General features: G+C 31.0%; 7 protein-coding genes across 10 annotated transcripts; 2 read left to right on the top strand and 5 right to left on the bottom strand.

Annotated features, from left to right (window-relative positions):
• Positions 1 to 6,944: 6,944 nt before the first annotated feature.
• LOC124918879 (plant intracellular Ras-group-related LRR protein 4-like) lies at positions 6,945 to 9,552 on the bottom strand. Its single transcript, XM_047458947.1, has 4 exons — positions 9,325 to 9,552; positions 8,374 to 9,041; positions 7,378 to 8,297; positions 6,945 to 7,302 (listed from the first exon to the last, which is right to left on the bottom strand). Exons 2-4 carry the CDS (start codon positions 9,023 to 9,025, stop codon positions 7,150 to 7,152), a joined length of 1,725 nt encoding a protein of 574 aa, XP_047314903.1. The 5' UTR covers positions 9,026 to 9,041; positions 9,325 to 9,552; the 3' UTR covers positions 6,945 to 7,149.
• A 24,855-nt stretch (positions 9,553 to 34,407) lies between these two features.
• LOC124932018 (secreted RxLR effector protein 161-like) lies at positions 34,408 to 43,213 on the top strand. The gene is made up of 2 exons (XM_047472617.1): positions 34,408 to 34,784; positions 43,171 to 43,213. Exons 1-2 carry the CDS (start codon positions 34,408 to 34,410, stop codon positions 43,211 to 43,213), a joined length of 420 nt encoding a protein of 139 aa, XP_047328573.1.
• Positions 43,214 to 43,339: 126 nt separating this feature from the next.
• LOC124932026 (AT-hook motif nuclear-localized protein 10-like) lies at positions 43,340 to 45,382 on the bottom strand. Its single transcript, XM_047472629.1, has 6 exons — positions 45,338 to 45,382; positions 45,205 to 45,253; positions 45,099 to 45,157; positions 44,193 to 44,324; positions 43,920 to 44,075; positions 43,340 to 43,561 (listed from the first exon to the last, which is right to left on the bottom strand). The coding sequence occupies exons 1-6, from the start codon at positions 45,380 to 45,382 to the stop codon at positions 43,340 to 43,342; spliced, it is 663 nt and encodes a 220-aa protein (XP_047328585.1).
• A 7,271-nt stretch (positions 45,383 to 52,653) lies between these two features.
• On the bottom strand, positions 52,654 to 80,881 carry LOC124918880 (ATPase MORC2B-like). 3 transcript variants are annotated; one of them, XM_047458951.1, is made up of 16 exons: positions 80,687 to 80,881; positions 80,361 to 80,465; positions 79,717 to 79,864; positions 79,119 to 79,259; positions 78,327 to 78,664; positions 78,012 to 78,195; positions 77,426 to 77,527; positions 76,995 to 77,330; positions 76,834 to 76,917; positions 76,578 to 76,736; positions 73,503 to 73,586; positions 73,027 to 73,161; positions 72,599 to 72,711; positions 72,186 to 72,337; positions 71,780 to 71,983; positions 52,654 to 52,672 (listed from the first exon to the last, which is right to left on the bottom strand). In XM_047458951.1, exons 2-15 carry the CDS (start codon positions 80,450 to 80,452, stop codon positions 71,793 to 71,795), a joined length of 2,259 nt encoding a protein of 752 aa, XP_047314907.1. In that variant the 5' UTR covers positions 80,453 to 80,465; positions 80,687 to 80,881; the 3' UTR covers positions 52,654 to 52,672; positions 71,780 to 71,792. The 3 variants fall into 3 exon arrangements, with proteins under 3 accessions (XP_047314907.1, XP_047314906.1, XP_047314905.1); XM_047458950.1 differs by lacking the exon at positions 52,654 to 52,672 and adding an exon at positions 62,832 to 62,923; XM_047458949.1 differs by lacking the exon at positions 52,654 to 52,672 and having other exon boundaries at positions 71,566 to 71,983.
• Positions 80,882 to 89,399: 8,518 nt separating this feature from the next.
• Positions 89,400 to 102,576, bottom strand: LOC124918881 (trafficking protein particle complex subunit 11). Of its 2 annotated transcripts, none has more exons than XM_047458952.1 (9): positions 102,181 to 102,576; positions 101,960 to 102,024; positions 101,161 to 101,275; positions 100,943 to 101,066; positions 100,093 to 100,173; positions 99,660 to 99,998; positions 93,179 to 93,345; positions 92,278 to 93,101; positions 89,400 to 90,996 (listed from the first exon to the last, which is right to left on the bottom strand). In XM_047458952.1, exons 1-9 carry the CDS (start codon positions 102,519 to 102,521, stop codon positions 89,558 to 89,560), a joined length of 3,495 nt encoding a protein of 1,164 aa, XP_047314908.1. In that variant the 5' UTR covers positions 102,522 to 102,576; the 3' UTR covers positions 89,400 to 89,557. The 2 variants fall into 2 exon arrangements, with proteins under 2 accessions (XP_047314908.1, XP_047314909.1); XM_047458953.1 differs by having other exon boundaries at positions 102,207 to 102,346.
• A 9,667-nt stretch (positions 102,577 to 112,243) lies between these two features.
• On the top strand, positions 112,244 to 113,242 carry LOC124932036. The gene has a single exon (XM_047472641.1). The coding sequence runs from the start codon at positions 112,244 to 112,246 to the stop codon at positions 113,240 to 113,242; it is 999 nt and encodes a 332-aa protein (XP_047328597.1).
• Positions 113,243 to 125,842: 12,600 nt separating this feature from the next.
• On the bottom strand, positions 125,843 to 127,227 carry LOC124932047 (zinc finger MYM-type protein 1-like). The gene is made up of 3 exons (XM_047472651.1): positions 126,928 to 127,227; positions 126,062 to 126,809; positions 125,843 to 125,910 (listed from the first exon to the last, which is right to left on the bottom strand). Exons 1-3 carry the CDS (start codon positions 127,225 to 127,227, stop codon positions 125,843 to 125,845), a joined length of 1,116 nt encoding a protein of 371 aa, XP_047328607.1.
• Positions 127,228 to 144,179: the final 16,952 nt, after the last annotated feature.

Below are 144,179 nucleotides of genomic sequence, written 5' to 3' on the forward strand. Positions count from 1 at the left end.
GTTTGGGTTAATTTATTACAAATTAACGTGAAGGAAATGTATTTTCTTTTACATTTGTGTTTGAGTAGTTAATTTTGATTTCCGATTACATTAATTTTATGTTTATGTTTTCTATGTTTTATTTTGTATAATTTTATTAAAAAAATATTTTTTTAAGGAACATGATATATCAGTGCCCCGTAGGGATTTTCCAAAACCGAACGGGGCAAGTATGGTATTAAAAATAAATCATCAAAGTATAATGGGGCGGGGTTGGTAAACATTCTCTATCTCGATCTGCCCCATTGTCATCCCTACCTCTTTCTTTCATTTATTTTGTAGCTTCCAATACTCAGATTTTATGTGGCCTTCTTTCTTGATTTTGATTTATCTCTCTGATCAGTTTTTGAAGTACTTTCTAGGGTTCTTCCTTAAGCAATAAGGCCCTCTACTGGACAAGATGTTGCATATTCTCATTAGAGAATAATGCATCATAAACATTATTCGTTGTGAAGACATCACGACTAAATAAAATAGTATCACAAAATGTGATGTACGATGGGGACAACGAACAAAGTAGAATCAATGTTAAATCTTCGTCATCATGCTTGCATTCCAAGTCTTCCAAATCAGCAATAATTTCTTTAAATATTGATAAATGATCTTGTAGAGACCTACCTTTTAACGTATGATGAAAATATAATTTATGTTTGAAATGCAGCTTAATAATAAAACTTTTACATGATTGTTCTAGCTTCAGCCATAACTTAACAACATTCGTATCCTTCAAAACATTTTATAGAATATTATTCGACAGATGAAATTGTATATGAGAGATAGCCTTGCAATTCTTTCTTTTTTTTCTCTTCTAGCATTTTATCAAACCTAATAAAGTTCGTCCAAATCTATTTAAAAGTGTAAGTGTAATGTGAATAAATTACAAAGTGTAAGACCTATTTAAAAATTGTCGGAATACGCTTGAATGCCTTAAAACATTTGTAATTTGTAATGCGTGAGAATAACTGAAAATATATATATTCTTATTTTAATTTTATACATATGATAAATTAATTAAGAAAAAAAATATATTATGTTAAAGTAAAAAGATATATGTTCATTAGTTTGTGATAAAATCTTAAAAAATTGTAAAGATCAGATCTTCTTCTACCGAATTAGGTGTTCCCCGGTTGCGGACCAATCAAAACTCAGCAACATTATTATATTAATAAATTAAAACTGAGTTGAAATGAATAGATAGAGAACCCGGAACTCGTACTTCATTTCGGGTTCAGTAGAAGCAGAAAGAAGTAAAGTTTCTTTCTCTTCACTCCGTTTTACATGACCAATTAAAGAGACTTTTACATGAGGTTGTCCATATAAAACTCATATAAAACTGATTGATATATATTCACTGTTGAGTGAAGTGAACTTCACTTGACTCCGATTATTATGTTTATAAATTTATTTGTGATTTATTTAAATGATTAAATAATAATTCATATAATTTTATTTTTGATATATATAAAATAATAATTATGAATTAATATAATTTTATTTTAAGATCTATTTAAAATAATAATTATAAATTATGTGATTTGAGATATTTAAATTAATTTTTTATGAATGATTATAATTATATTTTATAATTGTGATATATTCAAATGAATTTGTACAAATTATTTCTTAATGTATATATTTATATATTCAATATGCATAAATTTGTTTGTAATGTATTGAAATATATTTTGACAAATTATTTAAAATTTTATATAATTATATAATTATATATTAAATATATACATATAAAAACATATTTTTAATTATTTTTGAAAGATATTTATATTATTTTGTAAATATATTTAAATGAATTTGTAAAAGAAAATATTCAATTTTTTTTTAATATATTTAAATAAATTTGTAAAACAAAATATTTTAAAATTTGTTTTTAAGATATTTTAAAAAAAAATTATTTAAATTATTTTATATTTTATATAATTATATATTAAATATATATAAATGTTTATGTAAAATCACTCACACATTTATGTAAAAGCATGTATGTCTTTATGTAAGTCTGCTTAAGAATAAAAAAATAAATAAAAATAAGCACTACTCGGTGAAGCAAGTTTCACCTGAGTATTTACAGCGCTCAAATGAATGAAACAAGCACTACGTGGTGAAGTTTGTTTCACTCAATAATTGCAGCGCTGATAAAAGTGAAGCAAACTTCACTAGGTATTTACATTTGTAATATATTTTAATGAATTTATTTTAATTATTTTATATAATTATATATTAAATATATATATATAACAACATCTTCAAAAAAAATTGTAATATATTTAAATAAAATTGTAAAACAAAATATTTTAAAATTTATTTATAAGATATTTAAAAAATATATTTAAATTATTTAAATTGTTTTATATTTTATATAATTATATATTAAATATATATATATATATATATATAAATGTTCATGTAAAACTATTAACACATTTATGTAAAAACATTTATACGTTCATGTAAAAACATTTATGCCTTCAAGTAAGTTTGCAAAAGAATAAAATAAATAAAACAAGCACAACCCGGTGCTTCACCTAGGTATTTACAATGCTCAAATGAGTAAAACAAACACTACCTGGTGAAGTTTGTTTCACTCAATATTTGCAGTGCTGATAAAACTTAAACAAACTTCACTATGTATTTACATTTGTAAGATATTTAAATGAATTTATTTTAATTATTTTATATGATTATATATTAAACATATATATATAAACAACATGTTCAAAATTTTTTTTAATATATTTAAATTAATTTGTAAAACAAAATATTTTAAAATTTATTTGTAAGATATTTAAAAAAATATATTTAAATTATTTTATATTTTATATAATTATATATTAAATATATATAAATGTTCATGTAAAACTAATAACACATTTATGTAAAAATATTTATACGTTCATGTAAAAGCATTTATGCTTTCATGTAAGTCTGTAAAAATAAAAAATAAAAAATACTCGGTGAAACAAGCATCACCTGGGTATTTATAGCTCAATATTTGCAGCACTTATAGAAGTGAAATATTTACATTGGTAAGATATTTAAATTAATTTATTTTAATTATTTTATATGATTATATATTAAATATATATATATATATATAACACCATTTAAAAAAAATTGAACGTGTTATTTTATATATATATATATATATATATATAATTATATAAAATAATTAAAATAAATTCAATTAAATATCTTACAAATGTAAATAACCAGTGAAGTTTGTTTCACTTCTATCAGCGCTGCAAATATTGAGTGAATCAAGCTTCACTAGGTAGTGCTTGTTTAACTCATTTGAGCGTTGTATATACCCAGGTGAAGCTTGCTTCACCGGGTAACACTTGTTTTATTTTTTGCAGACTTACATGAAGACATAAATATTTTTACATTAATGTATAAATATTTTTACATAAATGTGTGAGTGGTTTTACATGAACATTTATATTTTATTTTACAAATTAATTTAAATATATTAAAAATAAATTTGAACATGTTATTATATATATATATATATATATATATTTAATATATAATCATATAAAATAATTAAAGTAAATTCATTTAAATATCTTACAAATGTAAATACCTAGTGAAGTTTGTTTTACTTCTATCAGCGATGCAAATATTGAGTGAAGCAAGTTTCACTAGGTAGTGCTTGTTTCACTCATTTAGCGTTGTAAATACTTAGGTGAAGTTTGCTTCACCGGGTAGTGCTTGTTTTATTTATTTATTATTCTTAAGCAGACTTACATGAACGTATAAATATTTTTACATAAATGTGTGAGTGGTTTTACATGAATATTTATATATATTTAATATATAATTATATAAAATATAAAATAATTTAAATAATTTTTTTAAAATATCTTAAAAATATTTTTTTTTACAAATTTATTTAAATATATTACAAAAAAAAATGAATATTTTATTTTACAAATTTATTTAAATATATTTACAAAATAATTTAAATATCTTTCAAAAATAATTAAAAATATGTTTTTATATGTATATATTTAATATATAATTATATAATTATAAAATTATAAAATTTTTAAATAATTTATCAAAATATATTTCAAATACATTACCAACAAATTTATGCATATTGAATATATAAATATATACATATATATATTCATGAAATAATTTGTACAAATTCATTTGAATATATCACAATTATAAAATATAATTATAATCATTCATAAAAATTAATTTAAATATCTTAAATCACATAATTTATGATTATTATTTTAAATAGAATTTTAATTGAAATTATATTAATTCATAATTATTATTCTATATATATCAGAAATAAAATTATATGAATTATTATTTAATCATTTAAATAAATCATAAATAAATTTATAAACATAATTTATAAATCGGAGTCAAGTGAATTTCGCTTCACTCAACAGTGAATATATATCAATCAGTTTTACATGGACAATCTCATGTAAAAGTCTCTTTAATGGGTCATGTAAAACGAAGTGAAGCGCTTCACTTCTTTTCGCTTCTGTTGAACCCGGAATGAAATACGGGTTTCGGGTTCTCTCTTCTTTTCAATCCAGTTTTAACTTATTAATATAATAATGTTGCTGAGTTTTGATTAGTTCGCAACAGAGGAACACCCAATTCGGTAGCAAAAAATCTGATCTAAAATTAGAACACATGTAAATTTACCGTTTGAATCTCGTTTAGTAAAAAACAACCCAACTTTTAATTCTATATAGCAATTGGGCCATTAAAATAAGAGTTTTTTAAAAAAAAAATAACTTAATTAAACGAACTCTTAAACTTTTACTTTGATTTAACTAAAAGAAAGAAAAAAACATATGAGCAATAAATAATTGGTCAAATGGAGAATGAGTCACAGGAAGAGACCAAAGTCAAAATAACACAAGTGATTGGTTTTCAAAATCTTACTTAAAAGTGTTAATTAATTGTAATTTTTAGAATTTTTTTAAATTATAAAAATTAATTTTAAAAAATATTTGGTATATATCATTTTTTTTATATATATGTAAATTAATTAAAAATAATATTAATAAATAAATTGACACTAAAAAGGTCAAGTTTATAAAATCAATTATAAAATTCATTTATTTAAATAAATAATAGGTTTTTCTAAATTTATTAATATAAATTCTTTTCTTTTTTCTTTTTTATTTATTTATTTATATAAAACCAAAATTATTTATAAACTCTTAACACTTACCATTATAAATTTACAATCATATAAATTATATTAACTAGTTTAAGAATTTAATTAAATTAGACTAATTAGTTTTATCAACATCATAAATCATAATTAGTGCCGTTAAAATAATTTTGCAAATGAATTTTTTTATTTATTTGATACTCACTAATAACGCTTTAAATTGAGGTTGAGATAACAAATATTAGATCGTGCTAAAAAAATTTAATTAATATAAGAAATTAATAATTTATAGATGGATCGAAATAATATATCAAATTTTTATTTATAAATATATAAGTATATAGTAATGAAATTTTTGGTATACGAAAAATTGTACATATAACGTAATGAAATTTCGGTATGATACAAGTAACCTATCGATCATACTGAATATTTACAATATATCGAGATTTCAACTATATAATATATATAGGTGTTATATCTATTTTTTAATCGGATAACAACCATGGAGATTTTTCCAAAATAATAATAATATTGGAGATTAAAATTGTAAAAGTTATAGAAGAGAGATAATAGTTACATTGAGAGTTGAGTTTTCAATCATTTAAAAAGGAAAATGAATCTACATATATATTTAAAAAATAAATAATTTAAAAGTTGAGCCTTAAAATTTGTTTTGAAAAATAAATGAATTTGTTAAAATTAGAGATATAAAATAATAAAATACTTAAGTGTAAATCTCAAATTTATTCAAAAAAGAAATTAAATAAAATCCAATTTTAAAAAATGAAAAATAAGATTTATTTCTTTATAATTCTATTATTTATTATTATGTATATATTTTAAATGAGAAGAGATAGGGAAAAGAATTTTGGAAAGGGAGCGACACTAACCGGAAAAAAGATAGAGTGCAAAAAGTAGAGAATAAAGAAAAAATTTGTTATTTTTTCAACTAATTCTCTCTTAAATTCTTTCTCTAAAATTTTCTCATCAATTATTTCTCATTTTAAATTTATAAATATTATTTTGATATCTGTATATATTATATATTATATATATTATACCTAAAATTTTGGTATCTTTGTACTTACCAATTTTTGGATATACCAAAATTTAGTAATTTCTCACATAGTTAGCATTACATTAGCATGGCCCACGGTGTTTTTTTCTTTAATATGAATTAAATATATTTTCATATAAATAAAACTAACACAAGTTAAGAGATAAACAAAATACTAACAGAAGTTTGTTAAGGTCATCTCCAACTCACAAATCCAAAATATAATAAACATCTCATTAAACAATAATTATCTTCAACCCAAAACCCATTTTCATCTCAAAAAAATATTCTTTATTACATTAACTTTTTAATCTTATTAATATTATTTATATATTTATAAACTTTACATATTTAATTACAATTTTTTTTTATTCGTTTAATAAAATTAATTATATATCAATAATTTATATACAACAAAATAATTTAGTACATACATTTAAATAAACAAACATTATTAATAAAAAAAAATTATAATTATTTATAACGTTAAAATATAAAATAGATTATAAAATATAAATAAAATTTCAAATATAATATAATTTAATTTAATTATACCTCTATGAATATTATAAAATAAAAAATTGATGGATCAATATATCTAATGTTGGAAGAGAGAGCATCCAAAGGCATTTTAAATTTGCGAATGGAGAAAAAAACTATTTTAACACAATAGTATGTATGGAATCCTCTATATTTTCTACACATTGTACAAATATGTTTCAAAAAAGGAAATCAAAGCAATGTAGACTAGAAATGACACATATATAGACAATGTGATATAGAGTGTAACATCAATAATAGAACAACAATCTACATACAATCCTAAATCAAGAAGACACACATAATTAGAAACCTTATGGTTTACAAAACCGTTAGCAAATTATGCTGCTGCTTTCACGCAATCCATCTCGTTTCTCTTTCGTTTGTTAGACTTGGAAAAAAAACATATTTTTACCCAAGATTTCTTCGGTTTGATCGGTTGTGGCTTCATTTCCTTCTTAGCAACCATATCCGCCATATATTGTACAACAGCCTAACATACAACGTCGTGTTTCGAGTAAGAAACACTACTTTTTTAAAAACAATATGTATATAGTTTGAAGATTACCTGTGCACCCTTGTCAACGATCTCCCTTGGTGGAACCTCGAGTGGATTCCCTTCCAAATTCAAGACCCGCAAACTCGATAGCATTCTTACAGATTCTGGAATCGTTCTTATTTGATTATTACTAATATCCAAAACTTCAAGCATTTCAAGATTCCCTATGGATCGAGGGAGGTATTGTAGATCAGCAAAGTTATTGCTGACGTTCAGCTTAGCCAGTGTAGTCGCAAAGCACAAACTCTCCGGGATAGACTCGAGCTCATTGAAACTCACATTGAGTTCTTTTAAGCTCGACATTGAAGACATCGTTGTGGGCAGTTGTCTAACATTGTTGTATCGAACCGAAAGGATCTCCAAAGTTGCGATTCTTCCCACAGCTTCTGGAATTGCCTTGATCCGATTATAATCGGCTCTAAGCTCTATAAGTGAAGAACATTTACCAATCGTGTGGGGAAGTTCTTCTAGGCTATTTGTTTCGAGATCGAGTTTCTTCAGGGTTAGAAGGGACCCGATTGCATCAGGAAGAAGTGTCATTTGGTTCGAGCTTAAATCAAGCTCTTCGAGCCGAACCAATTTGGCTATGGTTTGGGGAAGAGATGTTAATTGGTTGCCTCTAAGATTTAGGTTAACCAAATTAAAGAGGTTTCCGATACTCTCTGGAAGTTCGGTAATCTTGTTTGCGTGTAGATCTAATGTTTTCAACAATGAAAGGTTTCCGATTTTTTGTGGTAGTGATATAATCCGATTTTCGGATAAATCTAATGTGATTAGACTCGTCGAAAGTTTACCGATTGAATCGGGAAGCCATTCTATTTGATCCATTAGTTTGTTTTGAAGATTGAGATCTTTAGTACCTTTCTTTGAAGATACCTCAATTAAGCTGGCAAGTTTAATCAAGCTCATTTTTTCACCTTCTTGATCACCTGCAGATTCATCAGATCAGATTTCAATGGTAGTAATAACAAAACAAAACAATTAAAGAATTGTTGTGAAACAAACCTAGTATGCTAGAAGATTTAACCGAAGAATCAACGATCTGAGGCTTGAGCATGTTTAGGGATCGATTTCCAGTTACATCATCAAGATAGAAAGTAGTTTTGGCCTTCTTCAAATAGCTATCGTCTCTGCTGAACAAATCGACAGTTCTGGCAGGTTCTCTTTCGGAAAACAAGCTAGTTGTGGATGTTGATGTTGTTGTTGTTGCTGTTGTGCTGGTAGTGAATGTATCGAAACTGTTACCACCGGAGAAAGATGCAGAATTGGCCAAAGACAAACTGCTGGAATTTGTGGATGTAGAACCTGCAGAATTGGGTGAAAGGTATGTGGAAGCTCTTTGAATCAATTCGTCAAACAGGTTATGGGCATTCTCAAGATCAAGTAGTTTAAGAGCTTCCCTCTTCTGTTCTTTGCTCTGGAAGTAAAGATAGTTCTTCTGCATCTCCTGTAAAACCATGAAAATCTCTTGAGGTACATTTGTTTTCTTGTTCTGTTTTTCAATGGTTTCGAGCCTGGCTTGATCTTCCATCTCCATATTTCGTACCAATGTCTTCGCCGCCTCAACTTCTTCAATCCCAGGTCTCGTTGGCAAAGATCTGTTAATCTTCATTATCTCTTGAACAACCTCATCGGTGGATTTTGAAGAAACATTCATTTCGTTCCAAAATTACCTAATAAAATTCAGACGGAAGAATCAAACTTTAGACTGATTAATGTTTCTGGGCTTAATTTCCTTGGCAGAAAACAAATTCAATCTTGCAAATTAAGCCCAGATGGAGAAGAAGAATCGCGAAAGGAAATGAATCAACAACAACAGAATCGATCGAAAACCACGAACAGATTTGATTGAGAGTTTTAATAAGGGAAAAAATGTAAATGTGCTAATTTTAGAATAAGCGTTAACGGTTTCATTGAAAGAAGAAGATGAAGTTTATAAAAAAGTAAATATGATACCGTTTTTGGTCAGTAGTCTGAATCTAATCCAGTGTTTCCACTCAAATGAACATAGAAGGAGAGTGAGGATCTAGCAATGGTGGCTTCTCCTTCCTCACTGCGCCTGGATTATGAAACATAAAAGACAGAAATGGAATCAGGAACGCTATATATCCGGCACGAGGAAGTGAGAGAAAGATGGATTAAGGAGAGACTTATAATAATAATAATAAGAATCTGGTAATTCAATGACGGAAATACCGTGACCTTCGATAATGACCTTTCGCCATCGCCATCGCCATCTTTATTATCTTCGTCTTCATCTTGATCTTCATATTTTTCATCTTTTACCCTAATCTCTTTCTCAATCATTTTTTACTTTCTCTCCCTCTTTTAGGGGGAAATTTGATGAAATGGCCCCCATAACAGGGGAAATTCCAAAAAGGGCCCCCGCCTACTAAAGTTGGCAAAAAGGGCCCTTTTGCCCCGCGAAATGTCGGAAATACCCCTTCGGCGCCATTTCTTACGCTCAAAGACGCGAATTACCAATCACGCGATTCATCTAAATCGCGTGAGTTCATCACCGCGATTTAGATGAAACGCGTGATTGGTAATTCACGTTTTTAAATGTACGCGATTTACCATGCACGCGATTTAATCTAAATCGCGGTGATGAACTCACGCGATTCAGATTAAATCGCGTCCATGGTAAATCGCGTCTTTAGTCGTATATATAATATTTCGGCCCTAATTTAAAACAAAACCACCCCGATTCTCCCTCCCACTCCGACTTCCAAAACCACGTCTTCTCAACTGCCGACTTCCTTCAACATCGATCAAGATCATCGTTCCTCAACATCGTTCCTCGTCCAACATCTTCGACTTTCCACCGTCTATTCGACATCATCGTCTTTCCACCGTCTTTTTGACATATTCCGGTGAGTTTAGGGCTTAATAGTTAGGGTTAGGTGTTGATGTGTATTATTCCGTTTATATTGATTTATATTGATGTATTTAGGGTTTAGGGTTTGGTTCTGGTTTCGTTTATGTGTGTAAATGCTTTTAGGGTATATGACGAGTATTGTATCAGTGTTCTTATTCTGCATGCATGCATTTCACGCTTATTCATTCATTTCTCGTTTAAGAAATGACATTTCCGTTTTTGTTATGTGCTTGTGAAGAAATGGTATTTAGGGTTAGGGTTTAACTTTTGCTGCTTTACTGCACCTTAATAGAATGCCAATGAGACAGGTTTCGTGTTTGTTATGTGCTTGTGAAGAAATGGTATTTAGGGTTAGGGTTTAACTTTTGCTGCTTTACTGCACCTTATTAGAATGCCAATGAGACAGGTTTCGATGTTATATTAAGAAATTTAGTCAACACGTGCTCCTAATTTGCCGTGCTGAATCAAAAGCCATAAATGATCCACACTGTATGTTCACTTTCTTGGACCATATTGCACTTGCTATAGGAAGCAAATATATCTTTCACTTTTACCTTGATTGAATGCATTTCTAAAAGTTGATCAAGTGTTAATATGTTTAATTGGAGGCTGCATCTAGATGAGTGTTCTTATATTGAATACATTGATTGTAAAATCCTTTTTGATGAGTGGATGACTCGGGAATATATATGTGCATCTATACACTAGATGCTATGATTGAACTGGACCAAACTATTTTCTGTCATGATTTATTCTGTTCCATTTTTGTTGTTGGTCTTACTATTTAATTAAATACTTATTTTGTTTTGCTAATTATCATGGTGATCCCATCTTCTTCCTTGTTTTGTAGATGGAGTCCACTACAATACCCGAGTTTGCTGGGAGGGTATCCTGGAAAACCAATATGGGAAATATTGCTGCCAAGTTTGCCAAGATGAATCTAACTGAAAGGGTAGAGGAAACCCAATTCAGATTCTTATTCAAAGGGCACCCGTTACTGCGTTTCTCAGGAATGATTATACACCACATGCTCCTCAGGAAGTCCAGCTCAAATTCTATGGAGATGAAGTTCCTTGTGAATGGAGAAGAGCTGTGCTTCGGGATGAGGGAGTTTGCATTGGTTACATGTCTCAATTTTGGGAGATTCCCTACTGAGCAAACAATTTTCAACCAGGTTGAAGAATCTCCAACTTTGGTTCTTAAATATTTTAAACGTATTCCACTTATTAGAATAGCAGACCTTCATTCAAAATTCCTGTCCTGCTCTGATAGGGAAGATGCATGGAAATTGGGGCTGGTATACCTTGTTTCCCATTATCTCTTTGCCCTTGACCCGAGGAGGATAATAAATATGAAACTCTTCAGCATGGTCGATGACATCGACACCTTCCTCAATTTTCCATGGGGAAAGGTGGCCTTTAGAGCAACCATGAAGGGTTTGACCAGAGACCTTGATCGCTACAGGAAGCTGTATCTGCAGAAGAAGGATGCCGCCTCGGGGAAGAAGAAGAACAAAGACAAAGAAAAAGATGTCGATGTTTCTTATACCGTATATGGGTTCGCACTAGCCTTACAAGTGTGGACTTATGAGGTGATCCAAACTTTTGTCCCCAATCTTGCAATTAAAACGACGCTTCAAACTGAAGATCCTGTCTGCCCAAGAATAATACAGTACAAATCAAAGAGGAAGAGCACTGCCTCTGATCTTCAAACTGCCCTGCAAGGCACGATTGTTAAGCAAATGGAATTGTCTGAAGAAGAGAAGATCTTATATGCTGGGGATGACTTTGAAGATATGGGAGGTAATGTTTATGATGTCTTTTTTGATCTTGACTGCAGAAAGAGGAAATTTGGAGATATTGACGATGGAGTTCCTCATAAAAAAACTGTCATGAGGAAGAAAGGACAAATTACTCCAGCCAAAGCCAAACCTTCCACAAGAAGAAGAACCCGCAACCCTACCCCCAGCACCAGCACCAGCAGCTCTTATTCAGTCGAGAGCGCCACGAGTAGAAAAGACGAAGAAGAAGAAGAAGACGAAGACGAAGAATCCTCTCCCCCAACTCCAACAGCAACAACTCCCCACGATAGATGTAGATTGGATCAACTTTCGAAGGAGCTAAATGAATTCAAAACTGTAATGAGAAAGGAACTGACTCTCTTCAAAACTGAAATGAGAAATGAAATAAGGCTCATCAAAACCGAAATGAGAGATGACATAATTCTCATTAAACGGATGTTAAAGCAACTACAGCAAGGGGAGAATGATGTGGTGAACACTGAGGACAATGATGTGGTGATTTTCGAGAAAGACAATGCTGTGCTTGTGGAGGAGAATGAAGTTGAGGTATGTATTTCTTGTATTTCCTTGAATTTGGATAATTGGTGCATTTCTTGCAATTTGACTAATTGCACAGGCTTTTCTGTTTATTGTAGGATGGACAAGAGGAAGACAATGATGTGTTGATTTTGGAGAAAGACAATGTTGGGCTTGTGGAGGATAATGAAGTTGAGGTATGTATTTCTTGCATTTCCTTGCATTTGTATAATTGGTGCATTTCTTGCATTTCGACTTATTGAAGGCTTTTCTGTTTATTGTAGGATGGACAGGAGGAAGACAATGTTGGGCTTGTGGAGAAAAAAATTGTTGAGGAGGACAATGAAAATGAAGAGAAGACAGTTGAAGATGGTGTTAAAAATACTGAGGTATGCATTTCTTGCATTTGGTGCAATTCGCGCACTTTTCCTAATTCTTGCATTTGGACTAATTGAAGGGCTTTTCTGTTTATTGTAGGATGGACAGGAAAAATACATTGTTGGTCTCTTGGAGAAAACCACTGTTGGGGAGGGGGAGGACAATGGCAATGAAGAGCAGACAGTTGAAGATGGTGAAAAAAATTTCGAGGTATGCATTTCTTGCATTTGGTGCAATTCGCGCACTTTTCCTAATTCTTTCATTTGGACTAATTGAAGGGCTTTTCTGTTTATTGTAGGATGGACAGGAAAAAGACATTGTTGGTCTCTTGGAGAAGAACACTGTTGGGGAGGGGGAGGACAATGAAAATGAAGAGCAGACAGTTGAAGATGTGGAAGAAAATTTCGAGGTATGCATTTCTTCCATTTGGTGCAATTTGCGCACTTTTCATATTTCTTGCATTTGGACTAATTGAATGACTTTTTTGGTTTTTGTAGGATGGGCTTTTGTTGGAAATGGAGAAGATAGTTGAAGATGGGGAACACAATACTAAGGTATGCATTTCATGCATTTGGTGCAATTCGCGCACTTTACCTATTTCTTGCCTTTGGACTAATTGAATGGCTTTTCTGGTTTTTGTAGGATGGGCTTTTGTTGGAAATGGAGAAGATAGTTGAAGATGGGGAACACAATACTGAGGTATGCATTTCATGCATTTGGTGCAATTCGCGCACTTTACCTATTTCTTGCCTTTGGACTAATTGAATGGCTTTTCTGGTTTTTGTAGGATGGGCTTTTGTTGGAAATGGAGAAGACAGTTGAAGATGGGGAACACAATACTGAGGTATGCATTTCATGCATTTGGTGCAATTCGCGCACTTTGCCTATTTCTTGCCTTTGGACTAATTGAAGGGCTTTTCTGGTTTTTGTAGGATGGGCTTTTGTTGGAAATGGAGAAGACAGTTGAAGATGGGGAACACAATACTGAGGTATGCATTTCATGCATTTGGTGCAATTCGCGCACTTTGCCTATTTCTTGCCTTTGGACTAATTGAAGGGCTTTTCTGGTTTTTGTAGGATGGGCTTTTGTTGGAAATGGAGAAGACAGTTGAAGATGGGGAACACAATACTGAGGTATGCATTTCATGCATTTGGTGCAATTCGCGCACTTTGCCTATTTCTTGCCTTTGGACTAATTGAAGGGCTTTTCTGGTTTTTGTAGGAAATGGAGAATGTTGGGAATTTGGAGGAGAAGGTGGAGGAGCAGGTGGAGGAGCAGGTGGAGAAGCAGGTGGAGAAGCAGGTGGAGAAGCAGGTGGAAGACAATGAAGATGATGTTGAAGAGAAGGTTGAAGAGAAGGTGGAAGAGGAGGTGGAAGAGGATTTCGTTGTGAAGAGGGGTAGGAAGGGGGCGCAGAGGGGTAGGAGGGTGGTGCAGAGGGTGGAGGATAATGAAGATGAGGTATGCAATTCTTGCATTTGGACTAATTGAAGACTTTTGTTGCCTAATTCAATGATTTCTTTGTAGGTGGACGATGATTTCGTTGTGAAGAGGGGTAGGAAGGGGGTGCAGAGGGGTAGGAAGGGGGTGCAGAGGGGTAGGAAGGGGGTGCAGAGGGGTAAGAGGGTGGTGCAGAAGAAGGTGGACGATCATTTCGTTGTGCAGAAGAAGGTAGAGAAGAAGGAGGACAAGCGGATAGATGACGATGTGGTGGTACTGGAAGATGCATCCCACATCCTATTTAAGAGAAAGAGGACGGCGTCGAAAGCTGTACTTAGTCCCTATGTCGTCCCTCGGCCAAAAAGAAGACGATTGTTGTGGATCCTATGTCGACTTGTAATGAGCAACTGAGGAAAGAGTTCAGGAAAGAATTTGCGAAAGGGGCTACATTTAAAGACGTTCAACTCCCTGATGGTGCTGGAGACCTTAAGTTCTTCACTACAATTCTGAGGTTAAATAAGTGGCTAACTGATGTGGAGATGAATGCAGCAATTTGTCTTCTAAGAGCAAGAGCAGTCGCCTACCCTAAGTCGTACCCGGAGGATTTCACCATCTTAGATTGCCAGTTTGGCCCTTTGGTTACTTCATACTATGACGAATTTGTTGCTGACTCGGTTGATCCAGAAAAACCAGAAGGCCATACTTTCTCTGACGTCTTTTACCACTACCACTGGGGTAGAGAAGATAAACATATGCCCGGTTGGAGCAGTGTTGATGTTATTTACTTCCCCCTCAACCTCAACAACCTACACTGGGTACTGTGTGTTATTCGATTGCAAGAATGGAGAATTGATGTTTATGATTGCGATCAGACAATTTTCAATGATGAAGAATTAGGAAAATACTTGAAAGCCATTTGTGAGATGTTGCCGCCCTTCCTTCATAAAGCAATGTCTGAAGTTGAAATGGCCAGGTATCCTAACATGATAAATGAAACTTTTAGATTTCATAGAATCCCACACCCTGAAGTACCAAAAGCAGAATGGAGTGGGGACTGTGGCGTTTTTGTATTAATGTATTTAGAGTACCTGACTGCTAAACTTGGTCTAGAAAATTGCATATCAAAGAATATGCAAGTATATAGAGAAAAGTGGGCAGTCAGGTTGTACCACCAGATTTTAGAGTCATGAAGTTGTAAACACTGAATTATTGTTGTATATTGTTTTGTAAACACTGAATTATTGTTGTAACATGTTTTGTAAACACTGAATTATTGTTGTATATTGTTTTGTAAACACTGAATTCACGTGTTTATATATTTAACGTGGTTGTAATAGGTATCATAAAATTCACGTGTATTGTAATATAAGTCACGTGAATTATATAAACACATGTATTACGTGTATTGTGTTCTGGAATATACCAATATAATTCACGTGGTTGTAATATAATTCACGTGACTTATATAAACACGTGTATTACGTGTATTATGTTCTGGAATATCCCAATATAATTCACGTGGTTGTAATATAATTCACGTGGTTGTAATATAATTCACGTGTATTGTATTACGCGTGATTCATAACTCACGTGTATTACAATATGACTCACGCGTATTGTAATATTACAATACACGTGAATTACATTACAATACACGTGAATTATACACGTGAATTACATTACAATACACGTGAATTAGCATTGTGCAATATATATGCGTGAGTCACTCACTGTATTGCCAACCTGTATGGAAATATCTGTATACAAATTTCAATCACCATACAATATTCGAAAACCAACAACAATCAATCACCATACAATATTCGAAAACCAACAACAATAATCAGTATACAATATTCAAAATTGCACAGACAATATTCATGTTTGTGGCTGAGATGATGGCGGCTGAGGTGATGATGCTCTTGCAGCTCTTGCAGTAGAGGGTGCAGGCATTACTGATTTGCATGTTGCCCTGTTGTGACCCTGACCACCACATGAGCTACATCTTCTCGGCACCTTACGAATTTCACCTTGGGATGACCTACGCTTTGTTTGAGGACGCCCTTTCTTAACCTTAACAGGTGGTTTAAGGCACACTCGTTGCTTGATATGTTCTGGAATATCCCAATACTCTTCATGACAAACTGGATATATTGTTTCCGCGTAAGCATTGACCCACATTTCACTTGAGTAATACCTGAAACATAACAATTGAACATGTGAGAAATAAAGTTAGTTAGATAAATTCAATAGCAAATAATCTAAAGTAAACCTTGAGCAGAACTCATAGGCATCCAATCTATGGGTACGTGAAGCAGCCAGGGCATGAGTGCAAGGAAGACCAGATACATCAAATACCCTACAACTACAACTCATTCCTCTCAAGTCAACTTTATAATCAGATTCACCGTCATGGACATAAAACTCGAAACGGTTAAGTGGATGAACGTTATATAATCTGGCCTTCTCAGCTTGATCACGTAAGAACTTTTCATAATAAAAAGATAAACGTTCATTGTGATTGGAAGCTTTTTCTCTTCGACTGTTAAACCAATCTTGTAATGTGAATCTTAAATAATCAGCTAAGATTGATATGGGATACTTTCTAGCTTCCCTACTTTGACTATTGAAGCTCTCAGCGTAATTACTTGTCATTTGATTGTATCGTTTACCCGGAAAAAATGCACGACTCCATCTCTCAAACCCAATATCTGCCAAATACATAGCAATACGAGGGTTCTTAGCATTGATCTTGTCAAAATGCTGATTAAACTTCAAGATTGTGTATGCTTGAGAAGCCAAACCAAACTCGGCGTGGCAGTGATCGGTTTTGAATTTGGCCATAATATTCATCTTGATATGATATGTGCACGCACCGTGGTCAGCTTCTGGAAAAACAGCACACAAGGCATTGGCGATGCTTGGGTGTCTATCAGATACAAACACGAGATCATCAACCAATCCAATTGCATCTCTAAGTTTTTGCATGAAATAAGTCCAGGAGTTGTTATTTTCAGAATCAACAACGCCGAATGCAACAGGATAGAGTTGTTCATTCGCATCTAATGCTATCGCCACCAATAGCTGACCTCCAACCTTGTGCTTAAGAAAACTGGCATCGACGCACAATACTGGACGACAACAGTTTTTGAAACCCCTAATTGAGCAGCCTAAGGACATGAACATATACCTGAAATGACCGTGCTCATCCGTCTGGATGTCTGTTATGGTACCCGGATTGTTCTTCTCCAACATGTACAGGTATGATGGCAATTTACCGTAAGAATCTTCTACAGTTCCTCGCACCGCCATTAGGGCCTTTTCTCTAGACCGCCAAGCCTTATTATAAGACAACTTTATTCCATAAGTAGTCTGTATGTCTTCCATTATTTTCTTGGGCATGTGGTCATGGTGATGGTCCATGTACTTGCTCTTCATGCATTCCCCAAACACCCATGCTGGTGCTGGCCTTTGATTCTCTTGCCTCGTCACAATTGAACAGGTATGATCTTTTACGAATTTACGAATCTCAAACATTTCCGAGGAATTTACTCTGACAGCACGCAGTCTCCACTTGCAATTCTTATCCAAACATTTCACAACCCAAAGTTCTTTTTTTGACTTCAACACTTTGAATTCAAAATGATTAGTCATGGCATATTTATATAACCTCAGCTGAAGTTCTTTTTTATTCTCAAACAAAGAACCGACTTCCAATCCGATTCCGGTACTTACTGCCTCATGTAAAGGATTTTCACTACTTGGTATGCTACTAGCAACCCATTCACTGCAGCTTGGTTGAGTACGAACAACAACATTGTTTTGTTGTGTACTAGGAACCCAAGAACCGCTTGGATTTGGATTGGTACTAGGAACCCAATCAGAACTACTAGGTTGGGTAATAGGAACCCAATCATCATCAGCATCATCCCCCACATTCAGACGCAAATGTTCATCTTCAATGTCATTTTCAAAGAAAACCTCACGCTGCATCGGGAAGACGTCGGGGTCATCAATTTCTGGAACAGCTACACTTTCTTGAGTTGGTAGTGACTTCTCTACTAAGGATACACACAATGGAGTGCGGTTGTGGACTGAAACTGCTTCATGTAAAAAGAACTCCACATCCACATCTTTTTTTATATCAGTTATATAAGAAAATTTGGCAATCATGCCAGGAGCATTATACTTGGCTTGAAGCAATAAATCATATCTAGATTTGTCAACATCGGTAGCAGAATAAATTTGATCAACTAATTGGGCATAAGTAGAATTTTGGGGAACAATCATACCGCTGTTTGACTTTGCAGAAAAATGAGTAAGATCGTCCGTAGTTTTCCACTCTCCATCAAAGTAAAGAAGTACAGGTACTTGAGCTGCAATTGAAAACAGTTCAACAACATCACAAGAATTCAAAAAAGTAGTTATTCTAAGTTGGATTTTAAAAGCCTCCAAATTTTAATCTGAAAGATAATACAATAATATATTATGTTAATTAAGAAAATATATCTTTTGTACATAATCATTTTGTCTATCAAAAACAACTTTAAATAAGAAAGTAGCAGCTACAGAGACAACAAATCCTAATCCTAAACCCTCTCTATATTATATTAAAGCTATAATTATTGTGTTAACCATAGGATGATGATAGGTAAATTGAGAATTTAGTCAAGGGTACAACACATACAACTAAATAACATCTTCAAATAAGTATTCAAATTGAACAAACTTTGTTTCTTACAAGACTCTAATGAAATCAAGTCTATCAGTACTAACAAATAATAACATATAACAATTGTTAAGTGTAAATGAACTAACTGAAAGAGAAATATGATTGAGTAAAGACTGTTTATACCAAAACCATATATATACCCAGCTTTATACTCTATCAAGTTCAAAATTTATCATCATTGTTAATAAATAAGCCAAGGTTCAATATATAAGAAACAAGCCATAGAAGTACAGGTTAGGGTTTGATGATAAACAATTTCAGATATTATTCTTCCTTTCAATTCAATTCATTTCTTCTATCTGAATCTTTCATCTCTCTTACTCTCTTAGTAATGATAACTAAGAGTGTTTACGTAATCAAATCATTTCAATCATCCACAAATTACCCTTACTTTATTTGAATAGCATTTTAAATATTACATAAACATACCCATTTTGAGAACGAAGAGTAGTGGGTAAGCTGCTGCAGCTCGTGGTCGGGTTGTTCAGGGTATCGTGGTGTCGTCGTAGTCGTCCGCTGCTGCTGCTCGTGGTCGAGTTCTTCAGGGGAGGGTCGAGTCGGAGTGGCGAAAGCGAGAGAAGAGAGAAGGGGAAATTAAGGATTCGTGGTTTTGTTATAAATTAGGGCACAAAAATAATATATACGATGAAAGACGTGAATTGTTATTCACGTGTTTCATCTAAAACACGTGAATAAACTCACGCGTTTTATTGTGAAATGCATTCACGTGTTTCATCTAAAACACGTGAATAAACTCACGCGTTTTAATGTGAAATGCATTCACGCGTTTCATCTAAAACGCGTGAGTTTATTCACGCGTTTTAGATGAAACACGTGAATAGCAACATTGTTCCTTGTTCCTTGTTGTTTGAGTTATGTGGTGAATATGCGTGAATAACAACATTGTTCCTTGTTGTTTGAGTTATGTGGCGAATAACAACATTGTTCCTTGTTGTTTGATTATACACAATACACGTGAGTTATGAGGATAAGTTATGATATTGTTAACATAAGTAATAAAGCATAAATAGAAGAATATTCAGTAATATAAACCACCATAAATCATAAATATCCAAATTAAGTATTGTTATAAACCATAAATATCATAAATATCAAAAATAAGCCATAAATAGAAGAAGAACAGTAAGTCTAAACAACTCCAAATTAAGTAAGCAAATGCTGCAAATCACAAGCAGCAACAGATTGAAGCAACTTTGTATGAGGAACAACATGTTCATCCAATATGCTTGACAAAGCAGCCGCTGTCTCAAAAAGCCAATTGTCGGGGAGAACATCAAAATCCTTTTCAATTGATCGATACCTGCTGTCTATCTCGAAGTATACTATTATAGTTTTCGCATCCCTTGGCTCAGCAAATGGATAATCTGGATTATCCGATTCTTTAATAGTACCACCTCCAGCAACTATTAACTCAATGAGATCCTGTTTGTAAAGTGTGTTGAAATTCCCTACAAATATGAAAATGTAACCGTCGAACAGTTTCGAACGCTGAAAAACCAACAAAGAAGATAATTTCAGTTATCATGCAAAAAAAGAAAAAGTACAGATAGGAGGAATAATACCAAACTCACATTATTCAACAACAGAAGTCTGCCTTTTCTAGGACCACCTTGGGCTCCATGATTATCATGTTTAACCTCATAAGGTTCCTCATCAACACAGTTTTCTGTTTCCAATGATGATTTTATCCCTAAACAAATGTGTATGAAAATAATTTTTAATCTAATTTAACAGACATATGTATGAAAATAATCTTGTTAACAGAGACTCACAATCAATAGTAAGGACCCATTTCCCGTTCAGAATTGCCTTCAATACTTTTTGAGTTCGGCCGCATGCACCATTGGGATCAGTGTAAGCAATAACATGAGTTACATCTTCTCTCCACTTCGGAGACACCCTTGCACCAAAAGTGCGAGCAAATTCAACTATCAACAACTGTGTAAAACAATAATATAATGGTTATTACATACAAAACTAGTTAATATGGACATAGTAGAGAGAATAGAACATACATTATTTTCAGGTGATAATTGATTGGGACATGTGTTTGTTGCCTGCATATTATAAAAAAAAAGAGTTGAACGAACTGAGAAAACAATTTTATTAAAATCCATTTTAATACATACCATTTTGTTGAACGAACTGAGAAAACCACACGGCAGCTCCTGATCTAAATACTACAATATCCATCATTATAAACAGCAGAATATACATCAATAGCTAACCATACAATATTCATGTAATTGAAAATCAACAATCAATCAGTATATATAGGAAAACCAAACCTTAAACCCTAAATACAACAATATCCATGAATATGAATGGCAGAATATACATCGAAACCTAACCCTAAACATAAATACTATAATATCTATCAATATAAATGGCAAAATATACATCAAAACCTAACCATAAACCTAAATACATCAATATCCATTATAAACAGCATAATATACATCAAAACCAAACCCTAAACCTAAATACATCCATATAAATGGCAGAATATACATCGAAACCTAACCCTAAACCCAAATACTTCGATATACATAGGAAACGGCATAATATACATCAAAACCAAACCTTTACCCCTAAATACACCAATATCCATGAATATAAACGGTAAATATACATCAAAACCTAACCCTAAACCTAAATACTTCGATATACATAGGAAACGGCATAATATACATCAAAACCAATCCTTTAACCCTAAATACATCCATATCCATGAATATAAACGGTAAATATACATCAAAACCTAAGTCTAAACCCTAAGCCCTAAACTGACCTGATGATGTTGAAGAACGATGATGTTGGAAGGATCTCGAAGATGTTGAGGAACGATGATGTTGAGGAACAATGATGTTGAGGAACGCTGATGTTGAGGAACGATGATCTTGATGGATGTGGGAATGGAAAGTCGGCCGCAGTCGGAGTGGGAGGGAGAATCGGGGAGGTTTTGTTTAAAATTAGGGCGTGAAAATTATATATAAGACTAAAGACGCGATTTACCATGCACGCGATTTAATCTAAATCGCGTGAGTTCATCACCGCGATTTAGATTAAATCGCGTGCATGGTAAATCGCGTACATTTAAAAACGCGAATTACGAATCACGCGTTTCATCTAAATCGCGGTGATGAACACACGCGATTTAGATGAATCGCGTGATTGGTAATTCGCGTCTTTGAGCGTAAGAAATGGCGCCGAAGGGGTATTTCCGACATTTCGCAGGGCAAAAGGGCCCTTTTTGCCAACTTTAGTAGGCGGGAGCCCTTTTTGGAATTTCCCCTGTTATGGGGGCCATTTCATCAAATTTCCCCTTTTAGGTCAATTTAAAATAAAGTTTTAATTATATTTTTGTACATAATTTTGTTTTAATATTTAAATATTGAAGTATTGAATGAATTTCGTTTTAATCTATAACATTGTTGTATAAAAATAAAACATATTAAATATTAAATATATCGAGTCTAAAAATAAAACATATTAAATATTAAATATATCGTCTTTTGAGAATAAAGTTAAATAAGTTATCCAACATGATTATGAAAACTTTCTAGATTTTGTATTATTGATATAAATGAACAGTTTTAAAACATTTTAAATTATTTTAAATATTTGTTGAGTAAATTCAAACATAAAAAATAGAAATATAATAAATAATTTCAAACAAAAACAAATAAATGTAACAAGAGTCATATCAAATAAAATAAAAGTATAAAGTACAATTTAAAACAAAAATATATATATATAAATATTTAAAACTTAATTAAATGAATTGAAAACCGGTTACAAGTAATCTACTCTTTGTTTTTGTTCCTCACTTCATTTATGTTCATCAATTAATTAATTAATTAATTAATATTAGATAAAAAAAATATAAATGTGACTACACAATTTTAAAATCATATTATATCAATCTTCAAACTAAATTTTGTAAATCAAATAGATAATTTTAAGCATGGGCTATTGACTATTGTTTAGTATATTTTTATTTATTTTATTGAATTAAATTATTAAAAAAAATTAAAATGTTTTTAATTAAGAATTCAAAATTAAAATATTTAGTTTATTACAAATATATTGCTACTTATTTAAACTAGGCGTTGGAATTAAACTAATTTCATTAATTAAATGAAAATGATATTTAGACTAATGAAATTCACACTAAATTTGAAAGTGAATTAAGGTGAAATTTCATCCAAATGAAATTCACTAAAAGTAGTTTTCGCTAAGTGCACTAGTTTACTTTCAAAGCCCTATTCTTGTCTACCGATCTGCGTAAAAACTTTATGAGTACTGGCCTTCCTCTCGCTCTTCTTAAACTACCCGTCTGATCGCTTTCAAGAAAGGAGCATTGCCAAATCTGTGGATTTTCAGAGGTTCCAAACATTCATTCCTGACTGATGGATGTCTAGGTGTTCCCAAAGATGTACTTTCGGTGTCAAGAAAAGATCCTGCTAAACCAGAATCAGGGGATCCGCTCAATGGTCTATTTGAGGTACCGTGCCCGATTCTAAGAAATAGAAGAAGTTGCTTGACCGCTTCTTATCCGTGGGCCGCGTCTTCCCGCCGTCCTGGGAGTACTCCTTGTGTTAGATATTCTACGGGCCAATCTGAGAAGTTTTCAATGAAGTGGTATTCCTCTTTTCGCGGATGTTCTCGGCATGTGAGACATGCCGCTTGGATTTCCCCTGGTCATCGAAAGGATCTCGGAGACCCACCAAAGCACGAAAGCCAGGATCTTTCAGAAAATGATTGTGAATTAAATTTGTTAATTGTTACAATTAACATAAATGTCTTAAATGAGACAATTAACAAATTGTGTTAATTGCTATTGTAACTACAAAATATTTATTGTAGGATGTAACTTGTAAAGATGATGAAAAGACAAGCAACGATAACCGTTGGATGAATGGATGATGGATTAGTGACCGTTGGATTAAAGAATTGATTATGAGTTTAATTTTCAACTATAAATATCCCTTCACATTGTATTCCTCTCCACACATGATCTTATCACTTCTCACTCTAGAATTCTAAAAGTCTTTTATTGTTCTTGTGAGTAATTTTTTAGTGTTCTTGTGAGTATTTTTCGAGTTTCTTGACTCGACAATTTCTGTACGTAACCCGGTGATTGTGATTCAGGTACTTTTGTCTAGTTCGTTGTTATAGTGGTTTTCTGTGCTAAATCATTACAGGTTTCGTTGTACTCTGGGAAGCAGCCACCGACGAAACTCTCCAGCACAAACGGGAGACGGTGAAACTATTTTAAGTAAACTATGATTTCACAGGCCTTGGAGCAAACGAGAAGACATTTCTTCATCTCATTACATTATCTATTGTATATGTTCTATTATCATTTTATTGTATTCATATATTATTTGCGTATAATTTTTACGAGATAAGATTACCAACAATCTTAAAACAGTATTACTTATCTCATGAGAGACTACATATGGGAGAGAATCCTAAACCTAATGGCTGAACTCGATAGAATAATGAGAGACTACATATGGGGAACACAAGGAAGAGGAGGAAAAAAAGTGAAATGGGAGGATGTTTGCACTCCCATAGAAGAAGGAGGACTAGGAATAAAAAGTTGTGTTGAATGGAACAAAGCCCTCACCATCAAGAGCTTATGGGAGTTGGAGCAAAAAGCGGACTCCCTATAGGTCAAATGGGTGCATACAAGATTTATGAAAGAAGAGCAGAGTATCTAGACACTAAGCATCAACGAAAGAATGGCATGGTCATTGAAGAAAATCCTAAAAACAAGAAAATATGTCTTTCAAATGGTGAAATCCACAATTAGAAATGGAAGAGGGGTACTATTCTGGCATGATCCTTGGCTGGATAATATTCTCATTATATTCAAAGAAGAAATGCAAGGAAACAGAGTTAGAAGAGAATACATCAAGTACTCATTTAAAGACGTCTGTGAAGGTAGATGTGATTCACTTTTGAGGCGTATTCCAGAAGGTGATAGAATCCTAAACCTAATGAGGCAGAAACAACTCAATGAAAATAATGATGAAATAAGCTGGAAAATAGAAAGCAATGAGAAGTTTATTACAAGAAAGGCATGTGAAATGGTTAGAACAAGAGGACAGGAGGTAGATTGACATAATGTGGTATGGTCTCCAAAGATTATTCCTCGTCACTAATTTATTCTCTGGCTGGTATACAAGAAAAGGTTGACAATAAAAGACAATTCGAAAATATATAAACATTCCTGATATCAACTGTGTCCTATGTTCGGGAGTTGAGGAAAGCATAAACCATTTATTTGGGGAATGCTCTTTTGTAATACAAATCTGGAGGATGTATGCTGCAATCATGAACATCATCAACTTTCCAAGAATATTGGAAGAAATCCAAGAGTGGATGAAGAATAAAGCAAAAGGAAGATCATTTTATGTAAGTATGTTGAAATGATACTTTGGAGCAGTAATCTACAATATCTGGAAAGAAAGAAATTCAAGAACTCATAGTGAAAGAAGTAGAACCGCTGAAGATATTTGGAGAGATATAACTTCAGATGGAAATGCACTCATTCAATCCTGGAGAGGAATCGAAAGGAATGAAGAGAATAGAAAGCTCTGTCATATATGGGATATTTCGTTTGAGAAGGTCACAAGTAGAATAAAAGTAAAAACGTTGTAGGCGCTAATTGATTATTGTTATTGTCTGTAATTCAATTATTGTTTCATTGTCAAATCTAGAAATTGTCTAGATCTGATCTTAAATTTTTGTATTTTTTCCCTCTTTTGGGTTTTTTTAATGAAATGGCACTAAGCTGTTTTTCCAAAAAAAAAAGTATTACTTATCTCAGATTCTTACACGTTTCTGGTTTTGTTTCAGAAATGACTACCGAAACACCTACTTCTAACATGAGGATGTCGGATCTAACTAACCATTTAGATAAGCCAGAAAAGTTTGATGGCTCAAACTTTAAGAGATGGCAGCAGAAGATGTTCTTCGACCTCACGACCCTAAGTCTTGCGCGATTCCTCACGGAGGATCCTCCCACTCCCAAAATCGATGAGCCAAACGTGGCTTCATCATCGGATGCAAATGTGGATCCGAAAGTTGATGTGCAAGCGGCTTCAGCCATTGATGTTTGGCACCATTCAGATTTCTTATGTAGAAATTACGTGTTAAATGGTTTGTCAGATTCATTGTACAATGTATACAGTGAAAAGAATACGGCTAAAGAACTATGGTAATCTCTTGAACGTAAGTACAAAACAGAAGATGTGGGTGCAAAAACGTTTATGGTCGGTCGATTTTTGGACTACAAAATGGTAGATTCAAGACCGGTCATTAAACAAGTTCAAGAGATCCAAGATATTTTGCATGAAATTCATGCCGAGGGCATGAATTTGGGAGAAACTGTTGGGTTAAGATTTTTAATGTTTAAACTGGTTTTAATAATTTAGTTTAAATATTCAAAAAGGGAGAAATTGTTGGGTTGAAATTTTTAATGTTTAAACTGATTTTGATAATTTAGTTTAAATAATCAAAAAGGGAGAAATTATTGGGTTAAGATTTTTAATTGATTTAAAGTAACTTAACAATTTTGATTTGATGATTGATGAAATGGTTTTTGATAATAAATGAATAAAACTAAGTTCAATAATTGTTAGTCATATCAAATACATAAATATATATTTAGATATCAACGTAGTCTGTGGTGTAGTGGTAAGTACACTTGTCTGTCATGCTGGTGACTTGGGTTTAAATCTCACTAGACGCATAATTAATAATTAGAGTTTTGTTAATTTGCAGGCACGCGAGCAAAGTCAACGTGTGGTTAAACGTGGGGGTCTAACGTGTGGTTAGACGTGCATTCTAATGGAAAGAGAAAGATGGGGGCGTCTAATGTTAGATGGGGGCGTCTAATCAGATGAACGACCGAGATGAGGCGTCTAATAGACTGTTAGATGGGGGCATCTAAGCAGATGGACGACCAAGATGATCAGTTGATCAGATGAACGGCTAAGATGATTAGATGGGCATCTGAAGGCAGATGCTCTTCTAGACAGCTGGCAGTAGAGTCTTCCAGGCAGCTGGCAGTAGAACTCAACAAATGAATAACCGCCACGTATGCCATAATTCAAATTGCATGAACTGCATTGTACTACCACGATCTCAAGAATATTTTTCTACTGTACTACCCAGTGCCTCATGGATAGTACATCCAACGGAAAGATGACATGTGTCCAAAAGAAGGATTTGACCGTTGAAGCTTTTCAAGAATAAATCGCTACCTAAGACAACGGACAAATTGTTGGCTGAAAAATACAAGAAAGAGAGAGCTGCTTCATTTTTCATTCAAGAAAGTTCCTGAAATCAAACATCTCATTTATCATCTAGCTGTGAATACATTGTATTACATACTGTCTTTTCTGTGAGAAAACTTCAATCTTGTAAGTTGAACAGAGAGTTAGCTAGATTAATGAACTGTATTTGATTCAAAGAAGTATAGTGAATCCTTCCGGTGGTTGGAAGAAGGGGTGACGTAGGAGAGTTTACTCCGAACATCCATAAACAACTTCTTGTGTTCTTTACTTTCTGCCATTCATCTTTCATTGGTTCAAAGTTTCAAATCCGACGAACATTTTCGCACTTGAATCTGTTTCAAGAGTTCGAAAGATTTGCGAAGAATAGAAAGAGATATTAATCCCTAACAATATTTCTATCAAACCGTTTATCCGAAGTCGTCATCAATAGCTAAACCCCGTCTCTATTGGTGTCGTCGATCCTATCAATTTGTATTAGAGCCTCGTTTTCTATTCTCAAGCTTCTAAGGAATTTGAATCATGTCTATGGCTGTCATCAACAATGTTCCCATTTTCTTAGAGGAAAACTATATCGTGTGGAAGGCGAGAGTTCACGCTCATCTAGCTTCCATAGATGATGACATGTGGTTTATCATCACCAACGGTCCGATAAAGATTGAGAAGGCTAGATCTGGTGGACCAGTGGAGATAAAAGAAATAACAACCTCGACAACATAGCAAAAGACATCCTCTATAAGATATTGGATGACAACATGGTACACAAGATCATCACATGTCCCACTGCCAAAGATATTTGGGAGAAGCTGACTAAATTGTGTGAGGGCAACGAGAAAACAAAAAAAACAGACTCATGGTTGTCACTCAACAGTTCAATAACTTCAAGATGCGTCCTGGAGAGACGATGACTGAGTTCGATGAGAGATTTAGTAAGGTTATCACTTCTCTATCCAATCTGGGAAAGACTTACAGCAACAAAGAGGTTGCGATCAAGGTCATGCGTGCTTTGCCCAGAGAGTGGGATATTAAGACGATAGAGATGAGGGAGTCCAAAGACCTCAATAAGATAGAGCTCTTTGACTTACTGGCCGATCTGAAGGCCTATGAGTTCGAGTTGAACTATAGAAATGAAGAGGAGCACCCCACATCCACCATCATAACAAAGGCATTGGTGACGGATGAGGAGCCATCTACTGCCACTGTTGTGAAGGTTGCTGCTATACAGATTAGCAGCGATACCATGGCTCTTTTCATGAAGAAAATCTTCAAATTCATGAAGAAGAGACACTTCAAGGAAGGAAATAGCAAGCCGAAGCGTGATGAGAAAAAGAAAGATGAGAAAAAGAACAAGAAAGAGCTGAAGACTCTCATGGCGGCTGAAAACAAAGCCAAGTGGGCCGACAGCGACTCAGATGATTCATCATCCAACGTTAGTGATGATGAAGAGGTCACTTACTTCATGGCAAAAGAAGAAGTTGACTCTGAGGTATTTGATTTCTCCTCTGAAAAATTCTCAAGAGATGAGTTAATTACTACACTCAATGACATGGTCATTGAGTACAAGAAACTGTCAGACTCTTTTGATGAACTAAAATTGAAAAACAAATCTGACAACTCTTCTTCATCTCGAAATAATGATTCTGAAGTTTTTAAAAACAAAATGGGTGAGCTCTCATCTAAGAATGAGAACCTCAAGGAAAATGTTCAAACTCTGTTTTTTGAAAACCAACGTTTGACATATGTGGTCGGTTCCTAGACGAAGTCTGGAGATGCAGTCAGACAATAGATAAATATGATAAGGCCTGTCGGATGCAAATCCGGTTTAGGATTTGATGGCAATGACTCAGACAAGTCTTGTGAAAAGTTAAACCCATAAACTAACAAGTTTAAGTCTATAAACTTTGTCAAAGGGAGTTTAACTGAGAATGAAACTAATCCAAGTTGTGATGAGCTAACCTTAAAGGATGAGATTACTTATGTTCCGCCAACTGTTAGTTGGCTGAAACTTAAGATGGAAGCAGCCAGTAAGTCTGGCATATTAAAACTTGACAGGAAGTCAAGGATTTTTAGATAAAAACCATCCTCTAAGATTAACAGTTCAGCTACTAGAAGGAAGACGTCTACTAAGCCTAAATCATACGCACCGATCACAACGCAACATGAGAAATCCATAAAAGTAATCAAAGTATGGATTTCCAAGGGACTAATAAGCCATGGACCCAAAGAAAAATGGGTACCATATTCGTTATTGTCTTTGTATGCAGGTAAAACAGGAAAGCGGCTTGGAAGAGCCAAACGACATCTGGACAGTCGGCTGCTCAAACATAGCATATGACAATCAACAACCAGAAGTGGCTAACATCTTCTTAAAGCCACTTCTCGAGTCTAAGTTTTATTACCTTAGAAATAATTTTAAGATTATTAGTTTACAATAATGCCTAAATTATGCTTAAATAATGAACTCAACTGGTTTTGATAATTTAGCTTAAATAATCAAAAAGGGAGAAATTATTGGGTTAAGATTTTTAATGTTTAAATTGATTTTGATAATTTAGTTTAAATATTCAAAAATGGAGAAATTGTTAGGTTGAAATTTTTAATGTTTAAACTGGTTTTGATAATTTAGTTTAAATAATCAAAAAATGAGAAATTGTTGGGTTAAGATTTTTAATTGATTTAAAGTAACTTAACAATTTTGATTTGATGATTGATGAAATGGTTTTTGATAATAAATGGATAAAACTAAGCTCAATAATTGTTAGTCATATCAAATATATAAATATATATTTAGATATCAACATAGTTTGTGGTGTAGTGGTAAGTACACCTACATGTCATGCTGGTGACCTGGGTTCAAATCTCATCAGACGCGCAGTCTAACCAGTGGAGTTAGACGTGCAGTCTAATGGAAAGAGAAAGATGGGGGCGTCTAATCAGATGAACGGTCGAGATGAGGCGTCTAATAGACTGTTAGATGGGGGCATCTAAGCAGATGGACGGCTAAGATGATTATATGGGCATCTAAAGGCAGATGCTCTTCCAGACAGCTGACAGCAGAGCTCAACAAATGAATAACCGCCACGTATGCCATAATTTAAATTGCATGTACTGCATTCTACTACCACGATCTCAAGAATCTTTTTCTATTGTACTACTCAGTACCTCAAGGATAGTACATCCAACGGAAAGATGACATGTGTCCAAAAGAAGGATTTGACCGTTGAAGTTTTTCAAGAATAAATTGCTGCCTAAGACAACGGACAAATTGCTGGCTAAAAAATACAAGAAAGAGAAAGCTGCTTCATTTTTCATTCAAGAAAGTTCCTGAAATCAAACATCTCACTTATCATCTAGCTGTGAATACATTGTATTACATACTGTCTTTTCTGTGAGAACACTTCAGTGTTGTAAGTTAAACAAATGTTGTTTTGTTCAATAAAGAGTTAGCTAGATTAGTGAACTGTATTTGATTCAAAGAAGTATAGTGAATCATTCTGGTGGTTGGAAGAAGGGGTGACGTAGGAGAGTTTGCTCCGAACATCCATAAACAACTTCTTGTGTTCTTTATTTTCTGTCATTCATTTTTCATTGGTTCAAAGCTTCAAATCCAACGAACATTTCCGCACTTGAATTTGTTTCAAGAGTTCGAAGGATTTGCGAAGAATAGAAAGAGATATTAATCGTAACAGGATTTCTATCAAACCATTTATCCGAATCGTCATCAATAGCCAGACCACCGTCTTTATTGGTGTCGTCGATCATATCAGAAACTTTCCAAGTGGCGGCTATTATTAAGAAGTTTCCACCGTCTTGGAACGATTTTAAGAACTACCTTAAGCATGAGTGAAAGGAGATGAACGTAGAAGAATTGGTGATTCGTCTACGCATTGAAGAGGAAAATAAAAGCGCTCAAAGAAATACTTTAGTCAACATGTGGCTAAAGCAAATGTGGTTGAGCATAGTAAAGACAAAAAGAAATAAAATTCTTTTGTCAAGAACCGGAACCTTAATCCTAAAGGAGGAATTTCTAAGAAGTTCACAGGCAAGTGTTTCAATTGCAATGGTATGGGACATAGATCTTCCGATTGCAAGAAGCTGAGAAGAGTTCGAAAGGCTAACTTGATTCAAGGATTATCGGACATAGATCTATGTGCGATGATATCTGAGGTTAACTTTGTGGGGTCTAATCCACAAGAAAGATGGGTTGACACAGAAGCTACAAGACATGTTTGCTCCAACAAAGAAGTATTTTCAAGCCTCGAAAAAGTGAAGAATGGTGAAAAACTGTTCATAGGGAATTCTTCCACTTCTGACATATAGGGTGAAGTAAAAGTGGTGTTAAGGTTGTTTTCAAGAAAAGATTTAACTTTAACTAATGTGTTGTATGTTCCAGAGATTCGGAAAATTTTTATATCTGGATCTCTTCTAAGTAAGCATGGTTTTAGAATTGTGATTGAGTCGGATAAAATTATTTTCTCCAAAGGTGGAATGTTTGTAGGTAGAGGTTATGCTACTGATGGGCTTTTTAAACTCAATGTAATGACAGTTAAGACAAATATGAATGAAAAGAACTCTTCTATTTATCTGTTGGAGTCTTCCATTTTATGGCATGGTAGACTAGGTCATATTAATTATGATTCGATGCATCGATTAATAAAATTAAAGAGTATACCTACATTCGAAATAAATAAGAAACACAAGTGTGAAATTTGTGTTGAAGCGAAATTGACGAGATCATTCTTTCGAAACGTTGAAAGAAGTAATAGACCGCTTGATTTAATTCATACAAATGTGTGTGATTTAAAAGGAACACCAACACGTGGTGGAGGAAAATACTTCATTATTTTTATTGATGATAACACAAAATATTGTTATGTGTATATTCTTAAAAGTAAAGATGAAGCCATAGAGAAATTCACTCTCTATAAAAATGAGGTTGAAAACCAACTTGGTAAAAAGATTAAGGTGTTAAGAAGTGATAGAGGAGGTGAATATGAATCACCTTTTGCCGAGTTATGTGCTCAACATGGTATAATCCATGAGTCGACAACACCTTATTCTCCTCAGCAAAATGGTGCGGCTGAGAGGAAAAATAGAACATTAAAAGAAATGATGAACTCACTTTTATTAAGTTCTAGTCTACCACAGAACATGTGAGGAGAAGTTATTTTGACGACTAATTACCTTTTAAATAAGGTTCCATGAAAGAAGTTAGATAAGAGTCCATATGAGTTATGGCATGAAAGAAAACCATCATATGAATACTTACGAATGTGGGGGTGTCTAGCTAAGGTAGCCATACCATTACCTAAAAAGGTAAAAGTTAGACCAAAAATTGTTGATTGTATATTTATTGGATATGCACATAATAGTAGTGCTTATTATTTTCTTGTGTTTAAATCGGACATTCCAGATATTCATAAGAATACGATAATGGAATCGAGAAATGCATCGTTCTTTGAACATATACTTCAATATAAGTCTAATGAAGAACATCCTTCTATGTAAATATGTTGAAATGCTATTTTGGAGCACTAATCTACAATATCTGGAAAGAAAGAAATTCAAGAACTCACGGTGGAAGAAGTAGAACCGCTGAAGATATTTGGAGAGATATAACTTCAAATGGAAATGCACTCATTCAATCCTGGAGAGGAATCGAAAGGAATTAAGAGAATAGAAAGCTCTGCCAGATATGGGATATTTCGTTTGAGAATGTCACAAATAGAATAAAAGTACAAACGATGTAGGCTCTAATTGATTATTGTTATTGTCTGTAATTCAGTTATTGTTTCATTGTCAAATCTAGAAATTGTCTAGATCTGATCTTAAACTTTTGTATTTTTTTCCCTCTTTTGGTTTTTTTTTAATGAAATGGCACTAAGTTGTTTTCCCCCAAAAAAAAAAGTCTAATGAAGAACAACATTCTCCAAAAAGATTTCTTGAACTAGATGAACAAGAAAAGGAGAATGAAGTTGAGGTTGAACTTAGACGAAGTAAACAAGCTAGAACCGAAAAATCATTTGGTCCAGATTTTATTACTTTCATGATGGAAAGTGAACCTCAAACGTATAATGAGGCAATTACCTCATCTGAAGGGCCTCAATGGAAAGAGGCAATTAATAGTGAGATAGAATCTATCTTGCAAAACCATACATGGGAACTAGTGGATCTGCCTCCGGGAAATAAACCACTAGGTTGCCGATGGATTTTCAAAAGGAAAATGAAAGATGATGGATCAATTGATAAATATAAGGTAAGACTGGTGGTAAAAGGATATCGCCAACGAGAAGGTCTTGATTATTTTGATACATATTCTCCAGTTACGAGAATAACTTCTATTCGATTGATTCTTGCGATTGCTTCTTTGCGCAATCTAGAAGTTCATCAAATGGACGTAAAAACAGCTTTCTTAAATGGAGACTTGGAAGAAGAAATTTACATAGATCAACCTCAAGGGTTTTCTTCTCAAGGACAAGTAAATAAAGTTTGTAAATTGGTTAAGTCATTGTATGGCTTAAAACAAGCTCCAAAACAATGGCATGAGAAATTTGATCATGCTATGATCTCAAGTGGATTTAAGATCAATGAATATGATAAATGTATTTATATTAAAGACACAAAAATGGTTACGTCATTTTATGTCTTTATGTAGATGACATATTTATCATTGGAAGTAATGATAAAATGGTTAAATCCACTAAAGATATGTTAAATTCAAAATTTGACATGAAAAATATGGGATTGGCTGATGTGATTCTTGGAATCAAAGTGATTAGAACATCGGAAGGAATAGTTCTAAGTCAATCACATTATGTGGATAAGATCCTTGAAAAAATTAACAAGGATGATTCGGCACTAGCTAAGACTCCGATAGATACGAGTCAACATCTATCTAAAAATCGCTGAGAGAGTGTTTCTCAATTAGAATATTCTCGAATAATTTGGAGTCTAATGTACTTAATGAGTTGTACAAGACCAGATATAGCTTATGCAGTAAGCAAACTAAGTAGATACACGAGTAATCCGAGTAATAATCATTGGAAAGCCATTGTACGATTACTTAGGTATTTAAGAAATACTCATGATTATGGTCTACACTACACGAGACATTCTGCTGTTATCGAAGGGTACACTGATGCTGATTGGATTTCAGATATGAAAGACTCTAAGTCAACAAGTGGATATGTATTTATACTTGGAGGTGCAGCTATATCTTGGAAATCTTCTAAACAAACTATTATTGCTAAATCCACGATGGAATCTGAATTTATAGCTCTTGGAAAATGTGGTGAAGAAGCTGAATGGCTACGTCTATTCTTAGAAGATATTCCAATATGGTTTAAGCCCGTACCAGCAATTTCTATTCATTGTGATAGTCAATCTGCGATCGGACGAGCTAAGAGTCATATGTATAATGGTAAGTCTAGACATATACGTCGTAGACATAATACCATTAGACAATTACTCTCTACTGGAATTATCTCAATTGATTACGTAAAATCAAAAAGATAATATTGCGGATTCGCTAACCAAAGGGTTAAACAGAGAGTTGGTGTTAAAGTCCTCACAAGGAATGGGACTTAAGCCTACAATAAGTTAGTATGAAGGGAAACCCAACCTATGACTGGAGATCCTAAGAACTAGGTTCAATGGGACAACCTAATTGTACTAAACTTGGTAGATTGTTATGGATAAAAAAATCCTACGATAAAATAGCATTTCGGGAAAGGATAAGCACACAGGCTTTTAATGATTCTTTGTGAACAAAGAGATCAACTATGTGAGAGAGAAGTAGAGTCGCTTCGAAAGAATTGCACGACTCAATTCTAGACCCTCTCACTGAACCAGGCGAGTGTTCATGGCCAAAACGAACACAATCATGAGAACTGGCAAGTATCAGGAAGAATTCTATGTGAAAGTGTGTAATCGTTTACACAGAAGGCATAATAGTTCAAGGACATCGAGTCTACTAATCGGTTAGTAAAGTTATATACTTTAATAAGGGAAGGTTCAAAGGGTTATACATACATATCCTATGTAGAATTCAACTGTTGAACCTTTCACCGGGTTAATCTTTCAATTTTCATTAATGTGGGAGATGTTAGAATTAAACTAATTCCATTAATTAAATGGAAATGATATTTGGGCTAATGAAATCCACACCAAATTCAAATGTGAATTAAGTGTGAAATTAATCCAAATGAAATTCACATGAAATTCAAATGTGAATTAAAGTGAAATTAATCCAAATTAAATTCACATGAAATTTAAATGTGAATTAAAGTGAAATTAATCCAAATGAAATTTACATAAAATTCAAAAGTGAATTAAGGTGAAATTTCATTCAAATGAAATTCACATCAAATTCATTGTGAATTAAATTTGTTAATTGTTACAATTAACATAAATGTCTTGAATGAGACAATTAACAAATGATGTTAATTGCTATTGTAACTATAAAATATTTATTGTAGGATGTAACTTGCAAAGATGATGAAAAGGCAAGCAACGATAACCGTTGGATTATGGATTAGTGACCGTTGGATTAAAGAATTGATTATGAGTTTAATTTTCAACTATAAATATTCCTTCACATTGTATTCCTCTCCACACATGATCTTATCACTTCTCACTCTAGAATTCTAAAAGTCTTTCCTTGTTCTTGTGAGTAATTTTTTAGTGTTCTTGTGAGTGTTCTTCGAGTTTCTTGACTCGACTATTTCTGTGCGAAACCCGGTGATTGTGATTCAGGTACTTTTGTCTAGTTCGCTGTTGTAGTGGTTTTTTTGTGCTAAATTATTGCAGGTTCCGTTATACCCTGGGAAGCAGCCACCGACGAAACTCTCCAGCACAAACGAGAGACGGTGAAACTATTTTAAGGGAACTGTGATTTTACAGGCCTTGGAGCAAACGAAAAGACATTTCTTCATCTCATTACATAATCTATTGTATCTGTTCTATTATCATTTTATTGTATTCATATATTATTTACGTGTAATTTTTACGAGATAAGATTACCAACAATAGGTCATGAATGTGATTATTAAATTTGTTAAAGATAATATTATTTTCATCTTGATACTAAATATATTAAAATTGTGGGAAGTGGTTCTTAGATTATTTTAGAGCATACATTTTAGTTTCATATAAAAATATAACATGCATTTATTCTTCAATATTAAAAATGTGAAAAAGTTAGATAAGTTATAGTCAATGCATATTAGACTTTGAATTTGTGTGAAGAGTATATAATACAAAAATATCTTTTAATTCAATTTTTAGAAATACACAATACAAATCTCTAATTATTAAATCATTTCTACTTTCATCTATTATAGTTTATTTAGTATGTTTATTCCTTAAAAATAAATATTCCAGTTAAAGTGTGAAAATGAATTTTTAAATAATGAATTAAGATAAATCGTGTAAACAACTTAAAAAGTATAAATAGAATCTCCCTGATTATTGATTATGTCTACTAGACTAGAAGTGTACATATCAAAATGAGACAAATCCGAACAGAAGTTTATTTGATAATCTCAAATTAAAGCAATATTTTTTATTTTGTTTTCTACTTAATTTAGGTCTTATTTGTTTATTTTTAATTTTATTAATTACTTGTGATACAATATTTATGCAAGGTGTTGATGCCATTTAGATAAACTATAATTAAACAATGCCTTAGCTTAAGTGCTTGATTCAGAGGTATAAAAGGTAGAGAATAAACCGCAAATAAATATTATAATAATTTGAACAAATAAATTGTTACGAATAGGTTAAATCAAACAGCTCTAATGATATTTTTATTTTATTTTTTCTATATATAACAAATAAATAATTAAGGAATAAACTAATCAATAATAAATAATTAATACATAACAATTAAGGAATAAACTAATAAATAATTAACTGAAGCAAATAAATCAAATCAAATTAACCTTATGGAATAAAATCAATTGATATTGATATATGGAGTGAAAATTAGATTAGTAATAAATAGATGGATATAAGACATTTTTTTACTAGTGATTAATACATAGTTACTGTTTAAATTATTTTTAAAATATTAAAACTAAAAATTTAATCATTTTATAAGAATACAATTATTTAAATAGTTTTAATCCGAAATTCTGTTAGAAAACAATGCCGAAATTGATTTTGAACTAAAATATATTAATAAATTAATTTGAAAATATTTATTTTATCAATTATCTCATTCAATTATTGATTTAAATACAATAATATTTTCTAATATTTCTTAATTATACATATATTTATATATTTAATAATAGAGGAGTGATAAAGAGAGGGAATTTGGTAAGGAAATTTAGTGAGGGAATGAATTGGCATCACCTTAATTGATTGGAAAATGTAAAAGAGAGAAAAGAGAGAAATTATTTGATTTTTTTAACGAATAAAATTATGTCAAGTAATTCCCTCACCAAATTCTCTCTCTTAATCATTTCTCTTAATAATATTTTATTTAGTTCAAACCCAGATTCTTTCATGTAAAATATCTTCAGAATTTAATAATCTAGAATTAAAAAAAAAAAAAAGTAATAATTAAAGAAGAGATATTTTGATTTTGTATTGATAATTAAGGCATTGTTTGATGAGGGGTTTTTGGATAAAACCCAGTTTTTATCCCAAAACCCAAACATTTTATCAACCATCAAATCAAATAATTTTATCATTTAAATACCAAAATTACCCTCTAATTTTATCTTCTCTCTAAACCATCATTCTCTTACCTACACCATAACTTTTAAAGTCAAAGGACAAATTAGTCTTTAAATTTTAAAAACCAATTTTTTTCTACTTTTTATCAAATAAGGATTTTTTGGATAAAACCCAAATAAAATCCAAAAAACATCTTCTCAAACAAGGCCTAAGTGTAAAAAATGAGAAGTAATAAGAAGTTTTATTTTCTTTCTCTTTTTCAAAAAAAAAATCTAATAATTTATTATTATTAACAATTTATTTTAACTAAATCCAAATAAATCACATCAAACAAAATCTATAGAAATGGCAATGACCTGGAATTCAAGATAGTAAAAAGAGGTAGGTCAGTCGATTGTGACATCATTTCTTCACTATTTTAATTCAACATTAATTAAAAATAATTATTCAAATCATTTATGAAAGGCAACAGTATTTGTATTTCATTTTTATAATAATTTAAAATATTAAAATATTTTATTTTATTTATTTAAATAATTCAAATGAACCATTTTTAACCTCTACCTAAGCTCCAAATATCAAAATATCTGAAATTATTAAATATATTAACAATGATACTAAATTTGGTTTATGCTTAAGAATTGGAGATAATTTGAAGAAAAAACTTATTTAATGAAAAATATATAATTTGAGATTATTAAAATAGATTTGTAAATGTAATTTAATATTTTAATTAATCAATTACATAATTTAATTATTAAAATGAAAGATGATATGTTAGATTAAATTCAAATAAGGTCTCATTAAATAAGTTAAGATTAAAAAACTTGCTTAATTTGGATTATTCAAAATTATTAAAATTATCCTATATTACTATGGTCAATCACCTGGTTCAATAATATTCTCAATTATTTAAAAACAATTTTTTTTACATAATTATATCACTAATATTTTTTTTTTTTAACAGTGATAGAGAAGAGAATTTGGGAAAGGTTGAAAAAAAGATAAAATGTGAGGAAAGAGAGAAAAGAGATAAAATTTATTAATTTTTTAATTGTGTCAGTCATATCCTCTAAAATTCCTTTCCTAAATCATCTCTATTTATTTTACTTAAATAACTAATTTTTTTTAATAATGCAAATTTAACAAGATTATTTTAAAATAACTTTAGATTTGTTTTTAGTTAGATATATTTTGTTTGAATGGAAGAAATAGTATCATCTCGTTATCCTGGTCATAACTTCATATAAAAAATTTTTTTTAAGTGAGAAATGAATAGGTATCTTTTGATTTATTAGTCATTAGACACCATTTTTGTGTTTTAGTTAATATAATTAATAAAAAAAATTAATATTAAATAATAATGTAATTAAGATTAATCTAAATTAGCATAAAATGAGCATCCTAACAATGAATATTCAAAATTGATCTGAAGAGGTGTGGGTCTATATTGGGACCTGAAAAAACAAACTATGTTCGTGACATTATTTAATAATTTCTTAAGCTTTTAATTTAATACATTATTATTTTATTTATATTTTTTTTATAAAAAATAAAATTTATCTTTATCTATTTTCGTTTTATTTATTATTTTTTTAAGTCCACATCAAATTATTTTAAATCTATCATAATTCGAATTTATGGACATCTAAACCTTTATGACCAAATCAATTTGAAAAAAATATATATATTTGATAAATTTTTGAGAAATAATTGTGAGGGAGAATTTGAGGAGAGAATTTGAGAAAGGATGACGTAATGAAATTTAATTCGTTAAAAAAATAATAATTTTTTTTTTATTTTTTTCTCTTTTCTCACCATTTATCCTTTATCACTGTTGACATTCCTTCCTCTTCTTATTTTTTATTTTATATAAAAAATAAGAAAAGAAAAATATAAGAAGGTGACGGATCCTCTGCGCCATCCAACTGTCAAAGTAGTGGCAGAATTGAATGCAATGTGTCCAGATGTCGGGATTTAGTGTGAATTAACACGTGTCCAGTCCAGGTCAGATACAACCGCATCCAGCTGGCTTTCTCCTTTTTCTTTTTTATTTCTTCTCTATATATATATATTGGGGTCTCTCTCAAGTCACGCCATTACCGTTTATCCCAGCTTCATCTACGTGGCTTAATTTAGTTTGACGTCATTTATTTGAGTTTTTATCCATTAACAAAGGTTTATCTATTTTTTCAACTTACTAAATTCTTTTCTTATTTAACTTAAGTTATATCCAAATTTAGTAGGTTTAGAGAGAACCCGTAATATATATATAATGTTACATATATTTAATTAAATTTAAAATATTTGTATATATTTATTTTTGGTTGAAATTAATTTTTATACTATTAATTGTTTTTAATTACATTTTATATATTTATTTTTTAAAATGAGTGATGATAGAGAGCGACGCTGGGGCAGCTACTCCACAACGACCCTACACATGTGGAAAAAATAAATCACTGCAAGTCATATTCGGGACGGAATGCTCTCGAACATGCTGAAATCCACGAACAAAATTGATTAATTCGATTTATAATCTTTGTTCATTTGGTTTAAACCGTTTCTATTAGCTTTTTTTGGGTTTATACAAATTCCATTCAATTTAAACTATCCTATGTTAAACTTAAAACACATGCTATCTAGTTGTCTTTGTATTACATTCATATTATTGTTTTTATTTTAATTAAGGATTATGCATAAGCAAAGTTCAAGTTTCAACATTTACCTAAAAAACAAATATTATTAATAATGCAGATTATAATATATTTGTCATTTTAATAGAAAATACATAAAAGTTCAAAAATAATTATATATAATGAAATGTTTATTAAAATAATTTAGATTTACCCAATTACATTTTATATAATTGAAATTCAATCAATATTGTGATACTTGAATATTCATAAATATATCTAAAATAAATCAACTAAAATAATATTAAAATGACAATAATTATACTCGATAAAAAATAATGACCATTAATTTTATTTTTTTAAAACTAGTCTTTAATTTCAATAAAAAATATATATATTTTTAAAAATAAATTATAGTTTCCTAGAGTTGAGGTGAATATAACTAAAGGTAAATTTATAATAGTTTTTATATTAAAAAACTTAAATTTAAAAAGATATATTTAAATGTTTGTATGAATAAATTGATATTTAAATATTATTTTAAAATAAATATAAATAAATCATCTAACTATAACATTTAATCCAAATATGTTTATGACTTAAACATATAAAAATAAAATATAATTAATCAAATAAAAACAATTAAACTTTAAGTACTAAATATCTGAATTAATTTGTTAATATTTAAAATTAATAACTAAAAAATATATCAAGACTATTATATTTTTATATATTAATTATATTAGTTAATAATCTTAATATACTTAGTTATAATTTGATATATTAAATAAAAATAAATATTAATACTAATATATATTTTAATTTGTATATTAGAGTATTAATTTATAATTTGTTAACCTAATTAATATATATATATATATATATATAAAGAAAAAAAATGTCATTTTTAACAAATAAAATATTAAAACCTCCTTAAAATCATTATTTTTTAAATAATCTGGTTATTTGAATTCATTTCGAATAAACTAAATAAAATTAAAAATACAATTTAAAATATTCTCAAACCTATTGCAACAGATTAATTGTCCCTGAATTATAATATAATTAATACATTATTAAAATATATAAATAATTAAATTTCATATATATTATATAGTATTTATAAGAAATAATATATTATATAGTATTTATAAGTAATATATCAAAATAATCAAATAAACAGTCTCATATAGGGACTGTTTGACAAACATGGATTTGCTTTAACAATTATTTATTTTGTTAAATAATTTTATTTTATTATATATAATATATTATTTTAATTAAAAACATAATTTATTTCAAAATAAATAAGCTGGGTTAGACTCACGTGTATTGTCATGAGTTGTCCCTCTTTCTCTATCATTGATAAAGATGGACGCCACTCGCCAGTCCCATCCACTTGGTTTTCAGCTGTCCATTTAATTTTATTATTTTTCGATTTCAAGTGTATATTATATTTAATATATATATATATATATATATTTATATATTAAGAAATAATATTATTCATTACAAATACATCTTCACTATTGTAAATTGTCATGATAGTTTAGAAATAATATTATATACAAATGTCTTAAAAAGATTAAAAACAGGACAACATTTGCATAATACTTCAAAATGAGATTGTTCCTAGTAGGGGCGGAGCCAAGTACAAGCCGATCCGGGCTGTAGCACGGATAGCCTTAAACAGCCTGTATGTATTTTATCAATAATGACGGTAAATTACCGTCGTTATTGGTTATTTCTCGTCGCTAAAAGGCATTGGCGACAGCAAACTTGGTTTATTTTGTTTGTTTATTTGATATTATTATAAAACTAGCCCGGATAGATTTTTTTAATAAAAAATTAGCCCGGGTAAATTTCAAATCCTGGTTCCGCTCCTGGTACCTAGCATGCATAGAAGTGACATTGACACATGTAAGTGTAAGACATATGTTAGTTGGTCCAACCGTTACCCTTTTGCTCACTAGTATAATATTATCTTTTACGGTTCAATATTGAGAATGAAATAAAGAAAACGTGCTCACTATTAGCGAGCTGCAAATCGAACAACACTAGTAAAGTTTATATGTAATTTCTAGCACTGTAGCACGCGTAGTATGGTAACATGATCCTTTGAAGAGCCATGCACCAACCAACTCATTGATACATGGCCTAGCCTTTCATCACTTTTCTCTATGGAAGATGCTATGATACCAAGTTTGAATAAAAACAGAGAAGTTAGGGAAAAACTCAATCGGGTTCTTCATACTTTGTTATATTATTTCATAGAATTGTTTTCAATGCAAACCAAAATATGCTTGATAATTGGGATTTGATTCCATCTACTAAATAAACACCTTCTCTAATAACTTCATATATATATTACTTTTGAATGCTTACTTGAGATTGACTTTGAATCCAGTTACGCCGATGTTATTGATGTTGTCATCGTTGAATCATGTTGAACATGACAGTTGAGTTAGCTTTAAAATGTTGATCTTCAACAAAGCTAAATCCTACTATCCTGGTTGAATGACATGTTAAGAATAATAAAATGAGAGAAAAAGAGAGAGCCTTTTTCCTCCCTATGCCTAAAAAGAAATGGTACCCATATCTTGTTGCATGCTATTGTTGCATACACCATTACTCAGATTAAATGGGCTTCCAGGCCCACCCGAGCACTCGCTCGTGGTTCCATGCGATAATGGGCTTTTGACACTCCATGTTCCTGTTAAAACCTTTGATGGATCAGCCTCAGTTTGTTTGACATCTTTCGATGATTCTTCCCCTTCATTGAAACTGCCAACAACAAGCTGCAACATACAACTTAATCAAATAACCATCCAAATGACAAACTTTCAATAGACAATGAACCTATTAAGAAACTGCAATTTTGTCACATTCACTATTCTACTAAAAAAACGCCCTCAATACTTATTGGGTACAAGATCTTTTCTAAAATCATGATCCATATTAAAGTGTGATTTTAATAGTTTTATTTTAAATGCAAATTATTTTATAGATTATGATCTAAATTATAGTGTAGATTTTTGTTTCAGTGTAGAGATTTTGTTTTTCACAATCATGATCAAATTATCTTTTTCTTTTTATTATGATTATTATGATTTTTAACAAACATAATAGCCCTTTGTTTTTATGTATTGAACACACCTTTACAGGTGATGCTGCAATAAGAGCCCCAGTTATGCCACCGCCCAAAACGTGACCATCAGACCCTGATAGTAGTATGCTTAAACCTCTGGTGGTGCTTCCAATACTTTTTGAGAATGTGTAGTAGCCAGTAAGACTGATAATCTGAAACCGCCCCTACAAAACACACAGACGACGGTAAAATATTATTTTTTGGATTTCTATTAGTTCGTGCTTAGTGTACTTGTGCACGAACTGTTGTGAACTTCGCGACAGAGTGTATAAAAAGAAGACCTCGTATGTGACACTTCCACCACATGTTAGAGCTTGAGAAATTGTCACACTCGATATTTCACCATTTGCTGAGACGATACAAACAGTTTGTGAGGCACTTTGAGCGAGCGATATTATCTTTGAAGATACGTCCTGCCAAATAAAACCATATAAGGTAATGATATATTAACCAAATCTACAAAAATATTATTACAATCTTATAATATTTCAACATAAGCAATCCCATACAAAGCAATTTCCACAAAAGTCATTGAAATTCCTAACAAGTATCAACTGCAATATGGAATGACCAAAATTAAGACAATTAAAAAAGGTAAATACGTGAGAAAGCCAAAGCATCATGTCCACAATGAGCAACACTAAAGAGATAGAAATGAAAATGCAAACATGAGTAGGAATCAACTCGACTAATCTCTTGAGGAGGCTAGCACAACAACCCACCACCATGATCTCCCATTTCCATATTTTATTTTTAATGAGGATCGAATCTAAGACCCTGTAATACTAAGCTCCTTAGTCCAATCCTCTTGTCACTAAACTACCTAAAGGTGACAAGGACAAGTAATTTCTACCCTAATGCGCTGAATTGTTTTCTTGGAGTCATTATCTATGAGGTTTGGAGAAAAAGATTGCAAGACAATACTCCAGAAGTCAGAAGAGCAGAAGACAATATTTTGAATGACATATGAACAACAAGGATTGCACTCATTCACAATACCTTCAACAATTGGATCTTTAATAGGAATGAGGCATTGAAGACAATTGAAAATCATTAAAAATATGTTGAATCTCAATTGATAATGGTAATGTGAAGCTAGATGGACTAATGATATGATATTTCCAGTTTTTATTGTGCAAATATGAACAAACTATATAACTATAAGTAATAAGAGTGCAATAACACACCTCTCCTGCATTAACTATGATCGTATGAGGAGTAAACTCATAACCATTGCTTGATGAGCCTGCAAAAACAAATAATTTATTTCATTCCAGAAATGTCAATGCATACTCTTCAGATTCCAGATGCTATGTTTGTTCAACAACAGAATGGAAAGCCTCTTTAAGTATCATCAAAATTGCTCATTCAACCTAGCTAGATTTAAAACTTGTTTCACAGAAAATTGAGATCATGATCCAACTACAGCATTTGAAGATTTCTCATTAGGATTTGACACAGCACAAACCATTGAATCGAGGAATTGAATAGAAACATCTAATACTATCAAAAGGGAAGTTTATCTGTGTGTGTTACCATTTCCTCCGAGATCTTGTTGGTATTTACGACTCGAACCTGCTGGCCGGCCTCTTTTCTTACCAGAAGGCGATGACGACGTTAACTGCTTACGATTCCGTAAGCCAGCAGGAATCACCTTGACATCATCAGGAGCGTATTTCCTCGGCCTTCCGCGTTTACGTTTGGTCTGATGATCGCCGATGAGAATATTTGGCTGAGGTAGAGGCAAAATAGAATCATCGAGAACTTGGAATGCCTGAGGCGGAGAAGACGGAGATGGCGATGAAGCTCCTGGCATCAACGGCTTGTACACAACTACTGCATCGTTTGTGTAAGATAATTGCATGTTTGACATCAATCCTGTCGCATTGGCCGAAGACTGATTCAAAGGATTACTGCCGCCATTATTATCATCTAGAAGACCAAACGGCTCCATACCAGAAATCATTCGATACTGTAGAACAGTAAACAAGTTACCAAAGCACTGATTATATGTAATTTTAGGAGAATTCTGAAATTGAAGAGAGGATGGAGATGTGAAGAATCGGACAAACCTGATCAAAAACTCCAATAGATCTAGCAAAAACTCGTCCAAAATTTACAGAATATCACTTTTCCATCTACGAATCTGTTGTTCAAAATTCAGTTACGGAATAATTCATTGTTTTTTGGTATATTTTCTCATGAAATTCCATTGTTTTATATTTATGCACTTGAAATATAAATGAGAATAAAAAGAGGTAAATGAACCAGTAAATGCAGGTGAAAGAATATAAAAGTAAATTAGGGTTTTTACAATATTATAAACTAATTATTATTAGAGAAATGATAGTAAATAGAATTTGAGGTAGGAATGATAGATTAAAAAAATTACAAAATTTTCTTTATTCTCTCTAATCTTTTATTATTTTTACAATGATATAGTGACATATTATTCAATTCTGTCAAATTTGAATTATGATTCAAATTTCAAACTTTTTCATTAAAAATTTATAAATAAAATATTTATTTTATTAATTTAACTATCGAATTTAAGCCACCGACCACCAACAAATGTATAATCCTTATTTACATGAAAAACTCAATTTTATATAATTTTAATAATAAAAATTCAAAAAAAATGTCAAAATTTCAATTAGTCCATTAGGAGAATTACTTTTATATAGAATTATTAAGAAATAATTTTTATTATTTTGTTTAATATATATATATATATATATATTATTTAAGTATTTTTTTTATCTAACTAGGAAAATTTTCGTACTATACACACGAATAAGGATAAAAATAAAATAAATTAAAAAAATTATAATAATATTTATTCAATGTTTAAAATTATTAAAATAAAAAATATAACGCTTTCATTCCACATTTTATTCACTTCGATAAAATAACTTATTTTCTCACATGTTTCATCAAATATTTTTTCCGAATGAATCTTTCATTTCGTGACTTTAAACTTTCACTTTGTCAATCAAATATTTGATTTATATTTTTTTAATAATTAGCATCGTGACCTCACGCTTTTTTCAATTAAATATTTAATTCATATTTCTTTAACCACTTTCTAATGTTACCGGTCTATTATCACTCGACAAACCACATCTCAATCACATTTAGTTAAATGTTGTACTTGTTTTGTTAGGTTGCAAGTTTGAAACCTACAAATAACATTTTTAAATTTATTTTTAACAGTTTAAGTTTATGGGCGGGTCAACCCACAATCCGACCCAAGTATCCATTTACTCTCACATAAATATTCAAATTAACCGCAGCTCTCGATCCGGCAATCCGGACACTTTAAAAATTAAGCATCATTACATATATATATATATATTAGTTAGTTAAAAATTTGAACTTTTAATGTCTCGCGTTCATCAAATTTGGTGTTGAATCTTAAATATAAAGTGTTGTTAGCCTAGTTGGTTAAAGAGTTGTATTTGTTTTGTTATGTTGCAAGTTCGAAACCTACAAATAATATTTTTAAATTTATTTTTAACCGTTTTAAGTTTATGGGCGGGTCAACCCACAATCCAACCCAAATATCCAAATTAACCACAACTCTCGACCCGGCAATCCGAACACTTTAAAAATTAAGCATCATTATATATATAGATTATTTATTTTTTAAAGTTAAAATTTTGAAAAAAACAAAAAAATAATTTTATTTATTTGACATTTTATAAAAACAAATAATAGTACTTATTTTTTTTTATTAGGAAAATTGGATCAAAATGTATAACCCACAAAAGTAGAGTAATTCTTTGCAATGACTTTTTTTCACTAATAAAAGACAAAATTGTCCTTAATATATTTATTTCTTCATTTTTCTTTTTTTTTTCTCTTCTCTTCTTCCCCGTAACGACGCTATCCCTGCTATCCTCGCTATCTCCGACTCCCCAAGCAAAGCAACATCGGATGGACGCTTCCCCTCCCGACGACGTCTTCAGCACCGACGTCTGCATCCTACACAGATCTATAGTAAGTCTCTCCTCGACGACTCCATCAATTCAAAGCTCTCAAGCGCGACCTCAATTCAACAGGATCATGGTAGCCCCCGTCACATTATTCGCACTTCTCATCTTCTTCACTACGGCTTCTCATCCTCTTCACTACGGTTGCTCATAGTTTGCGCCGACACAATCTATAATTTGCGTCGACACAAAGAATGATAGAAATAAAACGATAGATTAAAATATATAGCATATATATATTATTATTTTTAATCAATTAATAGCATTTAAACTAAATAAATATAATTTATATTAAACAATTATATTATAGTTAATAAGAGTAATATTATAAATATATGGAATAGATGAGAGAGTTAATAAAATGATTAAAAAGAGATTACATAGATGAGAGAGAATGAATAAAAAAATATTTTAAAATGATGAGAGAGAAAAAGACTGAGATTATAATCTTAAACGCTAAGGAGGTAGATAGAGAAAAAATCGAGTTTAAACGTAAAAATGTTTTTGATTTTAATTTTAATTTTTTGAGTGAGCTTATTTCATAAAGTTTATTTTAAAATAATTGATATGAATAAAGAAAGTAATTTATTATTATTATTATTATTATTATTATTATTTTTCACATTTCCATACTCTCCCTTTGACCCAATATTTCAATTGTTAATTTATTTTTAAGCTCTCTCACATTTTTCATATTATTTAGGTACTTTTAAATAATTAAAGTTAGTATAATAATTTTATATAAAAATATTATAAATATATGGAATAGATGAGATAGTGAATAGAATGATTAAAAAGAGATTAAATATATTAGAGAGAATGAATAAAAAAATATTTTAAAATGATGAGGGAAAAAAAGACTGAGATTATAATCTTAAACGCTAAAGAAGGAAGTAGAGAAAAAATTGAGTTTAAACGCAAAAGTATATTTGATTATAATTTGTTGAGTAAGCTTATTACACAAAGTTACTATAACAGATTATTAAACAAAGTTACTATAAAAGCTTATTACACAAACGTCATACTATACTACTTATAAACGCTAAATCAAGCCCTTAGTTGAACACCCATCTTCCTTGGGCTTAGCTGACCCACTTGTTATCTAAGGGTTTGTTTGCTTTGTGTAGTTTAGTAGTTTCTCTATTTTTTACTTTAAAATGTCTTAACTAATTTTAAAAAATTCCAAAAATATAAAACAATAAAAAATAATATTTCTAATAAAAAAAAAACATTTTGATAAAGACCCTTTTGATTTCATTTTATGATTTAAGATTGACCATATAACTTAGATGGCATGTTTTAGAAATAGATTAATACCAACCTAGTCACATATTTAGGCTTGGATTCATCTTTAGATGCATATATTAGGACATAATAAATAAATAAGGTATAAAATCATATTCTTTTAAATGAGCAAGAGTTTATAGTAGAGACCGTCACTTGATGGACACATGGGACATAACATCGATTCTCTTTCTCACGTATAGTAAGTATTGAACCAAGAATATAATCTCTAAGTCATGTTTGAACAAGTAAAATAATTTTCAGTCCCAATTTCTCAAAGAGTAAGGGGATGCTTGGTACGTGATTTATGTGTCGACGCTAAAAAAGTAAAAGCTAGTCCAAATTGTCATTTTTTAACGTACTCTTATTGCACTTATCATTTTGTTTTCTCGTTTCACCCGAGACTTGAGAGAAATGTGAGTTATGTTACAATTATTATCGAGTCGAGATGCAATCCTCCTAAGGGACAATCTTTAGGCATTATAGTATTATAATTGTTATCCTCTTTAATTCACATCCATCCAACATGTAGACACCCAAAATTTACAATTCCTAATTTAAACAAATAAAAATAAATTAATATTAATTTTATACTATTTTGAGAAATAAATAAAAAAAAGAACTATAGCCTAATCCATTGGCTCAACTCAAGCCATAAGTTGGAGCCCAACCTCAACAGCAGGCCAGACCCACCAGTAAGAAGGCCCAATGCAAAAACGATCTGGGATTAAAATAAAATAAATGAAAAGCCAAAGGAAGACTCCAAGGTCAGATATCAATCATTGATCTGAACCACCATCTGAGAACTTATTAAATCAATCCCATCATACTTCTATTTGAGACAGTTTTGTTAAAAAAAATAAAGCAGTGATTTAGGTCAACCTATATCCAATCCAGCCCATAACCCGCTTTCAGGGCCCATATCTAATAAAGCCCAGAGCCTATATCCGGAAAAGCCCATTTAGCTTGTTAGCTTTGCACCTTAAAATTTCTTATTCTCACTTGTTGTATTTGAATAAAAAAACAAAGAAAAGAAAATAATAAAAAGGAAAAACAAAATAATATATAAAATATAATATATAGTAAAAATAAATAATTGTATTTTAACAAAAGTAAATAATAATTTAAAAAAATATAAATAAATGACCTATTTAATAGTCAAGGAATGATTATTACCTAGGAAAGGATAATTTACTAATATCAATATAAAATAGTAAATAAAAATATTGACTATTTCAAAAATAAAAAATATATAATTAATAATGAGTAATGATGATGGTTAATAAAGATTTATCTTTTAAATGTATTATACAAGCCTCACACATATTTATACCAAAAAAATATAAATACTTTTAATTAATATTTTTTCTTTCATCTACAAATAAAAATCATGATAAAAACAACAAAAATAAATCATAATTATTTTTTAAGGATTAATTCAGTTCTCCTTTGTCATTTTCACAATTTTTAATTTTTTTTCTAAAATATTAATTTGTTATCTAAAATTAATTTTTATTAGTTTGTTAATTTTCAAGTACAAAAATCAATCAAATATTATCTCTAAAAATGATTTAAATTCTGAAATTTCAATATCTTCAATAAATAACATTTAAATCATGTGCAAAAATTAAAAGCTTAAAACAATACAATTTTAAAAATTGGCCAAAATTTTAAGATAGAGACAGTTATTCTTGACGAATATAGAGGAGTAAGCGCGAGAAACATTTTCCGAGTATAACCAAGCCCCGAACCGAACCAAAATCTCAAAAATACGTTTGAATACGTAGAAATATTTTTCCTACTTTTAGAAAATTTAGGTGGCAAATCTATAATCCAAAAGTCAATTCCCAATTTATTTAAAATATTCAAAAATATTTTCTAAAAAATTTGAGAATTAAAAAGACTATTAAAATTTAAAATAGAGAGCCGGGAGATTTTGAGGCGTTACACAACCTAACTGTATAGTCATCGTTTTATAAATCATAGGGCAATACTAGTTACGTTGTCTAATATTATAGATCTAACATGTTCAGGTCTACCGAATATCACTTATAACATTAATAATCTTCACGCACATGCTACTAATACATGTACTCAAATTATTAAATTAAAAAATGATACAACTTTAAATATTTATAATATTGGTACCTCTATTTACAAATATGTTTCAAATCAACAAAAAAAACACTCTAATTATTCAATATATGGATGTTATTAAAAAATCAATGAGTGTCGTGAGTATTTCATCGAATAATAACATACTTTTTGAATTCCACTCTGAATATTTGTCTTATTAAAGACTAAAATACACTAATATGTTTTTTTATAAAGGGACTATTCAATGATGAATTTTATTGTATAAACCCTTTTAAAAGTTTGTCTTCAACTTGTTTTCATAAACAAGTGATTGTTGGTACTCAAACTTCGACTCAAATTTGACATTCACGACTTGAATATCATTCTAGTGCTACTAAATTTTAATTAAATCAAATTTTAAACTATATCCATGACTCTTTTACACATAAGTCATTCAGATATGTAAAGATTTGCTCTTAAATGTTCGTCTATTGGTTTTTGTTATTTTGTATATTTTATGGAAGATTTTAACAAATTCATATAGATATATCCACAAAAGATATGTTGAGCAACATTTTCCGGCTCCTTAAAAACAAATTTAATGTAAAATTATAATACTATATAATGATTGAGGAGAAAAATACAGAAATTCAAACTATTAACACATTATCATAGTATTTTACATCATTTATCTTGTCCACACATTTGTGAACAAACCAATAGTACTAAACGAAAAATTTGTCACATTTTGAAATGCCTCACTTGATTGACTCATTCCTCTATGTCACTACATCATTAGAGTGACGCTTTTGAAACAATCAAATATCTTATCAATTATCTTCCTACTCCAATATTACATCAAATATCATCATTCAAGACTCTATTCAACTCTCATCCCAACTATGATTTTTTAAGACATTTGGGTGTTAGTTATCCACTCACATAATCGTATAATCAACAAAAACTCAATTTTCGTACTACTTAATGCAATATTCTTGGTTACAACACATCTCACAAAGATTATTTTTTCTGAACGTATATTTATCTCTTGACATGTAACTTTGACGACCTCATGTTTCATTTTCAAATAAGAAGTGTTTGTTTGAATAACCATTTAAACTAATAACAATAGAGAAAACAAAATAAAGAATACAAAATATAACAAAGTTTGGCCAAAACTGTCTATATCCTCGGGAGTGCCGTTGATTATATTATTTTCACTCTTAGGGTTAAAACCCTATATTACATGATATTTATTAAGGATGATAATGAGACGGTTCAGTTCGAGGAATCACATTATCATATCCGCCCAAATCTACCAACCCCACCTGATCCCCAACCCAATCCAAGACGAAGATTTTAAATATAAACCATCCCTGTCATCGGAGACGGAGCTTCCCCATGGTGTACTGAAAATCGAAAACCAAAAAAAAGGTTTAAACTTAAAATATAAATAATAAAATTAAATATTTCATATATTTATGGTTATAAATTATCAAAATATCAAATACCAAACAAAAATAATATTCAATAATAATAATTTTAAAATATCAAATACCAAACAAAAATAATATTCAATAATAATAATTTTAAAATATTAAATATCCAAACAAATAAATATCCAATAATAATAAATCATATACCTCTCCACTTTTGAGAAATTCAAACATTCCTAGAGATATAACAATATAGAGTTTCAGACACTCCAAATGGACTGACTTACCACCATTTCTTAGCAATTTGAGACATTCAACAAGCCCAATCAATGTTTGAACTTGTCGGTAGGAACTGGCTTCGTCAACATACCAACTACATTTTAACTAGTATGAATCTTCTGTAATAATATCTCACTAGATGCGATTAATTCTCTGATCTTGTAAAATCTCACATCAATATGATTCATTCTATAATGGTACACCTGATTCTTTTTCAAATACATGTCGCTCTAACTATCACAAAGTAATTGAACTCCACCTTGCTCAATGCCTAGTTCCTTTACTAACCCATTAAACTATAATGCTTCTTTAACAACTTCAAATATTGTCACATATTTTGATTCAGTTGTTGATAGTGTCACAGTAGATTAATGTGTTGATTTCCAACATATAGGCCCCCACAAAGAGTAACACAAACTTGGTTGTAGACCTTTTGTTATCCATATCACCAACATAGTCTAAATCCACATATCCATCAATTATAGAATCAACTCGTTGATCACAAAAATACTATATTTTAAGTGCCCTTTAGATACCTGAAGGTCCATTCGACTGCTTCCCAATGTTGCTTATCCGATTTTGTCATTAACTTACTAACTTGACTCACAGTTTGAGCTAAATCCAATTGTGTACAAACCATTGCATACATAAAATAATCAATTGCACTTGCATATGGAATATTTGTCATGTCTTCAATATCCTTGTATGTCTTCGGAAATTGTTCAAAAGAAAGCTTAAAATGATTCACTAAAGGAGTGTATATTAGTTTCGAGTTGCTCATCCTAAACATGTATAGTACTTTCTCAACATAGTCCCGTTGAAATAACCAAAAAAATTTGAGCTTATATTCATATGAATTACTATTCAAAGAACCCTCTTTGCAGCACATAAATCTTTCATATCAAATTCCTGACTCAACAAAGATTTCAAACTAATAATAGCATGCATATATTGTGCATCAATCAACATATCATACACATAAATTATAGAAAAATAAAGACCCGTCATCAAGGTTTTTTTACATAAACATAACAATCATACTCGCATCGCCTATAACTAGTTTTAATCATGTAAGAGTTAAATCGTTTATACCATTTCCTTGGAGATAGTTTTAACCCGTACAACAATTTCTTTAACATGCACACCAGATGTTCACGTCTAGGTTGAGTGAACTCTTCTAGTTGCTTCATGTAAATTTGCTCCCTAAATCACCATTAAAGAATAATTTTAACATTCATCTGCTCTAGATACAAATCACAACTGGCTACTAATGCAAACACTACCCAAATTGATGTATGTTTAACACTCGTAAAAAAGATTTCATCATAATCTTTCCTCTTCTACTGTGAAAAATATTTTAAAACAAGTCGAGCTTTGAACTTTTCCCCTTCTTTTTGAATACTGTTTCTTTTTCTTAAAGACCACTTTTTAACCAATCACTTTCTTACCCTCTAGAAGCTCAGCTAGTTCCCACGTCTGGTTATATTACAAAGACTCAATTTCCTCAACCATGCACTCATTCATTTATTTTTCACCCAGATTCGTAATAGTTTCCTAAAAGCTTACTAAATCATGAACATATAAGTAGTGTGAACGAGACCATGTTTTCATAACCAAATCTCTAAATAGACTATAACTTTGTAAACCATTTGTATCATGACATTCAGAAGTTTACCGGATCATGAACATTAATAAGTAGTGCAAACAAGACCATTTGAATTCTCACCCCTATTAGATATCATTGAAGATTATTTTAAATCCATCTCAACTCTATCAGATTCAACCAAAGGTTCTTCTGAATCCATATGTATTATATTTGAAATAGGGTAATCTTTCATCACGTTGTCTTTGCGTTGCTGCAACATAGATTATTCATCAAACACCGCATCCCTATCAAATTCAACCAAAAGTTCTTTTGAATCCATCTGTGTTGTATTTGAAACAAAACAAGCTTTCATCATGTTGTCTTTGCGTGTTGTGCTCATCAAACACCACATCGCTACTAATCATAGTTTTCTTTGCAGTTGTATCGCAAAACTTGTATTAACACAACTTTATGAAACATAGAAAGATGCATTGTTTGGACATTGAAACAAGTTTTGATCTTTCATTATCAAGTACAAACACATAAATTGGACAATCAAAAATCTTTAAATTATTAAAGTTTACTGCATTACTTCTTCAATAATTTTACATCCCAAAGATGCTCGATTAATGAGGTAACCCGTTGTATTCATAACTTCTACCCATAAACTTTTAGAAAGTCTCTCGCATTCAATCTCAAACACATTGACTTCTCAACAATGAATCTATTTATCCTTTCTGTCACACCATTTTGTTATGATGTCTTACGTACTATAAAATGTCTCTAAATACCATGCTCCTCACAAAATTTTTGAACTGCGTATTTGTGTACTATGTACAATTATCAGACATCAAATACTTTATTTTTCTACCTATTTGGTTTTCTACCTCTGTTTTCCATAGTTTGAATTTGCACTTGCACATTTACCGAGAATCATTGCTAAGAGCGAAAAAATGCCCTTAGTGATATTAATATCACCGAGGCAAATGGGTGCACTCGGTAAAAAAATGATTATAATTGTGAGCAGAGGGTTGCTCTCGGTAAAAAAAAAATATTTTACCCTAGCGGTTGCCCAAAGTGTTCATTTCTTCCTCTCTTATTCTCTTTTTTTGTTCATTTCTTCATCTCTACTCTCTATTTTACTCTTCATTATCCCAAGTTAAACTCCAATCTCTTCATCAAAACCACCGAAATCAAATATATCAGTGTAGATCCCAAACTATTTCTACCAAGCTAAATCGAAATTAAATCAAATCAAATCCATTCGCGTATATCCCAAACTAAACTGGATGTTCATTTAGCACTATAGTAACGAGCATCAAAACCATGTAGAACCCAAACTATTTCTCTGACGACTCTTTCATCTCGCCAGATCCATATCTGATGAAGTAGAAGAAACGAGGAAATGAAATGCATACTGCAAGATACTACAAGCAGTGGCGGACCCAGAAATATTTTCTCGGGGGGGCCAAATACCTAATAACGTAACATTTTTTGGCTATCAAATAAATGCATTTTTTAATTAAAATTTTACTTGATAATTACATAAAAATACTAATAAGCACAATTACTAAATTATTCTTGTCCATGAGTCGGTACAAAAGAAGACAAATATCTTCATTACGTTGACTATATCAATCAATCAATTCAAGAAAATTTCCTTTATTTGATGAACTACTTGACTCATCATGTCCTCAAAAAGGTAATCCTTGCCTCAATAGAAAGCGTGTTACATCAAATATTGTCGTTAAACATGTGTGATAATTTATTTTTATATCACGACCATGTGTACGTAAAACGTTTCTCACGTTATGTCTTTGATCTTAAAATGATTCAAATTGAATTCTAGCTTCATTGTGACAACTATTTGAAGTTCTCATATGACGATTGAATCTTTCTAATGCTCTTTTCCAATTTTTGTACTCATCTCTTATAAATGTATCATCTACGTTTTCTCTATTTAAAGGTTTGAAAAGATAACATCAAAAACAAAATGATGCATCTTTTGATATGCTATATTCTAACTATGTATATTTGATCAGTAACATTAGACTCATTAGTAGACTCATTAATTGATTGAGAAGACTCATGTTAGTCATTGATGTAGAAGTACAAATTCGTTTATAGAACATCTTCATTATTCTATATCCTACATAAAATAAATGATTAAAAATAAATATATGTCACAAACCCTAAATAAAATCTAACAAATACATTTATTTGTTGAAATAATTTAAAATTAATTTAAAATTAAGAAATATAAAATAATATTTTACCCTTATATTTATATAAATGGTTATTTTACCCTTATATTTATAAGTAATTTGTATTATTAATTATATTAAAATTAATAAAATATATATATATAAATAAATTATAATATAAATGTAGTTTTAAAATAAATAATAATATTATATGATTTTCATTATTTTATATATAATTCTTTATATTTTAACTTATATAAATAAATGTTATTTATATATTAACTAAAATTTATGTATTATTATAAATATTGTATTTTAGAAAAACAAATTTGTATAAAATAAAATATTAATAATAATTACTTGTATTTTAGAAAATATTTTTTTTTTGTATAAAATAAAATATTAATAATAATTATTTTAATAAAATTATATTTTAAATTAGAATACTATAATTATGAATTAGTTTTTTTTATTAATTTGGGTTAGTTTATTATAAATATTAGAAAATAGTGTTGGTATAAAATAAGGTTATAATTAAAGAAATGTTAGAGGCAGGGTTTGAACATCTGACCTCTAATATACATTTCAGCTCCAAAACCACTCAGGCAAAACCTTATTTGATAAACATATATATAAAATATCTTAAAATTTTTACCCTGGTTGGGGGAGGCCCGGGCCCCCAAGGCCCCCCTTGTAGGTCCGCCACTGACTACAAGGGAGGAGGAGGCTGTGAATGATGCTGGAATTTTCAATGAAAATTGACCCACTTTAATCATGAAACTATTTGCATTTAGAATAATTCCTATGACAGTCATATGTCATTGGGAAGCCCTATAAGTCAAAGAGATATGGCCAAATTAATGAAGTGTGATGGAATTCAAATAGTCACTTCTTGGAGATTAATCGTCATAGTATTTAATTATCCAGTATTAAAGTTTATTTACTTTTTTTTGGAGGGTTGTTCCAACTTTCTAGTCTTGCCTATTTATAGGCCTTTTTGTAAGCGTGAAAGACAACTTGATGGGGAAGATTAATAATTACCTTGAGCTCTTAAGCTTATTTAGAAGTGTTATCTTCTATTTATCTTGATTTAAACTATTTTGGTGGATTCTTAGAGTGATGAGTGTTGAGTGACTTCTTGTGTTACTTCATATTTCTCTAATTTTTCGGTGTCAAAGTGGTATCAGAGTTCAAGGTAAATTTCTATTGGCCATATATGGATCAAGATGTTAAGAAGTACGTTGAGAGGTGTAGAGTGTGTCATATTTCTAAAAGTCAGGGGAAAAATATGAGTTTGTTCACTCCTTTGTCGGTACCATTATGTCCATGGGAAGATGTGAGTATGGACTTTATTGTTGGGTTGTCACACACTCAAAGGAACAAAGATTCAATTATGTTGGTCATTGATTGGTTTTAAAAAATGGCGCACTTTATTCCTTGCATCAAAACAATGGATGCCACTCACGTGATTAAGAGTGAGCATAAAATCCGCTATCCGAAATCCGAGTCCGTATCCGATTTTTTTTTCCGAATTCGAATAGTTCAGATTCGGATTCGGACAATCCGAACTTTTTAGTTCGGATTCGGATAATCCGAACTTTTTAGTTCAGATTCGAAATTAAAAAATATTTTCGGATATCCAAACTATCCGAAGTCAGATTTACGAGCTTATAAATATCTAACACTTCAATTTAATTTTCGATTTTGACTAATTTATAATTGTTTGGAACATTATATTTGAAATATGTGGTGTTTTGATGTATTACTTTCTTAAATATGTTTAATAGTGATTATTGAATTCAAGACAATGTGCAAAATATTTCGGATAATTTGGATTATCTATATCCGTATCCGAAAAAAATCGGATAGTTCAGATTCGGACTTGGACTCAGACTTGGATAGTAAAATATGAAATTCGGATAGTCTAGATAGTTCGAAATTCGGATAATCCGAATGCTCACTCTTACACGTTGTTGTTCTTTATTTCAAAGAGTTTGTGAGACTTCATGGCATTCCAAAGACCATAACCTCTAATTGGGATTAAAAATTCATGAGTCATTTCTGGTGAACGCTTTGGAAAAAACTTGGAACTAAACTTCAATTTAGTTCTTCTCACCATCCATAAGCTGATGGACAGGCCGAGGTTGTGAATCGGAGCTTGGGAAACCTTTTAAGAAGTTTGATTGGAAAGAATCCTCGGCATTGGGATGAGGTTTTGGCTTAAACAAAGTTTGCTTACAATTGATCATCGAGTCAAACTACCAAGTCGAGTTCGTTTGAGGTTATTTATGATAAGAATCCCATCACTCCCATGGATCTATCTCTAATACATATTACTCATCATATAAGCAAGGATGGAGAAGATTGTGCTAAGTATATCAAGAAATTTCATGAGAAAGTTCGTCAAGAAATTATCAAACACAATGAGAAGTATCAAAGGGTGGCGAACAAGCTTAGAAAGCATTTTGTTTTCAATGAAGGAAACTTGGTCTGGGTTCACTTAAGAAATGAGTGTTTCCTCGAGGTCGGCATGGAAAATTACAACCTAGAACTGATGGTCCTTTTCGAATTTTAAAGAAGATTGGTGATAATGCTTACAAGGTGGAGTTACCAGGAAACTACGATGTCTCAATCACGCTCAATGTTTCTGATCTTTCACCATACATTGATGACGAACATGTTCCAGATTCGAGGTTGAATCTTCTCCAACCGGGGGAGAATGATGCTGGAATTTTCAATGAAAATTGACCCACTTTAATTATGAAACTTTTTTCATTTAGAATAATTCCGGTGGTAATCATATTCTATTGGGAAGCCTTAGTATTAAAGTTTATTTACTTCTTTTTTGGGGGTTGTTCCAACTTTCTAGTTTTGCCTATTTATAGACCTTTTTGTAAGTATGAAAGACAACTTGGTGGGGAAGATTAATAATTACCTTGAGCTCTTAAGCTTGTTAAGAAATATTATCTTTTATTTATCTTGCTCTAAACTCTTTTGGTGAATTCATAGAGTGATGAGTGTCGAGTGACTTCTTGTGTTACTTCATATTTTCTCTAATTTCTCGGTGTCAGTGAAGGCGTGGAAGATCATATATACTAGTTAGTAATCTACTATTATTAATTAATCTGAATGTTTAAGGTATATTAACCTAAGTTGAACTTCATTTTGTAGATGAAGATTTTGTGCGGCGTAGATCATGATGACTTGAAACAACCTTTTCATGTCTTTAAAACTATTCGCGAAGTGGTAAGAAATTTTTGTTGATTTATGGCGTGATTTTTTCTCTGATTGAAATGAAATGTTAATAATAATATTGGTATTGCAGACATTGATTGTGAGGAGGATTCATTTCGAGTATAGCACACCGAGGAAGATTTTAGGTTTCTGTGATTTTGATTAGATTAGAGATTTAGAAGATTATGAAGCTCAAAATGCTCCGAAACGAATTAGGAATGGGCGAGCAATGATGAACGAGAAGAAATTGACGAAAAAATGATCTAGGGGAAGGAGGGCGATACGGGCGAAATGATATCAAACCCGAATGAAGATTTCAGAATATTATTTTTTTAGAAAGGTTGATTATCACCGTGAACATTGGCTCTGCTCTCGATAAAAAATTATAATTATCTCCGAGAGCCACAACTCTGCTCTCGGTGAAACATATTTTTTTCACTAACAACACTATCACCGACACCGTCTGAGAGCATTTACCGCCCTCAACAAAAACAAACACCGGGGGCATTTTGGCTTTCTCTAAGTGTTTATGCCCTCGTTAAAAATCATTTTTCTACTAGTTGGCAAAGACCTGTTTTAAAAAATAAATCTATACCTTTCTAGAATGATCATCAATAAAAGTCATGTTGTACAAATCTTCACCCAATGATGATTCTCTTGTAGGACCACATACGTCGAAATGCACATAATCAAGAATTCTTTATTAATCGTGTTTATTAGCTACAAATCTAACTTTAGTATATTTTTCCAAAAATATAGAATTTGCAAAAGTCTAACTTATAATTCTTTACACTTTTCAATCATTCTTTTTTATATAATTCAATCATTCTACGCTCGTTGATATGCCCAAGACGTATATGCCATAATTTTGTGTTATCATCACTTGACTCAACAAAATGAACTCCACCTACAATTGTATTTTCTAAAAATCTATAGATATTCTCTTTGTTTCGTTTTACTTTCATAAAAATCAATACACTTTTACGATTTTAATGGTTTCCCGGTTCTCATCAATTTGTGAGAACAACCATTTTCATGTAAAGTACCTAACGAGATCAATTTTTTATTCATTTTAAGTATATGCCTAACATTACAAAGAGTTCTAATAGTATCATTATACATCTTAACTTTGACTTCATTCATGCCAATAATACTACAACATCTATTTGTCACCTAAGTGAACATAACTAAAATTACCAGACTTGTATGAACTTAACCACTCTTTGTTAGACGTTAGGTGATGAGAACATTCTGAATCAAGAATCCATCATCCTTAAATTGATTGTGTGTAATTGAAAGTACATCACCAACATTCTTCTTTGAGTAAATTTCTAGACATCATTCACAGACTTCAAAGATTCAACATCATTAGTCAATTTTGGACAAAAACTTTTATATGTCCCGACTCCCTGTTGTATAAAAATGAATAGTCTTTTTAATCCTTAACTTGGATATATTTTTTCTCTTCTAAAACGCTATTTTTTTTGCCTTTTTTCACGATCTTAATTTCCCGTAACATATAAACTATTGGATTGATAATTTTCCCATACATTCTTCTTCCGTTGATTTGGGCCAACAATGCTATAGTATTTTTTCAACTTTGATAGTTTCTTTCGCATATATTAGAGTAGTTATCAGGTGCTAATAGGAAGATGGTAATGAGCACAAAATAATTATTGCTCTATCTTTATCATCAATATTCACATCAAGTTGTGCTAGATTTGTGATTATTTGATTGAATATATTCAAATACTAAGCCAAATATGAACTCTCGTGAATCTTTAGCCATATAATCTTTGCTTCAGATACAACTTTGTCATCAACGATTTGGACATAAACTAACCTTCCAACTTTTTTCATATCTCAACTAGAGATTGCATATTTATAACATGATACATGATTTCATTTGTCAAACAAAGTCATATGGTTCCTAATGTCCGTTGTTGCAACTCTTCACAATCTTCGTCATTCATTCATGTTGGCTTTTGTGCACGCAAGACTTTTATAATTCTTTGTTGCGCCAACAAATTTTTAACTCTCGTTTGTGACATACCAAAATTACCCGTTTCATTAAATTTTCTAATTTTAAATATGACACTAGAAGAAGACACCTCAACACGCTCAAATATTCAATTTGAATGACAAGCCAAACAAACTCTAACACAAATCAAACAAGTCAAATACTAAAGCCAAACAAAACCTCAAGAATTTGTTGAAATATGGAATCAAATAAGCCTTTATCTTATTTTTGAGCAACAAACATGACTTAAATCAAGGAAGTCCTAACCTTTTTTATTTATTTCCCTCTCTTGCCGTCACTTGTTACTACTATCTTCTCTCACCTAATTGAAGAACTAGATCTGAAAACTTTTCTCTCTCCTTTATATTCTAATAATCTATTTTCAACGACAAAGAAAAAAAATCAAAAACCTTGTTTTCAACCTTTTACCGACTCATCGAGAAGAAGCCTACTTCTTGTTACCGCTGTTGAAATTCGTTATCGTTTGAAAACTTCGACTAGTCAAGCAAGTTTCACAATTTTTTTTCCACTATTGTTTCCAATTAGTATCAGACCCGAACACAATCTCTTCCTCTCTAATTAGTTTAGGTTAAATATCAATGAAGCTCTAATACCAATTATTGATTCGAGTAACCACGTAAACTAATAACAATAGAGAAAACAAAAGAAAAACACAAGGTATAACGAGATTCAGCCAAACTACCTACGTTCTCGAGAGTGTCGTCGATTATATTAATTTCACTCTTAGAGTTAAAACCCAATATTATATTATATTTATAGAGTAGTAATTAGGTCACAAAGAATACATAAGTCACATACAAAAAAAAAATATCATTCCTTAATATCACTCATTTCACTTCATATCACTTCATATCACTCCATTGTCTCCACTATCTTCCTCTCTGACCACCACAATATCACAAAACACAATATTATCATCTTCCACTTTAACAAATACATTTAAGTAGTAAGAGTGATTTCTAAAATATTAAAAGTCATAGGTTCAATTCACACTTAGAACACCTAAGTTAAAGTGAATGTCATTTTTGCGGGGCCATGCTAACATCCTCCATTAAAAAAAACATCTTCTACATCCATTCTTTCAACCAAAGTAATTATCATATCAGCTCATACACTTGTCTATGTTACACAATAAACTCAAATAACGGTCAGTCATATTTTAAATAATAAATTGAATGTCTTTAATGGTGGAGATCTCAAACGTTTCAAACGTTTTAGCAGTTTTAGTAATCAGGGATCAGCCTTAAATGTTGCTGTTACAGTTTTTGTCTTTAATATTTGTTTTTATTTCTTGTACGTTTTGTTTTCTGTTAAGAGACTATAAATAAAGGTCTGTGTGATGAATATGAAGTAAGAGAGAAAAGAATAATAAAAAAGTTTGTTTCAGTCTTATAGAAGAAATCCTCAAGAGTCTTTCTATCTCCTCTTCCTCCAATAGTTTATTTTTTCTCAAATTGGTATCAGAGCGCCATGGCAAACAAAGCGCTGGGGCAGATACCACTGCCGCGACTCACCAAAACCAACTTTGATAATTGGAGTATTCAGATGCGAGCTTTACTCGGTGCACAAGACGTATGGGAAGTAGTTGAAGATGGTTATGAAGAACCAGCTGAAACGGGAAATCTTTCGGCGACTCAGTTGAGGGCGTTGAAAGAAACACGAATGAAAGATAAGACCGCTCTCTACCTTTTGTTTCAAGCGGTGGACGAGTCGGGTTTCGAGAAAATTGCAGGTGCAGAAAACTCGAAGGCAGCGTGGGACATTTTAGAAAAGGTTTTCAAGGGTGCCGATCGAGTTAAACAAGTGCGACTTCAAACTCTTCGAGGCGAACTGGAGTCCATGAAGATGAAGGAGTCAGAAGGAATTTCTACCTACATCACACGTGTGCAAACAGTGGTGAATCAACTCAAACGCAATGGAGAAACCCTCTCCGATGCAAGAGTTGTGGAGAAGATTCTACGGTCATTGACCGATAATTTCGAAAACGTCGTTTGTGCAATCGAGGAATCAAAGAGTCTGGAAGAGATGACCGTTGATGATCTTGCTGGTTCTCTTGAAGCACATGAGCAACGGAAGAATAAGAAAAAACAAGAGTTGCTCGAAGAAGCCTTACAAGCCCAGGCAACCATCAAGGAGGACAGAGTAATGTATGCGCAACACAATCGAGGAAGAGGACGCGGTCGTGGAGGTCGTGGTTATGGCCGCAGCGGAGGCCGAGGACGTGGAAACAATTATGAAGAAAAGGATCAGTTAAGCCAACAAAATTGGCGTGGGAGAGGACGTGGTCGTGGGAGAGGCGGCCGGTCAAATCATCCAACTGTTGAATGCTACAACTGCGGAAAGCATGGGCACTATGCAAAAGAGTGCAAATCAAACGTCGAATGTTACAACTGCGGAAAATATGGGCACTATGCAAAAGAGTGCTATTCTGAAAAAAGGATAGAAGAGAACGCGAATCTGGTCGCGGAAGAGGAGACAAGAGAAGTCGGTGTTCTCATGATGGCCTATAAAGACACCACTTCCGACAAGGAGACGTTGTGGTATCTCGATACTGGAGCCAGCAATCATATGTGCGGGAACAAGAATTTCTTTGTGGAGATACAAGAGATAAAGAATGGGTACGTGTCATTTGGGGATGAATCGAAGGTTCAAGTAAAGGGACGAGGTAGAATATGTTTCTCACAAGACGATGGAAAAGAAGGGTCAATTGAAAACGTATACTTTGTCCCTGATTTGAAGAGTAACATTATTAGCTTGGGGCAATTATTGGAGAAGGGATACTCAGTACTCATGAAAGACCGAATGTTGCATTTAAAGAACGAAAAAGGAAGGTTGCTTACACAAGTTGAGATGGCCAATAATCGAACGTTCAAACTCAACTTGAGAAACGTTCGAGAACAATGTCTACAAGTGAAAATGGTGGATAAAGCCTCGCTATGGCACTTACGATTCGGACACCTGCACTACGGAGGCCTACAGGAGTTAGCAAAGAAGGATATGGTTCACGGGCTACCAGACATGGATTACACCAAGAAATTTTGCGAGGGATGTGTACTTGGAAAACAAGAAAGGAACTCATTCCCAAAGAAGGCGAAATATAGTGCAAGGAAGTCTCTCGAACTGATTCACACCGATATATGCGGCCCAATCACACCTAAGTCATACAGTGAGAAGAGGTACTTTATTACATTCATTGATGACTACACAAGGAAGACTTGGGTTTATTTTTTGAAAGAAAAATCAGAAGCATTCGAGGCATTCAAGAAATTCAAGGTATTAGTGGAGAAGACGACTGGTGTTTTCATCAAGGCCATACGGTCAGATAGAGGAGGAGAGTACATGTCAACCGCTTTCACAGTCTATTGCGAGGAACAAGGGATCAAAAGATTCTTAACGGCGCCCTACTCACCTCAGCAAAATGGCGTGGCCGAGAGGAAAAATCGGACTATCATCGACATGGTTCGGTCTATGATGAAGAGCAAAAACATGCCGAAAGAGTTTTGGGCAGAAGCGGTGCAATGTGCCGTGTATGTCCAAAATCGATGCCCGCACGCAAAATTGGCAGATCTAACACCACAAGAAGCTTGGAGCGGACAAAAACCGACCGTATCGCATTTAAAGGTATTTGGTAGTGTGGCCTACGCGCATATACCAGATCAAAGAAGAACCAAACTAGATGATAAGAGCAAAAAATACATCTTCATCGGATATGACGAGAAAACGAAGGCCTTCAAGTTATTCGACCCAATTGAAAAGAAGGTGGTCGTAAGCCGAGATGTGCAGGTGAATGAAGAAAGTGCATGGGATTGGAATAACCAAAAGGAGGAATCTCAACAGGAAGAAAAAGGAGAGCCATCAACCACTAAACCGATATTAGCACCAACAACCTCTCAAACATCTGATGATGAAGACGAGCCCAGACAACCGAAGATGCGAAGTTTACAAGACTTATACGAGTCAACAAGTGAAGCACACTTGGTGTGTCTTTTGGCAGATGCAGAGAGCATCATTTTTGAAGAAGCAGTGAGAGATAAGAAATGGAAAGACGCGATGGATGAAGAGATACGGGCAATCGAAAGAAATGAAACTTGGGAGTTGGCGGAGTTGCCGGATGGATGTCGAGCTATCGGAGTGAAATGGGTTTACAAGAAAAAGATGAATGCTCTAGGTGAGATAGAAAGGTACAAGGCACGCCTTGTTGCAAAAGGGTATAGACAAAAAGCTGGGATCGACTACGATGAAGTCTTTGCCCCAGTGACAAGAATGGAGACAATCCGGCTTCTTTTATCCCAAGCGGCACATTTCAAATGGTCGATCTATCAGATGGATGTGAAATCAGCATTTTTAAATGGTGTGCTTGAAGAGGAAGTATTTGTGGAGCAACCACCCGGGTACACGAAAGTCGGGAAGGAGAGTAAAGTGCTGAAGCTAAAAAAGGCGCTATATGGGCTAAAGCAAGCGCCTCGAGCATGGAACACCCGAATCGACACCTACTTCAAGAAGAACAGATTCATACAATGTCCCTACGAACATGCATTGTACGCAAAGAAAGACGAAGACAGGGAAAATCTGGAATATTTGTGTCCCAAAAGGCATATGCAAAAGACATTCTGAAAAAGAATAAGATGGAAGAATGCAACCCAGTAGCAACACCAATGGAACTCGGAACAAAACTCTCTAAATTTGAGGGAGGAGATCGTACGGATGCCAACAAATATCGAAGTTTAGTCGGAAGTCTACGATATCTCACATGCACAAGGCCTGACATTGCGTATAGTGTCGGCATAGTAAGCCGATTCATGGAGGAACCGAACTACACGCATTTGAAGGCTATTAAAAGAATTCTTCGATACATCCGAGGAACGTCGTCACTCGGGTTACTATACTCCGAGACAAAGGAATACAAGTTGATCGGTTATTCCGATAGTGATTGGTGTGGAGATATAGATGATCGAAAAAGTACATCGGGATATGTGTTTTATATGGGAGACACAGTTTTTACATGGCTCTCAAAGAAGCAACCAATAGTGACATTGTCAACATGTGAGGCAGAGTATGTGGCAGCATCCTGGTGTGTGTGTCACGCAATATGGCTAAGAAGTCTACTGAATGAACTACAAATCCAGCAACACGAAGCAACTGAAATACGAGTCGACAACAAATCAGCAATTGAGTTGGCAAGGAATCCGGTGCACCATGAGAGGAGCAAGCATATCGATGTTCGTTTCCATTTTATACGGGAACATGTGAAGGAAGGTAAAGTGCGATTAAGTCATGTTGCGAGTCGTGATCAAGTGGCGGATATTTTTACAAAGGCGCTACCAACTGTGTTGTTCGAAAATTTCAAGAGGATGATCGGAATGAAAGATGGAAAAGATTTGAGTTTAAGGGAGGAATTTGTTACACAATAAACTCAAATAACGGTCAGTCATATTTTAAATAATAAATTGAATGTCTTTAATGGTGGAGATCTCAAACGTTTCAAACGTTTTAGCAGTTTTAGTAATCAGGGGTCAGCCTTAAATGTTGCTGTTACAGTTTTTGTCTTTAATATTTGTTTTTATTTCTTGTACGTTTTGTTTTCTGTTAAGAGACTATAAATAAAGGTCTGTGTGATGAATATGAAGTAAGAGAGAAAAGAATAATAAAAAAGTTTGTTTCAGTCTTATAGAAGAAATCCTCAAGAGTCTTTCTATCTCCTCTTCCTCCAATAGTTTATTTTTTCTCAGTCTATTCTACTTATCAAATTATTACACGTAACAAACCACGATCTATGTACTCACTAGAACTTCTTCTGTTACCACACATATGTGTTTTACCAATGTTAATAAAGATTTTTAATGACGCATTATAATGACAAATGAGTATAATACTTTTATTGAGAAAAAAAACATGACCTCTCATTCCTCATACATCATCACATAATCTCCTTCGATGTAATGAGAATTCAAACTCAAACATAATGGTGATGAGTCTATTGATCGACATAAAACACTTCTAATGACCAAAAAATTTCATCAACAATGATGTCATTCTTTATTTGACAATATTTCAATAATGATTTATTTATCAACTTGATATTAGTAAATGCATCTTTTTCATGAGCCTATATAAAAGGGGAAGTATGCATAGTACAATCACCCGGTTTTGTACATCGAGATTTTCTTAATCATGTGTGTAACTTCATAAGGCAATCTATGATCTTAAACCGTATCTCCGGGCTTGGTACACTACCTTTTAAATTGATGTACTATCTCTTGGTTTCACATAATTGAAATATGATATTGCTCTTTTCACATATTATGTCTCAAATATCCGTCTAATTTTTAGTACATGTAGACAATATTATTTTCATCGACAACTCTAAATTATTTCTGACAACATCATCCTTTAATTGAATAAAGTTATTCATATTAAAGATATGTCAATTACACTAATTCCTTGACATTCAAGTCACTAGCGTGTTAGAGAGATGACTTGTTTAGTTGCCAACAAAGTATGTGAATGATATTCTTACTAATATGCTAAAAAAAACATTACACACATTTATCTTTGTTGGCTCCTCCATTTCTAAACATGATGACAATCTTTTTGTTTATTCGTTTCTCTATGCGAGTATAGTGGGACTTTAAAGTATCTCACATTCACTCATACTAAGTCAGCCTTTGCGTTAATCAAGCAAGTCAAATGCAAAGCTTCACACCTCCTCTCAATGGGAGCAATTAAATATCTTCATCATACCCCTCGTCATGTAATCTTTCTCCGTCTAATTTTTTAATTCACTATCGCTACATGATTTGATGTTGATTGGGTAGGGTGTCTTAATGATTGTCGCTTAACAACTAAATTAGGTATTTTTCATTGTGACAACCTCATTTTTGGAACTCTAAAAAACAACCCGTGGTTGTTTGCTCTAGTACTGAATATGAATATCATATAATAACATATATAATAACTCTTTGATATTTAATTTGCTGAATTCAATCTATATAGACTATATTTAGTCAATTTCGAGTTTCATTTTCTCTTTACAATTTCACAATTGATACCTACTCTAAAATTGATTGGGTAAGATATTTGTGATGTCACTCAACAATTGAATTATGTTAAAATGACAGCCTTATTTTTTTTAACTTTAGAAAATAACAAATAATTACTTGTTCTAATAGTGAATCTGAATATTGTGTTCTTTTATATAATTGTTGATCTTTTATGAATTTAATTGAACTTTGAATTTCAATTTCTTCTTCACAATTTTATGGTGTGATAATATGATACTTTATTCTTATCCACAATCTAATATTTTAAAATTGACTTCCATCTTGTTCTAAAGAAGATTGTTCATCATCAACCACTATTCATTATACCATTTCTAAAGATCAAATGACTAATATTTTTCATAAAGGTCCGGTCTCTCATTAGTTTGGTCTACAATTTGAGCCTCAAATTTTTTCGCTAATAGGTAGCTTATTAGCGACGTAGAGTTGGGCCACTTCTTTGACTGTCCAAACAAAAAAAAATCTTCATAGACACAATTCCTTTGTTCAAATAAGAACAGATAATTTGATTTCACATTTTTTTTACATTTTTTTTCCAAATTGACAGTAAAATATCTGATCTATATGTATACTAAACAAACAAAATTTTTATTTTATTGGATTCAAAATTAATCACAGTGAATCCATTATCAATCCTGTTGGTGGGGAGAAAAATATCAATAGGAAAAAACTCACTTACTACTAATAAAATAAAAGGTATTTTAAACATATGTAATATTAAAAATTGACTCATTTAAGTCTCTTTAGTCTAATTATAATTAATTTTTATTTTTAAATTTATATATTTATTAATTAAATATTAATATATTTTTTCTTACTTTATTGTTAAAATTTTTATTATTTTTATATTAGTTTTTTTTTTATTTCATCTTTTTTTTATCAATTTTTTTTTTCATAATTCTTAAATTTTAATTTTTGAAAAAAAATTATTAACTTATTTATAAATTTTATGTTTTACTTGTAATATTTTTTGAAAAATTTCTTTCTTATTTAATTTAATATAAACAAAAATAAAATTAATAAATTTTTATTTAATTTTTATTCATGATTTATAGTAGTAATAAGAAACATTATTTTATCTAATATTTGATTATTATTCTTTTAGTGAATGAGTTATTATTATTATTCAATTTTTGATTAATAATTAATTTATTTTTGTGTTGAAAGATTTTTATTGTTTAAAAGATAAATCATTGTTATATTCAATTATTGGGACCAAATAATTTTAAAATAATTAATAATCAATGTTAATATAAGAAAAAAATTAAAAAAATATATATATAAAATTAAAATAATTAAGGATGAATATATATATATATAATAAAATAAAATAAAATTAAATTAATTAATAATAAATATTTGTATATAAATAATAAAATATTTATGAAAATATAAAAATAGAAGGTTCATTTATTAATGAAAAAGAAGGAGAAAGAAAATATATTAATATTTAATTAATAAATATATAAATTAAAAAATAAAAATTAACTATAATTTATTAAAATAAACTAAATGAACCAATTTTTAAATAACTTTTTATTAGTACATACGTTTAAGTGAACTAGTTGTATACGTCTGAATAAGCTTTTTTTATTATCGATATTTTAAAGTGACGAATTTGAGAGAGGAAATGAGAGTACTTAACATCACCTTATTTATTGAAAAAAGAAAAAGTGTGAATTAATAGAAAAAATATTTTATTTTTCTGCCAATCAAATTGGGCAGCGTCATTCCCTCCCCAATTTTTTTTTTCATATTACATGTCTTGAAAACTATTTTAGATCCATAAAATTGTAGAGTTTTCTTTAAACTTTTTATAGCTACCTATTTTAAAGAATATTTTGGTAAACTTTTATTTCTTAGTGGTTGTTTATGTCTAAGGAATAAAACACTACCAAAATACCAAAACCTTAAAAAATCAAGGTCAACAATTTAGTTGTACATTTAATGCACAAACTAACTAAATCAAAACACTTGCACCCTTTTTATTGGATGTGCTTTGTTAGTGAAGATATGTCATGATCCCAAAACTATTATTGTTTTGAAGACAAAATTATGGCTAAAGATTGCAATACAAAAGTAAAAATGCAAAATTGAATATGAAGTCTTTTGGAGCACAAGAAAATGAGGAATAATATTTGAGCGATAGATTTAGAAAGTTGAGAAATAAAAAAAAAAATCTCATTTATTATATGCAAGGTATGAGATTTACTTGTGAAAGTCAAACTAATTAAATGTATGCATATATATAAATATAATTTTTTTTTTAATAAAGAAAAACTAGCATGACCCGAACCTGTAACTTTTTAATCTCTTAATCCGACTTTTACCACTGGACTACCTTGATGTTGATAATGTAAGTGTTTTTTTTCATGATTGAGATTGAAACCACTAATATCCGATGTGATTGTCCATTTTTTTTACTCTATTTGGCAAAATTGAATTACTAATGAGTGAACTATGAAACTTGGAGAGAATCCCATTCTAGAGCTTTTCAAAAGTTAGAAGAAAAAAAAGAAGAAATATGTTTGAACAGATGACAAACTTAGACCTAAACTTGATCCCCTATGTTATCCTCAACTATAAAAGTCTAATTCAATCAACTACAATCTAAGTAAAAAACCCAAAAGTTTTCAAAGTTGGATGCAAGAAGAATTTTTTGATGGTTGCAACTCTTACCTATGTGACTCATTTAAGCCTCTCTCCCATGTTTCCTAAATGTTGGAGCCCTTGCGCCGTCCTCCATTTTGGGTATATTTTTACGAGTGTTGTAGTTACCCTTGGGGGGTTGCATAATAAAAGGAGACTTCTCATAGTTTTCTTGAGTCCTGTTATTACTACACCTCTTCTTCCTTGGACTGCTCATTCGAATTACGCCATTGCCTGTCACAACAGGACATTCCCAAAAAGAAAAATGGGAGGAGTCGACACAAGTAAAGCTAATAAGACGAATGGATCCCAACTTGCTTTTGATGGATGATGATCATTCACCACTGTTTAATCCCAAGTCTCGTATGGTTCATTTTTGTATATGTAGAATATGAGTTTTTCAGTAATCATCAATATATAGAAAGATATCACTTACTTGATTTAAGAAGTATGCCTTCACCATGTTCGGAGACATTCTTCTCAGTAGCCCAACTAACATGCCTTGTAGTAGATACATTGACAATATTAGGTGCAACCTTCTGCTCAGGAATTTCACATTTACCATTGAAAGGCTCCATATAACAAAACCTGATTCAACAAAGCCTTGAAAGTGTGAATAAATAAATAGGTGAATACTCGCCATCTTCCAATTTTTTTATATGAACTGTTTATGCGACAAATTTTAACGTGTTTTTTTTTCATTCAAATTCATAGCAACAATGAACCATTTTACTTTTTCTCGTTTAAAAATGTCAGTTTGAAAAGGGTTCATGTCAAAAGGGATAGCAAAACAATAGTTTACGGGAGGCATTCAAAATTATCACTTTATCAGAGAGAATCTAGAAGTACCAATCTCCAGGTAATTTGTTGCAATCAAAATTAGGAGGCAATATTCTCCATTTTCTGCATTTGTTACATTGCACCCAATCATGGTCTGGTTTGCAAGGAGAACCGTCTTTTTCCTGGTAAAACAAAGGGAAAATGTATATTTCAGTAATATTACACAAAGGAATGACAAAATGAAACTGTAGAAAATCACAATAAATTTGAAGAGATTGACCATCCTTGGGAGAGAATGATACATAGATATATAGACTAGACATATCTAATACAATTTGATGTAGCAATATATTTCAAAACATAATTCAGTTTAATAATGATCATTTTAGGGTTGTGAGTACTGGAGTACTGAAAAACAAAATAAGGAAAAAAAGTAGAGCTTTTAATTGAATAAGTTTAGGATATTTCAGATCTCGTAACAAAAATGAAGTTGATACCAGTTGAAGTGAATCAAAATTATCATCCCAATAGCTGTCAAATATGCTGCCAAGCCACCTTTCAAGTTCAACATACTGTTCACAGTCTTGAAATCCTTGTTTATTGTTGTGGATCCACACTACATTCCCATCATTCTGCACAAATAAATGAAGAACACTTCTTGAGAGACAAATTTGAGGCTTATAATGTTTTTAGATATTTCTTGTGTTTCTTGTACTTTCATGGAAGTCTTTTTCTTATTTTCATTTTCATGCATTGAATTGTATGTACTCTTGAATTGCAATATTGTATGACAATTCATTCTGTACAAGCATTAATTTTCATTAACTAACCAATCTAACTTATGGTTTGAGTTGTTCAATTAACAACATTCCCGTCAAGTGTTCAAGATTTGGTAGTGACATATTTTGTATTATTTAGTAGTCATCCTCGCGACAACTCAATTAATACAACTTTAACTTTTCAACATATATACCATTAATTCAGTCACATCAACAACACCAATTATACCACGTCCAGTATCTGCATTATGAATCATTCCTCCAACTCTCTTGTAAGCCTACAAAGGCAAACAAAACAAAAGTTGAGGACGAGAGTAATTAGAAAGCCATAATTTGACACATACAAACAGCCCCAAGGGAAACTATGGAATGAACATTGTAAGAAGACAGCGTCACACCAAAAAAATAAGTGCTGGAAAATCATGGAAAACAGCCGAGCAAGTGAAGATCGATCCTAACTATACAATTGAAAGAAAAGTTTAGAGGTTTTTAGCAAACAATAGGTGGCTATTGAACATAAGTTGATCAATATATCCCGTCCTAGTTAACCCTTCTACAACAATATTGATGGAACACTATCCATAGATTTTGGAGAAGGGTCAATAAAAATAACAAAAGATTTCACATTTAAAAAAAAGTTCTACTCAAGGAAAATTTAGCATGCAATTTATTGTATATAAGATTTTTTTTTTTTTTAGAACGTTGGGTTCCGCTTCTCCTTTGAAGTGCGACTAACACCTAACTCACAAACACACTTAACCATTTAACCAGACGCAGAACTTGCAGTTTGACGGGCTCGGACCCAGAACCTCAGGGAGGCTAGGGATATTCATCTCTTGTTGTTGCTAAGTTAGAAGGGGGATGATTTCACCTTGACTACAAATGTGTTGATAAGTTTAGTCAATCCTATGTGAATTTTAGAAGATGGAATCAGCAAAAAAAGATTGGAAGTGCTAAACTAGTATTTGGTCTTTACATTCTCACTACCAATCTCAACACATTACTCATCTAGCTCCATTATTTTGTCAAATTTCAGAGACAACATTTTAACTTGGCATTATTGTGTTTTACATCCTAGTTCATTGTAGTTAGGCAAGTTATTTCAAGACAAAATTTTGTAATAAATATTTAAATTTCTCTCTTATGAAGTTTATGGAATGGGTCTATCTTATGAAAGTCAAAGCCGTTAATAACTTTAAAATCTTTCACCTCATGATTAAGACACAAATTAGTATCCATCCAAGTCCTAAAGACAGATAATGCTAGGGAATACCTTAATTTTCATCTTGAGTCTTACATATCTACACATGGAATAGTCCATACAAACTTGTGCATAATCAACCCACACCAAAATGGAGTATTCAAACATTTAAAAAAATGTCACATTGAGGTTGCTAGACATTTATGTTACCTGTATGCCTAACTTGTTATGGGGGATGCAGTTTTAACTACTGCATACTTATGTTGATTACCTATATTTGGCAAATGGGATGTGGAAAGGTGGAAGGCAAGACTTGTAATTAAGGCACTCACTCAATCTTTTGACATTGCCTGTTTCTGAATGGAGGGAGGAAAGATGTTTTCAAAATATTATTCTCATGATAGAAACCTATTTATACTATCGAAGAAGCTGATTTTTCTCAATCAAAGATAAATTAAGATCCCTAAAATGTCACAATAATTTATTTTAAGTTTCTTAATTAAGATAAATTAGAATTCTTAAAATATTTAATAAATATATAAAAATAAATAAAAGAATAAAATAAAATAAAATAAAATAAACTTAGTGGGATTATTTCCACACTCCCCTTGAACAAGGGGACATATTTTTCAAACCAAGGAGACACTTGAGTGACTTTATTCATCCAAATGAAGATGCTCGGATAGACTTGAATCAACTAAAAATGAGTGGCTTTCAGGACAATCGTCTAACAAATGGTCAATGTCAAGACTCTCACATAGAGGCGTCTTGGAGTGTCTAGAGGGTGGCGTCCGCTAGATTGATCTAGTCGGGATCAAGTATTGCGGGGTACGACAATGAAGTTTATGTGTAGGTAATGCCAAAAACTAAATGAGTGGCTCTTTGAAGACAATTGCCAAACAAAAGGTGATGCCAAACTAAATGAGCAGAGATGTGTCATGGATTGTCTGTAGAGAAACATACACTAGGTTGACATATTCGAGCGCTGAAGAGTTGTGTGGAAGCTCGGAGGAAGTGATTTTTTGTTTTCTTCTCCATATTTTAATAACCGGAATAAATTAAATACTAAAAACAAAACAAATCCTAGGGGCCAAAATATATCTACTTTTGAGTGTTGTCATGTCACTGCAACCATCAACTTGTTAATAAAGTAGAGATGAAGATTGACGATGTTGTGTAGTAGGTGAGGTCTGCGCTGCATCAATATCTAGGGTGACAACATCTCAATGATGATGATGTTCGACTGTCGGAGAATGAGTTGAGTTGATGACGTCGAGTTTTCTTCGAGAAGAAATCGGAATATGCTTATGGGTGGCTTCACTAAATCTAGGAGACAAGGAAATCATAGTCTTCTAGAAGAAGGATTCCTCAAAATTAATGACAAAACTCATTTTCCTTCTCATTGTTTTTTCTTCTCTTGATGAACAATAGTACTTTTTTTCTATTCAATACTTCGCTCGACAATCTCTTAAAATATGTGGCAACAATTGGAAACTTAAAAGTCAACAAAAAAGAGTAATGAAATTGATGATGTTTGGTTTATGTAAGGATAAAAATAGTAGAAAAAAAATAAAGTTGATAGGACTATTAGAGCCCTCCACAAATGGCTACTTTGACCATGAAGAAGGCAACGGAAGATAATGATTGGCATACTTAAGAACAGAATGTTTTCTCTCATAACATGAGGAATTTCTGAATGGAGAGAGGAAGAGATGTTTTTGATATATTATTCTCATGATAGATAATACTTATTTATACCATTGTAGGAGCTGGGTTTTTTCAATCAAGATAAATAAAAAATCCATGAAATATCACAATACTTTATTCTAATTTCCTCAACTAAGGTAAATTAGAATTCCTAAAATATTTAAACAATATATAGAGATAATTAAGAGAACAAAATAAAAGAGACATTTGCTCATATTGCTAAACTTAATAGTATTTGTGTGTTGATATCAGGATTAAATCAGGATTGAGCACTCTTATCACCTCGACATGATTGACCCCTCAAAATCCTAATCTCTTTTTGTTTCACATTGACAAAGGAGATAACATTTTGGAAACTTACCTCAATCAAACGGCCATGCCAATACAAAAAAAAACCACAATTAGCTTGCTCCCATTCCAATTGGCAACGACCTAAAATTAGTTGGACAGGTTTTCCCAATATAGAAACATCTTTAATGACAGTTTGTTCAAGGGACTTTGCCAATGGTCGACTTTTGACCTGTTGATTAAATAAAAACCCATGTTTATTAGCAATATGGAATTGCTCTAAAGCTAAGATCAGCCTTAGTCATATAAGAGAACAAAATTTGCAATACCAATGAGCCTTGGACAAAGATCTTCATTCGAGGATCTAAGAAGATCAATTCCAAATATGAACGTAGTGAGTAATCTAGCGGCACCTGAGAGAAAAAAAAGGAAATGATTAATCTATTTCAAAAGCAATAATCCCGTAAAACCTGAGAAAATAGAGCCTTACCTTGTGGCTAGTCTGGCCAGGACGTGATCTTATCTTTCTTGAACGAATAAAGATGTCACCTTGATGATCAGATGAGCTTCTAACAGCGGTCTCCCCAGCCAACCACTCAAGGAAATAGTCGGACCCCCATTTATCTAAATTCCATATAAATAGTTGTGTTCCTGTACCATTTGCATTGAACTGGGCAGATTTTACGCCGATAAAGTATTTATTAAATGGTGAAAACGTCTCAATGGATTTCAGATTGCATTTTGCCAAGTCTTTTGTTTGTACATTTGTATCAACTTCCATATGTTGTCCTTTCCTGTGATAACTCACTATAGGAATCTCCAAATTCTACATTATAGGAGCTTGGTATCAGATCACATCTTTTATATCAAACAAATAATAACTATCCAAAAACACAAAAAAAAAAAAAAACAGTGGCCTACAGATTTTCCATCATTAAGAGATTGTGAAAGAAATGCTATAGATCTGGACGTTGTTGTCTGGGTCAAAACCAAAGCATCCTTGCCAATTCTCATAGCTCCAGTCTGAAAGGGTAAAAGTATTTGACAATTTAAGTACAAGCCTATTATTGTAAAAGACAATGTTGGAGATGAAAACATCATTTAGTGAACTAAATTATTGAATTAGCCTTTGCTGGAGGTAAGGAGTAAAACATGCTTTCACTTATACAGTTGTTATGCTTGTTGAGCAAGAACATTTAGCGGACTGAAACATAAACTTTTTCTCCATCTCTTTTCTCACATCTGTTATTGAGTGTCACTAACAAATTTTACAAGTTGAAGGATAGTTGTTAATAAAAAAAAGTTGCATTTAATTAGAGATTTTGGCCCAAAAGTTAAAATATGTAATGAGCTCTAGCATCTAAATCTCATTCATAATTTCTTATGACTAAATTAATGCCTCGATTGGATACTTCAAGTTCCTTCAAATTTGAGACAATCTACTTGAGAAAATAGAACCACCTGCAAGAACCTGTGTTATGAAACAATGTTTACAAAAGAGATATACCTTAAATCCAACTCCAAATCTACCAGTACGTTCAGGATCATCCACATCCGGTTGTTGATGACCAAAAGATAACATTCTTGCGATCTCAACATAGTTCATTCCAAGGCCATCATCAGTAATACATAACATCGGGATTTCTTCATCAGCTACTTTAGAATGCACCATCTCAATAGAAATTTCCAGTCTGCTCAGAACAAAGAAGTAATAGTTATAATCAAGGTTGCACAACTAGAATGACCTGAGCACTATTAATGAACTTCAATTTTGAAAAACTCATGTGCAAAATCTAAAGCAGGAGTAAAGAACAATATCTACTTGGTTGATTTAGCATCTCTTGCATTGTCCACAAGCTCAGCTATTGCGCCAAATATCCAGTCAGAGTGGGCTTGACCGAGTGTCTTCAGATAACTTGGATGCATCTGAATGTAATTCCTATTTGGAAGACCATCAACTTCAGTCCCAGTCATACCAAACGTTTCACCTTTTACTTCAGGAGCATGAGAATTTCCTGTGACCTCCTTAAACATATTAGGAAAACATTTGGCTGGTGAATCCACACTCTTCACCCATGCTTCAGATGTGCTATTCAGTTTGACCCCCTTATCAGTTGATTTATTGCAAGAAATATCACTGCTATTTGCATCATTAGGAACCTGCATGCAAGTTATGATCGCAGCCACATGAAGTGCTTGTTTAGTGTGGATTAAAATCTCTGATCTTGGTGGTTTTGTTATGTTAAAATATTTATAAAACATGGAAGAAAAAACTATGTGTCTGGATAATACATAATTTGGACAGTAAATCCTAAATCAAATTAAGTAATATCGCACCAAATAAGGCCTAAGTGAACTCACATTTCATGGTAATACTTCTCCAACTGCCAGAAATAATTCATGAAGTGCAACAAATAATAGGTGAAAGCAAAATATCAAGATCCTACCATGAAGATGAAACATCTATCTGGATTATGTTTGGGATACAATAGACAAAAGAACATGTACAACCAACAGGAAAATTCGCAAAAAGTAGAGGAAAGTTTCAAAGGAAAAGAACAGTCAGGAAAAAAATAAAATAATTCAAAATGACGAGGGAGAAGAATCTTACTACCTTACAACTCCCATAATGCATGTGATCATAATGTGGAATGTACTCTTTCTTTGTCTGATATCTAACTACAGCATGACTGTACTTCAAGTCTCCTGGAGGATGTATATCAAACACATGTCCTCCAACTTCGACGAAAGCCACCTAGAAATGGTTTGTTGGTAAGACTATTTTTTTTTTTTTTAAATGCTAAGACTAAAATTATACAAAGTTTGAGATGGCATAAAAGTTCATATCAATATCTTTATTTCTCCATACTTTTGACAAATGTCCCAAATACTACGAGCTTAGACTATACATTACTATATATATGTATGCATATGTAACCAATAGAGGAACTAGTTTCCACGCTTCATTGGTCAGGAATGATAGAAACCATTTAGCATGAATTCTTTCTTTTGAAAAAAACCCCACTAGTCTTTTACACTGAAGGTTTCCAAAAGGCCTATTAACAGTTTGTTTGTATACTAGAAAATATTTTTGTAGATTTTTATGACAAGTTGCAACTTATGTATGAGATCTATCACTCTACCCTCTTTTTCTTCTCTCTTCCCGTTCTCATTTCTTTTAATTGCTCACTTTTAATGACAAACCACAGTACCTTCTTCCTATGCTCCTGTAGGAAACCTAAAAACAAGCGCCATTCTTTCTTTTGGTGATCATTTTCTGGAGCAGGATAGAGCTTTAATTCACGAAATCCTTCTTTTTCTTTTGGTTGCGTTTTGAACTGCACCTTCCACGTTTCCAATCTGCATGTAAAATCATTCAAGATTGATTAAAGGAAAATGTTGATTTCTACATCTGTTCATATTGTTCAAATACAATTTACCATCCACAGTAAATATATCATAAGAACTAAAAAAAAAAAAAAAGTTAGATATCCTCGCCTCCCCGAGGTCCTGGATTCGAAACCGACAGGCGACAAGTTCTCCGCCTGCTTAAATGATTAAGTGTGTATGCAGGCTTAACCGGCAGGGTTTAGTCGCACTGAAAAGGATAAGCGGAATCCAGCGATTTAAAAAAAACAAAAAAAAAACTAAAAAACCAAAGATCCAGAGCTGACAAATGTACATCCATGGAAAAGGGGAAAATTCTTAAGTAAGAACACCAAGCAGAAAAGGGAAGCAATACAGTTCAATTCAAGAAGAACATACATTAAAGCTCAGTTTTTCTCATTTTTAAACATATAGAGAAACTTTTAAAATGTAAAGAAATCAAAAGGAAGAACATAAATAAACTACATACCGAGGAATTTCATCGGGTAGATTACATAACACTCCCCTGCAAATGATCTTTTCATCTTTCATCAGGGAAACATAATACTCGGAGCTACCCATTAAATTGTCTGTTCTGAAAAAATTAGAAAAAAAAACATAACCCATCAAAATCCATGTCGTTGTAGCAGAGAAATGATACACAAACTTAACCACCTTAAACCCTAAGAAGTTTGGTCGGGAAACAAACAACCAGAGTATAACTCAAGAAGATTGTTTCAAAGAGAAGATTCCGAAAATCGAATAAACAGAAAAAGAGAAGACGAAAACAATAACAGAATCACAGACAATACAAACCTCTATGAAAATCGCCTTCAAATCAAATCATACAAGGATTGTTGACCATAAACCCTAAAGACTTGGAGGGAGGGTAAGCAAAGAGAGTAAAACTCAAGGTTCAAATCTGTTTGCTTTGAGAGAATGCAAAGAGAAGTTTTTAGAGTATGGAAGGTAAGGATTCTGAAAATAGGAATTAACTGTGAGTACGGCTACTGTCGTGGCCGTCTTGTGTGTGAGAGAGAGAGAGAGAGTTCATGCAGGTTTTTAACGTGTAGTAGTGGATGATGAGGAAACGGAAAATACTTCATTTGACACGTCTTGTTTCATATAACACTTATTTCATGATAAAAATATCTAGCCCTAGATTTCCTCCCGATTTCTAATATATTTATTAGTTCAACTATCTCATTCACTTTTTTAAATAGTTATACAAAAACTCACTTAGCCAGCCCGTTCCGATTGTTTTTTTTTTTTTTTAATTTTAGGAGATGCTTGTAAGTGATTTTTGTACTCATGAATGAGAAAGAGAATAAAATAGAGTGTTTGGTTGATGGATTTCATTCCAGAATATTAATTTGATTCCTGATATTCAGGAATCATTCATTTCTGTATTTTCAACGTACTTTCTCATAATTATAATTATAATATTATATATATTTTTTCTTTTATAATTATATTAAACGTTATTTTATATTTAAAATAACAATAATAATTTTAATTTATTTATTAAAATAAATTATTTCAATTATTTAAATAATATTGATAAATTATTTAAAATAAAATATAATTAATAAAATAAAATAATTTTTTTATAATAATTATAATAACTAATAATAATAAAATTATTTTTATATAATTAATTTATATATTATATATTAATAACAAAATTATAATAAATTAATTAAAATATAAAAACTTAAAAATAAATTAACAATTTTATATAAAATAAATATTTAAAAAATATTAGAAAAGTTAAATATAAAATATTTTAATAAAAAATATTATTAAAAATATTATGCAATGTTATAGTATATATTATTAAATAAAATATTATATTTAATTTGATTAATTATTAATATATAATATTTTAAAGACTTTATTTTATATAATTTTTATTTATAAATAAAAAAATTGAATCATTCAACTATTTTTTATATGTATTTAAAAATATATATATATATATATAATTAATATAATAAAATATTAGATATTTATATTTTATTAAATTAAGATACATTTCAATATTTTATATATTTTAAACAATTATAATATAATAATTTTTATTTTTATTTTTAATTAAATAAAATATAATAAAAATAAAATAAAAATATTAATCTAATTTTAATTATAAAATAATATTAATAATTTCTCTCTAATAAATCTAAACATTATCAATGTAATGGAAATATCCAAAAGCTAGGATTGGAAATGATTAATACTCTTAACCAAACACTACACTTCTATCAATCATATTCATTCTCATTCCACACATTTATCAATCTTATTCTTATTCTGATTACCTTATTTGAACCAAACCCCCCTTAGAAGGAGAAAAAAAATGATCGGTGATAATTTTAAGGAAGTAATAATTATTTTTAATAAAATGACTTAAAGAGTATTGATATATATAAATAAAATAAAAAAATAATTATTTAAAATAGAGAGTATTTTAGTATTTTGGTTAATGAAATGAGTGATTTGATTGTTGAGAAGTGATTGATTGAAAAATTGATTTTGGTTGGATTTTTTTAAAAATCCAAAGAGAACAAGGTCTTATTCGGATTCAGGTTTTTTTAAAAACCTAGATGGAGAAAAAAAATAATGATTGGTGATGATTTTGAAAAGGTGATTATTATTTTTGGTAAAAAGACTTAAAAGGGTATTGGGCCTTGTTTCTATTTGAGGTTTTTTTAAAAAGTTGTAGAGAGAAAAAATTAATGATTGTTGATGATATTGAGGATGTGATGATTATTTTTTGTAAAAAGACTTAAAAAGTAATGATATATATAAATACAATAAAAAAATAATAATTTAAAATAGAGTGTATTTTAATATTTTGGTTAATGAAATGAGTTATGAGTTATGTGATTGTTGGGAAATGATTATTAGAAAATTGATTTTGTTTAGGTTTTTCAAATAACCCAAAGAGAACAAGGCATTGATATATATAAATAAAATAGAAAATAATAATTTAAAATAGAAGGTATTTTAGTATTTTTGTTAATGAGATGAGTGATGTGATTGTTGAGAAGTGATTGATTTAAAAATTGATTTTGGTTGAATTTTTTTAAAATGAAAGAGAACGATCCCATACTTTAAGTAGAGAGTTTTGTACAAAAATGTTTCCAAATTTATTTTCTCTAAAGATGTCATAAATTTAAAATGGAGATCATGATTATGAAAGAGTATTTTGAGATTTCTTTCATATATCTCTGTATTGCAAAATTTTGATTACCTCCATTTCTTTCAAAATTATGAGCATGTTAACTTAATAAGGTTGGTTTATTCATAAAGAGAAATCATAATGTAAAAAAACAAGTATAAATACAATAAGTTAATGGCTATATTACCAACAAACAAAAAACTGTATTAGGCCGAATCTGAGTGTTTTAGGTTTTTACTTCGTAAAGTTGTGCAAACTAAGATTTCGCCTTAATAAACGGTAGTCAACTATTTTCCGTCGATCATTTTTTTCTAAGAAAGTGGGGTGGTCATTTTTTTCATATTATTTATTAAATGGTGTAATTAAAATTTAAAATAAACCTTAAATTTAAACCTAGAGAAACCATATACCTAATGACCTTAAAACCGTCTTTATTTAGATAATCTAGCTATTATAAAAAATAAAAAAAACATCATATTATGGAATTTCACAAAAGACAATAACCTAATAATCTTACAAAACACACTATATAATGGAATTTCACAATAGATTCATTATGAATTTTCAAGTCTTTCTCTAAAAACAAATATAAAATATGAACAATGCAACAAAAATGAAGCTATTTGTTATCCATTTTTAACAAACATTTAGTTAAAACCTTCTTAAACATATCATAATTATAATGATTTTATTTTAGGCTGTCATTGAAATGTCAATGGACCTTTTTTTGCATTGCATGTTTAGATTATTCCATATATTGATGGTTCCATTAGTTTTTTACCTGCAAAATTGACTTAGGTGAATTTTAATCTAGCTACTTATTTTGGTAAAATGATGTCAAACTTCAAACACTATTCTACCTTCCTATTATTGTCAATCCAATTAAACAAACTATTTTAAAATTTTATTTGATTAATATATAGTTTGTTCACCCTAATTGGAGCAAAGTATGGAAGAGGGGCGTAGGATGAAAATGGTACCTTACCCGCCGAGTGGTGAAATACTCATCCCCGAATCCGATTTTAATTTTACTACCCGGCCTCAAACCCGATGAGTATCTCTATTTGTATTATATCCCCGATTCGTCGGATATCCGATCCCCGACGAGTACCCCATTACCGATTAAAATATGAATTTATATTTATTATTTTCTAAATATACTAAATATTAAAAACATAAATAAAAATATTACTTATTTTCTTTGTATAGTTACGTTGTAATAGTATAAAAAATTTAACAACTTTGTTGTTTTTACATATTGGAGTTCAACAAAAACTAAATAGGAGGTAGAAAAAAGTTGAAAGACTGTTGAACTTCAAAATAAAAAAGTGAAAGTGAGTAGAGAGAAAACATATTTTGTTATTAAAAAAATAAAAATTAAGAGTTATGGGAAAGATAAATTAAAATGATGTTGGAGTAGAGTGTGAATATGGGTAACCTAAATAATATATTTATTATAAAATTGTAATGATTGTAATGTAAAAGGTCATTTTAAATTTTAATAAGTATATATATATATATATTAATATTAATAATTCGGGTATTGGATATATGTTTTGCACACTCCACATCCCCGACCTCGAACCTGATCGGATAATCCTTTTCACTCTCCATTCCCGACCCCGAACCCGATTTAAAATACTCAAACTCGACCATTGAGTACCTACAGATATCGGGTATATGGGTATTCATTGTCATCACTACCGAAATAATCATTGTTTCACACGGTGGAGGATGAAACATAGATGATCAATTGAGAAGTTTTTGTTTTCGGATGAATTTTAGTAAATTAACACGATCCTCGCAGTTATTAACTCTTTTTTTTTTTAGTGAGAATCGAATTCAAAATATTTGGTCAATTTAAGCATTATTTTTTTTACTTAACTATCCTAGTGGGTTAAGTTTTGAGTGTTTCTCTTCATTTGTTGTACTATTTGTATTTTACAACTTTTTAGACCAGCTTTATTTATATTTGGTGAAATCTAAGCTTAAAATACTTTGAAGGAATATAAGGTAAAAATAAACCATTGTACAAGACTTTACCCTCTTACACTCCATGAGAAAATCTAGAAATAGGAACCAAACCTTCTTGGTTGCATTTAAACATGTATCTTCCAAGATTTAAACCTGCATGCATATAGACCATTTCAAATAGGGTTTTAATCATTCAAGATTGATTAAATATGTAATCCACATGCATAACAAATTGAATGAAGATGCCAAGAGATGTAATCCAAACTAATTTTTATAGCTAAAATGTGAATTTTAAGAAATATAAAATTAAAGCACATTAAAATATTAGCCATGAATATAGTAATGGTATGCATGCAGGCCCGGACCTGCTGTGTAATAAGTGAAGCAATTACCTCAGGCCCAAATATTTTTGGGGCACCAAAATCTTCAAAAAAAAAATATAATGATATGTTCATGGGCTTATTTTTAAAAAGCCCATAAATAATTTTTTATAACCATGATAAGCCCTAACTTAATTTGTATCCAAAAAAATAAAAATAAAAAACACTATCTTACTTGGAGAAAAAAATCGCACAATTCTCATTTATCAACAAAATTAAGGAAAGAAAAAATAAGAACAAGCATTCTGAAAAAAGAAAAGGAAACACTTCCCCCAAACCCCAAACCCGTCGTCGATCCTCCAGCTTGCCAGAATCGGAGCAGAAAACTCGGTCGTCTCCTTCCCTAAGCTCTTTGGCCTTTTTTGCTCGTTCCAGCCTTGTTTCTCGGCACTGCGCCACTGCCCACTAGAGTTCTTTCTCCGATTTCGGTGAGATTTTGGTTCGATTTACTTAATTATTTTGGTTGTTGAGGACTTGTCTGGTGGAATGGTGGATTCACAATCTGTATCTTGCATTATTGCATAGCGGAAGTGCAACATTGTGGTTAATCATAGATTCATAGAATGCTGGTTAATCTATAAATTTTTAATGCAGATTAACATTTAGAGTTTTATCAAGTATACCTCCTATAAGAAACAATTGTCTAGGGCAGAAAAAAGAAAAAAAAAACAAAAGGAAGATGCTTTAATTCAAAGCCAAGTAGGAAGCCTTAATAAATATTTCACAATGGATCAAATAGTAGAACAAGTGAACCAGAATGACATCGATGATAAGTTGAATAATCGGGAACATGGTGAATTGAATGAACTTTGCAATAAAGACCCAAAACAGTTTGAAAATGAGAACGATGTAAGTATGCCTAAAAGTGACACTGATGGAGATATAAATCAAAAGATTTTGTTTCCTTTAAATGTTGATGATCCAGAAATTGGGACAAAATGCAAAATATTAGGGACTTTTTGGTTGAAAGTGGTCCTAAAAGATATGATGATATTTTGTTTCCTCTTGATAACACTGGAAGACATTTCAATCCATCACATTATAAGAGACAATTGACAAATGGTGAGAAAAGTGACAGAAGATGGTTAGTGTACTCTATTTCTATGGACAAGATTTTCTGTTTTTGTTGTAAGTTATTCAAAACTCAGAGAACCATGGCGAAAATTGGTTATCTGGCTGACGAAGGATACAAAGATTGGAAGAATATCAGTCGATGCCTCAATCTTAATGAAACTAGTAAAGATCATATAGATTGTATGACTAGTTGGATTGAATTAGAAAGAATACCTCAAAAAAAAAAGACAATTGATGAAAGTGTGCAAATAACAATTAACAAAGAGAGAACATTGGAAACAAGTATTGAAGAGAATAATTGCAGTTGTGCAAAGAATTGTGAAAAATAACTGGCACTTCGAGGAGATTGTGAAAAGCTTTATGTTGAGAATAATAGAATCTTTTTGCAGTTAATTGAAATGATTGCCGAATTTGATCCAATAATGGAGGAACATCTTCGGCGTGTTCAAGAACGACAGATTCATTACACTTATCTTGGGCCCAAAATCCAAAATGAATTGATACAGATGTTGTCAGCTGAAGTAAGAAGTTTAATTGTTGCAAAAATTAAGCATGCAAAGTATTTCACTGTGATACTTAATTGCACTCCAGATGCAAGTCACGAGGAACATATGTCCCTTGTAATTAGATGTGTGGATGATTCAAAAAATGCAATAGTGGTCGAGGAATTTTGGATTGGATTTTTGAAAGTTAATGAAACTTCTGGGCTTGGCCTTTTTATAGAGCTTAAAAATATTTTGAACTTGAGAATATTAAGCTTTGAGGGCACCAAGTTTTGTGCTCGCCTCAGGCCTTGAAATCTCAGGTGCGACACTGTATGCATGATGACAAAAGACCACATTTAGTAATTAAGTTTAAATTATAAAAACTATAATTTTGTTGAGTCGATTTCTTAGATAAATTTAAATTTAGTCTTACAATGTTGTCAAAATCTTACCTCTGACCATATATTCGACGGATTCAATATTTCATATATTGAATTAGGTTAGTTTGATAATAATTTGGATATTAGACCATTTATATCTAATCATTCATACTCCATATATTTAAACAACCAATTAAACAAATTCAAGTAAAAAACAATAATATAATAACAATTTCAAACAACTTTTTCTTACAAAAAGAAATTAAATTCAAGTTGGTCATTAATATACTTCGAGTTCATAGAATTGGTTCGATCACTTGCTCTATATTTAACTCTAATAGATCGTTTTTTATATCTCAACCCTATAACCGGCTGATAGTATGATTTTCAGTTTGAATTTGGTCAATATAACAGTTTGGGAGTTCGAATCGATTTGAAAGTTCGCTCTTAGAAACTATGGTACCCAATAGCCATAAAAAAAGAAGAGGGAATTAAGAACACCAATAAGAAGAGGGAACCCTAAACCCTTTTCAAATTAAAGAAGAACATAGATCAAATTTGCTCCTTTCAACAAATAGAAAACCCAACTGTGAATAAAAAAGAACATGAACTGCATATACCTTCATGGGGTATATTATAGAACAATGTTCCCCTGCAAATGATCTTCTCTTGTTTCATCAATATAGTATAATGCATTGATCTATTCATTCAATTGTTTGTTCAGAGAAAATTAGAAAATTTCATCATTCCAATATCGAAAATAATTAATGAATTGAAGTGAAAATCGCCTTAACGGTTTTACACATAACATCATTTTTAACACAAACCCTAAGGAATTGCGCAGAAAAAAAACAGAGTTAAACCCTAAGATCCCTTTGAGAGAGATTCTGAAAATTTGAATAAAGAGTTCACTAGTCCATGTAACGTCCGTCTGATTTGAAAAAAATACTTTATTTTACCTTTTGATTTTTTTAATATATATATATATATATATAGTATATAACCTACTTATTAAGTTATTACCCTTTTTAAGTAATTTTTTTTTTAAAATTTCACTTTTTTTTAAAAAAAAAATTATACCAAATAGTTTCTCAATAAAATAAACAATTATATATTTTAGAATCTTGTAAATAAAGTATAATTTTTTTTATTATTAAAACTAAGAATGAAATTTCAAATCATTTGAATTATCTTAAATTTTAAAGTTTTTTTTCTTGTAAACTCTTGTATATCAATTCTTTCCTTTCACCTAACTATATATCTAATCAAATATTCTTTAAATTTATATTTTTAAATTAGTAAAATACAACTATTTTAAGTGTAAAAGGTTTATCTATTAAATATTTTGAATTGTATTATCATGCTAGTTAGCCACACCGTGAACAAGACCGAACCCAATGGGTTGCATAGTTGGGACCATATTGCAACTTTTATATTTTAATTATTTTTAATATTAAAAAAAAAAAAGTAAAGTAACTTAGTTAATTGATTAAAATATATATGAATTTAAATTGACTAAATAATAATTGTTTTATCACGGTTTTTTTGTTATGCTCCTCCTACCTTCAACAAATTAATATATCAGATGTTAGGTCGATTTGATAATTGTTTGAAGATCATATCTATTCAATAATTTATATTCAATGTGTTTTAAACTAGTTATTATTAAACTAGTTATTAACCAAAATCAAGTATTGTAACACTAATTTAACAACAATTTTGAACAGCAAAAAAATATTATTAAACAAAAAGCATGTTGTTACATTTATAAAATTTCGATTATATAAATTAATTTATAATCGAATTAGTTCAATTGTTTTAAATATATCATATTCCCAAATTTTATTAATATTAATAGGTTGGTACAAGATTGAAAAGATTGATGATTTGAAAGTAATTATAATATAGATAATTATTTTTTAAATGACTATTTTGTCCCCTATCCCGAACCATCAGGTTACAAATCCAGATCAAGGAAAATAAGAAACTAGGATGCTAATTTCTTAGTAACTAAATTTGGCAATTGAGTTTTGAATGTTTAATGACAAACCAAACGGTACCTTAAATAAGGATCTTAGTTAAAAGGCACATTTTATTATCAGTCCCAAAAGTGACAAAAAATTGAACTTACAATCTTACATAGATAATCATAATAAAGAGCTTTGGCTGAAAAATAAAATAAAATTAATACACTCACCAACAATCCAATATGATCAATGTTCTTCAATCAGCCCCAGCTTCCCTTCCTTCTCTTTCAGAAAATGCGGGACAGATGGAAAAACGAAAACCGACGTTGCAGTATTCGACGATTGGAATCCTGCAGAGTATCTCAACGACGTTGCAGTAAATCTCGGCAACTGTTGAAAGCCAGGAACTAAGGGTACAAGCTTATAACTAAGAGTATGCTCAGATTTCGGCAACACATATAGAATATCGTTATGAGTACCCGACAAAACAAAACTCTGTGAATCAGCCAACGAATACTTAATCTCTTGAAGCAATTGCGTTTGGTTCTTGATTTTGATGAAATATGTAAAATGATTCCCGAGGATTGCATGAGGAGGACATTCCAGTTGCACAACTATCGGAGGTAACTCTATGTCAACTTCCGGAAGCTTATGTTCAGTTAGCACGACTTCCTCACCGGCTGTTGTTGCATCTCTTTTCCATGACAGATGTAAAGTGCCCGTTTTGAGTTTCGGTTGGTTATGTTCGGGAATGACGGTGAATATCTTTTTGAACTCGTCTCCTTGTAAAAGGGTAAAACCTGAAACGTTGCTGTCGTTTTTGATTTCGTTGTCGTCTCGTTTGATTGACATGGATAGCAAACGAAGCGGGACCTCGGTTACATTTTTGGCGGTTATAACAAGTATGCTCGTTTCATTCAAAGGCAATGTAGGAGGCGGAATTTGATCAGGGTTTGATTTTATGGTTGATAGAAGTAAAGGGTCTTTTCGGAAAGGAAGCATGAACCGATGACTAATTAAAACCGGGTTCTTTCCTTCAATCTCAAGATTCCGATGAACATGAACCTTGTTGTTATTATTATCACTTCCGAGAGGCGAATATCCAAGCGAGACGTACAACATGATCGGCTTGGGCCGACGCCATCTAATTTCGAGTTTGCATGTCCACGACTCTCCTTCTTTCAAAACCGGGACGGAGATTAATCCAAACGTGGGCTGAATTTTCTCAATGTTATCGTCCGATTTATTATTATCCTCGTTTTCAAATAATCCGGATACACCGAGTAGCTCGACATGAAGATTGTCCATAGAAGACGGTTCGACATCTCTCGGACTGAACAACCCGCCGCCTCTTACATCGACTAAATTAATCTTGAGCTCGCCAGAGAAAACTGGATGGCCTTTGGATGAGATAGTTACAGGGATGATGAAACGTTCTCCAACTAATGCAGGCCCGGAAACACCTAGTTTGAGATCCACGAGTGGATCGGGTTCTTCAACCTGAATTGCTTTTTGACCGGAGAAAGAAACGGAAGGGTCCTTTATTGGAGAACTTTCGACTCGATCTTCGAATTTCCAAAGGGGTAATTCGCTCATTGATGCTGGGCTTTCGGCTATGCAACATATTGTGAAATTAGGTCCATTCCTTGCAATTATGGACACACACTCTAGTTTGCCACCAAGCTCTGCATCATTTGAAAACCATAAAAAAAATGTTAATAATAATCTTCCACGTTTGATGAAATACAGGAGTAGGTGAAAAAACAATAGTATTTACTTAATTGTAAGATAATTCAAAGATAAATGACAAAATCTAGTGAAGGAAGAAAAAGTTTAGAAGAGCAAGCAACTGCTGTTGTGAAATAGCAATCAACCCCCATGCATTGAGTAGAAAATAGAATCACTTAGGTCTTGTTTGATGTGGATAATGTTGATAAATCTAATTATCCAAATGATCCATTACAATACTAAAATAACCTATTTTTTTTATTCTTCAAATATTTTAAAAATATCAAATACTAAGGGTATTTCGATCATTTCACCAAAATAGTCAACTTTCTCATCACGAAGATTATATTCACATAACGTGATTATTTCAAACAAACCTAATTTTCCAACAGTCAATATATCATTATCAAGTCAAAAAGCTTTGGCATCCAAAAATCCAACTCAGAACTTTATTTTCTTTTGTGATACCAAGGTCTCAAGCTAACTTAAGCTAACTTTTTTTTTTTTTTTTAGAGCGGTTCCGCTTTTCATTCGGAATGCGACTAATCCCCGCGGGTTAAGCACATAGCTCACAAACACACTTAATCAATAATCAGGCAAGCAGAACTTAGAACCTCAATGAGACCGGGGATATTCATCTCCTGTTGTCGCTAAGCTAGAAGAGGGGATAAATTGAACTAACTTGAGTGCACCTCGACTAATCTGAAGGCTAGCACAATAACCCACCACAAAGACCTCCACTGAATCCAGGGCCTTTTTTGCAGTGAGTTATTATTTGAGATTATTTACAAATAACTCACTATTCAACCGGCAATCTATTCATTAGTCATTTCATTTCAATCATTAACCAAAATACTAAAATATCCTCTATTGCTTAAAGAAATATTTATTTATTATATATTTATATCCTTAATGTCTTTTTATTTAAATAACCCAACGAACTTAATTTTCCATTATCTACATCCAGCAAGGTTATCCAACCCACCTTCAAACAAGGCCCAGGGGCTTTGAACGAGAATCAGACCTCAAAATGGTAATACCCTTAATCCAAATGTCCTCCATCTAAGCTATCCGTGATGGGTCTATCTAAGATCTTATATATAGTGAGATCATCAGTACACAGATTCAAAACTATTACATGGCCATGATGATGTAAATTCTAGCCTATAAGACATGGAGAAGGTACACTTGCAATAGTATAATAAAGAAAATTTGAAGAAAGAAAAACGCTTGCATACCAGATGTGATATCATAGGTCAACCGAAGCCATTTGTTTGTTGAAAGTGTCAAACTAGGAGCAGTCTCAATTCTGAGATTAGGATGACTCTCCAATATCGGATGTTTAGATCTCTGACCATTTATGACAGAAAAATTACAGGCCACTTGATTAAATTGAATATCCAATTGATCAATCTCCATGGTAAGTGGCAATTGAGACAATAGTGAAATTGTCATAGGAGTAGGTGCGCCAGGTTTGACTAGCTGTTCGTGGAAAGCGACTGATGCAAGAAGTACCGCCCTAAGGGGACTGACCAGATCAATCACAAGGTGAAGTGGTTGAGTGTCAGTAATTTTAAGGCAGTTATTGTCTTCACCCGATTCTCCTCTAACAAGTTTAAATACTTCCTTTTGAATCATCTCTCTTTGTGAAAGACTTGGAGGGCCAGCAAAAACACAACTATTAAAACTCAACGGTTGGACTCCACTAGAGGATGAAACGGGCAAAGCAGCCATTTCGAGTGAGTACTCCACAAAATCTTTTGCCGATCCCAATTTCATCGAGCACTCCCGCAGATAACCCAAAACATCCCATAATAGAATAACCCAGCCTTCTTTTCTGTAAAGACTGGCAACACTATCAAGAAGTTCTTTTGCACTTTGAAACTCACCTGTAGCGGCATATTCTCTGGCCATCTCAAATCCACAATAAGAGGCCATTCTGGGGGCTTTTAAGTCATTATATGCTTCAAAGCATCTTTTAAGAAGTACAACAATCAGAGAGAAGTCCTGGGATCTCTTCTCTTCAACTAGAGCATAACGGACATAGTCTTCATCCGTAACCCTATAAAGCATAAAATAGTAAGTAACTCAGAAAGCTTAAATCTGATTGGATTATCTTCTGATATATTTGGCACAAACCTTTTTACACTGCATGTCTCTCCTTCTTCAGTTACCCGAGCATATTGACCAATGTATATAGAAGGTACGATAGAATCTACATCATTGTCACTTTTGTTGGTTGTCTCCATCATAGAGAGAGCGATTTCCGAACAAGACTTCTTCTCTTTCAGGTAGTGAGCAGCTAACTGTTTAGATCTCAATGTAAGTACAATATCCAAGTATAAAGCCACAAATTTATAAGCATTTGATGATTTTCTCAAAAAAAAAGAAGAAAGCATTTGATGATTTCTACACAAGTACAAATAACACATTTGAGAATGTCGGTGCTTAAAAGATAGATGGTACTGATACGAGGAATCATCAGGGTTAGGGTTCTAACCCTTAAATACAAATCAGCAATTTGAATTTTATTTCAGCAGATATTAAATAAATAACGCAGTTAGCAGTTATTAGCCAAAGAAATAAGTTAGTTGCCAATAGAGGCTGAGTAATGACAGCTGGAATGGGTTTTGGCCGGAAATATCCCAGTTGATAAGAAATGGCAGGAAAAACAATTAGCAACTGTTTTTTAATAAGGAATGAACAACTTAGGAGGACAATTTTAGCAGATTGTTTTCTCTCTCCAGGTTTAACCTAATTCCTCCACTCAATTCTCTATTCTCATCCTAATTCCAAACTCTCTCTATTTGATCACATTTCAATGGCAGGATTATGCAATTGAAATTCTATCTCTCAACTTAATCTTCATTCTCATCATCCATTCAAGGTATAATACATATTATTGTCATTGTCATTGTTGAATTCTAATTCGAGCCATAACATTGGTATCAGAGCGGTAGTTCTTGGCAAACATGGTGGAAACGCGGATGGATAGTGAACTGAACGACATTCGCAGCAGAAGCCAGGCAGAGAATGAAAGACTTATCGCACAGGAAGAACGGTTCAACAGAATAGAAGCATTGATGGCGTCGATGAATGATGCAATTAGAAAATTGAGTCAGCGTCCAGTAGCAACCATAATGAACCAAGAGGAGCTGAAAACGGAGTCCCGAGGAGATAATTACAGAGATAGACGAAGAGACGATACTCGGTATCGCGGTTACCATCAGGATGATTGTGATTATTGTGAACCAGTGCACCAACCTCCGACAAGGCTTTCGAAGATGGACTTTCCGAAGTTTAATGGAGAGGAAGTTGATGACTGGATCTATGGAGTGGAAATGTTTTTTCAAGTAGATCACACACTGAAAAACTCAAAGTTAGAATATGTTTGCGCAAATATAAGGAAGGGCTCGATGCTGGTTCAGCTCACATTTACAACATCGACTACCAGGAAGGGCAATAACTTGGAACGAACTGAAGGAATTGGTCTTGAAGAAATTCGGTCCAAGCGAATTTGACGATCTGTTGAATGAGTGGAAGGACTTACAACAAACTTCATCTGTTAAAGAATATGGTAAGAAATACTTGGATGTAAATTATAATCTACCACACTTAACAGAAGAATACTCCATTAAACGATATTTGAATGGACTGAAGGAAGAAATAGCTAATCCGATTCAAATCCAAAAGCCAAATTCACCATCTGAAGCAATGGGAATGGCAAAATCACATGAGATAACTAATCAGAAATTGCAGGAAACTGTATGTGATTCCTTAGTTCGAAGAGGCTATTTGGCTAATAAAAGAAGTCCACTACTGCCAACTCCAACAAATTCTGCGTTTGGAAATCGAAGTAATCTGAGTGGGAATTATAACCGGAATATAGCTAACTCAGGAAGCAAGGTGAACACTGCAGGATCCTTTAATAGGACAACATCATCATCATCAGTTACTGGTAATCCTTAGAGGTTTCAGTTGGACCAGAAAGCACATGACGAGAAGAGAAGAAATAACCAATGTTTGTATTGTTAAGACAAATGGGAAGGCATGAGCGATTGCAATGAGCATTGAACTGTTAGAAATGGAGGAACCAGATATAACAAGTGCGTATACCAGTGAAGAATTGGGTGATGAAGGATCATTAATGGCTATTGATGGACTGAAACAATTTGATATCATGAAGATTAAAGGCTCAGTGGGGAAAATGCAGGTTTGCATCTTAATTGATTCTGGAAGCACACAACTTCATTACTCCAAGAGTCATTAAGAATACTTCAACTGTGACATTCCCAACCAATAAACTGTTGGTAACAGTAGCTAATGGGAGTCAAAGGATAAGTGATAGAGAATGCCAAGGATTGCAGTGGTCAGCTCAAGGGCTGAAAAATGCTAGAATTTTGCCTATTTCTAAATATGATATGATTCTTGGCGTGGAATGGCTAGTTACCCTGGGTAGTATCAACTGGAATTTTGAACAGCTAGTAATGACTTTTATACAAAATAGAAATCAACAAAATCTACAAAATCTACAAGGGGATATCACTACCGAATGTACTACGCTGGATGGAAGAACTCTAGAAGGGGTAATTAAAAGAGGAGCTAATGTAGCCTTGCTGAGTATTACTGAACAAGAGGATCACGAAAGTGGATCATACGCCATAACAACTTCGTCAGAAATTGACAGTGAAGAGGTTACCTGTTTGGAGAACAAACATCATTACCGCCAGCTCGTAGTTACGATCACATAATTAATCTGAAAGATCAAAGAGGGAACGGGAGCAATAAGTTTACGACCTTATAGATATCCATCTCTTCAAAAAGATGAAATGGAGATCACGATCAAAGAAATGCTGGAAGTCGGGGGTCATTCACAATAATAGTTCATTCTCGTCGTCTGTGGTATTAATGAAGAAGGACCAAAGTTGGAGGCTGTGTATTGACTATCAAAGACTAAATGAGATAATTATTAAAGATAAATTTCCAATTCCGTTAATTGAAGAGTTAATGGATGAATTATATGGTAGTTTTATCTACACCATATTGGAATTGAGATCAGGATATCACCGAATCAGAATGAAGGAAGAAGATGTTTACAAGACAGCTTTTAAAACACACGATGGGCATTATGAATTCATGGTCATGCCTTTTGGGCTAACCAATGCCCCATTCAACCTTCGAAAGAATGATGAACACAATTTTTCAGAATCAATTAAGAATATTCGTTTTAGTTTTCTTTGATGACATACTAATTTACAGCCACTCTTGGAAAGAACATCTTCAGCATTTGAGAATAGTGTTTGAATTGTTGAGACAAAACCAGCTAATTATTTTTTTTGGAGGGAATTATAGGGGAACTAGCATGACACTCCACAGCCATGGTCCCCCGCTTAAACTCAAAGCGCTTCCAAAAACCAGCTAATGTTGAAACACTCTAAGTGTAAATTTGCATGTTTGAAGGTTGATTATTTGGGTCATGTCATTTCACAACAAGGAGTAGCAGTGAATATGTCTAAAATTGATGTTATTCAGGCATGGCCTGTACAAGGTAATCTTAAAAAGATGCGGGGATTTTTGGGATTGACTGGTTATTATAGAAGATTCGTCAAGAATTACGGGGTTCAATTGCAGTACCACTAACATTATTGTTGAAGAAAGGAAAATTTGAATGGAATGAAAAAGCCTCAGTTGCATTTGAACAGTTAAAGGAAGCAATGATGAAACCTCCTGTCCTTAAGCTGCCTAATATTGAAGAGGGTTTTGTAATAGAAACTGATGCAAGTAGTAATGGAATGGGTGCAGTCTTGAAGCAGCAGGATCACCCAGTGGCCTTCATCAGTAAAGGATTGGGGCCAAGATAAGCTCTATCGGCTTATGAAAGGGAAATGTTGGCAGTTTTACATGCCATACAGAAATGGAGAAGCTATCTACAATTTAAGCCATTCATCATCAAAACAGATCATGAAGCTTTGAAACATCTGTTAGAGCAAAAGATAAAGCATCAAAGTCAGGAGAAATGACTTTACAAATTGGTAGGTTTGGAATTCTCGGTTCAGTACAAAAAGGGAAAAGAAAATGTGGCCGCTGATGCATTGTCCAGATTATCTTCAGAAGGTTCCTGTTCGGCTATATCTGAATTCACATCAGTATTAATGAGAAAGATTGTTAAATCTTGGGAAGAAGATGGAAATTTGAAGATTATTATTCTCAAGTTTGAAGTAGACCCAAAAGGAGTTCCAGGATTTTCTTTCATTAATGGACAACTTAGAAAGGAAGGCAGAATAGTTGTGGGAAGAGGAGATGAACTCAGGCTTTACATAATATCCACAATGCATAGCTCAGCAGTAGGAGGACACTCTGGGGTTATGGTTCCTTATCAGAAATTAAGACAGGCCTATCACTGGAGGGGTATGGAAAGAGATGTTCGAGAATATGTTCGTAATTGTAATGAATGTCAAAAACAGAAATGAGAACATCAAGGACAGAAAGGGTTATTACAACCGCTGGAAATACCTAAATCTATTTGGAGCGATATCTCAATGGACTTCGTAGAAGGATTACCTAAATCTCAAGGTCATTCAGTCATCTTGGTGGTAGTTGACTGTTTATCTAAAATGGAACATTTTATGAGTTTAGGACACCCTTATACAGCTAGTACAGTGGCACAATTGTTTCTTGATCAGGTGTTCAAACTCCATGGCATGCCTCTTACAATAGTAAGTGACAGGGATAAAATATTCGTCAGCACATTTTGGAAAATTTGGAAAGAGCTTTGTAAATTACAGGGAATTTAGAAAGTCATGTCTACGGTTTACCACCCTCAAACTGATGGACAAACAGGGGTAGTGAACTTCTGAAATGGTTTCCATTGGCTAAATGGTGGTATACCACAAATTTTCACTCAGCTGGCTGCACTCTCTTCTCCTTATGAAATCGTGTATGGATAGCCGCCTCCTGTGCATTATCCATATTTAGCTGGGGACTCTCGGGTGGAAGCAGTAGACCGAGGTTTATCAGCTAGGGAGGAGACAATTAAGTTACTTCGTTTTCATCTACAACGAGCTCAACACTGAATTAAGCAACGAGCTGATAAACACAGGGTGGATTGTGTTTTTCAAGTCAATGACTGGGTATTTGTGAAGTTGCAGCCATATAGACATTCTTCTACAAGGGGAAAAACATATAAACTTAGCCCAAAATTTTATGGTCCTTTTCGGATTTCAGGAAGGGTAGGCAAGGTGGCTTACAAATTGGATATACCACCAACGGCAAAAATGCATAACGTTATTCATGTATCCCAATTAAAGAAGAAGATTGGATATTCAGCTGCTACACCTCATATTCCAGCATTGCAAATTGTAATACCAAGGGAACTGGTGGCAGTTCTTGATGAGCGAGTGCTCTAGAAAAATGGAATCAGTACTGGTCAATTTTTTATCCGATGGTCCAAGTCAAAACAAGTCAGCATTTTGAATTTCAATTCAGCAGATATTAAATAGACAAGGCAATTAGCAGTTCTTAGCCAAAGAAATAAGTTAGTTGTCAATAGAGGCCGAGTAATGACAGCTGGAATTGGTTTTGGCGGGAAAAACAGCTGGAATGGGTTTGGAGGGAAATATCCCAGTTGACAAGAAATTGCGGGAAAAACAATTAGCAGCTGTTTATTAATAAGGAATGAAGAACTAAGGAGGACACTTTTAGCAGATTGTTTTCTCTCTCCAGGTTTAACATAATTCCTTCTCTCAATTCTCTGTTCTCATCTAACCTAATTCTAAACTCTCTCTATTTGATCTCATTTCAATGGCAGGATTATGCAATTGAAATTCTATCTCTCAACTTAATCTTCATTCTCATCATCCATTCAAGGTATAATACCTATTATTGTCATTGTCACTATTGAATTTTAATTCAAGCTATAACAAGTTCCTCATCCGATCACTTTAGTGCATGTAGATTATCAATTAAGACCTAGATTGATTATCTACTACATCAAAAGATGAGATCCATGTAAGACCACAAACTTTAGTACAGGATAAAAAGGAAAGAAAGATGTTTTTTCTTAATCCATCATACTAATTTCTCCAAACTCTAAGAATGCCATTAAAAATGTGACTTCGCTATCAATAATAAACAATTAAATATTGCAGCTTAAGAGATGAAGATTGCAAATAATATCATGACAGTGCCTACTTATTTTCATGAATGAGCTCTAACCAATCTCATTAGCCCAAGCATGACATGACACAAGGAGCTTGTTCGAGGAAGGTTTTTTTTAAAAACTGTTTTTTAAGAAAGAAGCCCTGTTTGATAAGGTTTTTGTGTGTGTGATTATAGTCCAATATGCCCTTTGAATTGTAGGTGAAAACACAAGAATGCCCTTTGAATAATTTAGATTTTAGGTAGTTCTATATTTTATAAAAGAAAGGTGTTTTTTAGTATTTATTGAATAATTTGAATGATGAAGATTGATGATGGGATAACAATGAGAAGACGTACAAATACAAATGTTGAGACGGCTACTGGAATGTAAAAACATGCACATCTGTTTTGTTAAAATTTAACATGAAGGAAGAAGTTCCTCTAAGAGACCAGAAAGTATGACTATGAGTAAGAGAGTTACTTGATAGTAATAAGATGAACGGTATTCCAACTCAGTCAATCTATCCTTTGTGCCTGGAACAGGAGATGAAATGCTTTGGGTGTAAGACAAGCTTGTCTCTAGTAACTCTGCAAAGACCAAGAACTGTCTGCTCAACCATTCCCAATGAAGAAAACTAACTTCAGGAGCTCCCACAAGCTTCTTATAGGAAGCATGATGCTGACGGAACCATGTAATAGCTTCTGTAAGTTTCCCACCATGCAGCAACAAGGTTGATACCTTAAAATGCAATTGCTCTGCGACTGTTTTTATCTCAATCAGCCACTGAATTGCAGGTGATTTGGTTGTTGTTCCAATCATCTGTGTGTCAGTTGCAATATATCTAAATGCTGCCTTTGACAAATATTTGCATTTTACTGTTACCAAAGGAATATGTCTGGTTAGGAAGGCAAACCTCTCGCAGTGTTTGATAGGCATCCTCATACATTCTCAATGCTTCAGGCCAGTCTCTCCTGAACTCTGCGTACACTGCAACCTAGCAATTCAAAGAATCAGAAAAGCAATGAGGATGAAAAAAGGAATCTGAAAAGTAGAACAAAGAGAAATAGATGTTAGAGAGACTCTAAATAAAGTTCCTCTTTTATGTTGCATAAGAGGAAGAAACAAAACATATGTGGCGTATAGATACAGAGTTCTAGTTTGAAAAGGACTCTTATAGCATTTTTTTATCTTCCGAAGTTGTTTAACAATGGGCCGTTTCGTTATCCCAACATTTTTTTACGTTGATCATGATCTGATAAATCTACATTTGTTATGTTTGTGAAAAATGACAATGATCTAAATAATATGATCGTGATCGTGAAAAAAATCTATATACCAAATGAAGCAAGAACATAAACTATAATTTGGATCATCATCTAAAATATAATTTGTATGCCAATGAAACAACAAAAATCAGACATGTTCCAAAAAATATCTGATCATGATACATAAAAAATCTTAATACCGATGAATAAAAAAAAGGTATCACTTTCAATTTTAACTTTGGCAATTTTCCAATGAGATGTTGATTGTGCTAAAATACTAGTTTCCAAATTGGTCAATATGAATTGCTGGTTAGCATGAAAAAAAGAAGAAAAGAATGAACATGTATTGTTGCAGACACTACATGGACAAACTTATCCTCTGAATCACTGCTCAACCAACTGTTAATACAGATTTCAGTTGGAAGGTTTATTGCAATGTAACCATTAGATACTCAACTAATGTATGTGTCCATCATTAAGAGGAGATATGAAATGTACCTTAAAGCAATAGCGAATACTTAGCTCTACCGAACTTAGACTCTTCCTTTCGAGACGTGTCTTAACCTTTCTTCCTTCATCCCTGTAATAAGTATTGGCTAATTCTGCAAATATGCTCCCTAGCCTGCAAAATAAAGTGAATTGAAAATATAGAATAGCAAACATTATCAAAAGATGAAGAATATAGAAGTATGGTATTTGCAAAAGGAAATCCATGCCTGTTGAGTGATTCTTTCATTTCCAAATTATTGTTCAGGGCAAAAATAATAATGTGTTTGGAGTCTATCTCTGCACGCTTTTTTAAGGCAGTCATGTGATCTTCACTTAGGTCAGCTGCATCAAATAGAATAATGGTTTTAATTTGTCAAAATTCATGTCATATTCAGAAAGCTAGAGGAAATAGAAAAATGTGCATCATTTATTGCTACATGGCCCTCAATGTTCAAACAAATGTGTAATGCCATCGTTAAACTATTTCAATATTATCTTACTGATTAGAAGAATGCATGTGCACGCAGGCATTGAGTTAGCACCTTATCTGTAGAGGGTAGGAGGTGCAGAACATAACAAAGTATAGAATTGGTCTACAATGCAGATCTTATATCATCTAATTTTGCAGATCTATAAGTTTATGTACAACCATTTACTAGACAGATACCCATTTTAAGTGATTCAAATAGAAAGTAATCACACATAAGTAAGCATTACTCAAATATAATGTCTAGAATAAAAATTTCATTGAAAATTATTTTTAAGATTTAGCTAGTTTGAGAATTGAACTATTAAAAAACAACACATAAACTGTCAAACACCAAAAGAATGGTCATAAAAGGAAATCAATACAAGGAAACAATTACCATGATGCAGCAGGATGAGCAACAAAGTAGCAAACAATCATCTTTTAATTTAATTCCTAGATTAGCTTGCTAGGCCAAAAAGGCCCAAATCATCAAAGGTTCGAGGATTGATTAAGAGATACAAAAAGGAGAGTAGCAAAGAACAAGTAGGACGAATTACCGTTGGAAGTAGAGGACACAACCACAACAATAACCAACTTTATATTTCTTTCACGAAGCACGGCTCTGTCGAAATCACAAATGATAAAGATACAAGAACAATTATTCTGCTTGCGTACTGAAGGCAGCAATTTCTACTGGTGAATTAGGAAAATTGTTCCGAAAAGGCTAAATTGAGAAGACATTTCACATGAAAATAAAAATAAGACAAGAAAGTCGTACTTGAGGCTGTCGAGATCGGTGCAGACCTGTAGCCACTGAGTGGGATCGCCAGAGACTTGATCTGAGGTGAAGAATGCGGCGACAACTGCCGGAATATGAGTGCGATGCTTTTGGAGCCAATCTCTCTTCAAAATGCCGGAGGATTGATCCGAAGAAGAGCTATCTCCTTTCTGAGCCTTGGCGATTACGGCGATCTTTGAGAAATCAGGCAAGGCTAAGGTATTAATTGGTGGCTGCTCCGAGTGGAGATGCTTTGTAACGTCAGCGTGAAGCTCCGGGCATCCGACGAGCGCCGCCAGGGCCACCGGCGGTGTTCGCAGTTCTTCGGGATACACTTCCATCTCTCTCTAACCAGGTAAGACGACTGTTAGAGAGAAAACAAAAAGGAAATGAAGCCACTATTTCATTTTCTAGATTGTAAAGTAAATAAAAATTTACAATTTTTTAATAAAAAAATATTTCTATTTAAAATCAAAAGAGAAGTTATATATAAAACATTAATTTGTAAATACTAAATAATATAAAATAACATATAAAATTTTAAATAGTTAAATATTACAAATTTATAAATATTAAAATTCTAATAAACTGATTCACCAGCCACACAATTTATTCCGGATAATTTTAAAAACAAACTAATTTGAATTTAATAATAATAAGTGATGAATGAGAGACAAACCAATTAAGTATTGTCGGAAGAATCTCTACCCAAATTTTTGAGCGACAATGAATTTTTTTTTTATCAAGAGTTGATAAACAACATCGAAAAAGTTATATCAAATGATAACTAATCGTTTACAAATATGGTCAAAATAAGAATAAATTCAAAAAATTATTAGAGGATAATGTAAGAGGGTCTCGAGGTGAAAGATAAATTAAAAAATAAAAATAAAAACTCGATATTCAACAACATCATCACATTAGCTGCAAAGAAAGAGACAAATATAGACTCGAGAAATGATCACTAATATATTGGAGGGTTCAAGGGTGTGAGTGGTAAACGACACACCAAATGTTAAGAGTATTATTCAAACTAGGAAGATGCTCGTGCGATGCACACGGATAAAAATATAAATAAATAAAATAATAGTATGTATTCAATATTTAAAATTCTTAATAAATTGCGAATAATATATTAAAATAAAAAAATAAAACACTATCATTCCACATTTTATTAATTTCGGTACAACAATTTATCTTCTCACATATCTCATCACATATTTTTTTCGAATAAATCTCTCATCTCGTGACCTTACACTTTCATTTTTGTCAATCAAATATTTGATTCATATTTTTAAAATTTAACATTGTGACCTCACCCTTTGGTCAATCAAATATTTGATTCATATTTCTTAACCACTTTCAATTTATACCGACTTATTATTCTTCGGCAAACCACATCTCAATCACACTTGGTTAAATAGTTGTACTTGTTTTGTTAGGTTGCAAGTTCAAAACATACATATAGTATTTTTAATTTTATTTTTAACCGTTTTAAGTTTATAAGGGTCAACCCACAATCTGACCAAATTATTCATTTACTCTCACATATATATTTAAATTAACCATAACTCTCGACCAGCAATCCGAACACTTTGAAAATTAAGCATCATTATATATATATATATATATATATATATATATTAGTTAGTTAAAAATTTGAACTTATATTATTAAAATGTTGCGTGTTCAAATTTGGTGTTGATTTTTAAAATATAAAGTGTTATTAGCCTAGTTGGTTAAAAAGATTGTACTTGTTTTGTTAGATTGCAAATTGGAAACATACATATAATATTTTTAATTTTATTTTTAACCGTTTTAAGTTTATGGACGGGTCAACCCACAATCCGACCCAAATATTCATTTACTCTCACATATATATCCAAATTAACTACAGCTCTCGACCCGGTAACCCAGACACTTTGAAAATTAATCATCATTATATATATAGAGATTACAAAAATTTGAGATGACAACCCGATATAACTAAATAAAATATCACACCGAACAAAATACAACACAAACTCAAATATTATTGATGAAAGAGAGAAATAGACCATAAATAAGAGAACTTTAAAAAAAAAAGTTTTTACTTGTTTAAAAAGAGTAACAGTTTAACTAACTAGGCTAATAACACTTTATATTTAAAATTTAACTTTAAAATTGATAAACGCATAAAATTTTTAACAATATAACTTCAACATTTTAAACAACTAAACTAATAATATTTTAAATTCGCTTGAATTAATTTTAATTTAATATATAACATTATATATATATATATAATTGTTAGTCATATCAATTATATATTCATATATTAAATTATAAAAATAAATCAACAATCATAAATAGTGTAATGGTTAAGTGTTTAGTATGCATAATGAAGATCGAGGGTTTGAATCACACTCGGTGCAAATTTATAATAATTATAAAGAGACAATAAGGAATATGTTGGTTGACGGAAGGTAAGTGAGTGCATGAGAATTAGATTATTTTTTGACGGGAGTGAGTTGATAAAAGGTCGATAAAGAGGATATGATTGAGTAATAAGGAATATGTTGGTTAATCGAAGTGAGTTGATAAAGATTGGTAAATATGAGATAGTTGGGTAATAAGGATTATGTTGGTTGACGAAAGTGGTCTGGTAAGTAAAAGAGAATAAGAAAGTTTCATTTGACTGAAATGAGTTAATAAAAGTCGGCAAAAAAGATATGGTTGAATAATAAGGATTATTTATGAGACAATGGGTATATTATGATTATGATATTTTTGTTTTTAACCAAATCTTGCTAGTTTGAATATGTTATATTTTCTTCGGTGTGCATGAGAATTAGATTATTTTTTGATGAGAGTGAGTTGATAAAAGGTCGGTAAAGAGGAGATGATTGAATAATAATGAATATGTTGGTTAATCGAAGTGAGTTGATAAAGGTCGGTCAAGAGGAGATAGTTGGGTAATAAGGATTATGTTGGTTGACGGAAGTGACCTGACAAGTAGGTGAGAATAAGAAAGTTTTATTTGACTGAAATAAATTGATAAAAGTCATGGTTGAATAATAAGGATAATTTATGAGACGGTGGGTATATTATGATTATGATAATTTTGTTTTTAACCGTACAGATGTACGAAAATCTCGCTAGTTTGAATAATGTTATATTTTCTTCGGTGCACTATCTTGTTTAGCCGTATTTGATTTGTCGTCTCAGATTTTTGTAATTCGAATAATTTTTTCAATCGTTGAGTTAATTATCCCCTTTTAGCGGAAAAATTAATAATGTTATTAGACATGAAGTTCTTTTATATATTTTTTTAAAAACGAAACATTGAAAAATTGAATTTGATATTTCATCTAAAAACTCTCTTACATGTATCTTTTCATAATTTATATAAGTTTCTCATTACTTTGAACATATATATTTAGTTCTCACTTGGTGATAGAGTTTAGTTGGGAATCTTGTTGAACTAGTTGTACAGACTTTCAATCGTGTCATACTGTCTTGACCCACTTAAAATATCACGACTCATGAGCCTATTCCTATCATGCTAACTCTATTCACGAACTTATTCGTGTTATGCTAACTCGTGCTCAAATTCATTTTAAAACATTTATTTCAATTTCTCGATTATAAAGTAAAGAAAAGATTATGGTTAATAAGTATAATGGTCCATATATATTTAACTTAGTTTAAAATATTTATTCACTCTTCTAGCCTAGCGGTAATAATATGTTGATATCCTAATCTTCTTGAAAGATCTTGGGTTCGAGCCCGTCAGATGGTAAGTTATGCTCCTGGTTAAATGCTTAACTGTGTTTGCGAGCTATGTGCTTAACTCACTTTGGCTACATTTTTTTAGTTTTAAATATTTCTATATACATAATTTTGTTTAAAATTGCATCTTACATTTATATTGTGTAAAAATGATCCTTATATATTTATTTTAGTTTAAAATAATTATGCTATTTTAAAAAGTACAGAATGAAGAACTTAACTCCAACTATGAACAATTCTCATTGTAGGGTCAAAATTTGAACACTTTTGATTAGGGGTGAGCATAATATGGGTTTACTCAAACCCAACCCTAACCCAAACCCAAATTATTAATTTGGGTTGGTTAATATGGGTTGGGTTGAGTATGGGTTGGGTTGAGTATGGGTTGAGTTTAATTTGGGTTGGGTTAGGGTTAACCAAATTACCCAAATTATATAAATTTAGTTTAATTCTCTATTATTAATCCAATATAAACTAATCATCTTCCAACTTTAAGTCGAACACGTTTTTGACATGTTTAACATATTTTTCATACGTTTAACACGTTTTGTACACATTTAACACGTTTTTAATATTTTTAACACGTTTCACTTATAACATGTTTTTCACATGTTTAACACGTTTTTCACACGTTTAACACGTTTTTCATACGTTTAATACATTTTCACACGTTTTCACATTTTTGACACGTTTTCACGTTTTTGACACGTTTTCACGTTTTTGACACGTTTAACAAGTTTTCACGTTTTTGACATGTTTTCACGTTTTTAACACGTTTAACACGTTTTTGACATGTTTAACACATTTTTACACTAATAACACGTTTTTCACGTTTTTGTCACGTTGAACACGTTTTTGACATGTTTAATACGTTTAACACGTTTTTGACAAGTTTAACACGTTTTTTTACGTTTTTGCACGTTTAACACGTTTTTAACATATATAACACGTTAACACGTTTTTGATAAGTTTAACACGATTTTCACGTTTTTGGCACGTTTAACACGTTTTAAACATATTTAACATGTTTTTGATAAGTTTAACACGATTTTCACGTTTTTGGCACGTTTACCACGTTTTTGACATTTTAACACGTTTTTATATGTTTAACACGTTTTTTCACACGTTTAACACGTTTTTAATATTTTTATCACGTTTTCACACTTAAAACATGTTTTTCACACGTTTAACATGTTTTTATGTTTTTGGCACGTTTAACAAATTTTTGACATGTTTAACACGTTTTCATACTAATAACACGTTTTTGTCATGTTTAACACGTTTTTGACATGTTTAATACGTTTAACGCGTTTTTGACAAATTAAACATGTTTTTTTACGTTTTTGGCACGTTTAACACGTTTTTAACATAACTAACACGTTAATACGGTTTTCACGTTTTTGGCACGTTTAACACGTTTTTAACATTTTAACACGTTTTTGATATGTTTAACAAGTTTTCACACGTTTAACACGTGTTTCATACATTTAATATGTTTTTCACGTTTTTGACATCTTAAACACGTTTTTGACATATTTGACACGTTTTTCACATTTTGGTACGTTTAATACGTTTTTGACATGTTTAACATGTTTTTCACATTCTTAACACGTTTAAATGTTTGTAACATGTTTAATACGTTTGTAACATGTTTAACACATTTTTCACGTTTTTGGCACGTTTAACACGTTTTTGACATTTTAACACGATTTATACATTTAACATATTTTTGACATGTTTAGCATATTATTTTACACGTTAACACGTTTTGATAAATTTTAACACGTTTTGTCACGTTTAACACGTTTTTGGCATTTTTGACACGTTTAATATGTTTTTCACACGTTTGACATTAAACGTGTGAAAAAGTATTAAACGTGTCAAAAATGTGAAAAACATATTAAACGTGTCAAAAACGTGTTAAACGTGCTAAAAAAGTGGAATATGTGTCAAAATGTGTTAAATGTGCCAAAAACGTGAAAAACATGTGAAAACATGTTACAAACGTGTTAAACGTGTTAATAATGTGAAAAACGTGAAAAACATGTTAAACATGTCAAAACGTGTTAAACGTGCCAAAAACGTGAAAAATGTGTCAAAATGTGTTAAATGTGTCATAATCGTGAAAAATGTGTCAAACATGTTAAAAACGTGTTAAACATGTCAAAACATGAAAATAGTGTCCAACGTGTCAAATGTGTTAAACGTGTTGAATGTGTGAAAAATGTATTAAACGTGTCGAAAACGTATTAAACGTGTCAAAAACATGAAAAACGTGTAAAAAAACGTGTTAAATGTCTCAAAACGTGTTAAACGTGCCAAAAATGTGAAAAACGTGTGAAACGTGTCAATAATGTGAAAAACGTATTAAACGTGTCGAAAATGTGTTAAACGTGTCAAAACGTGTCAAAAACGTGTTAAACGTATTAAAAATGTGTTAAACATGCCAAAAACATGAAAAACGTGTCAAAAACGTGTTAAACGTCTCAAAACGTGGAAAACGTGTTAAACGTGTCAAAACGTGTTAAACGTGCCAAAAATGTGAAAAACGTGTGAAACGTGTCAATAATGTGAAAAACGTATTAAACGTGTCGAAAACGTGTTAAACGTGTTAAAACGTGTCAAAAACGTGGAAAACGTGTTAAACGTGTCAAAACGTGCCAAAAACGTGTGAAACTTGTCAAAAATGTGAAAAATATGTTAAACGTGTCAAAACGTGTTAAACGTGCCAAAATGTGTCAAAATGTGTTAAATGTGTCGAAAACGTGAAAAAATGTGTCAAAACGTGTCAAACGTGTCAAAAACGTGTTAAACGTGTTAAAAACGTGTTAAACATGCCAAAAACATGAAAAACGTGTTCAACGTGTCAAAAATGTGTTAAACGTGCCAAAAACGTGTTAAACGTGTCAAAAACGTGTTAAATTGTCAAAAACGTGAAAAACGTGTTAAACGAATAAAAATGTGTTAAATGAGTCAAATAAATGTTAAATAAAAAAATAAAAATAAAAAAATTTGGGTTACCCAACCCATACTCAACCCAACCCATACCCAACCCATATTAGTAAATAATATGGGTTGAATTATGGGTTGGGTAAATTTAATTTGGGTTGAATATGGGTTGGGTAATACGGGTTGGGTTTACCCGTTTGCTCACCCCTACTTTTGATAACTAATTTAAAATCATCGATCGTTTAAGGTTACAACTAGGTTGTGTTTCTTAGATTTGAATTAGAGCTTATTTTAACTAATAAACTCATTTCGTCTTCAAATCAAATTACATTCATTCTCACTCCCAATTCATTATCACTAAGAGGATAACCGCTCTTTTGGTGTAAATCATATATAACCGGCCAATTCAAATATATTACGGGTTTTGTATTACGATATTATATTTTATATTTCGTAATCTCTATCATATTATTTATATTTTAACTATATGACTATCATACATTTTTCTCTTTTTCGATATTAAGATTTTTATTGCTTAGAGATTATTTTGGGGACACAACACAAAATATCTAAATATGAATGAGACGAATGAGTAACGACTTCATTATTGTCTTAGTCTGCAACATTCTTATTTTGAAATGAAACAAAGCACATGTGTTATCGTTGTTTGAGAATAGAGTTGAAAAAGCTACCTTAAAAAGAAGGTGAAATTTTTGTACGCAGTATGAACACAAATTAAAAATTATATAACATTTTAAATGATTTAGATATTTATGGTGTAAATTCAAACAAAAATAAATTTATAAGGAGCAATTTTAAACACACATAAATGTACAAGGTACAAATTCAAACAAAATTAAATGTATAATAAGATGAGTCAAGCTCGAACCAGCTTGAGCTCGAGCTCGACTCGATTTAGTATTTATTAGCTCGACTCGAACTCGAGTTTGAACGAGTTTATAAATTTGAATTCGAACTCGACTCGATTATTTACCTATAAACTCGGCTCGATTCGAAAATTTTGAACTAAAATTAAATTTTCAAGCTCGAACTCATTTCAAAATTTATTTTTAAAATAAAATATCAAATTTTTATACATATTCAACATTTAAAACATGATATTTCAAAATGAAAATATGAAACAATCATAATTATTCAAAATTTCAAAAACATGATAGTCCAAAAATATCAAACCACCATCACTAATAAAAATTCTAAAACATAAAATTTTAAAATCAAAGTACAAAACTATATAAATGTTTGAACATTCAATATATTAATCTTTTTTAAGTCGCATTTTTCAAGCATAACACACGTACAACTACATATATTTAATAATATAAAACATTTAAGCTTAAAAATAATTAATATAAAAAATGCTTGTTAAAACAAATTACTAAAATTTAATTTATTTTAAGTGGTAAATACTGCAAAAAAAAAAAAAATTTTGACATGTTTTTTATTAAATATTATTATATATATTTGAATTATTTGGGTATAAGTATAATAAGAATCTATTAACTTATTTATATAAATAATCTTTTTATATATTATAATATATTATTAAGTTTTTAAATTCATTTTTTTTCTCTCAAAATATTATATATAATAATTATATTAACCTTTTTTTATCTCTTCATATTATATATAAAATATATACTAACAATTTTTTTTTGTTTTTTTTATATTCATCCATTACCGATTTATATAAGCATAAGTTTCAAAGAAGTCAAAGTTATCTAAAAGCATAAACAATAGCTATAGTAGAAATGAAAATAAATTTTAATTTATCTGTAGGCCTCTTGTGAATGAATGAGAGAAATAGTGTAGATGAGAGAAATAATGTAGATGAGAGATAACATAAAAAATGAATCAACCTATTATAAATGAGTGAAAGAAATGGTGAAGACGAAAAAAAAATAAATAATGGTGAAGACGGAAGAAGAAAAAGAATTTGTGAAGACAAATGATGAAGAATAAAAAGAGATGGAGAGTCATAAGATTGATACATTAAAAATTAAGGTTTTGTTTTATGACAATATAATATAATAATATGGATTGTGGGTCTTCTATACGGGTTTTAAAAAGAGAAAAAAAAGAAAAAAATATTGTTTTAAATTTTAATATTAAATAAAAAAAAATATTATATATTATCAAGTTCGAAAAAACTCGATAAGTCATTGAACAAACATTGTATGAACTCGAGTTCGGCTCAAATATTAAACGAGCGGCTCCCGGCTCGAGTTCGGTTCGAACTCAATCAAAATCAAGTTTTGACCGAGCGGCTCGCGAACAGCTCACGAGCGACTTGACTCGTTTACAGCCCTATTCAACGACCTATTCAACGAGAACGTATAAAGTGCTCACGCCTCATATTATAGGGTGAGGAGCTGACCCAAAATAAGGCTCTAAGACAATTATAATACGTTCAAGTATAACTTGGATCTAACAAGATATCCTTTATATAGAATTATGTATGCTGAATGATTGTCCTGAAAAATTTTCATGGTCACTTATAATATTTGTTATAGATTATTTTGACAACGCTAGGTTTATTCCACTTATTTTTTTTCATGAATAATCATTATAAATAAATTTGTCTTTTAAAGTTACCATGAACAAATTATATAGTTGTTTCATATATTTTTAAATTTTACTTTATAAATTTGTTATATTATTTAAAATCTAAATTCTCATTTAATTATTTTAATTCTTGAGATATTATTTATAAATTAATTTTTTAAATATAACTCCTTATTTAAATGAATGTAAAATTAAAAATACTAAAAATAAGTAATAATAATTAAATACAACTAATAGTAAAAGAAACATGTAGTCATATTTTTTTTTTGAGGAATTAATCGAATAATTCACTGTAAAACAAGTAAACAACCCAGTATAGTTATATTATTTCCAAAATTTCACCATTATAGCTGCTCTAATTTATATTCCCTAACAACTCCCTAGCATTACTTGATATCAATGAAGTTTCAAATCAAGGTAGAATTCTATAACCTTGTTGACTCAATAAAATGTAAACTTTGTATTTGTTTTCATTAATATTGTAATTAATTGTCACATTTTAAATAAATAACTATATTTTACCTTAATTGAATGATCCTTTCTTATTTACCAAAAAACACCCATGTCACACAAAATGCAACATTTAAGTGAATCATGTTGATCCATTACCTCAAATCTTGATATGATTTTCTCCTTAAAACTAGGGACCAATCATAACCATTACATTTACATGAAGAAGAACAACTCTCATTTCCTCCTTCCAAACAATGAAACCATATTTCCTTATCATTGAACTCTCTTCCACGAAGAGAAACAACCAATGGAGAGCGACCTTGACCAAGAAGATGCCCAACATCTTGGATTCTTCGGCATCATCAAAGAATCCATCCATATTGTCGTCTCATTTAGACATATTTTCACACAGATAACGTTAGCCTTCGTTCTTCCCCTTTCAATTGTCTTCTTAGCGCACATTTTGATCTCCGAATTACTATGCGGACAAATATTCGACAATGAAGACCAACTTCTCACAACCAATATCGGATCCGCCAAGTATACAAAAATCTCAGACATTCTCGATTCCGAATATAGCACGTTCTTCATCTTCACAATTCTCTATTACATCTTCCTCCTTATCCTCTCCCTACTCTCAACCTCCGCCATTGTCTACACCATAGCGAGCATCTACACGGCAAAGGATGTCACGTTTACGAAAGTTATCAACGTCGTCCCACAAGTATGGAAAAGACTAATGGTAACATTCATATGGAGCTTCATCATTATTTGTGCCTACAATTTTGTTGCATTGATTTTGTTGTGCTTGATAGCTATAATGGATTTGGACGTGGGCGGTCTAGATTTGCTCGCTTTCCTTATCATTTACTTAATCGGAATTGTGTACATTAGCATTGTTTGGCATCTAGCTAGCGTGGTATCGGTTTTGGAAGATTTACACGGTATTCAAGCGATGAACAAGAGTTCGAGCTTGATAAAAGGAAATAGGTTAATCGCTTCGGCTATATTTGTGACACTTAATTCTTCGTTTGTTATCATTCAAGGATCGATGGTTATAGCCGGGGCGAAAGATGCATCGGGTGTTCCGGGTAATAGGGTTGGTTATGAGATATTTTTCTTGTTCCTATTGGTGGTATTGATCTTGTTCGGACTTGTCATTCAGACCGTGATATACTTTGTTTGCAAATCTTGTCATCATGAAAATATCGATAAGTCGGCATTGGCAGATCATCTTGAAGAGTATCGTGGCGATTATATGCCTCTCAAATCAATGGATGTTCAATTAGAATCCGTTCATCCTTAAAGTGTGTTTAGTTTCTAAGAAGGAATAGAATACAATTAGAATAGATTTTGTATATTTGTAATGTCATTTATTAATATTATTTTAAACTATTTTAATTAGTATAGCTAATTAATTGTATAAAATAAATTAATAATAATTTTAAAAAGATAATTAATAGTAATAACATTCTATTTTTTTAATAACTAATTATAAATATTACTTTAATGATAATAAATTAAATTATATAGAAATAAATATATAATAATAAATATAAAATATTATTATTCATTAGATGCTGCCAATGGATAGCACGAAATAAAGTAGGCTGGTGGCTACATAAGAAAACTCAGATTCAATCCGCCCTGACCTGCTGGGAGGCATCAACCTCATTCAGATTATAAGGAGAGGTTCACTGTGATGGTTTTTTTTTTTCTTTCAGAAAAAATAGAATGCATAGAGGACCATCCATTTGTTGCGGCATGCTTCTTAGATTTACGGATTCGCAGAGCCTCATGCCCTACTTAATTGACTGTCAATGAAGAATGCTTGCGAAACAAAGTTGAGCCTTGAGAATTGAATAAAAAGTAAAGTAAGCTACTTCACTCGAGAAGAATAAGCTCAGATAAGGATGTCTCATCTCTTTTATGTCTCATCTCTTTTCAAGCTAGTTCTCATGTGCTTTTCTAGACATTTGTTTTTTTTATTTATGGTGTTCTTTGTCTTTTTTTTAGTGTAGATCTATTCGGGTGAAGGCTATAGCCTATATTTAAAATAATAATATTAAGTGTTAAAAAAATTAAAAGAAAACATTAAATTTTAAAGACAACTATAATGGGTCTGAAAATTAGAGAGAATAAACATATCTATGTAGAAAAAGAAGAAAAAAAATAAAAAATGAAATTGTTTTTAGAGCGATGTAATTAGAATTTGGATTATTAGCTATAAAACTTTAGTAGATATACTTAATTGAATTAAATGCACTAGTCTAAATATCATTTCGGTCATCAAGACAGTTTTTTTTACAAGCTTTGGTTCGACTGAACTTTGGTCCGATCAGTCGAACCGGTGGACCGGATTTTAAATTTCTTTAAAAAAAATTAAATTTAAATATATTGATACATAAATTATATATATTATCACTTAGACATATGCAAAAAATCATCAAATAAATGTTAATTAAACTCAATAATTTATCAATTAAATTAATTTCATACTAAATATCCATAATTCCGCAACATAAAATAACAACATTGTCAAGTTCTAAATATTTTCAAATAATCTTTAGGCAATATCATTAAGCTCCCAATCAATTGTTTGTATAACATTGGATCCACCTTGTTTCCAACTCCTTTCTTTGAGAGTCTTGTCTCGGATACTATTGGATTTTTAACCTCATTTGCATTTATCAAATGAAACATTTCCAAGATGTCTCCAACATATTTCGTTTGATGAATGAAGATCTCATTTGTATCTTGTATCACTTCCACCCCTAGAAAATACTTCATCTCTCCCAACTCAATCATATTGAACTCTTGCTTCATGAATGATTTGAAAATTTTAAATATACTCATGTCATTCCCAGTAAAGATCAAATCATCCACATAAAGACTAACAATAAGAATTTTGTTACTTTCGTTGGTTTTCACGAATAATGTGTGCTCATATTCACACCTATGAAATCCTTCTTTAATGAAATATGCTTCAATTCTACTATACCAAGCACCCCAAGCCGTATAGAGCCTTTGTGAGTTTGTAAACTTTATTATTCTCTCCCCTTTTAATGTATCCCTGCGATTGCTTCACATAGACATCTTCGGATAGCTCACCGTGTAAAAATATATTTTTTACATCCAATTGATAGACACACCATCCTTCTTCAGCTTCCAATCTAATATTATGCGTATTGTGTCGCATCTTGCTATGGGAGCAAACACCTCATTGTAATTTACACCTAGTTGTTGTGTGTACCCTTTTGCGACGAGCTTGACTTTGTATTTATTTACTTCTCCTTTTTCGTTGAGTTTTGTTTTATAAACCCACTTCACTTCCAATCTTTTTTGCTCCCTTTGGTAATACCATGAGATACCATGTTTCATTATTTTTTTTTTGGATTCAAGTTCAGACTCCATCGATTTTACCCATTTTTCATCTCGTTTACTTTGTCAAACGTGACTGGATCAGACATCAAAGTAAACATGACGAAGTTGATCATATCTTCTTCTTCGTCTTCTGATAATTCATCTTTAGTAATATAGTCTTGTAAATAAGTGGGTTGCCTTCGAATTAGTTGAACATAAGAAATTTGAAGAATCTCTTCTGGTGTTACAACTTGTGGTAAAGGAGGAGTCACCTTCGGAGTCTCTTCTCGTGTTGCAGCTTGTGGCGAAGGAGGAGTCACCTCCGGTATTGTTACTTGTGGCACAAAAGAGTCCTCATTCTGCTCCATATCTGATTCACAATCCTCCCATGTCAGTTGCTCTTCGTTTATATTTCCACATTTCTTTTCCCAATTCCATCATTTCTCTTCTTCGAACACAACGTCTCGACTCATCACTATTAGAAATATTGTCTTGAAATAAATTACAGAAATATATATAAAATGATGTACAAATAAATGAAATAAATAAAATATATGAAGAACGAAATCACCGATTGAGATGTTGATTCGAGGCATGTGCTTAACACATTTTCCTTAAAACAGTTCCACCGTCTCCCGTTTGTGCTGGAGCTTATCGCAGATGGCTGTCTCCCAGGATTCAAAGAATCTAGTAGTGATTTTGCACTGGAATCACTACGCATCGAACTTGATCAATGTACTTGAACTATCACCGGGTTTCAATAGAAAATATCAAGCAAAGAACTCGAAGAACACTCACAAAACAAGAAGAGATCATTTGGAATTCTAGAGTGAGAAAATATAAGATGATGAAGTGAGTTTTAGATTAGGGATGAGAGATCTTATTTGTTAAAAAGTTAAACCATTAATAAAATCATCATTTAATCCAACAATTGACATTGTTTGCCTCTTCATTTACCTTAATGTTTTTCTCTTCATTATAGAGTAATTGTTTGCGAAAATAATTAAGGCATTTACAATTTAATACTAATGTTACATGGTTTTTCAATTTGTTAATAATAATATTAATTATCATAACAAATAATAATAATAATAACAAACTCATGTAAGTTACACTACAAATTAACATCATTTTGTTAATTGGTCATCAATGCATTTTAGATCAATTAATTTAAATTAACTGATTCAAATTATACATTTGGATCAAATTTCACCATTTAATTCACGTTTGAATTTCATGTGAATTTTATTTTATTACACACATTCTAATTTCCATTCATTAATGGAATTTATAAAACTAGTTTACAAATTATAACAATACCCCACATTAATAGAAATTGAAAGATTAACCTGGTGTGAAAGGTTCAATAGTTGAATTCTACATAGGATAGGTATGTGTAACCCTTTGAACCTTCCATTGTGAAAGCATATAACTTTACTACCTGATTAGTAGACTCAATGTCCTTGAACTATTCTGCCTTTTGTGTAAACGATTACACACTTTCACATATAATTCTCCCTAATACATGTCAAGCTCTCATGGTTGTGTCCATGGAACACGCGCCTGGTTCTGTGAGAGGGTCTAGAATTGAGCCGTGCAATTCTTTTGAAGCGACCCCACTTCTCCTTCACATAGGTGATCTCTTTAATCACAAAGAATCATTAAAAGCGATATGCTTATCCTCGTCAAAATATATATTGTTTCGTTATAGGATTAATCATCAACAATAACTTTCAAAGTTAGTACAATTAGGTTGTCCCATTGAACCTAGTTCTTGGGATCTCTAGTCTACATAGGTTGGGTTTTCCTTCATACCAACTTATACTAGACTAATGTCTTAAATGACTTTCAAAATAACTCTCTATTCAATAATTTAGTTAGTGGATCCACAATGTTATCTTTGACTTACATAGTCAAATTTGATAACTCCATTAGAGAGTATAGTCTAATGACATCATGTCTAGACTTAACATTGACTCTAAGATTGTCTAATTTCAAATTAATATCACAATAATTAGAAATTTATGTTGATACATTCTTAGATAATCTTGGAATATCTTCTAATAAGAAGTATAGTCATTCATACATGCTTATCATTTAAACATTTATTTTTTTATGAAAATATTGTTTACTTGGCTAACTAGTTGACAAAATGTCTTTGAGCTATTCTGTCTTCATGTAAACGATTATATATTTTGCATAAAAATATTTTATTTTTTGACATAAGTCAAAATTATAGATTATAACGTTTAATCTATTAATCATAATTTTCTTAGAAGATTTCCATACGTAGATTGCACTTTCAAGTGTAAACATATTCACTTGTAGACTTAAAGTCTTTCAATTAATAATATTAATATATCATTTGATAACAACATGATATTTCATGTAGTACAATTCATATCTAGTGTCGGCCCTGAGTTTTGGGCTGCCCTAGCCTCGAGTAGAAAAAATAGTCTAATTTTAAAAAAATAGCTTTCGGTGAGATTTGAACCCATTACTAATTAATAATTTGACATTCTTTTCTTCAATCACTATACTACAACCCTTTTGTTTAAAATTATAACAAATTTAATCAAATATCTTATTATTTTTAATAAATAGGCTGCCCTGGGGAGTGGTCTGCCCTAGCCCGAGGGCTTGCCGGGCTTACCCTAGGGCCGACCATGTTCATATCCTTAGTGAATTTAATAACTTTTATCGTAATTTTCAACGATAAATTTATCGTACAAAAGACACGTAATAAAATAATTTTCATTGTCATGATATGTATAATTGTCACATTCACTTTTAATCAAAGTATGATCAAATTTTCATATCATTATTAAAAAAAATTATAAGTCATACAAAGATTTTATAAACTTTCTTTTTTATCTATTTCATAAAATTATTTTGAAGACATTGGTTTTTCAAAATTTTATGAAAGTAATGTCAAAGAAATGACACATTTCTTGATCTCAAAATCCTCAAATTTTAAATATCGATTTGAGCACCAACTCAGCAAATATAAACAAGACATTTTCTTGTTATTTTCTTTCTTTTTGTAAAGTTGCGCAATTTTATATTTTATAGAGAACATATTTCTCTAACAATAAATTATATTTTTATTTATCATAATATACACAATTATTTTTGTGTTATAATCAATAAAAATATTTAACTCCACATTCGTGTTGGTATCCTTTTTAAATCAAACACATTTGTATGATTTAAATCAATGATTTTCTAATCAAGAAATTGTCACACAATTCTTTTAAAAATTTCTTTTGTTATACTTATCCTACATTGAATAAGATAACTATATTATAAATATTTAATTGAATAAAACATAATTTCTATACAAGAGATTAGAATGTTTATTCATATATAAATCATTCTTCACATAATATCTACATAAGAAATTAAAATATTTAATCAATTAAAATATTTATTTCAACACTTCATTTCTATAAAAGAAATTAGAATATTTAATCAAATAAATATTCACCGTATCACATAATTTCTACAAAAGTAATCATAATGTTTCAAGCATCTTTGACTGAAGTCTCTTAAAAAATTTTTTCGGTTGCACGTTTGCATCCCATAATATCGGCATGTTTGCCACATTATTCTCAAATCAAACAAGACTTTTCTTGTAATTATTTGATTTAAAAATATCAAATTAAGTAAGTCTTAATGATACAATTGAACCATGTATATCAAATATATTATACTAAACCAAAATTAATATATATATATATATATATATCCATATATATGAAATTAAATATTATTACTTCTTTAATTTTAATTTTAGTAACCATGACAAAACAACTATATATATTATAGTTTAGAAACATAATCAAATAAATAATATCATATATTATTAAACAAATATATATAATTTTATTTGTCATTAAAAATATCTTTATAAAATACATGATAATTAATTAGAATATTAATTATTACAATTAATTAGAATGTTGACCATTTATTTTTAATTAAATATAAAACTAACTAATTATATAAATAAGTATTCATGTCATCAATTAATCGTTTCTTAATTAATTAGATGACATTTAACATCATATAACAAATATTTGTCAATCAAAGAACACATATTTTGTGACAAATTTCAAAATTATCTATTAGAATAAAATAGATAGAAAATAAATCTTTATTTATATATGTATATAAATTTTTAGATAATCATACTTATTATTCATTACTTATTATGAATGAACATGAATCATCATATTATTAGCTAATATGCATGATTTATATTAATAATCACTTAGAAACATAATCAAATTAAATATAACTACAAATATATTTCATGTCTTAATCTAAGCACTTATATTGCATGTTTTGAACAATAATCGACGTGAAGCGACTATGCATGCTCAAAATAAATCTGGGTAGATTGTTCTCACCGAGACAATTCTCGTGAAGACAATTTCGACTAACATAGTCGTGTCTCTTTAAATGCATGATTAGAATAAGTTCTAACACAAATAACTTATTTAATCTCATTATATATATGACTTCATTTTCTGTCATGATTAATCACATAATTTCTATAGAAGAAATTAAAATGTTTCAAAATATTAATATCAACATCATTTTGAAAAATTAAATTTCTACATAAGAAATCGTTTGAATCCTCAATTCATTTCATAATTTTTTATATAAAAATTATAATGATGTCAACAATAATGATTAATATCATTTTGACAAATCAGATTTATTAAAAGAAGTCGTTATCGATCTCATTAATCTCATAATTTTTACACAAGAATTAAAATGATTTTCACATCATTGACTTCATTTTAAGGAGTCTAATTTCTATAAATAAATTATTGACTACCCATTAATCTCCAACATCAATGGATATAGTCATTCTAAGGAGTCTGATATACCCCATTCATCTTCAATATCAATGACTAAAGTCATTTTAACTAGTCTGATTTCTATCAGGAAATCATTAACTATCCATTCATCTCATAATTTCTATATAAGAAATTAGAATGGTTTCATCATTAGACTTCTACAAAATAAATCATTGGCTAAAATGGATAAAGTCATTTTAAGGAGTCTGATATACTCCATTCATCTTCAACATCAATGACTAAAGTTATTTTAACTAGTCCGATTTCTACCAAAAATCATTGACTATCCATTCATCTCATAATTTCTACACAAGAAATTTGAATGGTTTCAACATAAATGAGTATAGTAATTTTATAACACATCAGATTTTTACAAAATAAATCATTGACTAAAATGAGATTCAAACTAGGGACCTTTCACATCACACACCTGCATCCAAACTTCGAACCACTACACCAACACGCTCTTACATTGTTATACGACTTTTACGACCTTTTGTTTCCTTTATTAAGAAGAATCTTCCACTTCACTCTGTCAACAAACGAATATATGACATTTAAAAATGATATATTAATATCATAAAAAAGTAATATATAAGACAATCTATATTTATAATTAGATTTTGTTTTCTCCTTAGTTAACAAACACCATATCATATTTTATTAAACTGAAACCGTATGTTTCAATTATACTTATAATTCATTTTAATGAATATTAATATATTATAACCATCATTAATTTCTTAATAGAAACTAACTTTCCAACTTCTTTCTTATACCAATTAAATTATATATATTATCTTAACATTATATATATATATAAAGAAGATAGTGACGATACTGCCCTTTTAGCGTTATTCAGCAATAACAATTGACCACTCCTTTTGAAGGATTCAGAATCGACTTCATCCTAAAGACAGCATTCATCATCTCTTTTGTAACATCATTAGCTTGTATTTCTGAAACATCAAAGACAACAAATTTTGATAGAGCAAACTACTAAATAGTTTAACTCAATGTGATTATTTTAAGATTGTTAGAAATATTGTCTTGAAATAAATTACAGAAATATATATAAAATGATGTACAAATAAATAAAATAAATAAAATATATGAAGAACGAAATCACCGATTGAGATGTTGATTCGAGGCATGTGCTTAGCACATTTTCCTTAAAATAGTTCCACCGTCTCCCGTTTGTGCTGGAGCTTATCGTAGATGACTGTCTCCCAGTATACAATGAATATAGTAGTGATTTTGTACTGGAATCACTACACATCGACCTTGATCAATGTACCTGAACTATCACCAGGTTTTAACAGAAAATATCGAGTAAAGAACTCGAAAAACACTCACAAAACAAGAAGAGATCTTTTGGAATTCTAGAGTGAGAAAGTATAAGAGGATGAAGTGAGTTTTAGATTAAAGATGAAAGATCTTATTTGTTGAAAAGTTAAACCATTAATAAAATCATCATTTGATCCAACGGTTAACACTGCTTGCCTCTTCATTTACTTTAATATTTTTCTCTTCAGTATAGAGTAATTGTTTGCCAAAATAATTAAGGCATTTACAATTCAATACTAATGTTACATGGTTTTTCAATTTGCTAATAATAATATTAGTTATCATAACAAATAATAATATTAACAAACTCATGTAAGTTACACTACAAATTAACAACATTTTGTTAATTGGTCATCAAGGCATTTTAGATCAATTAATTTAAATTAATTGATTCAAATTATATATTTGGATCAAATTTCACCATTTAATTCACGTTTAAATTTCATGTGAATTTGATTTGATTTTATTACACACATTCTAATTTCCATTCATTAATGGAATTTATAGAACTAGTTTAAAAATTACAACAATCACGACTTTCTCTTTAGCAGGGTCGTATAATCTGTAACATTTTGATTCGCTTCTCACTCCACTTAGCACACATGTTGTGATTTTGTTGTCCAACTTCTTTCTTATTTGATCTGGGACATGGACATGTGCCATACAACCAAACACCCTGAAGTAATTCACCTCGTTTTACACAAGTCTACATTTTTCAGGTGTCTTCTCCTTCAATACAGATGTTGGACTTAAATTTAGTGCATGAACAACTCATCTTACTACTTCAGGCCAGAACCATCTAGGAACCTTTGTCGTTAAGAATGCATCGCACCATGTTCATGATGGTACGATTCTTGCGTTTAGACACTCTGTTCTGTTGTGGCGTAAAAGCGATTGTGAGTTGTCTACTTATCCCAGCTCTTCACATAAATGTTTAAATTCATTGAACATGTTTTCCAAAAAAAAACTCATTGAACATGAATTTTCCTCCTCTGCCCGTTCTTAGACAAACCAATGTCTCTTCAGTATTTCTTTCCACCTGACTCTTGAATCTAGTAAACAACACAAAAGCCTCAAATTTGTTTGATAACAAAAAAATCCAAACCTTTTTGCTAAATTCATCGATAAAGGTAAGAATGTATTTCTTATCGCTATTTGATGTTGGAGAGATTGTTCCACAAAGATCTGAGTGTATCAGTTGCAATCTTCGTGATGAAAGTCACTTACTCTTCTTTGGAATGCTTTCTCGGTGTTGTTTTCCCACCAAACAACTCACACACTTTTTAGATTCCAACAAACAATTTCTAATAATGAGTTATGTATCAATTTGTATTTTCTTATTTCATTAGAAAAAATAAAATTGATATTAATATACCAGATTAATTAATGAATTCATAGTTAATGTCAATCCAATTTATCACGAATTTTGGGTTTTGTGACTTAAAATGCACATATTTTTTTCAAAAGAAAAGTCCACTGCTTACAGCCTTCCTTCATGGTCCGCCTAACCAGCTCCTCTTTCGGAAGAGAAAGAACCGCTCGCTCAAAATATGTTCCTTCAGTTGATACACAAGGCTATCTACACGATCACGAGTCCACTCCCATCAAGCCTCTTTGGCTTGGCTTATCTAATATCCAATTAAAAAAGAGTTTTGATTGATGTTTGTTTTTCCTCACTTTGTATAAACTCAGTCAGTCTTAGTGTTGGACAGAGCTCATTGTGAAAGATCCTTTCGCTGAAATGATTTCTTGAATCTAGATACTCCTATTAAAACAAATATTTCATTATATATGGTATTGGAAGAAGTCTACCATAGTTCATCACCTTAATGGTCTTGATTATAATATATATTTAACTCGTTTAAAGATATACTCATCTATCTTATAGATGGGTCACGAATATCTTCTAGAAACCGATTATTATTTTTGTTCGAAAGCTATTACTTTATTAAGAAGATGAATTTTGTTGGTTTAAAAAAACCAAAAGTCTAATATAGAGAAGTTGAAGTTTCAAATCCTATTAAAACAAATATTTCATTCTATTATATGGTATGGGAAGGAGTATATAGTAGTAATTCATCGCCTTAATGGTCTTGATTGTAATACATATTTAACTAGTTTAGAGATATACCCCATATATCTTATAGATGGGTCCAGGGACGGACCCAAGATTTTGAATTGGGGTGGGCTTGAAAAAAATTTAGGGTGGACTTAAAATAATAACGAGAAAATTTTAAATAAAACAAGTATATAAAAGTAAAGTTTTACCATTTTTTTAATAATTAAATAAATAAACAATGAATTATATTAATTTTTTTAAGAAATCAAGGGTAATGTCATATTTTTACCGTAAAAAAATTTTTTTTTTTTTGAGGTGGGCTTCAGCCCACCCGAGCCCCTACATAGATTCGTCCCTGGATGGGTCACGAATATCTTCTAAAAACCGATTATTATTTTTTGTTCGAAAGCTACTACTTCATACACTTATTCAAATTCAAATACTCTAAAGGTGAATTTTATTAGTTTAAAAAAATCAAAAATCAAAAATCTAAGATGTAGAATAGAAATAAAAAAAAGATCAGTTTCAAAACCATCACAATTCTAAGTTTTGGATATGTTTTTTATTTTAATATAATTTTTTATTTATAAGAATCAATCTAATTATATTATCTAAATAGATTTAAATTTTGTTGGTAACGAATACTCATAGTATAAGTTTTTAATATTATTCTTAAAAAAGAAAAATCTTATTAAAACAAAACTTGACCTATATAAAAAAACTTTTATTTTATAAATAAATATATAAATTATGTAAACAAAAATAATAATAATATATAAAAACAAAATAACAAGAAAATACTATTAAAAAGAGTAACACGAAAGCACAAGCACGAAATACTGACAAATATTAACTTTTTATTATATCAAATTTAATTATTTTATTAATTGTTTTCCTATTACTAATTATATCATTTTTAATTTTAATATAATTATTTTATAAATATGTAATAATTAAATATTAATAATAGAATATGATTTATAATAAATTAAATTTTATAATTTTGAAAATTATGTTTTAATATTATTTAACTTTTTAATATAACAAAAAACTTTTTTAATGTTTTATAAACAAGAAAATAGAAAAATCTGGAAGAAAATATCCCAATTATTATTTTTTTTTGGTTTTATGTTAAGTTAATTAAAAAAAATTGTTATAATATTTAATATTTTTAGAATAATTTGTAATGGTAAAAGAATGCATTAAAAGTAGCTAATTATATAAATTGAATACCTATTTAAACTAGAATATTAAGCAATTTGGAACGATGTTAATTGTTTTTAAATAATTAAAATATATATATTAAAATTTTATCATCTAATACAAATAAATAGATAAATGTCGTTATGAAAATATATAATAAATTCTAAATATAAAATATTTAGGTTTATATGATTTGATTATTTAACTTAACATTTAAACTCTTATTTAATTTGGTCAGATTATTAGTGGTATTTGTTGGGTTCATGCTAGGGCTGCAAATGAGTCAAGTCGCTAGTGACCTACTCGCGAGCCGCTCGGTCAAAGCTATACTTGAGCTTGACTTTGATCGAGTTCGAGTCGAGCTCGAGCCAGCTTGTTTAATATAATATATTTATTTAATATTAAATCTTAAAATTTAAAACAATGTTTTTTTCTTTTCTCTCTCCTTTCAAAGCCCATATAAAAGACCCATAATCCACATTATTATATTATATTGTCATAAAACAAAACCCTAATTTCTAATGTAACAATCATAAGTGACTCTTCATCTCTTTTTCTTCTTCTTTCATCCTGTCTTCAAAAATTTTTCTTCTTCTTCCTCCGTCTTCACTATTTCTTTTTCTTCTGTCTTCACCATTTCTTCTTATTTGTCTTCAACATTACTTTCACTCATTCATAATAGGTTAATACATTTTTTTATGTTATCTCTCATCTACACTATTTCTCTCATTCATTCATAAGAAGCTTACAAGCAGAGGCGGAGTCAGGATGAAAAATTACCCGGGGCTGACTCCAACTTGCACATCAGATTTAACTTTCTATGCTCCGTTTTTTTTTCTCGGAATTGATACAATAAATTAATTAATTCAAACATATAAAATATATGAACATTTACTTTATGAAATTATGAAACAAAACAGTACATTCAAAACATTTAGCATACACATTATTGAAGTTGTGCCCTTCTATTCTTCTTAGAATAAAATTATTTAATTATTGTATTATTATCAATATTTTCAGACAGCTCTCGTTTAATATAGACGATCATAGAATCTGTTAAAAACTCTTATTCCATCTTGTTACGAAGAGTTGTTTTCACGAGCTTCATAGCTGAAAATGATCGTTCTGTTGTTGCTGTAAAAACGAGAAGAGTTAAAACAAGACGAATCAACCTAACAATTAAATAAATATATTAGTATAAGTAACAATATAGCTATATTTCATAAATTATAACAAATGATAAATCTTCGACATAATTCAGAAATAGTTGATAAATTCTGAAAACTTTCATTGATGGGCATGTCAAGCTCATAGTGAGCCAATTGTGTTCTCAAATGGTGCAAATCTTGTGCATCAAAATCTAGATGATAGAATTTCTCAGCAAGTTGATAGATGTGATCAACATTAAGAAATTTAAAGTTGTCTTTAGGTTCCAAAACACCACTGAGCTTAAGAAGTTCGATTGTCTTGTCCTTGAATATACTATTGAGCTCTTCAATTTGAAAATTTATTGCAACAACAAATACATCAAATTGATAGTGGTGCTTAACTGTAATCAAATCCTTTTGTTGACAAGAACGACTTCTAATAGATTTATAACGAGCTTCCATCTGAGGTATCTCAATGTCATACTTTTCAGAAACTTCTTCCACGCAATTGAGTAAAATATCAAACCCTTGCTCTCTCAAAGCATGAAGCAAAGTTTTAGTAGTTGAAACATGCTCCATTGCATTTAAAATATCTAGAGATCTCTCTTGCAATGCTCGACAAAGTAGATTTGTTAATCTCGTTATCTTTTTCATTAAGTGTAGAATGAATATGAAATCAAAAGACTTCATCGCAATCAACAAACCACTAGCTTCACCACGAATGGAGTTAGAAGACCCCTCATCCACCATATTTTCCAACACGGTGATCATATAGCCATACATATCAACCATGCTACAAAGTGAGTCAAAATTAGAACTCCAACGAGTCTTCCTTGGCCGTAATAAATTTCCAATCTGATTACAAAGTATCACGTTCACCAGTAGCTACCATATGTGCAATTTCATTTATTTGAGCAGAATGTAACTCGACATGACGTTTAAGAGATGCATTAATAAGATTATATATGGAATTCAGTTTCGAAAAGAATAACCAAACAGATACCTCTTTTTTGGCAACCGCAATTAATGCTAGTTGAAGCCGATGAGCAAAACAATGTACATAATATGCACATGAACATTCTTTCAAAAAAAGAGTCTGCAATCCATTCCAAGAGCCACGCATATTTCTAGCACCATCGTATCCTTGTCCCCTCATGTTATGGATATGCAAGTCATAACGACCAAGAGCATCAAATATTTCTTTCTTAAGTGTTGCAGCAGTTGTATCAGTCACATTTACAATGGCAAAAAACCGTTCTCGTAAAAACCCATCAATATCCACAAATCTTAACACAATAGCCATCTGCTCCTTGTTAGATGCATCTCTTGCTTCGTCAACTAAAATGCAGAATTTGGCATTCCCGATTTCCTAGCGAATCTTTGTTCTCACTTGGTTGGAAATAACATTCAATACATCTTTCTGAAGATCCGGAGAAGTATACTTTGCATTCTTTGGAGCTTTTTCTAAAATAGTGTTTCCAATACTCTCATTCAATTTTCCCATAAATTTTTATCATCTCAATAAAATTTCCACGATTATTAGAAGATGGAGACTCGTCATTCCCTCTTAATGCACACGCTTGCAAAGTGAGCCACCGAATGCTTTCAATAGTTGCTGTAAACCGTAATCTGTTCTTTTGTTTTTCATCTGAAGACTGTGCATTCAGTACTTTGTCAATATGACAAGGGATATTCATTTCATTATCAAGATATTCAACTGCCCTATTATGTGGTGAAGTATTAAATCCTATATGCATAACAAAAGAGCATCTATCCCCATCATTAACTCGATTCCAATGTTTGAATACATCTATTGTAAATGTAGGTTTTGGGGGTTGCTTATGTTCAAACAAGAAACATGGGAAACAAAAAGCAACATATTTCAAAGGAGAGTATTCTAACCAAGTAAATTTCTTAAACCAATGACTTTGGAACCGTTGATTTTGATTTCCAAATTTGGTCGGCGAGTACTCATCCTTAATAGGTTGATATGGCCCCATCTTGATATAAGCTAGTCTAATTTCATCCCTTTGATTAAAATGATATTTCCACATCGGAATACGTAATGATGGATCAGGTTCAAGAGAACTTACATCAACATCAATTCTAGGAGATTTGTTAGGTTCTTTAGTAGGGATATTTGAGATATCGATAGTTGATTGATTACTCCCTTGACTTGGACATGACTGATCTTTTGGTTTAAAAAATGAGTTAATAAATTTTCTTTTAGCTTCCATAGTTGATAGTTCCATTATAACCCTAACAAAATTTAAATAAAATACACATAATATAATGGTTATTTTGTTGTTCTTTGAGGACTATTAATGGATTTTAGACATAGTCACACTCACACTGTCACAACTTATACATAAACTGTTCTTGATTCAAACGATAAACTGGTTAAAAAATAAAATGCAGAGAAAGGGGTGAAGAACGAACTAAACCGAGAGCAAGCTGATGGAAGAAGATGACCGGAGGCTGGAGCGAAGAAGACCATTGGGAATCTGGAATCGAACCAACAAGATGGAGGGTTATGGCAGCGTCAATCGCATTGCACGAACAACAAATTAAGGTTTTATGAGCTTTCGGCATTTCCCCCTTTTCAATTTTCAATTGATAAAATTTGCCCTATTTCTTCACTTAATTTGCCTTATTTTTTTTTAAAATTTAATTAGGACTAGAGCCCACCCTAATCCAAGCATTATTTGTTTATTCACTTAATTTTCCCTATTTTTTAATTCAATTGGGGCTGGAGCCCATATAATCCAAGCATTATTTTAATTTAGGTGGGGTTGGAGCCCACCCTAGCCCATGTGTGACTCCGCCCCTTCTTACAGGTAAACTAAAATTTATTTTCATTTCTACTAATAGCTATTTCTACTAATAGCTATTGCTCATATTTTTAGAAAACCTTGATTTTTTTGTATTATGAGAAGTTTGTACTTATATAGATAGTCAATCAATAAGTCAATAGATTTATATAGAAAAACACTAGTATATATTTAGATCTATATAGAAAAATACTATTATATATATTTATATATATAGAAAAACACTATTATATATATTGATGAATTAGTCAGGAACAAAATAAGTTTAAGAGCATCAAAGTAAAAAACTATTATATATAATGGTTTACAATTTATATTAGGGTGATAGAAAAAAGGATAGACAATATTATATTATATATAATATTGAAAGAAATAAAAAAGGTAATATATTATATATAATAAAAGATAAAAAAAATTGTTGGTATATATTTTGTATATATTATGAAAAGATAAAAAAATGTTAGTATATATTATATATAAGGAGCTCGGATCTCCCGTCCCACTTTAATGTTCCCAACAGTGTTCTATATCTAAAACGACGTCGTTTTAATTTATTTTAAAAAAAGAGTTTCACATACATCGTAAACGGAAAATGGTGTACGTCTAAATGACATATCATCATCATACTTCTCTCTTCTCATTGTTTCCAAAGACAAACCTCAAACTTAAACCCTCATACCAATATCATGAATCTTCCGTCTCTACACTACCATCCAATCTCCTCAACCCCTGTGCTACTTCCGCCTCCGGCAGCCTACATTACGCCGTCGTCATCTTCTGCAAAATATCATTACCAACAACCAACGATTGGAATGCCATCATCCGCGGTTTCGCTCATAGCAAAAAAAACCACAAATGCAATCTCTCTTTACCTCGATTTATCCCGTGTCCCCCAAAACCCAGAGGCTTTGACTTGTTCCTTCGCGCTTAAAGTCTGCGCTCATTCCTTAGCTCGTGTAGAAGCTACCCATATTCATTCTCATCTTCTAAGGTTCAGATTCAAACTTGATCCTTAACTCGTGTAGAAGTTACCCATATTCATTCTCATCTTCTAAGGTTCAGATTTGAACTTGATTTCTTATTGCAGACAACTTTGCTTGATGTATATGCTAAAACAGGGGATTTTAATTCCGCACGATAAGGTGTTCGATGAAATGCGTGTGAAGAATATTGTATGTTGGAATGCATTATTTTTTGGGTTTGCTCAGGGAAATCGACCTAACGAAGCTCTGAATCTCTTTAAGAGAATGTGATTAATGAATATGAAAGCTAATAATTTGAGAAGAGAGATATGAAGTTAGGGTTTAAGCATGAGGTTGTTTAAACGGACACCCACTTTCCGGTTTACGATGTGAAATTTTTTTTTTTAGATAAATTAAAACTATGTCGTTTTTAAAATGGGACACCGTTTGGAACATTAAAGTGGGATAGCAAATCCGTCTCCATATATAAGAGGAGTGATAGGGGAGAGAATGACGTGTCACTACATCACTGGTTGAAAAAAGGATAAAAGGTGAGGAGAGAGAGAAGATAGAGAAATTTTTTTATTTTGTTTGGCTAATCAAATTGCGTCACGTCATTCCCTCCTTATTTCCTCCCTCAAATTCTCTCTCCCAATCATTTCTCTATATATAATATGTTGAGAGAAAAAATAAATTTACAAAATTAATAATATATTATAATATATAAATAAATTAATAGATTTTTGCCAAGAAATTTTTGTTATATTTGTACCCAATAATTTAAATATATATATAATAATATTTAATAGAAAACATGTTAAATTTATTTTTTTGGTATATATTTTAAAGTAAGTTAAATTTTAGTTATTTGTTTTAATATGTATTTTTTATATTAATTATTTATAAATTTAAACATTTAATATTATTAAATGCATGTAGTTGTATTTGTGTTATGCTCGAAGAAACGTGACTTTAAAATATTAATATATTGAATTTTCAAATAATTTATATAGTTTTTTACTTTTATTTTAGAATTTTATATTTAATAATTTTGATTAGTAATGGTGGTTTGATACTTTTTGAATTATCATGTTTTTAGAATTTTAAATAGTTATAATTGTTTTATATTTTCATTTTAAAATATTATGTTTTAAATGTTGAATATGTATGAAAATTTGATATTTTCAATTGAGTTCGAGTTTGAGCTAGAGTTTAAGCTTGAGTTCGAGCTTTTCGAGTCGAGCCGAACTTATAAGTAAATAGTCGAGTTGAGCTTGAGCTCAAATTTAAAAACTCGTTCGAGCTCGAGTTCAAATCGAGCTAATAAATACTTAAACGAGTTGAGCTCGAGCTCAAGCAAGTTCGAGCTCGACTCGACTTATTTGCCGCCCTAGTTCATACAAGGGTATATGTCGGGTTATGAGTTATCTGCCTATGTTATTTGGAAGACAAAATTAAGGTTCAGTTTTAGGTATTTTTTGGCTTATTTAATCAATTATAATTTTTAATGTTAAACTCTAAAATGACAATATTTAATACGATCAGAGTTAGTGTCGTGTTTAAACATATTTTTTTGAAAAGTATACACGATAACGCTCGGTAAAGAAGCGACAGTATTGGTAACTTTAAATATCCTAACCATTATCTTAATTTAATTGAAATTATTTAAAATACTTAAGTTTTTTTTTTTTTATAAATTTGGTTGAAATTACCAGTTTATAAATTTAGGTATTTTATCATAATTTTACAGTTAATTATTTTTAGCCAAGACTATAAAAATAACCAAATGAAAGGCTAGATTAGAAGGTATTTTTTTTCTTATATATATATATATATTATAAGATTTCATTTCAAAATACTAATTTTTTTTTTAATATCTTTTATTTGATAACTATTCTTATAAAACACTTCCATAAATGTGTTTTTATATTAAGAAAGTGTTTAATTAAATATTTTACAAAATATTATTTTTGTTTATCAAATAAATATAAAAAAATTCAAAATCAATACAACCTAATATTCACCTTTAATTAAATAAGTAAAACGTTTTACTTAAAAGATTAACCAAATAACTAAATTAAACTATTAGTTATTAAAGGGATAATCCAACAATAAAAACATAATATTAAAGAGAACAAATTTCAGTGAAGCTCTTAAATATTTTATCATAGTTTAATATTTAATTCTTAATTGTTGATATAATATTTTTGTATTGAATAAATTTGAATATATCAATCTAAACAAATATAAATTTGTATTTGCTGTTTATTTTTTAACAAGTTTAAATGCTAAACTTTCTACCTTCTTGATTGCGTTTATATTTTTTGTCATTTTGGAGTCACATTATATTTGTTTATCTTTTCTTTCTTTTAAAATATATTGAGATAGCAACACTGAAATGAATTGAGAGATTGCGTTTACATTTTTTGTCATTTTGAAGTTGTATTATATTTGTTTATCTTTTCTCTTTTAAAGTAGATTGAGATAGCAACACTGAAATAAATGGAGAAAATTCAAATAATATTATTGAAAAAAGTGTAAAATAGGAGATTTGTTTCTAAATATAATTCTTGAAATATTAAAAAACAAAAATAATTTAAACAAAATATAAACTAATAAATATAGAACTAAAAACATCTACTACGGTGAAAGTAAATCTTAATTCAAAGTGTGAAGCGAAAATATAGAAAAAAAATAGGATAAATGTGCATGTGAGAGAAATAGAAAAAGATGAGATAAATGGGAAAGTGAGAGAGAGAAAAATCAATATGTAATATGTAATTTAGTAAAGCATTAATACATCATTATCCTCTTCAGCGGCACTAAACAATATCCAATTAAAAAAGAGCTTGGATTGATGTTTATTTCTCTCTCTCTGGTATAAAGTCAGTTAGTCTCGTATTGGACAAAGCCTGTCAAATAATTCTTTCCATTGTCAAATAATTCTTTCGTTGTAACGTTGGAATGATTGTTTGAATCTAACTCTATATGGTATGGAAAAAAGTCTACATTACTTTATCTGCCTTGACGGTGGTCTTGATTGTAATACATATTTAACTAGTTAGAGATATACTCCCATCTATTTTATTTATAGATGAGTCTCGAATATCTCTAAAAATGTAATTTTATTTTATTTTTGATTATTGTTTTTTTTTGAAAATTACTATTTCATATTTAAAAGGTGAAATTTGTTGGATAAAAAACACAAAGTCAGTATAGTGAAGTTGAAGAATGAGAATAAAAAATATGAGTTTCAAATTCACCACAATTCTAACTTTTGGATATTTTTTATTTTAATATTTTTTTTATTTATAAAAAACAATCTGATTAGATTATCTAAATAAATATAAAAATATTAGTGGTTTGTGTGTTTATACAAGTTTAAATGCAAAATTTTGTTGATAATGAATATTTATTAAATAATTCTTAAAGAAGTTTACTGAAAAGAAAAATCTTATTAAAAGAAAACTTGACCTATATAAAAAAAACTTTTATTTTATAAATAAATATATAAATTATGTAAACAAAAAAAAATAAAAAAATAATAATATATAAGGACATAATAACTAGAAAACACTATTAAAAAATGTCACACGAAATCACACAAACACGAAATAATTACAAATATTAACTTTTTATTATTTTAAGTTTAATTGTTTTATTAATTGTTTTTCTATTAATAATGTTATCATTTTTAATATTAATATACTTAATTATTTTATAAGTATGCAATAATTAAATATTAATCAATTTGGAACGATCTTAATTATTTTTAAATAAATAAATAAATTTATTAAAATTTTATCTATTAATAAATACATAGATAAATATAATTATGAAAATATATAATAAATTCTAAACATAAAGGATATTTTTAAATATTTTGATTTATATGATTTTATTATTGAACTTAACATCTAAACTTTTAGATAATTTGGTCAGATTATTAATGGTCTTTGATGGGTTCATATAAGGGTATGAGTCGGGTTATTAGTGATCCGTTTATGTCATTTGGAAAGCCAAAATTAAGGTTAAGTTTTATGTAGTTTTTCAAAGCTTATTTATTCAATTATAATTTTAATGTCAACTTTTTAAAATGACATGATCTAATATTTTTTTTAATGTATATGAATTTAAAAATTATTATTAGTTATATTTTAAAATATAATAACTATAAATATTAATTTATTTTCCTTAAATTTTTTATTAAATTTTTATTAAAAAAGTAGATTATTTTTTTTTGATAAGTTTTAGAAAATATTTAATACGGTCAGGGTGAGTGTTGTTTTTAAACACATTTTTGAAAAGTATACACGATAATGCACAGTTAAAAAACGACTGTATTGGTAACTTTAAATGTGCTAATCATTATCTTAATTTAGTTAAAGTTATTTAAATAATTAAGTTTTTCTTTTTAAAATGCATTTTTGATATAAAATTATTATCAATTTATAAATTTAGTATTATAATTTAGAAATAATACTCTTGTAATTATTTTATCATAATTTTATAGTTAAATATTTTTAGCACAGTTTAATTAAAAATCAAGACTATAAAATATCAACAAACAAAAATTAGAATGATTTTATTTTAAAATACTAAACTTTCTTTTATTTTTTTAATTTGATAATTATTCTTATAAAACACTTCCATAAATGTGTTTTTATCTTATTAAGAAAGTGTTTAATTAAATATTTTACAAAATATTAAGAAAGAATATAAAACTTGCTCTCAAGTTTTTTTGTCCGTTCATGGTAGAGCAGAAGATCGGTATGGTAGCGTATAAATTGAAGTTTCCAGATTATTGTAAAGGTCATACAGTTTTTCATGTGTCTTTTTTAAGTGCCAAGTTGGGACCTTTATAAGTGGTGCAGACGTCCTTTCCAACAGTATCAAATGAGGGAGTTATTCAATTAGAACCAAAGAAAAATTTACAAAGACAGATTCTACGACGAAAAGGGATTTTAGTTGTTCAAGTTCTCGTGCAATGGAGTCATTCACCAATTGAGGATGCTTCATGGGAGGATTGATCTTTCTTTCGCTCACAGTTTCCTGCTTTTTGTCAACAATTTCCAATTCAGAAGAATTGTTCTAAGGGGACTAGAAGGTCATTAAAGGGTTCAGAATGTGATGACTCACCGGAGGAAATGACATTCTTAAGGGGTCGGAATGTGATGACTCACCCCACTAAATAGACAGTAGACAGTTATTATATAATTGCAGTTATCTCTATTGTGGGCGCTACAGTTATTTCTATTGTGGGTGCGACAATTATTTCTATTGTGTGCGCTAAAATATATATATATATATATATATATATATATATATATATATATATATATATATATATATATATATATATATATATATATATATATATATATATATATATATATATATATATATATATATATATATATAAGGGGCATTCCGCATGGATCGGGACAAAGAATTAGTTGGTACATTTTCTTAAGCTCTAATGAACTCTCTTCTTCTTCAGTTGATCTATTCCTATTCTTACTAATTTCTAATCAATCTCTCATTATGTTTTATACTCCTTCACCTAGTGCATATTGGATAATTGGGACATAACATTATGCTTCTTCAGATTTTGTTTAGGGTTTGGAATTGGGAGAGATTATCCTCTGTCATCTACTATCATGTCAGAATACGCAAGTAAGAATATATAGGGTTTGGAATTGGGACATATTTCATAACAATGGAATAATTCACCATCGACTCAATTTTCCTTCACATAACTTCTGTCCTCGCAAATATGTGTCGAAGATAATGCGTGTGGGGATAACATTCAACGAAGATAGTAATTATATGATCATGTTGTAACTTTGGGTTTTTTTTACATTTTGTCACATTGAATTTTTGATAAGATAATGCGTCCCGAAATGGTGGTTTCGGGTCCTGAAATGATGGTTTATCGTCCCGAAATGGTTGTTTTGGGACCAGAAATGATAGTTTTTTGTCTCGAAATGGTGGTTTCGGGACCCAAAATGATGGTTTATCGTCCTGAAATGGTTGTTTTGGGACCTGAAATGATGGTTTCTCGTCCTGAAATGATGGTTTCAAGACCAGAAATGGTAGTTTGGGGGACCCAAAATGATGGTTTCTCAAATTAAAATGGTGGTTTCAGGACTAGAAATTATGGTTCTCGACCCGAAATGATGGTTTATCGTCTCGAAATGATGGTTTTAGGACCAAATTTGGTGGTTTCGAGACCTGAAATGATGGTTTCTCGTCCTGAAATAATAGTTTTGGGACCCGAAATGGTGGTTTTGGTAACACCTTATCATTTGCGTGTCTCGATATTGTTATGTCACATTATCATGAAGACTTCAAAATAAAAAAGAATTAAAGACTAGAAAATACCATAAACTTACATAATTAAAGACCACCATTTCAGGACCTGAAACCACCATTTTGGGACGAGAAACCACCATTTTGGGATGAGAAGCCATCATTTCTGATCCCAAAACCATCATTTAGGGTCCTAAAACCATCAAAATTATTAATTATCTCGTCTTCTCATCATCTTCATTTGCATAAATGAACCTTATAATAATTTCATCTCGGTTGTCTACATGGGAATAGTTAAAGTAAGATTGATTTTTTAGCTTGTTCTTAATCATATACGGAGATTGAAGTTATGTCGGAATTTTCGCATTCTGCTGGGGATTTTTTCTGGCTACTAATTCTGGTCTTTTTACAGCACTAATCATCATTTGTAAACGATTTTCCTCTTCGGGTACCACCACTTTGGGTGTTTTTTTATTTACATCTTCATTTTTTGTAGTGAATGTTCGATCTTTGAAGTATTTGTGCATGCCATCCCTAAAACGTTTATCATTGTCCATGTCATTGTATAAGATGTGGATCGAGTTGTCATACAATGGACATGTGTCCCAGCCGACACTTTATTTTTCCAAAAATTTTATGGATTGGTTAATCATGTGTGTACATTTAGCAATGCAAACCAATTTTCGGGTAAAAATCTGCATCCTTATTTTTTCCAGAGGTGTTGCCTTTTGAGGCGATGCCTTCTGAGGCACCCCTATCTGTTACTACTGCCTCATTCTCAAGCACCCCCATATACATCATCGTTCTCCACCCCTTCCCTACATGCCTTCTCGTTCTCCCCCATCCCCATTTGTCTCCTCGTTCTCCTCGTTCTGAAGAGGTGGAAGTGGAATGCGTCTAACATCGCTTTCATGTCTGAATCCTCTATTTTCCATCTCCGTTTCCAACATAATCTTCAACTTCATGTCATTCCAACATGACAGTATAGGAAATAAGCGCTTATCAATTGGGAGTTCAGGGTTGCTCACCCTATACAATTAGCATATCTGAAAATATACATATGTGAAAAACATTTACATTTGCAACCACCAAAATCAATTATTGATAACTTACAATAAAGAACGTCTGTGGTCCTTGAAAATGTTGTTTTTCGTGCGCCTTCCATTTTTCGCATGATTGAACTAATCCTTCAAGTATAAATTTAACCAATTAAACTTTTTGATATTATGAATATTTGAAATAGATTTCAGAATTCTAAACCTGTAAGTGAAAAAAATAGATTTGAGATATATTTGGATAGTAACAATGCATATACCATTCATATATGTATGTTTTGAGATGTACCTGGATAGTTGACCCAGGTGATCACACCAAAGAAAGCAGTTGACAACATATAATACGAAGTCTATCTTGAAATTTTTGTCAGCTGCTTTGTTCTCCATGATTTTCTTTGGCATATCGGTCACTATAGTACCACCATTTAGCGGGTTACCCCATCGAGTCCTAAAGGCCTTCAACTTCTTATCAGTCTCGTTATCCTCATATTCTATAATGTTCAGCTCACCTCTAAGGATACCCAATACAATTTCAATATCCTCTTTTCGATTTTTAATTCCTCGCCACTCTCTAGGATGAATTCACATTTAGTACAATCAAAATTTCTGACGAGATAACGAGAGATCTCGCCGGGGCATTTTGAAAACGATATTGATAAGAGAGAGCCAAAGCCTATTGACTTCACATGCTCTTTTTGTTCATTAGACAGTAGTTGAAGAAGATTGAAAATGCCAAAAGACGAGGTCCTCGTTAAAAATATGTTGTGGACTACTTTGGTTTCTTGAGTCGCATTCCTTTTACGTTTATTTGCTCTACAAAAACAAAAGAAGCAAATGAACAAAAAAAATAAATGAACCATGAAGTAGATAAACATTTAAAAAGAGTCCTGAAACCACCATTTTAGGACGAGAAATCATCATTTCGGGACGAAAAACCATCATTTTGGGTCCCGAAACCATCATTTATTCTTTTCAAATGATGGTTTCTCGTCCCGAAATAGTGGTTTCAGGACCTGAAATGATGATTTCTCGTCCCAAAATAGTGGTTTCGGGACCCAAATTTGTGGTTTCAGGACAATATGTAACTAATAAACTCCCTAATCGCTAAATATTTTTCTACCGTGAATATGGATATCAAAAACGTTTCTACGTTAAACCTTAATCGCTAAATACTTTTCTGCCGTTAAACCCTAAATGGAGCTAAATCCTATCATTACTAAACAAAATATTGATATCAAAATCATCTACGCTAAACAGATTCGTTTCTAAAAAGATAATATTTCTTATTATTTTACCTTGGAGTCCTTGGAGATCTTAGAGTCTTGTCAGACGATGTACCTAAAACAAACACCAGCTTGAAAAAAAGAAAAGTAGTATAAATATGGATCTACCATTTTCAAAATGAAGATAAACTAAGGAGAGCTAAAAAACTTACCATTTTCGATCGGACAACGATGAAGAGAAGAGAAGAAGTTGTGGAAATCGGAGAGTGAAATCGCCAGAGAAGAAAGAGACAAATCGGGAAATGAAAAATGAAAAGAAGAAATAGTGGAAACTGAAACATTTTTAATATTATTTATATTTTTTTTTATTTTTTATTTTTCTCTCTTATCCACTAAAAAAGTTAATTGCTTAATTTATAAGCGTGTAATCACCGCTTTGAATTAAAAATTAAAAAAAAATGAGAGAAGACAAATCAAGAGAAAAATGTGAAAATGATTTCCTTTTTAATATACTAATTTATTATTATTTTGTAGTGTTAATAAACATGAGTAAAAATAATTATGAATTTATAAATTAATGTTATTAAATTTATTAATATATATAATTAATATATATTTCATAACATTATTTCATTTAAATTAATATATCTTAATAAAATATTTTATTTGGGATATATGATTTCCAAACAGGACTAATAATATATAATAAAAATAAAGGAAAATTACCTAGGTTGTCCTCAAATTATTTTTATCGCTTACTTTTAGCTCTTAAACTATTTTTTAAAACAAATCGCCCCTCAAACTTTTAGAAAGGGTCACTAACGGCCCTTCTGTCAATTTTTTCGTTAAACATAACGGTTTTAACTAAAAGTCCTTCAACAATTATGATAGTTTACTTTTGGCCCTCCAATTATTTTTAGGGTGTGTTTGATAGCCTTGGAATTGGCATTGGAATTGGAATTGGAGGGTCCAATTCCAATTCTTATGTTTGTTAGACACTTTAATATTAAGAATTGGAATTGAAATTAGAATTCCAATGGAATTCAATATATTGTAATTTGATAATTCTCAATTCTTATCTTTTTAGGTCGGAATTGTAATTCCAAATTAACACGTTTTTCATATTTTTAACATGTTTAACACGTTTTTCACACATTAAACACGTTTTACACGTTTAACATATTTTCATATTTTGGCACGTTTAACACGTTTTTGGCACGTTTAACACGTTTTTGACACATTTAACACGTTTTTCACGTCCTTGACACGTCTAACACGTTTTTGACACGTTTAACATGATTTTCACGTTTTTAACACGTTTAACACGTTTTTGGCACATTTAACACGTTTTTGTCACGTTTAACACGTTTTTGACACGTTTAACACGTTTTTGTCACGTTTAACACGTTTTTGACACGTTTAACACGTTTTGACACATTTAACACGTTTTTCACGTCCTTGACATGTTTAACACGTTTTTGACACTTTTAACATGTTTTTCACGTCTTTGACACGTTTAACACGTTTTTGACACGTTTAACATGATTTTCACATTTTTAACACGTTTAACACGTTTTTGACACATTTTTTATGTTTTGACACATTTTGCATGTTTTGGCACGTTTAACAAGTTTTTCACATATTTAACACGTTTTTGACACGTTTGACACGTTTTCACGTTTTTGACACATGTAACACGTTTTTTTTACGTTTTGACATGTTTAACGCGTTTTCATGTTTTTGACACATTTAACACGTTTTTTTACGTTTTTGACAGGTTTACCACATTTTTGACACGTTTTACACGTTTTTCACGTTTTGGCACGTTTAACAAGTTTTTCACATGTTTAACACGTTTAACACGTTTTCACGTTTTTGACACATTTAACACATTTTTTTACGTTTTTGACACGTTTATCACATTTTGGACACGTTTTGGCACGTTTAACAAGTTTTTCACATGTTTAACACGTTTTCACGTTTTTGACATATTAACACATTTTTTTAACGTTTTTGACACGTTTAACATGTTTTCACGTTTTTAACACATTTAACATTTTTTTTACGTTTTTGACACGTTTACCACAATTTTGACACGTTTAACACGTTTTTCACGTTTTGGCATGTTTAACACGTTTTTCGCATGTTTGGAACGTTTAACACGTTTTTGACACGTTTTCATGTTTTTAACACGTTTAAAACGTTTTTAACACGTTGTTGACATGTTTCACATGTTTTTTACGTTTTTGACACGTTTGACACATTTTTAACACATTTAACACGTTTTAACACGTTTAACACATGAAAAACGTGAAAAACGTGAAAAACGTGTATAACGTGGAAATCGTGTTAAAACGTGTGAAAAATGTGAAAACGTGAAAAACGTGTGAAAACGTGTGAAAAATGTGTGAAAACGTGTGAAAATGTGTGAAAACGTGTTAAAACGTGTAAAAAACGTGAAAACGTTTGAAAACGTGAAAAACGTGTTAAAACGTGTGAAAAACGTGAAAAACGTGTAAAACGTGTTAAAACGTGAAAACGTGTTGTAATGTGTGAAAAACGTGAAAATATATTAAAACGTGTAAAAAACGTGAAAACGTGTGAAAACATGTAAAAACGTGTTAAAACGTGTGAAAAACATGAAAACGTGAAAAATGTGTTAAAACGTGTGAAAACGTGAAAAACATGTGAAAACGTAAAAAACATTTGAAAAACGTGAAAAACGTGTTAAAATGTCTGAAAAACGTGAAAAACGTGTGAAAATGTGAAAAACGTGTTAAAACGTGTGAAAAACGTGAAAAACGTGTGAAAATGTGAAAAAATGTCAAAAATGTGTTAAACGTGCAAAAACGTGAAAACATATTTTAAAAGTTAACATTTTGAACCGATATTTTATTTTACAAACATTGGAATTTGAATTGAATTACAATTCTATCATTTTCCCAAACATAGGAATTGGAATTGAATTACAATTCTATCATTTTCCCAAACATGGGAATTGAATTGTAATTCAATGCCAATTCTCATGGAATTGGAATTAGAATTCCAATGCCAATTCCAATTCCAATTCCCCCTCATCAAACACACCCTTATAGTTAATTTGTAACCCGTGAATTATTTCTCCCCAGAACAATAAACATATTCAATCTTGACTATTTTTTATTTTATTGCCAAATTTGAAGATAATTTGTTCTATTGTAATATATCAATATTTTTTAGATAATTACAATAGAGTTTTAAACAATTGTAAATTCCTATTTTATTTTTTTGCTTTATACAATAAGATAAAAGATGTGAATGTGATTAAACAATTACAACATCAAAATTAGACAAATAATATTCATTAAAAAGTACTACAAACATCAATAATCATCTTTTACATACTATAGTTAAAAATGCAAAAAACTACAGTTAAAAACATAAAAGACAGTAACACTACAATTAAGAAGACAAAACATTGCAGTTAAAAAGACAAAAAATCGTCTCTTGTAGTTTATACTATTCATATACTAAGCCCTAAAATATTGATTTTCCCATCATTATCTGCTTCATCATCTGCTTTTATCTAGTCACTGCAGTTAAAAAAAAAGACTATAGTTAAAAAGACAAAAGATTTACCATATAAATACATTCATTAAATCAAATGAATCTACTTACATATTGGTTCTCTGTCTTTTTAATGCTCATCATCCCTCCTTTTACATCTTACAAGTTTTAGCATTGTGGCCTGAGTTTCCACACTTCTTACAGTGGATGACCACGTACTTCCTCAACTTTTTTCCATAGTCTTTTCTCTCATTTGGTTCTTTTTTTCTTGCTTTCTTGGGTCTACCTGGCTGAACCACACTAACGTGAAGATCCAACTGCAATCCTAATGATGAAGTTGGCCATATATTTCAAGTTTAAGTGCACTTCCAACTGAAACAGTTTCAGCATAAAACTGAAGTTGTCTATAAGTTACTACAGTAATAAATAGTTAAAATGACCTTTTACCTAACTAGAAGAATCATTATATCACATAAAAAATGTACTATTTTCTTTCCACTATAAGTCTATTTTCTTTAATAAAGATAAATATATAGCAAAAATTAGGTACAAATGAGATAACTATAGCTAATACATGAAGCAATATGTTTAAAAATAATATATCTTAAGGAAGAAAACTAAGAACTAGATATACAATAACAAGTACTTACCGTATACTCGATTGGAACTAAAATCGCAATTTCTAGGTCTAATCATCCAAGTCATTGCTCTGATAATAGGAACTTTATCTCCTGTCTCTCTTTATCCCTCTAGTAGACCCTTCTCTCGCACCGATCGCAACTTAGGGCTTCTCTATTTCTCTAGCAGACCCTTCTCTCTACAAACCTATGAAAAAGAAGAAATACAATATTAGGTAGGTAGGTGGTCGTAGAGAAGATGTAAAGTCGAGAATGATGATTGAAAATGAAGAGTCGTTATGATGATTGAAAATGAGAATTTTAATTAGAGATGTTATATTATAACGGAAAAATGGACAGAAAGGCCTTTATTGACCCTTTCTGATAGTTTGAGGGCCATTGGTGACTTTTTAAAAAGTTGATGGGGTAATTTGTTTTAAAAAATAATTTAAAGGCTAGAGGTAAACGATTCAAATAATTTGAGGGCCACCCAGATAAGTTTTCCTAAAAATAATAATGATTAATGTGAGGGAGAACATTACCAAAAAGAAATGGTAAAAGAACACAATTAAACAATGATAAGACCCATATAACAAGAATACTCAACTACACAATGTTTTTTTTTATTATTATTATATACATATAAAAATCTTAAATTATGTTTTAAAATTAAACTTATAATATTTAATCTTTTAATCCTTTATTATTATCAGGTAAACTATCTTATTAAGAATTGTTCTTGAGAATTCAAACAAACAAAGTATTGTATATTTGTATAAGAGATTAAATTGAAACGGATTGTTATTAAATTTGATGTTAAATAATAAATATAGATCTTTTCGATAAATTTATTTTTAAATGAAATTATGTCATTTTGTTAAATCTATCATGAATATTTTATAACCAATTGAAACTAAGATTATCCAACCAACCAAATTAGATATATAAAAACCTAACTTTTAATATATATAACTAGGACTATGAAAAATGTGTATTTTCTGTGAGAGAGATAATTATTAAATTATTACTAATCAAATTAATAAAATAAATATTGTTAATAAACGAGATGAAATTTTGCGTTGGCGTAGAGGCAAAAGTCAACATTTTATTAATTAATGCTAATCACTGGCTTGATTAATTAAGCACAAAAAATTAATTATTGCATAGAGAATACTAATTAGTATCCGATTTTTGACTTCCTTTATACTATATATATATACGAGTTAAATAACTGTGTGGATTAATTATATTCTAGACATATTTTATTTTCATTTTTTTAAATTGGATCAATTTACTTAAGTTTGTTATTTATTGGTTAATTTTATTAATATTTATAAATATATCAAAATAGTTTAAATAAATAAAAAAATGCTATAATTCTACACAAATACAAATAAAGACTTAAACGAAACTTGTTACATTAACGTGTGACTTAAAACACAATTATCATTTTACTTGATTATAACATTTTATTAAGAGTTTGATTCATTTTGGTTTATTCTAAAATTTTGTTGTTATTATTTCAATTTTGTTTTGGGTAAAAAAAAGTCCAACATCAAATCAACCAGCATTAAGAGCTTGTTTGATGATAGGGTTTTTGGTACTCTATCATCAAACAAGCTTTAAGAGCTTGTTTTATGATATAGTTTTTGGTAATCTCAATTGTAATCGATACTATTAAATATTTAATTAAGACTAGTTTGATTTCT

This window comes from Impatiens glandulifera, chromosome 1, assembly GCF_907164915.1.
Source record: "Impatiens glandulifera chromosome 1, dImpGla2.1, whole genome shotgun sequence".
NCBI lineage: Eukaryota > Viridiplantae > Streptophyta > Magnoliopsida > Ericales > Balsaminaceae > Impatiens > Impatiens glandulifera.

Bases quoted from the DNA above. Each gene is read 5' to 3' on its own strand.
- LOC124918881 (XM_047458952.1), bottom strand. From the start codon at position 102,521: ATGGAAGTGTATCCCGAAGAACTGCGAACACCGCCGGTGGCCCTGGCG. The intron at 101,067-101,160 runs GCATGGATTTCC...TTTATTTTGCAG, and splicing joins ATGAAAGAATCACTCAACAG to GCTAGGGAGCATATTTGCAG. The intron at 90,997-92,277 runs GTATGCAAGCGT...CAAATGATGCAG, and splicing joins GACCTATGATATCACATCTG to AGCTTGGTGGCAAACTAGAG.
- LOC124932047 (XM_047472651.1), bottom strand. From the start codon at position 127,227: ATGGCTATTGTGTTAAGATTTGTGGATATTGATGGGTTTTTACGAGAA. The intron at 126,810-126,927 runs GTATCTGTTTGG...CACATATGGTAG, and splicing joins TTGCGGTTGCCAAAAAAGAG to CTACTGGTGAACGTGATACT. The intron at 125,911-126,061 runs GTTTTCAGAATT...TCGTTTTTACAG, and splicing joins TGACATGCCCATCAATGAAA to CAACAACAGAACGATCATTT.
- LOC124932026 (XM_047472629.1), bottom strand. From the start codon at position 45,382: ATGGTTTGTGCTGTGTCAAATCCTAATGAGAAATCTTCAAATGCT. The intron at 45,158-45,204 runs GTATGCATTGAC...TTGTTTTTGCAG, and splicing joins TAGCATCTGGAATCTGAAGA to GCTCATCAAGCAATGGTTAT. The intron at 44,325-45,098 runs GTGTGTTATTGC...TTTATTTGGCAG, and splicing joins TCATAGTTAATGCAGGAGAG to GACGTATCTTCAAAGATAAT.
- LOC124918880 (XM_047458951.1), bottom strand. From the start codon at position 80,452: ATGGGTAGCTCCGAGTATTATGTTTCCCTGATGAAAGATGAAAAGATC. The intron at 78,665-79,118 runs GTAGTAAGATTC...ACTTGCATGCAG, and splicing joins TGCATTATGGGAGTTGTAAG to GTTCCTAATGATGCAAATAG. The intron at 73,587-76,577 runs GTAAGTTTCCAA...TTGCCTTTGTAG, and splicing joins GGCATGGCCGTTTGATTGAG to GCTTACAAGAGAGTTGGAGG.
- LOC124932036 (XM_047472641.1), top strand. From the start codon at position 112,244: ATGGAGAGCGACCTTGACCAAGAAGATGCCCAACATCTTGGATTCTTC.
- LOC124932018 (XM_047472617.1), top strand. From the start codon at position 34,408: ATGAGTTGTACAAGACCAGATATAGCTTATGCAGTAAGCAAACTAAGT. The intron at 34,785-43,170 runs GTTTAAGCCCGT...CTTTGAATCCAG, and splicing joins TTAGAAGATATTCCAATATG to TTACGCCGATGTTATTGATG.
- LOC124918879 (XM_047458947.1), bottom strand. From the start codon at position 9,025: ATGAATGTTTCTTCAAAATCCACCGATGAGGTTGTTCAAGAGATAATG. The intron at 8,298-8,373 runs GTTTGTTTCACA...ATGAATCTGCAG, and splicing joins TAAATCTTCTAGCATACTAG to GTGATCAAGAAGGTGAAAAA. The intron at 7,303-7,377 runs GTAATCTTCAAA...GTTGTATGTTAG, and splicing joins TCGTTGACAAGGGTGCACAG to GCTGTTGTACAATATATGGC.